The sequence below is a fragment of the Pinus tabuliformis genome, chromosome 8 (assembly GCF_031772625.1).
Source record: "Pinus tabuliformis cultivar Carrire ecotype Pingquan chromosome 8, CPIR1, whole genome shotgun sequence".
In the NCBI taxonomy this organism is placed as follows: Eukaryota; Viridiplantae; Streptophyta; class Pinopsida; order Pinales; family Pinaceae; genus Pinus; species Pinus tabuliformis.
This window is the reverse complement of record NC_142294.1, coordinates 939279363-939423541: the sequence shown is the minus strand read 5'-3', so window position 1 is coordinate 939423541 and position 144179 is coordinate 939279363. Positions and strand designations below refer to the sequence as shown.

The window sequence follows — 144179 nt, the reverse complement described above, 5'->3', positions numbered from 1 at the left end:
ACACTTCATGGACTCCAGGTAGGTGCTCCTTCTATCATCAGCTCGCATCGAATGGAAAAGTTGTTGAAAAAGGGCCATCATGGAGTTATCACTCAGTTTAATGCCATACAGGCCATAGAACCCACTACTATTCTTATTCATCATGAGATGAAACAAGTCTTAAACCGCCACCCGCTGGTATTTGACAAACCTAAACTGTGTCCACCCTCTAGAGGGGAACATGAGCATAGCATCACTTTGGTCCGAGGGGCCCAACCACCTAATGTGCACCCATATCGATATCCTTTCGCCCAAAAGAATGAAATTGAAAAAATCATCAAGGAACTCCTTGAAGCACATGTTATTCGTCCTGGAATCAGCCCTTATTCATCACCAGTGGTCATGGTGCTTAAGAAAGATGGGGAATGGTGCATGTGTCTGGACATTCGAACCCTCCTAGGACGCTTACAAGAGACTTAGCCCATAAGATTCACGACGATGAGCTGATCATAGTGGTACCATTCACTTGTGAGCTTCAATTTTCAAGCGGTCCCAATTTTTTTCAAAGTGACATTAAGTGACCAAGATCTGTGTATGGTAGAAACCAGAGCTCAAGTCATGGCCAACGAGAAGATCATGCACCTGTAACAAAAGTTGGATCCTTTCGAGGAAAAGATGCAGAAATTGATGGCACAATTCAATATGATCACATGAGGGTTGCATTCGGAGGCACATGGTATTATTGAAGACCTTGAAGGAGAATCTAGCCATCATATTCACTTCCACGGAAATCACCAACATTCCCACCCTCGGCCACCCAAGCTGGACATGTATAAATTTGATGGCTCTAATCTGACAGTCTGGGTATCACAAATAGAACAATATTTCATTATGAATGATATCCTAGATGATCAAACTAAACTACGTGTGGGAGCCCTTTACTTGGACCAAGAGAGATGGCAACAGTGGCAGTGGCATCGGAAATGCTATCCGAGAACATAACTTGGTAGGGGTTCTCAAAATCTCTTTGTGACCGCTTTTATAGAGAATCTAATTTTTTGGGTCGTCTTACTAAGCTCCAACATACAGGCACAGTAAAAGACTACATTTCAACCTTTGAGACATTGGGCATCCGCATAGAAGTTCTAGGAGATGAATTCTACTTGGAATGTTTTTTAAGTGGTCTCAAAGAAGCCATCCAAGCACATGTGCGGATGCACCACTCCCCTACATGGATAGACGCTTGCACAAATGCTATCGAAGTGGAACGTGTTTTATCTGCCCAATCTCCTTGTCCAAATTTCATAGCCAAGGGACAGCCCACCCAGGCTCAAGGCCCTACCCAAATACTTAAGGTTCAAAGGGTGTCTCGAGCAGAAATGGTTGAAAGAATAAAACAAGGATTGTGCTACTGCTGTGATGACAAATACTCCTCAGGGCATAAATGCAAGGAACCAAAATTATTTCAAATTGATGTTTTTGATCACAACTCATCTGAGGAAGCCCCAACCCTTGGGAGACCAGAGGACGAAGTTGAGGAAACCCAACAGGACAATGAGCTCACAGCTACGCCAAAGGAACTAGTTATCTCGCTAAATGCTATGGCGGTCATTTCTGTGCCCCAAACTCTCAAAATCAGAGGCTTTATTAAACATCGCCCTATAGTAGTATTGATTGAAAGTGGGTGCACTCATAACTTTATCCATTAGCAAGTCATCGAAGCTGTTCATTGTTTTGTAAGGGAAATCTCGAATTTCCAGGTCCTGATTATTCATGGGGGGACAATGAAATTTGAAGGCCGCTACAAAAATATTAAACTTCAGATGGGAGACTACCACCTAAAGACCCACATGTTTGTGATTAACATGGGTGGTTGTGACATTGTCTTGGGTGCTGAATGGCTTTCCACACTAGGCCCAATCACAATGGATTTCCAGGAGTTATATATGAGCTTTAAGCAGAATGACCACATGCATACCCTTCATGGACTCTAGGCAGGTGCTCCTTCTATCGTCAACTTGCATTGAATGGAAAAGTTGTTGAAAAGGGGCTATCATGGAGTTACTGCTCAGTTTAATGCCATCCAGGCCATAGAACCCACTACTCTTCATATTCATCCTGAGATGCAACAGGTCTTAAACCACCATCAGCCCGTATTTGACGAACCTAAATAGCTTCCACCCTCTAGAGGGGAACATGATCATAACATCACTTTGGCACCGGGGGCCCAACCACCTAATGTGCACGCATATCGATATCCTCTTGCCCAAAATAATGAAATTGAAAAAATCATCAAGGAACTCCTTGAAGAAGGTGTTATTTGTCCTATCATCAGCCCTTATTCATCACCAGTGGTCATGGTGCTCAAGAAAGATGGGGAATGGCACATGTGTCTGGACTTTCGGGCCCTCTCGGGACGCTTACAAGAGACTTATCCCATAAGATTTAGGATGACAAGATAATCGCAATGGTACCATTCACTTGTCAGCTTCAATTTTCGGGCGGTCCCAAATTTTTTCAAAGTGACATCAAGTGACCAAGATTTGTGTATGGTAGAAACCAGAGCTCAAGTCATGGCCAACGAGAAGATTGAGCACCTTGAACAAAAGTTGGATTCTTTCAAAGAAAAGATGCAGAAATTCATGGCACAATTCAATATGAGCACATCAGGGTTGCATCCAGAGGCACATGGTATTAATGAAGACCTTGAAGGAGAATCTAGCCATCATATTCACTTCCATGGAAATCACCAACATTCCCACCCTCGGCCACCCAAGTTGGACATGTATAAATTTGATGGCTCTAATCTAGCAGTATGGGTACGACAAATGGAACAATATTTCATTCTGAATGAAATCCAAGATGATCAAACTAAACTACGTTTGGGAGCCCTTTACTTGGACCAAGAGAGATGGAAATGGTGGCAGTGTCATCGGAAATTCTATCTCAAGAACATAACTTGGTAGGTGTTCTCAAAATCTCTTTTTGACCTCTTTGACAGAGAAGCTAATTTTTTGGGTCATCTTACTAAGCTTCGACAGACAGGCATAGTAAAAGACTACATTGCAGCCTTTGAGACATTGGCCATCCGCACAGAAGGTGTAGGAGATGAATTCTACTTGGAATGTTTTATAAGTGGTCTCAAAGAAGCCATCCAAGCACATGTCCAGATGAACCACTCCCCTACATGGATAGACACTTGCATAAAGGCTATCGAAGTGGAACGTACTTTATTTACCCAGTCTCCTCATCCAAATTCCATAGTCAAGGGACACCTCACCCAGGCTCAGGGCCCTACCCAAACACTTAAGGTTCAAAGGGTGTCTCCAGCAAAAATGGCTAAAAGAAGAAAACAAGGATTGTGCTACAACTGTGATGCCAAATACTCCCTGGGGCATAAATTCAAGGAACCAAAATTTTTTCAAATTGATGTTACTGATCACAGCTCATCTGAGGAAGCCCCACCCCTTGGGTGACCAGAGGACGAAGATGAGGAAACCCAGTAGGACAATGAGCTCAGAGATACGCCAGAGGAACTAATTATCTCACTACATGCTTTGGCAAGCATTTTTGCTTCCCGAACTCTCAAAATTAGAGGCTTTATTAAACATCACCCTGTAGTAGTATTGATTGATAGTGGCAACACTCATAACTTTATCCATCAGTGAGACGCTGAAGCTGTTCATTTTTTTGTAAAGGCGGACTCTAATTTCTAGGTACTAATTGCCGATGGGGGGACAATGAATTGTGAAGGTTGCTGCGAAAATATTAAACTTCAGATGGGAGACTACCACCTAAAGCCCCACATGTTTACGATTAACATGGGTGGTTGTGAAATTGTCTTGGGTGCTGAATGGCTTCGCACACTAGGCCCAATTACAATGGATTTCCAGGAGTTATATATGAGCTTTAAGCAGAGTGACCACATGCATACCCTTCGTGGACTCCAGGCAGGTGCTCCTTCTATCATCAGCTCGCATCGAATGGAAAATTTGTTGAAAAAGGGTCATCATGGAGTTATCACTCAGTTTAAAGCCATCCAAGCCATAGAACCCACCACTCTTCATATTCATCCTAAGATGCAACACATCTTAAACCGCCACCAACCGGTTTTTGACAAATCTAAAGAGCTTCTACCCTCTAGAGGGGAATATGATCATAGCATCACTTTGGTCCTAGGAGCCGAATCACCTAATGTGCGCCCATATCGATATCCTTTCGCCCAAAAGAATGAAATTGAAAAAAATCATCAAGGAACTCCTTGAAGCAGGTGTTATTCATCCTAGCATCAGCCCTTATTCATCACCAGTGGTCATGGTGCTCAAGAAAGATGGGGAATGGCGCATGTGTCCAGACTTTCGAGCCCTCTTGGGACGCTTACAAGAGACTTAGCCCATAAGATTCAAGACGACGAGCTGATCACAGTGGTACCCTTCACTTGTCAACTCCAATTTTTAGGCGGTCCAAAAATTTTCAAAGTGACGTCAAGTAACCAAGATCTATGTATGGTAGAAACCAACACTCAACTCATGGCCAACGAGAAGATCGCGCGCCTTAAACAAAAGTTGGATTCTTTTGAGGAAAAGATGTAGAAATTCATGGCACAATTCAGTATGAGCAGGTCAGGGTTTAATTAGGATGCACATGGTATTAATGAAGACCTTGAAGGAGAATCTAGCCATCATATTCACTTCCGTGGAAATCACCAACATTCCCACCCTCGACCACCCAAGCTGGACATGTATAAATTTGATGGCTCTAATCCAACAGTGTGGGTATCACAAATGGAACAATATTTCATTCTGAATGATATCCTAGATGATCAAACTAAACTACGTGTGGGAGCCCTTTACTTGGACCAAGAGAGATGGCAACAGTGGCAGTGGCATCAGGTATGCTATCCCGAGAACATAACTTGGTAGGGGTTCTCAAAATATCTTTATGACCGCTTTTATAAAGAATTTAATTTTTTGGGTCATCTTACTAAGCTCCAACATGCAGGCACAGTAAAAGACTACATTTCAACCTTTGAGACATTGGTCATCCGCATAGAAGGTCTAGGAGATGAATTCTACTTGGAATGTTTTTTAAGTGGTCTCAAAGAAGCCATTCAAGCACATGTGCGGATGCACCACCCCCTAATGGATAGATGCTTGCACAAAGGCTATCGAAGTGGAACATGCTTTAGCTACCCAGTCTCCTCATTCAAATTTCATAGCCAAGGGACGACCCACCCAGGCTCAGGTTCCTACCCAAATACTTAAGATTCAAAGGGTGTCTCGAGTAGAAATGGCTGAAAGAAGAAAACAAGGATTGTTCTACTAGTGTGATGACAAATACTCCGCGGGGAATAAATGGAAGGAACCAAAATTCTTTCAAATTTATGTTACTGATCACATCTTCTCTAAGGAAACCCCACCGCTTGGGAGAACAGAGGACGAAGTTGAGGAAACCCTGCGGGACAATGAGCTCACAGCTACACCAAAGGAACCAGTTATCTCGCTACATGCTTTGGCGGGCATTTCTGCGCCCCAAACTCTCAAAATTAGAGGCTTTATTAAAAATTTCCCTGTAGTAGTATTGATTGATAGTGGCAGCACTCATAACTTTATCCATAAGCGAGTCGTCGAAGCTGTTCATTTTTTTGTAAGGGCAATCTCTAATTTCCAGGTCCTAATTGTTGATTGGGGGGACAATAAAATGTGAAGGCCGTTGTGAAAATATTAATATTCAGATGGAATACTACCACCTAAAGACCCACATGTTTGCGATTAACATGGGTGGTTGTGACATTATCTTGGGTGTTGAATGGCTTCGCACACTAGGCCCAATCACAATGGATTTCCAGGAGTTACATATGAGATTTAAGGAGAATGACAACATGCATAACCTTCATGGACTCCAGGCAGGTGCTCCTTCTATCATCGGCTCACAAACGGGCCATCATGGAGTTATCGCTTAGTTTAATTCCATCGAGGCTATAGAACCCACTACTCTTCATATTCATCTTGAGATGCAATAGGTCTTAAACCGCCACCAGCTGGTATTTGACAAACCTAAAGAGCTTCCACCCTCTAGAGGGGAACATGATCACAACATCACTTTGGTCCCAGGGGCCCAACCACCTAATGTGTGCCCATATCGATATCCTTTCGCCCAAAATAATGAAATTGAAAAAATCATCAAGGAACTCCTTGAAGAAGGTTTTATTCATCCTATCATCAGCCCTTGTTCATCACCACTGGTCATGGTGCTCAAGAAAGATGGGGAATGGCGCATGTGTTCGAAATTTTGGGCCCTCCCAGGACGCTTACAAGAGACTTAGCCCATAAGATTCAGGACGATGAGCTGATCGCAGTGGTACCATTCACTTGTCAACTTCAATTTTCGAGCGGTCCCAAAATTTTTCAAAGTGATGTCAAGTGACCAAGATCTGTGTATGGTAGAAGCCAAAGTTAAAGTCACGGCTAACGAGAAGATAGCGCGCCATAAATAAAAATTGGATTCTTTCAAGGAAAAGATGTAGATATTCACGGCACAATTCAATATGAGCACGTTAGGGTTGCATCTGGAGGCACATGGTATTAATGAATACCTTGAAGGAGAATCTAGCCATCCTATTCACTTCCATGGAAATCCCCAACATTCCCACTCTTGGCCACCCAAGATGGACATGTATAAATTTGATGGCTCTAATCTGGCAGTATGGGTAGCATAAATGGAACAATATTTCGTTATGAATGATATCTAAGATGATCAAACTAAACTATGTGCGGGAGCACTTTACTTGGACCAAGAGAGATGGAAATCGTGGTAGTGGGATCGGAAATGCTATCTCGGGAACATAACTTGGGAGGTTTTCTCAAAATATCTTTGTGACTGCAGAGATTCTAATTTTTTGGGTCGTCTTACTAAGCTCCGACAAACAGGCACAGTGAAAGACTACATTATTTCCTTTATGAGATTGGCCATCTGCACATAAGGTCTATGAGATGAGTTCTACTTGGAATGTTTTATAAGTGGTCTCAAAGAAGCCATCTAAGCACATGTCTACATGCAACACCCCCTTACATGGTTAGATGCTTGCACAAATGCTATCGAAGTGGAACGTGCTTTATTTTCCCAGTTTCCTCATCCAAACTTCATAGCAGGACGCCCCACCTAGGCTCAGGGCCCTACCCAAACACTTAAGGTCAAAGGGTGTCTCCAGCAGAAATGGCTGAAAGAAGAAAACAAGGATTGTGCTACTATTGTGATGACAAATACTCATTCTTTCATATTGATGTTACTAATCACAGCTCATCTGAGGAAGCCCCCCCCCTCTGGGGACTAGAGGACGAAGTTGAGGAAACCCAGTAGGACAATGAGCTCATAGCTACGCCATAGGAACCAATTATCTTGTTACATGCTTTGGCAGGCATTTATGCGCCACAAAATCTCAAAATCAGAGGCTTTATTAAACATCGCCCTGTAGTAGTATTGATTGATAGTGGCAACACTCATAACTTTATCCATCAGTGAGTTGCTGAAACTATTCATTGTTTTGTAAGGGCAGTCTCTAATTTCTAGGTCCTAATTGTTGATTGGGGGACGATGAAATGTGAAGGCCGTTGCGAAAATATTAAACTTCAGATGGGAGACTACCACCTAAAGACCCACATGTTTGTAATTAACATGGGTGGTTGTGACATTGTCTTGGGTGTTGAATGGCTTCGCAAACTAGGCCCAATGATAATGGATTTCCAGGATTTATATATGAGCTTTAGACAAAATGACCACATGCATACCCTTCGTGGACTCCAGGCAGGTTCTCCTTCTATCATCAGCTCGCATTGAATGGAAAAGTTGTTGAAAAAGGGCCATCATGGAGTTATCGCTCAGTTTAATTCCATCCAGGCCATAAAACCCACTACTCTTCATATTCATACTAAGATGCAACAGGTCTTAAACCTCCACCAGTCATATTTGACAAGCCTAAAGAGCTTCCACCCTCTAGAGGGGAACATGGTCATAGCATCACTTGGGTCCCAAGGGCCCAACCACCTAATGTGCGCCCATATCGATATCCTTTCTCCCAAAAGAATGAAATTGAAAAAATCATCAAGGAACTCCTTGAAGCAGGTGTTATTCATCTTAGCATCAGCCCTTATTCATCACGATTAGTCATGGTGCTCAAGAAAGATGGGGAATGGTGCATGTGTCTAGAATTTTGGGCCCTCTTGCGATGCTTACAAGAGACTTAGCCCATAAAATTCAAGACGACGAGCTTATCGCAATGGTACCATTCACTTTTCAGCCTCAATTTTCGAGTGGTCCCAAATTTTTTCAAAGTGACGTCAAGTGACCAAGATCTATTTATGGTAGAAACCAGAGCTCAATTCATGGCCAACAAGAAGACCGTGCGCCTTGAACAAAAGTTGGATTCTTTCGAGGAAAATATGTAGAAATTCATGGCACAATTCAATATGAGCACGTCAGGGTTGCATCCAGAGGCACATGGTAATAATGAAGACCTTGAAGGAGAATCTAGCAATCATATTCACTTCCATGGAAATCACCAACATTCCCATCCTCGGCCACCCAAGCTGGACATGTATAAATTTGATGGCTCTAATCTGGCAGTATGGGTAGCACAAATGGAACAATATTTTATTCTGAATGATATTTGATATGATCAAACTAAACTACTTGTGGGATCCCTTTACTTGGACCAAGAGAGATGGCAATGGTGGCAGTGGCATCGAAAATGCTATCTCGGGAACATAACTTTACAGGTGTTCTCAAAATCTATTTATGGTCGCTTTGACAGAGAATCTAATTTTTTGGGTTGTCTTACTAAGCTTCGACAGATAGGCATAGTAAAAGACTACATTACATCCTTTGAGACATTGGCCATCCGCACAAAAGGTCTAGGAGATGAATTCTACTTGGAATTTTTTATAAGTGGTCTTAAAGAAGCCATCCAAGCACATGTCTAATGCACCACCCCCCTACATGGATAGATGCATGCACAAATGTTGTCGAAGTGGAATGTGTTTAAGCTGCCCAATCTCCTCATCCAAATTTCATAGCCAGGGGATGCCCCACCAAGCTCAGGGCCCTACCCAAACACTTAAGGTTCAAAGAGTATCTCCAACAAAAATGGCTGAAAGAATAAAACGAGGATTTTGCTACTACTGTGATGACAAATACTCCCTGGGGCATAAATGCAAGGAACCAAAATTCTTTCAAATTGATGTTACTGACCACAACTCATCTGAGGAAGCCCCACCCTTTGGGGGACCAGAGGGCGAAGTTGAGGAAAGCCAGCAGGACAATGAGCTCACAGCTACACGAGAGGAACTAGTTATCTCGCTACATGCTTTGGCAAGCATTTCTGCGCCCCAAACTCTCAAAATCAGAGGCTTTATTAAACATCTCCCTCCTGTAGTATTGATTGTTAGCGGCAGCACTCATAACTTTGTCCATCAGCGAGTCGCCAAAGCTGATCATTGTTTTGTAAGGGCGGTCTCTAATTTCCAAGTCCTGATTGCTCATGGGGGGACAATGAAATGTGAAGGCCACTACGAAAATATTAAACTTCAGATGGGATACTACCACCAAAAGACCCACATGTTTACGATTAACATGGGTGGTTGTGACATTGTCTTGGGTCCTTAATGGCTTCACATGCTTGGCCCAATCATAATGGACGAGGAGTTATATATGAGCTTTAAGTAGAATGACCACATGCATACCCTTCGTGGACTCCAGGTAAGTGCTCCTTCTATCATCAACTCGCGTCGAATGGAAAAGTTGTTGAAAAAGGGCCATCATGGAGTTATCGCTCAGTTTAATGCCATCCAGGCCTTAGAACCCACTACTCTTCATATTCATCCTAAGATGCAATAGGTCTTCAACTACTACCAACTAGTATTTGACAAACCTAAAGAGCTTCCACCCTCTAGAGGGGAACATGATCATAGCATCACTTTGGTCCCAGGGGCCCAACCACCTAAGGTGCACCATATCGATATACTTTCGCCCAAAAGAATGAAATTGAAAAAATCATCAAGGAACTCCTTGAAGCAGGTGTTATTCATCCTAGCATCAGCCCTTATTCATCACCAGTGGTCATGGTGCTCAAGAAAGATGGGGAATGGCACATGTGTTCGGACTTTCAGGCCCTCCTAGGACGCTTACAAGAGACTTAGCCCATAAGATTTAGGACAACGAGTTGATCGCAGTGGTACCATTCACGTTTCAGCTTCAATTCTTGGGCGGTTGTGACATCAAGTGACCAAGATTTGTGTATGGTAGAAACCAGAGCTCAAGTCATGTCCAACGAGAAGATCGCGTGCCTTGAACAAAAGTTGGATTCTTTTGAGGAAGATATGCAGAAATTCTTGGCATAATTCAATATGAGCATGTCAGGGTTGCATCTAGAGACACACGGTATTAATGAAGACCTTGAAGGAGAATCTAGCCATCATATTCACTTCCATGGAAATCACCGACATTCCCACCCTCAGCCACCCAAACTGGACATGTATAAATTTGATGGCTCTAATCCAGAAGTATGGGTAGCGCAAATGAAACAATATTTCATTTTGAATGATATTCGAGATGATCAAACCAAAAAACGTGTGGGATCCTTTTACTTGGACCAGGAGAGATGGAAATGGTGGCAGTGGAATCGAAAATGCTATCCTAGGAACATAACTTGGCAGTTGTTCTCAAAATCTCTTTGTGATCGCTTTGACAGAGAATATAATTTTTTGGGTCATCTTACTAAGCTCCGACAGAGAGGCATAGTAAAATACTACATTGCAGCCTTTGATACATTGGCCATCCACACCGAAGGTGTAGGAGATGAATTCTACTTGGAATGTTTTATAAGTGGTCTCAAAGAAGCCATCCAAGCACATGTCTAGACACACCATCCCCCTACATTGATAGACTCTTGCACAAAGGCTATCAAAGTGGAATATGCTTTAGGTGCCCAGTCTCCTCGTCCAAGTTTCATAGCCAAGGGACGCCCCACCCAGGCTCAGGGCCCTACCCAAACACTTAAGGTTCAAAGGGTGTCTCTAACAGAAAGGCTGAAAGAAGAAAACAAGGATTGTGCTACTACTGTGATGACAAATACCCCGAGGCATAAATGTAAGGAACCAAAATTCTTTCAAATTGATGTTGTTGATCACGACTCATTTGAAGAAGCCCCATCCCTTGGGGAACTAGAGGATGAACTTGAAGAAATACAGCAAGACAATGAGCTCACAGCTACGCCAAAGGAACCAATTATCTCCCTACATGCTTTAGTAGGCATTTATGTGCCCCAAACTCTCAAAATCAGAGGCTTTATTAAACATCGCCCTGTAGTAGTATTGATTGATAGTGGCAGCACTTATAACTTTATCCATCAACGAGCCGCCAAAGCTTTTCATTGTTTTGTAAGGGAAATCTCTAATTTCCAGGTCCTTATTGTTGATGGGAGTGTTAGCCTCCTGTTGCAACAGGTGTTCATCTTTCATGATTGACAGTTTTACATGCCAAATATGTCATACTTTGCATGCTGCAATGCTCCATATTTCTAGAAAGAGGTCAAAAAGAGACCATGAAAGTGTGCTAGTCTAAATGCCACTGCTGTATTCCAAATTTTGATGAGTTAACCATTTTTGAAGAATTTTCTGTTAAGGGAACTCCAAACAGCCTAATCTTGGTTTCCCTAGGTTTCAATTTCTTGTTTTAGAATATAGAGAATGAATATCTGTCCAAACAGTTTAATCTTGGCAGATTTGTAGATAGGTAGAGAATCAAAGGAGCCCAACTACTTAATCTGGGCCCTTGGCAGAAATAAGTGTAGATTTAGATAAGAAGGCAGTCAAAAGAAAAATTGTAAAGCAGGGTCTGCAAGTCTAAGTGCACCCAAACCAAAAAGAAGAAAAAATGCTAGGTAAGTAGGTTGGGTAAGTAGTTTTGAGGTTGCAGAATTTTGATCTGTGATCAATTTTGTGTTTCAAAGTGATATTGTACTTCAGATCACAGGTACAAGGCAGTTTTCATTTGGAGGAGCTCAAGCGAGGCATGGCTAACTCCCCTTTCTTCTCATTCCCCAAATCACTCACTAATTTCCCTGAAGAGGTCAAGATCTCCTTGATACCTCTTAGTTTCATCATTTTCCATATCATTTGCCTTGGTAAAGATCTGCTTTACTCAAGGAGTGTTCATACTTCCTCTATAAATCATTTTCCCCAAAACAGCCTAAGATTCACACACTTAGCGTTTTCTTATCACTTATCATATTAACTACTAATTTTACTATGTAGCTCCCTATCTGTCTCCCCTTCCCCTACTAAAACTATGTTAATAACTTCCCTATGTATATATCCCCTTCCCCTTGGCACTATAGCCATATGTTTCAAGTCCGGGAAATAGTAGTCCATCTAGGGCTACTACTAACCATCCGCGTCCTAACTGGAGTTAGTCTGACATCTGGTCAGACTAATAACCATTCCCCCTTAACCCTAACCCTACAAATACCCATGTTCTGCCCTTGTCCTAAAGTTTTGCCTGTAAATATCTACCCCGCTCGCTCATAACCCCGTAAACCCACTTTCCTAATGTTTAAACCCCCCCTCCATATAATAAATTAATCAAATGTGCCGCGGGCCCCGTCCATTATCCCTCCGCCGCCTCATCTGTTCTACCAGTCGTGCGATCGCTCGCACCACAGATCTGCGGTGGGCGGGTCTTGTCATCTCCAAAGCTGTCAATGGTTAGCGCCCGGGAGATGGGCGGTTTTCCCGTCGTACTCCCGCCACGCGTCACCCTCTCGACTGTGGCAGAGCCCCCTCTGCTGAAACCACTTCTGCTCAAAGGCAGTGCGCCCGAAACCGGGTACCGCTTTCCCCCCTCCTGCGTCAGCGCCATGTCATGCTGATGTCACCATCCCGCGTTGGCCTCCTGCCGCCGTGTCCTTGCCATATCACTGCCACGCCAGCTCCTCCACCGTACTGCCACGTCACCGCCGTACTGGTGACGTCACCCTGCTAACGTCACCTTGCCACGTCACCGCCATACTGGGACCCATCGCTGACGTCATCGTCAAAAAAGCGCGAAAGGCGCAAATCGCAGCCTAGGAAGCCCGGAATCAAAATCTGAGGCATTTTTTCATGCGCGATTAGCGCCTAGCGCTAATCGCGCATGGTTATGGGAAATAGGCCAAAATGGAAAGCCCCTTCGTGACTCGGCCTCCAGCATGCCTGAAAGGCGCAAAATGACCAGAATTTCTTCGCGAAGCATTCAAAAAAGGGAAAACACAGTTTTTAAAGCAACAGAGGGCCGAACAGCTGCCATGAAAGGTCGATGGGACAGTCTAAACCACTCAAAAGACATTGAAGAGGCCAGGTTCAGCGTCAAAGAGTATCAGTTCAGCAACATCAAAGTAGGTGAAAATTAAAAACCTCCATCAAAGTCAGCAAAACAGTTAAGGCCATTTAAAAACTTATCTGTTCGGGATTAGTGCACATTAATGCCACCGAACAATAGCAGAACCAAGTTAGAGGTGGAGATAAAACACAAATCACAGTTATTACAGAAAGACTGCACCGAGTCACCCAGGACAGACATTAACTCAGTTTGATACAGCTGCCCTCACCGCAGCTCAAAGATATTTTCATGCATTTATTTTTGGATAAGATTAGGTTAAAGTAATCATTTTCTTTCAGACCTTTTTAGGTCGGCTGTAATAGATTAATTTTGGATAATTTTCCCTATTTATACCGACCCTCTGTATTGTTTAAAGGGTTGGTCAGCTAATGTACTTCAAGAGAGACTCGCACTGTATATCTGATATGTTTCTCTTAATCAAAGATTGCTGAAAGCTTGGAGAATGGACTGTTTGATGTGTTGTTAATGGTTTCTAAAGGATGAATTTGGAATTCTTGTGCTGCAACATGAATCAATAAGTTTTCCTCACCTCTGTTATCTCAATTTCATATATGCTCAAGTTACAGAACGAAGGATTGGTTTAGAATTTTCTTAGCTGCACTCTATGCTCAGTTTTTGTGGCTTTTTAATGTTTTTCCTCTTGATTTAGGCATAAATATGAATTCTTTTATGGCTCATGTTTGATCTATTTCACATATGAATGACTATTATCTAGGAATTCTTAGTTGCTCCTAGATAGGGCTCATTTATCTTCCCCCTGCTAACCTGAATGAGAGATTCTTAATTGCCTCTCATTGCTTAGACGTTCAATCCATCTCTTTACCTTGAATGATTGTTTCATATGCAGCTGTCTTGCTCCATTTTCCTTCTTGTGACCAAGAAAACGCACCAGCAGTCTTACTCCATGACTCCATGCCCAATGGTTTGAAACTTACCACACTATGTTTTGCCTCTCTACTTGAAAGCATCAATCTTACCACCGAAATCAAAACAAAACCCCTTGAACTCAATAACTAGCCTAAAATCATCTTCAACAAAGCTAAATCAGAAAGAGAGAGCCCTCTCTGATTGCAGGTGGGCTAGAACTTGCAGTCGAAAGATTGGTTTGTGGTTACCTCGGCTGTATCCTTTCACAAGCTTAAGGACAAGCTGAGTGATAACATAATGGCGACTCCACTGGGGACCTCCTCAGATAATTTCATGAATCAAGTTGGAAAGCTCGACTAGGGAAATCGAACTAATTTTTCTGATTGTTGTCTATTTCTTAAAACTACAGATGAAGTCTGAATGTCAGCCAGGAAGCCTTTGAAACTGTTCTTGCTTTGCATTTATAGGATTAAATAAAAGCTGCTTCAGTCAATCTTCATTCTAGCTTTAAGCTCTAAGCAGCTGTCTCAAAAATTTAATCAATTCCTTCCTAAACTAAAAACATTCCCAGGAAAATACCAAAAACAAAATTCGGAAGCTACCTCCAAAGAGAAAAACTCGTTATACTAGGTCAAATCTTGACCCAGACCCTCCAGCTGTTTTTGACAATCCCAACTTAATCGCAAAGATTCTTAGGAAACACCAAGATTTTGCTAATAATAGTCCTGAAGCAGTTCACCCAATCAGTGTTCCAACCCCTGTCAAAGTTTTATTTCGGTCAACCCCTACTTCCCCTTGTTCATCGTCCACCTCTCAAAGCACTCCTTCCACACCTCCATTCACTGCACATACTCCCATTACCACTACTGTTGTCCCAGTTGTTCCACTTATCCCTGTTGTTCCAGTCATCCATGTTATTCCACTTATCCCTGTAAACATGGCCAATAGATATGCACCCCTGCAATTACCTGCAAACCCTGGGGCTATGCCTCGGGATTATCAAACTAAAATCACATATTTTGATGGAACTGGTACTTGCACAGCCCTTCAGCATACAAAGAAAATGCAAGACTATTTTGAGAACTACGAGATAGATGATGATAGTGTGAGAATGAAAATTTTCGTCCAAAGTCTGACAGGTGATGTCAGGACTTGGTTCAGAGCACTTGCTGCAAATTCCATAACCAATCTGGATGAGCTTTATCAATCATTTATCAACAGATGGGAGAAAAAGAAAGACCCATTGCACATACTAGCTGAATATGATACAATAAAAAGAGGCCCTCAAGAGTCCGTCTTGGATTATTGTGCAAGATTCAATAATGTTTATAATGCAATACCACAGAACTTAAGACCTCCACCTGACCTTGCCTTGTATAAATTCCCTGATGGATTCGAACCGGATATGGCCTACCAGTTAAAAGAAAGAGCTCCTCAAACCCTTGCAGACATGCAAAATGTTGTTGTTAGCGTAGAGGCCAACCTAATTGCCAAAAGAAACAGAGCTAGAATGGAAAGAAGAACCACCTTTAAGGAGGAACCCTCAGCCTTAGATCAAAAGCTGGATGCTATTATTAGTGGCATGCACAGGCTGGGAGACAGAGTAGAAAGTGTTGAGAGGAAATCATCATGGGAAGGACAACAGTCCAATACCATAAGGAACCCAAATTTTAGGAAAACGCAAAACACAAATGCTGGTAGGTCTAACCCAAATCATGACGTAAGGCCCCCTTTTCATGAAAATTATGCAGAAGCCTCTACATCTAGTGAACCCACAGAGGACACTCACATGAACTTTGGTGAATTCGAGGGTTGAGCAACAAATTTTCCTAACTCAACAAGACCAAGATGAGCATGACTTTAATCAATTTCAGACCAAGTCTGGTGAGTCTTTTGATTTTAAACAAGGCCATGATACTGCGGTGTATGAGGTCCACAAACAATATAAGCTGAGAACTAGGACCATTGACATTTCTGAACCTAGCAAACCCAAGGATGGCAAACAGCGCAACAAGATTAAAGGCAAGGATTTCATAACACAACCGGCTGATATACCTGTCCCAAACCCGCATCAAGTGACTATAGAGGACATAACAAAAATGCAGCCTTCTATTGATCAGCCTCTACCACTTCCTTCCTTGGAAAAGGACTCGAACAGTGTTCCAAAAATCCCTCCTAAAACTGAAAAACCGCAAGCAGTCACTTCCCATAACACTGATAAACAAGACCAAATTGTTGATACTAAAATGGAAAAAGGGAAGCTTGCCTCTCAAAATACTAAGACCCAATCTGAAAAATCATTTGACTTAGAGGCAGAAATAGGTAAATTGAAGATATCCATCCCCTTATCCGAACTTGCCAAACATGATGTGTATAGGCAACAAATTCAAATATCACTTCAAATGTCGGAGGTTAAGGATGATGTGAATGTTCTTGATGATCAACCTGAGCTGTTGTTCAGTCCAGAAGTTAATGGAAAATCAACATATGGATCTGTTCTACCTTTTTATGTCAGTTTGCACATACATGACAAAGTCTTGCACAATGCTATGTTTGACTCAGGTGCCTCACACAACCTTATGCCCAAAGCTGTAATGGAAAAGCTGAACCTTGATGTTACAAGACCCTACAAAGATCTATTCTCCTTTGACTCAATTCAAGTCAAGTGTTTAGACCTCATCAAAGACTTGTGTGTCTCCTTAGTCCAATATCCCAACAAGACAATCCTCATGGATGTGGTGGTTGCTGACATCCCACCAAAGTACGGCATACTATTGTCAAGATATTGGGGAGCAAAACTCCAAGGGTCCCTCCAATTAGACCTCTCTTATGCCACTATACCTGTCTTTGGGCAACCAAAGAGACTATATAGAGAAACACTGATGAAGTATGTGGTAACTAGTGAGGACAAGCCCCAAAATTTTCCTATTCACTCAATCCATTCTGATATGGATTCTTTTATTTTATTTAATGATGAAACAAATCCTCTTATTGATGACAAGCCGTTGGCTTTAGAACTGAACACACACATCAATGAAGAATCGGTTGCCCATACTGATAAAACTGTCAAAACAATCAAGACAACCAGCTTACAAGAAGAACCTCCTCAAACAGAAAATTCAAATCTGTCCACTGCAAGAACGACTGAAACTCTTGATATTAACCACAAGCAAGAAATCACATGGTATTTAGAGTTTGATGGCTCTGTTAACAAGCTAGGAGCAGCGGCAGGTGTTTGGATTCACAATACACATAACAATCATGCAGAAGGCCATGCCTACAGGCTAAGTTTCAAATGCACCAATAACATGGTAGAGTATGAGGCTCTCCTGTTAGGCCTTCAACTACTCAAAGCTCTAGGAGCTACAAAAGTGTCCATTCTAGGTGACTCTGATTTAATCATACAACAAATGAAAGGTAACTTTGTTACCAATGACAATAGAATGAGGGCCTATAGGACTGCTGCCACTAATATACTCAATGCATTCACTGAATCCAAGCTTGCTAAGATTTCAAGAAATCATAACATTCATGCACACAGCCTAGCCACTTTTGCTAGCACATGCAAGCTTCCCTTTGAGCCAAGTCACTACTTTACTGCTGAGATAAAACATAGGCCCGCTGTCCCTAATAACGTTAAAGACTGGCAAGTATTTGAAGATGATGCCCAGATTAACAATTTCCTCACTCTTGAGCATGAGTTTTCAAATATTAACATTGACATGGATGCCATGACAGATGAGCAACAGCAAACAAATGAAAATCAGCAGGCTGTAACAGCTGTAACAGCCAAACAAATCCTGAACCCAACCGTTTTTGACAAAACCAACATAGAAGAGCTGAGACAAATGCATTTGGAGGAAATAGCCAAAACAGAGGCCGAGATCATTGACTTAAAGGATAACTTTTTGCCTGCTGGGCTAACTCCATTAGAAGATATGTTTGATGCAAATGATGTTCCCAAAAAACCAAAAATGCAGCCCTTAAACACTGATATAGAAGAGCACAACATTGGAACAGCAGAGCAGCCCAAAATGATCAAACTATCTCAATCTTTGCCACCCGATCAAAAACCCAAATATGTTGATTTGTTCAAAGAATTCCAAGATGTATTTGCTTGGAGTTATGAGGATTTGAAGTCCTATGACACCTCAGTGATTCAACACACCATTCCCCTAAAACCAAACCAAAAGCCCTTCAAACAGAAACTGAGGAGAATCAATCCTATGCTTCTCCCTTTGATTGAAAAGGAAGTGAAAAGAATGTTTGAAGCAGGTATCATAGCACCCATCAGATTTTCGGAATGGGTATCCAATCTTGTTCCCACAAGAAAAAAGACAGGTGAGATTAGGCTATGTGTAGACCTAAGAAATTTAAATCAAGTCTCCCTAAAAGACCACTACCCCTTGCCAAAAATGGACCACATCCTAAAAAGAGTAGTGGGGTCATCTAGAATCTCTTTGCTAGACGGCTTTTCAAGTTTTAATCAAATACTGGTTCACCCGGATGACCAAGACAAGACAGCCTTTACCACACCGTGGGGAACATTTAAGTATGTGAAGATGTCTTTCGGACTTAAAAACGTTGGTGCTACCTTTCAAAGGGCAATGGATATTGCATTTTCCAAGTAAATACATGATTTCCTAGTTGTCTACCTTGATGACTCAACCCCTTTCTCTAAATCTGATCAAGAGCACCTATAACATTTGAGGCAAATATTCATGACATGTAGGAAATATGGCATTTCCTTGAACCCCAAGAAATCCCTCTTCGGCCTTGAAGAAGGAAAACTCCTTGGCCATATCATATCAAAGGACGGGATTAGAATTGATCCTGAAAGAATCCAAGCCATCCTCCAAATCCCATATCCAAGAAACATAAAAGAGTTACAAGCATTCCTTGGAAAAATCGACTTCCTAAGAAGATTTATTCCAAATCTAGCCGAGCTAATAAGATTGTTAAGTAACATGTTAAAAAAGGATGCTAAGGTAAAATGGTCTCTTAAGACCAAGCAAGCCTTTGATAGTATCAAAACTGCCTTAACCCAAGCCCCTATCCTCACCAGTCCACACTTTGACAAAGATTTCATCATATTTTCATTTGCATCGGAGCACTCCATAGCCACTGTCCTTTTGCAAAAGGATGATCAGCGAGCTGAAAAGCCAATTGCATTTTTTAGCCGAGCCTTAAGAGATGCCCCTTTGAAGTACCCAATCATGGAGAAGCAGGCCTATGCCCTGGTCAAAGCAATCAAAGATTTCTGAGTCTACATTTTATATTCACATGTGATTGCTTATGTACCAAACGTTGTTGTAAAAGACATATTAACCCAAGAGGGGTTAGAGGGAAAAAGAGGCAAGTGGATTGCTAACATCCTTGAGTATGACATAGAAATAAAACCAACCAAACTGATAAAGGGACAAGGTTTAGCCAAACTGATGTCTGAAACAAACTTTCAAGCCTTAGATATCAACCAATTGGACAATGAACAGGAGCTGGCGACTCCACCGATCAGTGAAACCTTTTTGCAATCCCCATGGTATGCTGATATATGCTTTGTATTGTTAAACCTGTTTGCTCCCCCAGGATTGTCCAGAACTAAGAAAAGATTTTTTAAAATAAAGGCTTCAAAGTTTTGTGTCATAGATGGTTCATTATTTTGGAAAAATCATGAAGGCATATTGCTTAATTGTTTAACCATGAATGAAACTAACAATGTCATGAAAGAATTCCATGCAGGTGACTGTGGAGGACATCTATATTGGAAGTCCACTGCTGACAAAATTTTAAGGGTTGGTTTCTATTGGCCCTCTCTTTTTTCAGATGTAAGGAAGTTTGCCATTTCATGTCACAAATGCCAAATCTTTGAGGGCAAAAGAAAGTTGTTGCCTCTGTCCCTTAAACCCATCTCAACTAAAAAGCCTTTTCAACAATGGGGTCTTGACTTCATTGGAGAAATCTATCCCTCTTCCTCAGGCCAGCACAAGTGGATTCTGACATCCACCGACTATTTCACCAAGTGGGTTGAGGCCATCCCATGCAGACAAGCCAATGACACCATCATTATCCAATTCCTTGAGTGCAATATCCTTTCTAGATTTGGCTGCCCTGAGAAGATCATTACCGACAACGCCGCTGCTTTTAAATCCAAAAAGATGATCAATTTTTGCCATAAATTTCACATCACCTTGGGGCATTCCACAGCCTATTACCCCCAAGGTAATGGCTTGGCTGAGTCATCTAATAAGAGCCTGATTAATATCATAAAGAAAGTGCTAGAAGAAAACAAGAAGAACTTGCATAGAAAGCTCACAAATGCCCTATGGGTAGACAGACTTTCAACAAAGAAATCCATTGGGATGAGCCCTTATGAGCTAGTATATGGCATGGAGGCCAGATTTCCTTCATCCTTGGGCATCCCTACTATCAAACTGTTACAGGAGATTCAGGCTGAACCAAATGACATTCAACGAAGAATCAATCAGACCATTCATCTTCAGCAAACCAGAGAGCAAGTTTATGACAGAGCTCAGATTTTGCAAGAGAAGCTCAAAAAGATGTTTGATAAAAGAGCTAAGGCAGAATATTTCTGTGTTGGCAACAAAGTCCTAAAGTGGGATTCACGAAGAGAAGACAAGGGAAAACATGCAAAATTTGATTTTTTTATGGAAAGGGTCATTCGTTATTTCTGTTGTTCAGGGAAATAACACATATTTTCTCAAATCTGTAGAGGGCAGCATGGCTGAAGAAGGCCCTGTAAATGGCTGAATGTTAAAACATTACCATGATCCCTTTTAAGGGATACAATGCAACTCTGTATATATCTCTTTGTACATCGATATGTGTATATATCAGCACTTTGTTTATTTTTTGTATAAGCAGTCTGAGTATTAGAGAAGCAGCAGTAAAGCTTGCTAAGACACAACTAATGCCAGTATTCCATTTTCAAAGCTCTCTCTCTACATTAATCTCAGCAAAACAGCAAGAGTAGCATTGTCATATCACAAAAATTCATGGTAAAAAGAAACTGTTTGCAGCTTGCAGTCTTCAGTCAAACGGTATCAATAAGAGAGGAGCATTTTTTAGCTTCACATTAGCAACTGTTTCCAGATCATAGGCTAAGGAAATACATCAGTTCTGATCTATGTTTTGGATCTATTTCAAAGGCAATGCTCAAGCAACATTGTATATAATATCAAGCACGCAGAAGAAAACAGGCAGTGCTATGTATTTCACAATATTTCAGTTGAGGAGAGGGTTGCTCACATTTTAAAATTTCACACTTTTAGCAGCCAGCACAAAGAAAAGGTTTCAGTCTACAGCAACAATAGAAGATCAAGGCAGTCTGACCTGCTGTTCTTGGCTTTTCACAAGGAAAAGCCATCCCCAAGTGGAGCCACTGTTAGCCTCCTGTTGCAACAGGTGTTCATCTTTCATGATTGACAGTTTTACATGCCAAATATGTCATACTTTGCATGCTGCAATGCTCCATATTTCCAGAAAGAGGTCAAAAAGAGACCATGAAAGTGTGCCAGTCTAAATGCCACTGTTGTATTCCAAATTTTGATGAGTTAACCATTTTTGAAGAATTTTTTGTTAAGGGAACTCCAAACAGCCTAATCTTGGTTTCCCTAGGTTTCAATTTCTTGTTTTAGAATATAGAGAATGAATATCTGTCCAAAGCGTTTAATCTTGGCAGATTTGTAGATAGGTAGAGAATCAAAGGAGCCCAACTGCTTAATCTAGGCCCTTGGCAGAAATAAGTGTAGATTTAGATAGGAAGGTAGTCAAAAGAAAAATTGTAAAGCAGGGTCTGCAAGTCTAAGTGCACCCAAACCAAAAATAAGAAAAAATACTAGGTAAGTAGGTTGGGTAAGTAGTTTTGAGGTTGCATAATGTTGATCTGTGATCAATTTTGTGTTTCAAAGTGATATTGTACTTCAGATCACAGGTACAAGGCAGTTTTCATTTGGAGGAGCTCAAGCGAGGCATGGCTAACTCCCCTTTCTTCTCATTCCCCAAATCACTCACTAATTCCCCTGAAGAGGTCAAGATCTCCTTAATACCTCTTAGTTTCATCATTTTCCATATCATTTGCCTTGGTAAAGATCTGCTTTACTCAAGGAATGTTCATACTTCCTCTATAAATCATTTTCCCCAAAATAGCCTAAGATTCACACACTTAGCGTTTTCTTATCACTTATCATATTAACTACTAATTTTACTATGTAGCTCCCTATCTGTCTCCCCTTCCCCTACTAAAACTATGTTAATAACTTCCCTATGTATATATCCCCTTCCCCTTGGTACTATAGCCATATGTTTCAAGTCCGGGAAATAGTAGTCCATCTGGGGCTACTAATAACCATCCGCGTCCTAACTGGAGTTAGTCTGACATCTGGTCAGACTAATAACCATTCCCCCTTAACCCTAACCCTACAAATACCCATGTTCCGCCCTTGTCCTAAAGTTTTGCCTGTAAATATCTACCCCGCTCGCTCATAACCCCGTAAACCCACTTTCCTAATGTTTAAACCCCCCCACCATATAATAAATTAATCAAATGTGTCGCGGGCCCCATCCATTATCCCTCCGCCGCCTCATCTGTTCTGCCAGCCGTCCGATCGCTCGCGCCACAGATCTACGGTGGGCGGGTCTTGTCATCTCCGAAGCCGTCGATGGTTAGCGCCCGGGAGATGGGCGGTTTTCCCGTCGTACTCCCGCCACACGTCACCCTCTCGACTGTGGCGGAGCCCCCTCTACCGAAACCACTTCTGCTCAAAGGCGGTGCGCCCGAAACCGGATACCGCTTTCCCCCCTCCTGCGTCAGCGTCATGTCATGCTGACGTCACCATCCCGCGTCGGCCTCCTGTCGCCGTGTCCTTGCCATATCACTGCCACGTCACCTCCTCCACAGTACTGCCACGTCACCGCCGTACTGCTGACGTCACCCTGCCACATCATAGCCGTACCGGGACCCACCACTGACGTCATGTTGATGTCATTGTCAAAAAGCGCGAAAGGCGCAAATCGCAGCCTAGGAAGCCCGGAATCAAAATCTGAGGCAGTTTTTCATATCGCGCATGGTTATGGGAAATAGGCCAAAATGGAAAGCCCCTTCGTGACTCGGCCTCCAGCATGCCCGAAAGGCACAAAATGACCAGAATTTCTTCGCGAAGCATTCAGAAAGGGGCAAACACAGTTTTTAAAGCAACAGAGGGCCGAACAGCTGCCATGAAAGGTCGATGGGACAGTCTAAACCACTCAGAAGACATTAAAGAGGCCAAGTTCAGCGTCAAAGAGCATCAGTTCAGCAACATCAAAGCAGGTGAAAATTAAAACCTCCATCAAAGTCAGCAAAACAGTTAAGGCCATTTAAAAACTTATCTGGTCGGGATTAGTGCACATTAATGCCATTGAACAGTAGCAGAACCAAGTTAGAGGTGGAGATAAAAGACAAATCACAGTTATTACAGAAAGACTGCACCGAGCCACCCAGGACAGACATTAACTCAGTTTGATACAGCTGCCCTCAGCGCAGCTCAAAGATATTTTCATGCATTTATTTCTGGATAAGATTAGGTTAAAGTAATCATTTTCTTTCAGACCTGTTTAGGTCGGCTGTAATAGATTAATTTTGGATAATTTTCCCTATTTATACCGACCCTCTGTATTGTTTAAAGGGTTGGTTGGCTAATGTACTCCAAGAGAGACTCGCACTGTATATCTGATATGTTTCTCTTAATCAAAGATTGTTGAAAGCTTGGAGAATGGATTGTTTGATGTGTTGTTAATGGTTTCTAAAGGATGAATTTGGAATTCTTGTGTTGCAACATGAATCAATAAGTGTTCCTCACCTCTGTTATCTCAATTTCATATATGCTCAAGTTACAGAACGAAGGATTGGTTTAGAATTTGCTTAGCTGCACTCTATGCTCAGTTTCTATGGCTTTTTAATGTTTTTCCTCTTGATTTAGGCATAAATATGAATTCTTTTATGGCTCATGTTTGATCTATTTCACATATGAATGACTGTTATCTAGGAATTCTTAGCTGCTCCTAGATAGGGCTCATTTATCTTCCCCCTGCTAACATGAATGAGAGATTCTTAATTGCCTCTCATTCCTTAGCCTTTCAATCCATCTCTTTACCTTGAATGATTATTTCATATGCAGCTGTCTTGCTCCATTTTCCTCTCTTGTGACCAAGAAAACGCACCAGCAGTCTTACTCCATGACTCCATGCCCAATGGTTTGAAACTTACCACACTATGTTTTGCCTCTCTACTTGAAAGCATCAATCTTCCCACCGAAATCAAAACAAAACCCCTTGAACTCAATAACTAGCCTAAAATCATCTTCAACAAAGCTAAATCAGAAAGAGAGAGCCCTCTCTGATTGCAGGTGGGCTAGAACCTGCAGTCCAAAGATTGGTTTGTAGTTACCTTGGTCGTATCCTTTCACGAGCTTAAGGACAACCTGAGTGATAACAAGGAGGAAAATTAAATGTGAAGGCCGCAGTGAAAGTATTAAACTTCAGATGGGATACTACCACCTAAAGACCCACATGTTTGCGATTAACATGGGTGGTTGTGACATTGTCTTGGGTGTTGAATGGCTTTGCACACTAGGCCCAATCACAATGGATTTCCAAGAGTTATATATGATCTTTAAGCAAAATGACCACATGCATACCCTTCATGGACTCTAGGCAAGTGCTCCTTCTATCATCAGCTCGCATCAAATGGAAAAGTTGTTGAAAAAGGGCCATCATGGAGTTATCGCTCAGTTTAATGCCATCCAGGCCATATAACCCATTACTCTTCATATTTGTCCTGAGATGTAACAGGTCTTAAACCGCCACCAGCCAGTATTTGACAAACCTAAAGAGATTCCTCCCTCTAGAGGGGAACATGATCATAGCATCACTTTGGTCCCAGGGGCCCAATCACCTAATGTGCGCCCATATCGATATCCTTTCGCCCAAAAGAATGAAAATGAAAAAATCATCAAGGAACTCCTTGAAGCAGGTGTTATTCATCCTAGAATCATCCCTTATTCATCACCAGTGGTCATGGTGCTCAAGAAATATGGGGAATGGCACATGTGTCCGGACTTTCAGGCCCTCAACAAGCCCACTGTCAAAGACAAATTCCCTATCCCGATTGTTGATGATCTTCTTGATGAGATACATGGTGATCAATTCTTTACCAAGTTAGATCTTCGCTCTGGCTATCACCAAATCCGCATGAAGGAAGTAGACATTCCGAAGATTGCTTTCCCAACTCATGAAGGATAATCTTGGTCATGCCACTTGGTCTCTGTAATGCTCCATACACTTTCCAAAGACTCATGAATCACTTGCTCAAACCATATCTCCAAAAATTTGTCCTCGTGTTCTTTGATGACATTCTCATCTACAACCTAACTTGGGAAAAACATCTCCATCATGTAGACTTGATCTTGCAACTGCTTCGGACTCACAAATTATTTTTCAAATTGTCCAAGTGCTCTTTTGGCGTGGAAGAAGGCGAGTATTTGGGACACATTGTGGGTCGTGAAGATGTGAGGTTGATCCCAAAAATATACAGGCAATGCAAGATTGGCCCCAACCAAAAACCTTGAAGAGTCTGAGGGATTCTTGGGTCTCACTAGCTACTATTGCAAATTTGTCCACAATTATGGTCGCATTGCTAGACCCCTCACTAAAATTCTCAAGAAAAATGCATTCCTCTGGACTGATGCAGCACAACAGGTGTTTGTGGCTCTCAAACAGGCCATGTGTTCCACTCCAGTATTGGCACTACCCAACTTCACCAATTTTTTTGTGATTGAATGTGATGCTTCAGGTACTAGTATTGGTGTTGTACTAATGTAGGAAGGTCGACCCTTGGCTTTCACCAACCAACAACTAAGTGGGAAACATCTAGGACAATCTACCTATGAGAAAGAGATGATGGCCATATTACATGCAGTAGATACCTGGCAACCATACTTATTGGGACGGAGTTTCCAAATTCGCATAGACATCAAAGCCTCAAATATTTTTTGGAGCAACATCTATCATCGCCACAGCAAAACAAATGGTTGGCCAAAATGTTGGGATATGATTATGAGATAATTTACAAGAAAGGGCGTGACAATGTAGTAGCGGATGCTTTATCATGCCAATTTGAGGATGAAATCACCCTGCTATCAATCTCTCTTCCTATACCAGATTGGATTGAAGAAGCCCGCAAGGAATGGTTTTCTCACCCCTCTCTCCCAACTCATTAATAACTTGAGAGCAGATCCTAATTCCTTAGTTGGCTACTCTTGGAAGGATGAGATTCTTCGCTACAAGGATCGAGTAGTGATATCGCCGACATCCACCCTCAAAACTCACATTTTGGCAGAGTTGCACTCATCTCCCACTGTTGGGCATGCAGGATTTCAGAAGACTTATGCTCGCACTCATCATTCTTTCTTTTGGACAGGCATGAAGAATGACATTCTTACCTTTGTAGTTGAATGTGATGTGTGTCAACGCCACAAAGGAGAAACAATCAAGTCACCAGGAACCTTACAACCATTTCCAATCCCTACCTCCATCTGGACGGATGTTTCTATGGATTTCATTACTGGTCTACCAAAGTTAGGAAACAAATCAGTCATCATGGTTGTTGTGGACAAACTTTCAAAATATACTCATTTTTGCGCTCTACCCCACCCATTTACCCCCACTTTGGTGGCTCAAGCTTTCATGGACCAGATCTTTAAACTGCATGGCATGCCAACTTCCATTGTGTCTAATCGTGACCCGACTTTCACCAACAAATTTTGGCAAGAACTTTTCAAGCTACAAGGCACCCAACTCCAACTAAGTACTGCCTATCATCCCCAAACTGATGGTCAAACTGAAGCAGTCAACAAATGTTTGGAGACATACCTAAGGTGCTTCACTTCAGAAAAGTAGCATCAATGGGTACAATGGCTACCTTTAGCTGAATGGTGGTATAATACTAACTATCATGAAGCCACCAAGATGACTCCATATGAAGCAGTGTATGGCCAACTCCCACCTTCACCTATTTATTATATCCTTGGATGCTCTAAGGTGCAAGCAATTTATCAACTCCTACAAAACTGTGTCGCCATGATAGTTTTTCTCAAAGATAATCTCCATCAATCTCAGAATCGAATGAAGCAATAGGCAGACCAGCATCGTTCAGAGCGCACATTTCAAGAAGGGGATCAAGTATTCCTACGGCTGCAACCATATAAGCAAACATCACTCAAAGAAAAGGGCTGCTAGAAATTAGCTCCCAAATTCTACAGACCTTATCAAATAATTCAGCGCATTGGAGCAGTAGCCTACAAGCTGGCCTTGCCACAAAATTAAAAAATCCATCCAGTCTTCCATGTATCATGCCTCAAGAAAGTAGTGGGGAATAATTATCGAATTCAAACTAGTCTACCCGAATTGGATGAGGAAGGTTCACTCTGGCTCCAACCTGAACAGGTCCTCAATATTCGTGAAAGACATCTGCGCGGTCACACGATCAAGGAAGTCTTCATCAAGTGGAAAGACACCTCTCCAGAAGATGCGACCTGGGAATCCGCCACTATTCTTCAGCAATTTCCGCAGCTTCAACCTTGAGGACAAGGTTGCTTTTGATGGGGTGGGCATGCTAGGGTCCAACCCTAACCCCTTTATTTATGTAATAATCCCAATAGGGTCGATCCATAGTCATAGTTAGTTAAAGAATCAATAAAGCCCGTATTAATAATTGTAAGTGGTTGACCCACATTTAAGAAAGGTACCACAGTTAGTTGCAAACGGGCCATGGGATTAGATATATGGTATTGAGAGAACCATGGTAATGACCCATGGTATTGTATGTATGAATCCTATATAGAGGCTAGAGACTCCCCATTAAGAAATATCGAGTCTTATTTTGTAATTGAGCTCTGCTCTGCTGGAGGTTGCCCCCTCGAAGAGGCAAGTGAACTTTGCTTTCATCTCTGAATAATAAAATACTTGTTGTTTTTCTCATTTTATTATGTGTTCTAGGTTGTATTTCTTCGCATATTTGGTATTTTGGAATTTCTTGCAGGTCAAAAGCATAACAGCAAGGGTGGGGTCCGAACTAATCACCCGTTGTTGATCCAGGCAGGTGAGACATCGGTCGTACATTGTTGCACATCTTTTATTACAAGCGACAAACATGTCGCATCAAACTAAAAATTTTATTAATATTACAAATCACATTTTATACATTGTGATTAAACTATGCACTCAAATATTTACATATTTGTAAGAAAATTAACTTTATTTAAAAACTAATTCAACCACGATTACACAGTGTGGTTAATTAATCAAACCTTAACTAACCTAATTAAAACTAATCCGACCATGATTAAACTGTGTGGTCAAACAATTTCTATTATGGCTAAACTAACTTTATTCAACAAGTCTAATCACGCTTAAACAATGTGATTAAACCATTAAACCTATCTTGTTCTAACTCCAATGTGGCATTTTAACTAGCATCACACTTTAAACTTTCTAAAACATTTCTTATGCATATTTTTATTTTTTCTTTGCAATGTAGTGGCTTTTAGACTTGCTCACTTATTGGGGTATTTTCAATTTGTCATATATATTTTTTTTCACTTTTTTCACACACACACACACACACACACACACATATATATATATATATATATATATCCCCTTTTCTTTTTCTTTTTTTCTTTTTTTATTTTTATTTTTTCTTCGAAATAATTTGTAGGATAAAATACTATTTACAACTTCTCATATATAACTCAATAGATAATCATCAATTTATCCTATAATTTATAGGACCCTAACAGGGCCAAAGCAATGTGGAAGAGTATTATTTATCTAAAAAACAATCAAGAAATGAAAACAATGTGGAACAACATTTCACCGCCCATGGTAACTATTGCATATAGAAAGAACAAAAAATAATTAAACAAGGGTAACTTGTGTAGCGGTAGTCCCTACCCTACATACAATTCAGTACTACGAAGTAATTTAGCAATTTCGGTACTATGAAATAATTTAGCAATTTCAGTAATATGAAGCAATTTTCTTTATGCCTTGTGTTGGGTAGTACGAGATTGGGTGCTTTATTCTTGGTATCGTTGTTCCTTCATAAATCATAAATATGATCCTACATATGGGTGACAATAGTCTTACGAAAGTTTATCTGACTAAAGGGGGGCAAGCATCACTAGTGGGAGCTAGTGGCAGTGAGGCATATGGTGTCCAGTCATGTCATGTGGATACTCCCTCGCCATCATCAGTGCAGTCACATTGGGCTAAATCACACATACCTAGAGTTTCACATATTACCTCAGTGCCTGGGCAAGGGAAATCAAAAGAATTTATGTTGCATCATAGGTAATACAAGGTTAAAGGCACATCTTGGGAAAACAATCTCGGTAGAAAGAAGACTTCACTGAAAGAGAAAACAGATCTGCTAATGTTGTAAGGAAAAAAAATTGTTCATAGAATAACAATTTTATTTAACTTTTAGAGTGCATTGAAAATTGTTTAATAAAAAAAAAAAGTTATAATTCATTAAGAAATAGATATTTCCTAGTTGTAGTCCTTAATTTGAATAGTCATACAATGCTTGCAGGTGTTGGATGGTCAATAGGGGCCCCAATTAACTAATTATGCCATATCACAAGTAGGTTAGACATCATTAACGATTACTACGAGATCACAACTCTCTAAGAAGGTATGTTGTTTTACTAAATTATTTTCACTTTGCTTCTTTAGAATAATAAATGTATGAATTCTATGATTTTATTCTATTTATAATTTGTAATTATTAAACATGCATTGTTGCAATACAAAATCTCTGTGTCCGGATGCTACAATCCAACCAGCGAAATCCTTTACAGTAGCAAGGGGAATCGTTCTGTCATTTCTCAAGATCAATTAGCGGCAACTGGTGGAGTTGCTTTTAATGGATCTCCAAGGACACATGTGGGGGCTAGTCGAGGTCAAGCTATTGATCCACACAGTATAGCTAAGAGGAGCAGAAAATGTTCCCATTTGAAGCATTGTTACAGAATCCTCTTAATGTGTATGTACATGGCTTCTTTTGTAGTGGTTTAGTTAACAACAAATAGTTTTGCAAGCCATGAAAACATTGCTAGTGCAGAGGACTAGCCCTGTCTGTCTTTCTATTTAAAACTTGTTAGTCTTGAAAAGGTGTTAACATTTTCAGTTGATTATTGTCTTTCTTCTAGCAGGAACACACAGAGAGGATTGCAAAAAAATTGAAATCTCTCCATGAACTTGTTCCAAATGATAATAAGGTAGATTGGGAAACTAAACACAAAATATATTGAGCATGGATTTTCCAAGTCATTGCTAGTCTATATCTGGGCTTGTTTGCAGTTACATCTCAAAGCTTTACCTTTATTTGGTCGTTGCATTTTCATAGGTGTTTGTTCCTTAATTTGCAAATGAGTATTCACTGAAATATTATGTTTTGGATCTTCCTCCTCTTTCCTTTGAATGAATTGTCTCAATGTTAAATGGTTTAAATTTTTCTATATTTCATCTAAAATATTCCTCCACAAAGCACGTACTTTCTCTACTAAACTCGAAATTAAGTGGACTTCATGGATGAGATATGTAAAACCCAACATGTGCTTCTTAAGTGTTAAAATTGGCAACTAGGGCCAAACTCCATGTGAACCATCTTATTCAGGGCTGATAATATTTTTATTAGACTCCTTTCGTCGAGAGGTGTAGGAATGATCTAAATAGAATCTGATTCCGATAAGTATTTATGGAGATATGAATTTATTTTGATTATGGAATTATTATCAAGCCGACCTACAACTCATGTAGGCTAAGAAGCCCAACAGTCGCATCTATTCAAACATCAACAGTTGTGTATAAATACAGGAGGTCTTTTCCTCATTTGGACTCACTCATCTCATCACATCTCTCTTCTCCTACTGCACAAAAAGAGACTCTTCTCTCACACATGTGGAAGGAAGGATGCAGAATTAGGGCTACTACTGCAGATCAGAAGTTTGACCAGTGTTGACCATCAGTCTCCCTCTCAGAACTACGTTGTAGGTGAAACTGACTCTCTTTGGAAGGCCGCATTTTTTGGTGAAGGAATCAAGCCAATCTGATGGTCGGTTTGCAAGATATTGTCTGCCCTAGTTTAGGGTTGATCTAGGGTTTGCTGCTACTGATGTAAATCAGATTTATGTACTATTTCTCTCTGCTGAATTATTGAAGATAAAAGAAGATTTTATCAAATGGTTTCCCCATCTCTCTCTCTCTCTCTCTCTCTCTCTCTCTCTGCGCAGAAAAGAGACTAAATTTGAGTCAATGGAGGATGGTATGACACATCCTCATGACCTTCATTGATCTGGGTTCAATGATACTGGTCTGCGACCAGTGGTAGGAGTTGTACCCACTATGACGTTGACTTTGGGTCAGTTGAGACTGGTCTAGGACCAGTGGTACATACTCTGAGACTGACTTCGGGTCAGCGAAGGACTAGTCTGGGACCAGTGGTAGGAGTTGTACCCACTATGACGCTGACTTCGGGTCGGTTGAGATTGGTTTGGGACCAATGGTACATATTCTGAGACTAACTTCAGGTCAGTGAAGGACTAGTTTGGGACCAGTGGTAGGAGTGGTACTTACCTATGACGCTGACTTTGGGTCGGTTGAGACTGGTCTGGGACCAGTGGTACGCACTCTGACATTGACTTCAAGTCAGTAGAGGATGATACTAGTCTGGGACCAGTGGTAGGAGTTGTACTCACTATGACACTGACTTCGGGTTGGTTGAGACTAGTCTGGGACCAGTGGTACATACTCTGAGACTGACTTTGAGTTAGTATGATGCATCCTCGATCATTTCTTCTTCTTCATAATTTGGACAAAAACATAACAAAACAAAACAAAGCAGAGCAGAGCAGAACGGAGCAAAGCAATACAGATCAGTACAGGGCAGAACAAGACAAAGCAGAATAGGCAAAATAGAGCAGAGTAGGGCAACGGTCAAGCTATACAGGGCAGTGCATTTGATGGATGAATAGTAGCGATCGACAGACAGATTGCAGATGGAGTTCTCCCTAGTTGAGAGGGAATGTTAAAGTTGGAAACTAGGGCCAAACTCCATGTGGGTCATCTTATTCAGGGTTGATAATATTTTTATTAGACTCCTCTCGTCGAGAGGTGTAGGATTGATCTAAAGATCATCCGATTCTGATAAGTATTTATGGAGATATGAATTTATTTTGATTATGGAATTATTATCAAGCTGACCTACAACTCATGTAGGCTCAGAAGCCCAACAGTCGCATCTATTCAAACATCAACAATTGTGTATAAATATAGGAGGCATTTTCCTCATTTGGACTCACTCATCTGATCACATCTCTCTCTCTCTCTCTCTCTCTCTCTCTCTCTCTGCGCAGAAAAGAGGCTCTTCTCTACTGCGGAGAAAAGAGACTCTCTCTCACACATCTGGAAGGAAGGACTCAGTTTTGGGGCAGCAACTGCAGAACCAAAGTTTGACCAGCGTTGATCGTCAAACCTCCTCTTCTGAACCGCGTTGTAGGTCCATTTAGACCTCCTCTAAAGGCCGCATTTTTTGGTGGTGGAATCAGGCCGATCCAACGGTCAATTTGCGAGATATCAACTGCCCTAGTTTTGATGATGAAGTCGCTAATGCTGATGCTGCTGATCTAGGGTTTCCTACTACTGATATAAATCAAATTTATTTTATTATTTCTCTCTGTTGAATTATTGAAGATAAAAGAAGATTTGATCAAAGGGTTTTCCCACACATTGTGGGGTTTGTCCCTGGCTAGCTGCCACATCTTGTGTCGCTTGTCTTGGCTTGTTTTCTGTTGATCGTTTAATGTTCTATCTGCACTTTACTTATGCATATGTGATTGTTAATCTGTGAATAATAATAAGAAAGAGAAGTAAATTGCTCTAAGCATAGAACATACCATAAATTAACATTAAGGCCTTACTAGTGGTTACAGTTACTAACTATATGTTTATAGGGCTCTCTAATTTTTCAAGACCTCCTTTTAAGAGGCAATTAAATTCAGAATAATTTACTGATGAACTTAAAGGTCTAGAGTTCAATACATGTAGCTTGACTTGTCCAATCTCATTGTAGGATCAAATACTCTAGTGATAAGAAATTTATCTTATACAGTTGAAATTATAGGGCTTGTTTATCCAATGCAGGAAACTCGACATTTAATCCAAGAAGCAAGAGATACATTTGAAACTTGGGCTTGACCTCTCTAAATTACATCATTTTATTCCAAGTTGTAGTATAATCACCAAATGCTTGAAGATGTCTAAATTACAATGCATGGCTAATTCTGTTTGATTAAGTGCTGCTATGTATCCATATATAGTTGCGTTCTAGGAAATTCAACAATTTCATATAATTGAGATTTGAGTGATCTGAGAGCATGTGCCAATTGAAAACAACTATAAAAGCATAATTACTTTTCTAACTAAATTTTGAAAAGAAAAACAAAATACTTGTTCTTCTCTTGATCAAACCCATGTTCGTCTCTTCAATTGCTAATGATAATTGGTCCTGCTTTCTTCCAATGTCAACTTAAGTGAATGTATAATGCTTTTCATGTATTTGTACACTGCGTGTTTGAGAAAAAAATTACTCTAATATTTTAACAATAAAAAAAGCTAATTTATAACTTATAAATCAAAATATCATTTTTTTCCTCTATTTGTATGATACGCGCTCGAGAAAATAATTATTCTAATAATTAATTAAAAAAAAATGAATCGTAAAGGAGGAGACATCTACATTTGTTATTGTATTGTCTTCTAGGCATTTTTATGTCTAGTTACCTTTCGAGGAACATAATGCAACAAAATATTCATTCCCTTAAAAATTTCACGAGCATTTATTTTCCTGGTAAGTTTCTAGATGCATGTCAAAGATCTAGGACGCAACTATCTTCCAGCATAAATTCCCACGACAAAAATATGTTAATCCCTTTAGGCAAACTAAAATCTTTCGTCATCAACCACCTCCATTGCTACGTAGAGGCAACAACTAGCCCAAAGTGAGTGTAACGCTGAAACATGAATAAAATTGAAACAGGAGCAAGGTTCAAAGTGGAATAATCACATCTAGATAAACAATGAAGTAGACAAGTGTAAATCATGCAGCTTAAGATTTGCACGCATTTTTCTTAAAAATTAGCGATTTTATATATGTTTTTTTTATTATATTATTTACTATATGTAAATTCTTATGTGATTTCTTTTATTTATTCATTAATTTGATTAAATGAACAAATTTATAATCACACCCCTAATATTCATTGAAATTTGAAAAAGAATATTAATAAAAAATAAAATAAGAAATATAATAAATACAAAACATTGTTGGATAAGCATGTGGGGCGAGTGCATGCAACCTAGGTGTCACAACTTTTGGTTAGTTGCTTGCTTGCGTTAGAGGCTACATTTATTTTTTATTCACCTAGTTGGTTTCAACATGACAATGTTTCTTCATGGGAATAAGCCAACTTTCTCTCAGATCTTTGTCTAACAATTGGCAGGACTCACAGTTTGTACGAGCTTTCACATCGTTACAAATTTATTTCAAGAATTGTAGTAAGTGTTTTTTTTAGGTAGGTTAGGGTTTATATGCATGCCAAAGGGAAATAGAAGAAAATAACAAGATTTTCATTTCCTTAGTATTCTTTTATGCAAGGAACAGGGGAGCTAAACAAGAGATTTAAGTAACGTCAGTGGAGTGGATTGATTTTCCTGTGCATCTCCATTTCATTGTTTTTTCTCGCACTACCAAATCTGTTGTGCGTGATGGAGTCAAAGTTTTGTTCAGCTACTATTCATTTCATTAATCTTCTTTTATGCAGTTTGTTTATCACTTTTTGATGTTGTCATCCACCTAGACCCCTTTATCATCTACGAAACCTCCTTTTAACGCAGTAGAGAAGAAGAAAGAAGAGTTCATCATATATAGCTTAGTTTCCACATCAAGCCCAATTTCTCATTCTTTTTTAATCGAAATGTTATTGCACCCGGTCAAGCAATAATTAGGACCTTACAAAGGAGAAACAATCAAGTCACCAGGAACCTTACAACCATTTCCAATCCCTGCCTCCATCTGGACGGATGTTTCTATGGATTTCATTACTGGTCTACCAATGTTAGGCAACAAATCAGTCATCATGGTTGTTGTGGACAGACTTTCTAAATATACTCATTTTTGTGCTCTACCCCACCCATTTACCTCCACTTTGGTGGCTCAAGCTTTCATGGACCAGATCTTCAAACTGCATGGCATGCCAACTTCCATTGTGTCTAATCGTGACCCGACTTTCACCAGCAAATTTTGGCAAGAACTTTTCAAGCTACAAGGCACCCAACTCCAACTAAGTACTACCTATCATCCCCAAACTGATGGTCAAACTGAAGCAATCAACAAATGTTTGGAGACATACCTAAGGTGCTTCACTTCAGAAAAGTAGCATCAATGGGTACAATGGCTACCTTTAGTTGAATGGTGGTATAATACTAACTATCATGAATCCACCAAGATGACTCCATATGCAGCAATGTACGGCCAACTCCCACCTTCACCTATTTATTATATCCTTGGATGCTCTAGGGTGCAAGCAATTTATCAACTCCTACAAAACTGTGTCGCCATGATAGTTTTTCTCAAAGATAATCTCCATCAAGCTCAGAATCGAATGAAGCAATAGGCAGACCAGCATCGTTCAGAGCACACATTTCAAGAAGGGGATCAAGTATTCCTACGGCTACAACCATATAAGCAAACATCGCTCAAAGAAAAGGGTTGCCAGAAATTAGCTCCCAAATTCTACATACCTTATCAAATAATTTAGCGCATTGGAGCAGTAGCCTACAAGCTGGCCTTGCCACAAAATTCAAAAATCCATCTAGTCTTCCATGTATCATGCCTCAAGAAAGTAGTGGGGAATAATTTTCGAATTCAAACCAGTCTACCCGAATTGGATGAGGAAGGTTCACTCTGGCTCCAACCTGAACAGGTCCTCAATATTCGTGAAAGACATCTGCGCGGTCACACGATCAAGGAAGTCTTCATCAAGTGGAAAGACACCTCTCCAGAAGATGCGACCTGGGAACCCGCCACTATTCTTCAGCAATTTCCCAGCTTCAACCTTGAGGACAAGGCTGCTTTTGATGGGGGGGCATGCTAGGGTCCAACCCTAACCCCTTTATTTATGTAATAAACCCAATAGGGTCAAGTCATAGTCATAGTTAGTTAAAGAGTCAATAAAGCCCGTATTAATAATTGTAAGTGGTTGACCCACATTTAAGAAAGGGACCACAGTTAGTTGCAAACAGGCCATGGTATTAGATATATGGTATTGAGAGAACCATGGTAATGACCCATGGTATTGTATGTATGAATCCTATATAGAGGCTAGAGACTCCCCATTGAGAAATATCGAGTCTTATTTTGTAATTGAGCTCTGCTCTGCTGGAGGTTGCCCCCTCGAAGAGGCAAGTGAACATTGCTTTCATCTCTGAATAATAAAATACTTGTTGTTTTTCTCATTTTATTATGTGTTCTAGGTTGTATTTCTTTGCATATTTGTATTCTGGAATTTCTCGCAGGTCAAAAGCATAACAGCAAGGGTGGGGTCCAAACTAATCACCCGTTGTTGATCCGGGCGGGTGAGACATCGGTCGTACATTGTTGCGCATCTTTTATTACAAGCGACAAACATGTCGCATCAAACTAAAAATTTTATTAATATTACAAATCACATTTTATACATTGTGATTAAACTATGCACTCAAATATTTACATATTTGTAAGAAAATTAACTTTATTTAAAAACTAATTCAACCACGATTACACAGTGTGGTTAATTAATCAAACCTTAACTAACCTAATTAAAACTAATCCGACCATGATTAAACTGTGTGGTCAAACAATTTCTATTATGGCTAAACTAACTTTATACAACAAGTCTAATCACGCTTAAACAATGTGATTAAACCATTAAACCTATCTTGTTCTAACTCCAATGTGGCATTTTAACTAGCATCACACTTTAAACTTTCTAAAACATTTCTTATGCATATTTTATTTTTTTTTGCAATGTAGTGGCTTTTAGACTTGCTCACTTATTGGGGTATTTTCATTTTGTCATATATTTTTTTTCACTTTTTTCACATATATATATATATCCCCTTTTTCTTTTTCTTTTTTTTCTTTTTTTATTTTTATTTTTTCTTCGAAATAATTTGTAGGATAAAATATTATTTACAACTTCTCATATATAACTCAATAGATAATCATCAATTTATCCTATAATTTATAGGACCCTAACATGGCCAAAGCAATGTGGAAGAGTACTATTTATCTAAAAAACAATCAAGAAATGAAAACAATGTGGAACAACATTTCAACGCCCATGGTAACTATTGCATATAGAAAGAACAAAAAATAATTAAACAAGGGTAACTTGTGTAGCGGTAGTCCCTACCCTACATACAATTCAGTACTACAAAGTAATTTAGCAATTTCGGTACTATGAATTAATTTAGCAAATTCATTAATATGAAGCAATTTTCTTTATGCCTTGTGTTGGGTAGTACGAGATTGGGTGCTTTATTCTTGGTATCGGTGTTCCTTCATAAATCATGAATATGATCCTTGATATGGGTGACAATAGTCTTACGAAAGTTTATCTGACTAAAGGGGGGCAAGCATCACTAGTGGGAGCTAGTGTCAGTGAGGCATCTGGTGTCCAGTCATGTCATGTGGATACTCCCTCGCCATCATCAGTGCAGTCACATTGGGCTAAATCACACATACCTAGAGTTTCACATATTACCTCAGTGCCTGGGCAAGGGAAATAAAAGCATTTATGTTGCATGCATAGGTAATACAAGGTTAAAGGCACATCTTGGGAAAACAATCTCGGTAGAAAGAAGATTTCACTAAAAGAGAAAACAGATCTGCTAATGTTGTAAGGAAAAACAATTGTTCATAGCATAACAATTTTATTTAACTTTTAGAGTGCATTGAAAATTGTTTAAGAAAAAAAAAGTTATAATTCATTAAGAAATAGATATTTCCTAGTTGTAGTCCTTAATTTGAATAGTCATACAATGCTTGCAGGTGTTGGATGGTCAATAGGGGCCCCTATTAACTAATTATGCCAAATCACAAGTAGGTTAGACATCATTAATGATTACTACGAGATCACAACTCTCTAAGAAGGTATGTTGTTTTACTAAATTGTTTTCACTTTGCTTCTTTAGAACAATATATTTATGAATTCTATGATTTTATTTTATTTATAATTTGTAATTATTAAACATGCATTGTTGCAATACAAAATCTCTGTGTCTGGATGCTACAATCCAACCAGCGAAATCCTTTACAGTAGCAAGGGGAATCGTTCTGTCATTTCTCAAGATCAATTAGCGGCAACTGGTGGAGTTGCTTTTAATGGATCTCCAAGGACACATGTGGGGGCTCGTCGAGGTCAAGCTATTGATCCACACAGTATAGCTGAGAGGAGCAGAAAATGTTCCCATTTGAAGCATTGTTACAGAATCCTCTTAATGTGTATGTACATGGCTTCTTTTGCAATGGTTTAGTTAACAACAAATAGTTTTGGAAGCCATGAAAACATTGCCAGTGCAGAGGACTAGCCATGTCTGTCTTTCTATTTAAAACTTGTTAGTCTTGAAAAGGTGTTAACATTTTTTTGTTGATTATTGTGTTTCTTCTAGCAGGAATACAGAGAGAGGATTGCAAAAAAATTGAAACCTCTCCATGAACTTGTTCCAAATGATAATAAGGTAGATTGGGAAACTAAACACAAAATATATTGAGCATGGATTTTCCAAGTCATTGCTAGTCTATATCTGGGATTGTTTGCAGTTACATCTCAAAGCTTTACCTTTATTTGGTCGTTGCAATTTCATAGGTGTTTGTTCCTTAATTTGCAAATGAGTATTCACTGAAATATTATGTTTTGGATCTTCCTCCTCTTTCCTTTGAATGAATTGTCTCAATGTTAAATGGTTTAAATTTTTCTATATTTCATCTAAAATATTCCTCCACAAAGCACGTACTTGCTCTACTAAACTCGAAATTAAGTGGACTTCATGGATAAGATATGTAAAACTCAACATGTGCTTCTTAAGTGTTAAAATTGGCAACTAGGGCCAAACTCCATGTGAATCATCTTATTCAGGGCTGATAATATTTTTATTAGACTCCTTTCATCGAGAGGTGTAGGAATGATCTAAATAGAATCTGATTCCGATAAGTATTTATGGAGATATGAATTTATTTTGATTATGGAATTATTATCAAGCCGACCTACAACTCATGTAGGCTAAGAAGCCCAACAGTCACATCTATTCAAACATCAACAGTTGTGTATAAATATAGGAGGTCTTTTCCTCATTTGGACTCACTCATCTCATTACATCTCTCTTCTCCTACTGCACAAAAAGAGACTCTTCTCTCACACATTTGGAAGGAAGGATGCAGAATTAGGGCTGCTACTGCAGATCAGAAGTTTGACCAGTGTTGACCATCAGTCTCCCTCTCAGAACTACGTTGTAGGTGAAACTGACTCTCTGTGGAAGGCCGCATTTTTTGGTGAAGGAATCAAGCCGATCCAATGGTCGGTTTGCAAGATATTGTCTGCCCTAGTTTAGGGTTGATCTAGAGTTTGTTGCTGCTGATGTAAATCAGATTTATGTACTATTTCTCTCTGCTGAATTATTGAAGATAAAAGAAGATTTGATCAAAGGGTTTCCCCATCTCTCTCTCTCTCCTGCGCAGAAAAGAGACTGAATTTGATTCAATGGAGGATGGTATGACACAGCCTCATGACCTTCATTGATCTGGGTTCAATGATACTGGTCTGCGACCAGTGGTAGGAGTTGTACCCACTATGACGCTGACTTCGGGTTGGTTGAGACTGGTCTAGGACCAGTGGTACATACTCTGAGACTGACTTCGGGTCAGCAAAGGACTGGTCTGGGACCAGTGGTAGGAGTTGTACCCACTATGATGCTGACTTCGGGTCAGTTGAGACTAGTTTGGCACCAATGGTACATACTCTGAGACTGACTTCGGGTTAGTGAAGGACTAGTCTAGGACTAGTGGTAGGAGTGGTACTTACTATGATGTTGACTTTGGGTCGGTTGAGACTAGTCTGGTACCAGTGGTACACACTCTGACACTGACTTCAAGTCAGTAGAGAATGATACTGGTCTGGGACCAGTGGTAGGAGTTGTACTCACTATGACGCTGACTTCGGGTTGGTTGAGACTAGTCTGGGACCAGTGGTACATACTCTGAGACTGACTTTGAGTCAGTATGATGCATCCTCGATCATTTCTTCTTCTTCATAATTTGGACGAAAACATAGCAGAATAAAACAAAGCAGAGCAGAGCAGAACGGAGCAGAGCAATACAAATCAGTACAGGGTAGAACAAGACAAAGCAGAACAAGCAGAATAGAGCAGAGTAGGGCAAGGGTCAAGCTGTACAAGGCAGTTCATTTGATGGATGAATAGTAGCGATCGACAGACAGATTGCAGATGGAGTTCTCCCTAGTTGAGAGGGAGTGTTAAAGTTGGAAACTAGGGCCAAACTCCATGTGGGTCATCTTATTCAGGGCTGATAATATTTTTATTAGACTCCTCTTGTCGAGAGGTGTAGGATTGATCTAAAGATCATCCGATTCTGATAAGTATTTATGGAGATATGAATTTATTTTGATTATGGAATTATTATCAAGCTGACATACAACTCATGTAGACTCAGAAGCCCAACAGTCGCATCTATTCAAACATCAACAATTTTGTATAAATATAGGAGGCCTTTTCCTCATTTATACTCACTCATCTCATCACATCTCTCTCTCTCTCTCCTACGCAGAAAAGAGGTTGTTCTCTACTGCGAGAAAAGAGACTCTCTCTCACACATCTGGAAGGAAGGACTTAGTTTTGGGGCAGCAACTGCAGAACCAAAGTTTGACCAGCGTTAATCGTCAAACCTCCTCTTTTGAACTGTGTTGTAGGTCCATCTGGACCTCCTCTAAAGGCCGCATTTTTTGGTGGTGGAATCAGGCCGATCCAACGGTCAGTTTGCGAGATATCAACTGCCCTAGTTTTGATGATGAAGCTGCTAATGTTGATGCTGCTGATCTAGGGTTTGCTACTGCTGATATAAATCAAATTTATTGTATTATTTCTCTCTGTTGAATTATTGAAGATAAAAGAAGATTTGATCAAAGGGTTTTCCCACAAATTGTGGGGTTTGTCCCTGGCTAGCTGCCACATCTTGTGTCGCTTGTCTTGGCTTGTTTTCTGTTGATCGTTTAATGTTCTATCTGCACTTTACTTATGCATATGTGATTGCTAATCTGTGAATAATAATAAGAAAGAGAAGTAAATTTCTCTAAGCATAGAACATACCATAAATTAACATTAAGGCCTTAGTAATGGTTACAGTTACTAACTATATGTTTATAGGGCTCTCTAATTTCTCAAGACCTCCTTTTAAGAGGCAATTAAATTCAAAATAATTTACTGATGAACTTAAAGGTCTAGAGTTCAGTACATGTAGCTTGACTTGTCCAATCTCATTGTAGGATCAAATACTCTAGTGATAAGAAATTTATCTTATACAGTTGAAATTATAGGGCTTGTTTATCCAATGCAGGAAACTCGACATTTAATCCAAGAAGCAAGAGATACATTTGAAACTTGGGCTTAACCTCTCTAAATTACATCATTTTATTCCAAGTTGTAATATAATCACCAAATGCTTGAAGATGTCTAAATTACAATGCATGGCTAATTCTGTTTGATTAAGTGCTGCTATGTATCCATATATAGTTGCGTTCTAGGAAATTCAACAATTTCATATAATTGAGATTTGAGTGATCTGAGAGCATGTGCCAACTGAAAACAACTATAAAAGAATAATTACTTTTCTAACTAAATTTAGAAAAGAAAAACAAAATACTTATTCTTCTCTTGATGAAACCCATGTTCTTCTTTTCCATTGCTAATGATAATTGGTCGTGCTTTCTTCCAATGTCAACTTAAGTGAATGTATAATGCTTTTCATGTACCCATGTTCTCTTCCATTGCTAATGATAATTGGTCGTGCTTTCTTCCAATGTCAACTTGAGTGAATGTATAATGCTTTTCATGTATTTGTATACTTCGTGTTTGAGAAAAAAATTACTCTAATATTTTAACAATAAAAAAAGCTAATTTATAACTTATAAATCAAAATATCATTTTTTTTCCTCTATTTGTATGATACGCGCTCGAGAAAATAATTATTCTAATAATTAATTTAAAAAAAAAAATGAATCGTAAAGGAGGAGACATCTACATTTGTTATTGTATTGTCTTCTAGGCATTTTTATGGCTAGTTACCTTTCGAGGAAGATAATGCAACAAAATATTCATTCCCTTAAATGAATATTTTCCTGGTAAGTTTCTAGATGCACGTCAAAGATCTAGGACGCAACTATCTTCCATCATAAATTCCCACGACAAAAATATGTTAATCCCTTTAGGCAAACTAAAATCTTTCGTCATCAACCACCTCCATTGCTACGTAGAGGCAACAACTAGCCCAAAGTGAGTGTAACGCTGAAACATGAATAAAATTGAAACAGGAGCAAGGCTCAAAGTGGACTAATCACATCTAGATAAACAATGAAGTAGACAAGTGTAAATCATGCAGCTTAAGATTTGCACGCATTTTTCTTAAAAATTAGCGATTTTATATATGTTTTTTTTTATTATATTATTTACTATATGTAAATTCTTATGTGATTTCTTTTATTTATTCATTAATTTGATTAAATGAACAAATTTATAATCACAACCATAATATTCATTGAAATTTGAAAAAGAATATTAATAAAAAATAAAATAAGAAATATAATAAATACAAAACCTTGTTGGATAAGCATGTGGGGCGAGTGCATGCAACCTGGGTGTCACAACTTTTGGTTAGTTGCTTGCTTGCGTTAAAGGCTACATTTATTTTTTATTCACCTAGTTGGTTTCAACATGACAATGTTTCTTCGTGGGAATAAGCCAACTTCTCTTAGATCTTTGTCTAACAATTGGCAGGACTCACAATTTGTACGAGCTTTAACATCGTTACAAATTTATTTCAAGAATTGTAGTAAGTGTTGTTTTTAGGTAGGTTAGGGTTTATATGCATGCCAAAGGGAAATAGAAGAAAATAACAAGATTTTCATTTCCTTAATATTCTTTTATGCAGGAAACAGGGGAGCTAAACAAGAGATTTAAGTAACGTCAGTGGAGTGGATTGATTTTCATGTGCATCTCCATTGGCTTTTTTTTTTCATTGTTTTTTCTTGCACTACCAAATCTGTTGTGCGTGATGGAGTCAAAGTTTTGTTCAGCTACTATTCATTTCATTAATCTTCTTTTATGCGGTTTGTTTATCACTTTTTGATGTTGTCATCCACCTAGACCCCTTTATCATCTACGAAACCTCCTTTTAACGCAGTAGAGAAAAAGAAAGAAGAGTTCATCATATATAGCTTAGTTTCCACATCAAGCCCAATTTCTCATTCTTTTTTAATCGAAATGTTATTGCACCCGGTCAAGCAATAATTAGGACCTTGAACTTGGTTTGTATGGGACATTCAAAATACCCCATTTCCAGGTGTTACATATGTAGTCGTAAAAAATACAAAATGTATGTTTCCCAAAATTTTACATTTTTAAGTTTTTTAAGATTTCGGGTAGATTTAGATAGGCCAAAATCCCTAAGGCAGAGCAACCATTTTAAGCCGATTTAGAGAGGGCCAAGAGTGAAGCAGATTCAAACACGCAAAATGATCATCTAAATGAAACAACAAGCTTAATATGGTTAGTGGGTGAGTCTCAATTGATTGAAGACTCTCAGGAGTCGATAACCCACTCTTACTTGCAATGAGATACTTGAAAATAGACCTTCTAAGGCGAATATTAAAGAAGGGAAATGTGTGCTCCCCAACCTTACTGAATTTCGTTGCGTTAAAAGGAATAACTTGAAAAAGAACTACATCAAGTTGCACCTCCAGAGCTAGAAAACATTGACCTTGATACCCCGCCTGATGTGCTCATTACTGTAAGTTGATAGAGTTAATACTTGTTGCATCTATACATATTTTATAGCTTATTTTTCTGATATTTTCCCTGTATTTGGTTGTCTTATAGGATTCATAGATAAGTATTCACAAGAAAGCATCTGGCATCTGTCATGGCTAAACAAAGATATGGATTGGGCATCTAGCTTGTCTGGTAAGAACTTGGGTGATAGCCAATGAAAAACACAATGACCTCATTCATCCAGGTTAGTCTAAAATTTTGGTATAAGACTCTTATCCAGATTGTGTATATTGATATATTTTCTAGCTTATTCACTAAAACAAACAATGTTGTATCTAATAATTTGCATATTTGTACATGTTTTGTTGAGAAACCACTTTATTTTGGAAAGGAATTAGATAGTTAGTCCAATAAATCTTTTGTTTTAGTTTATGCTTGGAATCAATTAACTGGTTAAGATTGTTGCCACCCTCAAAAGTAATTATTATCTTATTAATTTTCACATCCATTTCTCTATTATATCAACAATGTTTATGGAAAGACGGGAAAAATGACTTCTTTAATAAGTATACCAATATGCCCAGGAGGACACTATCACCATGGATAAAATTCGGTTGTAAAGACAATACTCCCGCCATTTCAAATGGAGGGGCTATTTGGTTATGTTGGTAAGTATCTAAAGAACAATTACAACAATTTCTCTTAATTTAACTGAAATCCCATTAGAATTTCAGTGGGCATGGTATGAATTCCCCCACTATATAGATATTTATGTTCCCCTAAAAAATCCCATTAATCCATTAAATTTCAGTGGGCCTAGTTTCAATTTTCTCCCTAGATAGATATCTATGCTTCCCAAAAATATTTAGGGTCTCCTCATCCCATTGTAAGAAACATTCAAGTAAAACTTGAGGGAATAGAAACATTCATATATTTAGGGAGAGAATGTATAGTTGGTATTCAATAATAAAGCACAAGCTTACCCATGTGTCTTTTCCCTTTTTGATGCAGTTGGCAGAATTGGTCGTGTTTTTTTCCCTTTTTGATGCATTTGGCAGAATTGGAATAACAAGATTTAGACATGAACTTTGTTTGGTGCTTGGAATAACATGTGTTATACCCTGAATTTTGGGCAACGATCCAACAATGTCAAACTTAAAGGGGAAGTTTGATGTATTCGTTTCTCCTGCCTCTGTTGCCTAAATCAATGGACAAAGAATTGACTTCTTCAAGTTTGTTTGTTGTAAAGATGGGAAGCAAATTCACTTATTTCAAATGAAGAATAGACATGCAACTTGCCACAAAGCTATAGACTACATTGGATATGTGATGCGGTGGCTTGTGGACTGTATTGGATATGTGATGTGATGGCATTGAATATGAAGGTGGTGGCATTGAATATGAAGTTGTGAATTGCACCACATACATAATGTGGTGGTATTGAATTTGTATTGAAGCGGAGATAAAACAATAAATGTTTCCCAAGTAATGCTAACTACAACCTAGCATTAAACAATGTTGAAGTGAAATTTTAAGAGGATTATCCTATGTTTTAATAAAATCGTACAATTTTGTCAACAATAAGAGGTCAAAACTAAAACTTTGGATAAAAATGTGTTTGATCGAATATTTATGTTTAGGCATTGGTTAAAATGGTGAATACAATGGTTGGTTGAAATAATTTAATGTTCGATCAACGCCAATTAATCGTTATAGTCCCTGCATTGTAGAAAGCAGGGACTAACTAGCCATACTTTTTTGTAAGAAAATCAAAAGAAAAAAAAAAAAAAAAAAAAGGCCTGAAAAACATCAAGTGGATTTAATTTTATTTAGTACGTTGATTCCTTACTTATTTGGTATTCTTTTGGCTCTTTGATGGCTTTGGGTTCACCAAATTATCTCTTATGTGCATAACATATCAGGCGTAATGATATTTTATCGTGAAACCCCTTTCCCTCATTTATCATTCTATTACCATTTCTTGATTATCTTTTGTGGGAGATTAAAGCTCGTTGAATATTATTTAAACATGCCATGAATCTTTATTCCTAACATTATTTTACCTGCTTTTTGTTTTTACGTTTAGTAGGTCTCATGTAACATCTACCATACCCAATTTCATTCTATTTCACCCGCTTTATTACAATAAAAAGGGTTGTCGTATTTCACCCACTTTATTACAATAAAAAGGGTTGTCGTATTTCACCCACTTATACAGATTGAGTGGGCCTAATGGTTAAGAGCATGTGTTTCCTCCTAAGAGGTCAGACGTTCAAAACCAGAGGGGGGTAAAGTATGTATGCCTTCATAGACTTAGCAGTCAAATGGCTACGTGGAGGTGGGTCCCTTGTCCCACAAACAAGGAAGTCTCCTACGCCAATTTGGTGCATGGCTTGGTCGTGACCTTAAAATTGGATAATAATAATAAGGCCTTCATGCATCTTAGAACGCTTATAAGACATTTGATGCCAAATCTTCTACACTTGTAGAAAAATCTGCTTTCTTCTTATTGGCACTTACATTTCCTTTAAAAATAATTATCATATTCTTAATGTCTTGGTCTGTATCTTCACTTGTACATGGTGTTCTTGAGATGATACTTATGTTTACAATTCAAGTTTTTTATTTTTATTTTTTTTGGCTAGCGCATTTTGTATCCAAATTAAGTTTATTATCTGAATTATTTTTTGCATAAAATCAACTAGAAAATATAAGATGTCATAAATTCAATATTAAATAATTCATGACATTACATAAATTCCATAAATTATGTGGAACACTGATTTCTTAGTAACTTCAATGAAGATCTTTACAAGATGAATAAACCATATTTATATGGAAATGTTATCAAAATAATTATATTACAAAATAAATAAACTATTTTTATATAAAAATATCACCCAAATATGAAGAAAAAAATAATGGGTAAAAATAATTATTAAATATATTAAAAAAATACTTCATCTTTTCAATTCACATAAACTAACAATTGTCCCAAAAGGTACAAAGAAAGGCCAATAGGATTATTAAACTGGAATTGTTGCATTTTTCTAGAAGAGATGTTGGTTCAAGCCTAATGGATAAGCAATTTGAGCTGGCTAAAGGCTTTCTAATTGTTTTTTATCATGGTAAAATTATATTGATAATTCATTGGTTTTACTTTCAAAATCTTGAATTTGAAGGGTACCTTACAGTGTGTATGCAATATTGCAATGGGTTCTGCCCCAAAAAATGCTACTAGATCTAAACAAGCAGAGCCATAAACCTGAAAATTTTTCAATAATAGGACCTGCTTGGGACAAGCATAATCCTTACTCCACTCCAAATAAGAGTTGCAGTATACGAATTAGGATACTATGCAGGAAAGCATGCCTCATGAACAGAAAAGGCAAAAGATAATAGTGTTTTAATTGCCATATGCAAGGCCTTCACAGGTTGCTCCATGACAGCATAAAAGGAACTAACAATATAAAACAAGCATCCATAACAGCAAAGGTAAAAGAGCAGCAAACATGCATTCATCCAAAAAATTGCAGCAGGGAAATAGCCAAACAATATATATCTTCTTCCATTAATCATAGGAAGAGAAGTATAAAGCATGCCTTCAGAGCAGAAAAGATAAAAGCTAACAGTGCTAAGTGTTAGCTCCCATAAGTAAGGCATTCACAGTTTGCTCCATAACAGCATAAAAGGAACAAACAAAATAAAACATGTATCCATAACACCAGAAGGTAAAGGACAGCAAATATCCATTCATCCAAAAAAATGCAGCAGTCAAATAGTCAAACGGCATATATCTTCTTCTATTTATCATATGACAAGCAATATACTTCCATCAATTCATAAAACATGTATCCATAGCACCAGAACGTAAAGGACAGCAAATATCCATTCATCCAAAAAAATGCAGCAGTCAAATAGTCAAACGGCATATATCTTCTTCTATTTATCATATGACAAGCAATATACTTCCATCAATTCAAAAACCCTTACAGACCAGTACCGTCTCTTACCCTATTCAAAAGAATATGGTTTCTAGCTTAAATAGTTATCTGTGATGAAGCACATTTGAACCAGCGCTTAAGCCCACTAATTCAAAATACAAAGTAAAATCGCTTAATACAAATAAATTCTTTCAAAATACAATTTAAAATTGCTTCATACATGTAAGGTCTTAATTGCTTAAAGTTCCTCCAACAATAAGGAAAAATACTTGGAACTTTTGGATACTGTCCAGAAAGCAAAGGTCATTGCCTGGCATTAGAATACCAAATTTTGGTGCTTACAATTTACCTGGGTGATTCCAGTCCCATTCAGAATTAAAAACATCCACAAGCAGAATAGACCTCTGTAACATTCTGATGGGCAACAATGTGAACCCCTGTAAGAACAGATTAGGAACAACGGATATATCAGACAAGGACCACTTTATCCCCACAACAGGAAACCACAGACAAATTGCTTTCAACGGCAATGTAACAGAGCCTTGAGTTCCATATTGTGATACATTTATCCAACAAGGGTTGCTGCATCCTCACAACAGGAAAGCATAGGAAGCTTGCTTTCAACAGCAAACTAACAGAGCCTCACGTTCCACATTGTGCTCTCCATCCATAACATTACAGCCCATATAGCCTTGCCGTGTTAGATATATTCACAAGTTATAGAAAACATACGAAATAGAACTGTCCCAAACAACCAGGTAAAACCCACCATCCTAAACAGTCAGGCAGAACCTGCCTCCTGAACAACTAGGCAGAACACACTCAATAAGTAACAATAAGGGAAGCCGCACATTTGCACTACATCAGACTTCTACGTAAATTTTGAAAAGATATGAGTGTATGAAGAAAAGCTTCAAAGAACAAAAAAATAACGAAATACAGTCAGTAATATCGATGACATCGGCGTAAAATCTTTGGATTATGAATTCTTTTCCAAAAGCCAAAAGGTAGCGCCCATAAACAAGAAAAGCAAATACATAATTTCGCAGGCAGAAAAGATATGGTTGATCAAGATCAGCTAATTTTTAATTAGTGATGGAGGGAAAAGCATTAAAGGTCGCACGAATACCTTCTCAGCCCCTCGTGAATCCTGAGGTTTCTCCTGGTCGGACGATCAGCCATTGCCACAATTTTAGTTGTAAAAGGCCGCCAGAGCTTTCAACAACGAGCTATTAAACATCGGAAGAAGAATCTGCAGGCTTCCATGTATGGAATCAGTCTGCGCTTCTTTGAAGTATGAAGCTGAGAAACAAGGAAACCTCCACAATTGACGCAGGAAGCTAAGGCCAGTAGCAGATACAACTGAATTAGGGCCGATCACTTGAGAATGCGGGAATTCCTACGTTGGCTTAGGGGCACAGAGCCCCTTTAAGGATGGATAGTTCGATATTTTCTCAGGAATTCCCTTCCGCCGAAGTATATTTTCGTGCAAACAATGTGACAAATAGAAAGTTGTGTCTTTTTCCAAGTGTGAAATAGGATACCACATTAAATGGTAGGCTGTAAAATCGGCAGTAGAAGCAAATTTCAAATCAACGGTTGAAAGTGTCTTACCTTATCGAACGGCCCAGGGTAAAAGTGTTACTTGATCGAACGGAGTTGTTGGGTCCCTATAATACTAGTGATTACCCCATTAATATTGTAGTTATACCCCCTATTTATATTGTTGTGCCCCTATTACCCCCATATTGTTATTTCTGTGCCCCATAGAATCCCTCTATTGTTATTTTTGTGGCTTATTATTATTATTGTTAGGTCGGCTAGATTATATTGTGACTCCTTAGACTCCTACATATAGAAAGGAGGTTTTGTCATTTGTATCATCCAAGAATTGTTCATTTATGTAATGTAAAGGAGGTTGCCCCCTCGAAGAGGCTGAATTCTAAGGCGTGGATCTCTCTTTTCTATCTTTTTGTGAGCTGGTTTCATAACATTTGGTATCAGAGCTTTGGATTCTAGGGTTTCGCTGCTCCAAACAGGTCATTGTGGCATTTTCGCTATAACTTTTTTTCTGTGACGTTTCAGAAGTCGCAAAAAAAAACCCATTTGAGAAGAATTGGCCTTGAACCTTGGGCCCAAATTTCAGAGCTTTTCGCGCGATATTTTCGGAGATATGATCTGAGGAAGTTGGCCTTTTTGCAGACTCCTGAATTACATTCAAAACAGGTGACCTGGGGAAAATCGTCATAACTCTCTCTCTGAGGATCGGATTGAAATTTCGTAAAAAGGTACAGAAAGAGGACGGACTGTAGTTTCTTGTATATGTGTTTCAGATTCAAAAGTTGAAACAGTGACTCGTGGCACGTCGTACAAATTCGCTCTACTGAACCAGTCTAAAAGCAAGTCACTGTGGGAGATTTCACATAACTCTTCCTTGGAGAATCCAATTTGGCTCAGACTTGTGGCATTGGAAAGAGGACGCAGAAGGCTACTGCAGGTAGCAATTTCAGAATTGGATGATCCGAAATTACAGAGATACATCAGATTCAATATCAGGCTTCTACAAAGTAAAAAAAAGGTGTGTAGTTTTTATTTTTCATTTTTGCATAAGCTTGGTTTGAAGGAATTCAAAGGGCATAGTAAAGCATTATTATCGGTAACTGATACCCCGAGGAAAGAAAATGCAAACACCTAGTAAGGGACTTGAAAGCTCTAGCATGACTCATGAATAAGAGGAAGAAATGCAACATGATATATCAAAATTACAAGACCAAGTGAAACAACTGTCCCTTGCACAAAAGGGAACAGAATCTAAGATGGATGGTCTAAAGAAAGATGTAGAAGCTAAGATGGATGGTTTAAAGAAAGGTGTGGAAGCTAAGATGGATGACTTGAAGATAGATTTGAAGACAGACATGGACGAATTGAAGATAAATATGAATAAGTTGCTACAGGAAATCGTCCCTAAGGGTGAAAGGGTACTAAATGAAACTCATGATGAGAATAAAAGAAATGTTAATCATGATTCCATAGACTCTAATGTTGGATCGAAGACTCACCATGTTCCAAAAATCGATGTGAGGAAGTTTGATGGCAAGGATCCCGCCACATGGATATTACAGATGGAGCAATTCTTCGATCTCAATAATGTGCAAAACACACAAAAGGTACGTATGGCAACTTTATATTTGGAACCAAATCAGTTTGTATGGTATCAATGGCTTTGTTCTCGTAAACAATTTATCACTTGGGCAATTTTTACGGAAGAATTGGTAGCACATTATGAGGATACAAAAAGCAACGCTTTTTTTAGCCAATTGGTAAGTCTCAAACAAAAGGGTTCAATAATGGTGCACATTGATGAGTTCCAAAAGTTGAACATAAGGGTAAAAGATATTCCAGAGGAGCATAGGATTGATTTGTTCATAGCTTCTTTAAAGGATAATATCCAACATGATGTGCGCCTTTGGGAACCTGATTCATTAGAGAAGGCATTTAGGTTAGCAAGAAAAATGGAAAGCAAAATTATGGCAACTAGGAAGCATACCGTTCACAACTATAAAGACGGAAGTTTTGTTGCCCATAGTCTTCCACAACCTACAAGGTTGACACCACAACAATTGGAAGAAAAAAGAGCAAAAGGGCTTTGTTACAATTGTGATAGCAAATACACAAAAGGTCATAAGTGTGCTGAGAAGAAATTATTCTACATAGATTGTGAAGACGAAGAAGAAAAGGAGCAAGAAAGGTCAAAAGAAGAGGATATATTCCAGGAACAAAGCCTAGATGAAGAATAAATAAATCCGACCATATCTTGTAATGCATTGGCAGGAATTACCACTCCTCAAACCATCAAAATAGTAGGACAAATCAAGAAGAAAAAGGTAATAGTGTTGATTGATTCAGGAAGCACCCACAATTTTATTCATTGTAGGGTAGCAAAAGAATTGAATTGCTTCCTATATCCAGCACCAGAGTGTCAAGTGATGATTGCAAATGGAGGAACAATAAATTGTTCTGGAAAGTGCCATAATATCAAGCTATCCATGGGAGAATATGTATTGACTAGCCCAATGCTTTCCATTCCAATGGGAGGTGCTGATGTTGTACTAGGAGTCCAATGGCTATAATCCTTGGGTACAATAGCTTTTAATTTTCAAGAACTTTTCATGAAATTTTCTGTGGAAGGAAAGGAAGTTGAATTAAGGGGTATTGCAGGGAAACCAGGAAAGATAATCAGCTCTAATGGCATGACAAAGCTTCTAAAAAAGGAGCAAAGAGGTGTAATTGCACAATTATGTTCGCTAGATGTTTCCACATTGGAATCATCTATTTCTCCAGATCTCCAAAAAGTCCTGAACAATCATTCCAAGGTATTTGAAACTCCCAAAGGTCTCCCACCTATGCGTGATCATGATCATGCTATTCATCTGATTCCAGGAAGTGCTCCGCCAAACATCAAGCCGTACAGATATCCATATGTCCAAAAAAGTGAAATTGAACGTATGGTTGCAGAAATGCTAGAGGCTGGTATAATTCAACCGAGTCAAAGTTCTTTCTCAGCTCCAGTAGTATTGGTGCACAAGAAGGATGGATCATGGCGCATGTGTCCAGATTATAGGGAGCTCAACAAGCTCACTATTAAAGATAAGTTCCCCATTCCTGTTATTGATGAATTACTGGATGAATTGCATGGATCAATATACTTCACCAAGTTGGATCTTCGTTCGGGATATCATCAAATTAGAATGAAGATTGAAGACATTCCGAAAACAACATTTAGAACTCATGAGGGTCATTATGAATTTTTGGTCATGCCTTTTGGCCTTACCAATGCACCTTCAACATTTCAAGGTTTGATGAATTCAATTTTCAAACCATTCCTTAGAAAATTTGTGTTAGTATTTTTTGATGATATACTAATCTACAGCAAGTCTTGGAAGGATCATGTTGAACATGTTGACAGGGTGTTACAACTATTGGAGGAGAAACAATTATATGCAAAAAGATCCAAATGTTTCTTTGGAGTCCAGGAGGTGGAATATTTGGGTCATATTGTATCTCATGAAGGAGTTAAGGTAGACCCTAGCAAAATTAAAGCCATTAAGGAATGGAAAATCCCCACATCCATAAAGCATCTGCGAGGATTTCTTGGGTTGACAGGGTATTATCGCAAGTTTGTTAAGAATTATGGGAGAATAGCAGCACCTCTAACAACATTATTGAAGAAAGATTCATTTTCATGGACTTCGGAAGCAACAAAGGCCTTTGAACATCTTAAAGAGGCAATGTGCCAAGCACCGGTCTTAGCTACGCCGGACTTCACAAAAACCTTTATTGTGGAATGTGATGCTTCAGGAAATGGAATTGGTGCTGTTCTAATGCAAGATGAAAGACCCATTGCTTTTGAAAGTCGTCCAATCAAGGGAAAGTTTTTAAACAAAGCTATTTATGAGAAGGAAATGTTGGCAATACTCCATGCACTTAAGAAATGGCGACCCTACCTAATGGGAAGACACTTCAAGGTAAAAACGGATCATGATAGCCTTAAATACTTTTTAGAACAAAGATTATCCTTTGAAGAGCAACAAAAGTGGGTCACAAAGATGTTGGGTTATGACTTTGAAATCATCTACAAAAAAGGGAAGCAAAATGTGGTGGCAGATGCACTCTCAAGAAAGGATGAGGATGTGGAAGCATTGTTGTGTGCCATTTCTATTATCCAGCCAGATTGGATAAACGAAGCAAGGGAGGAATGGAAGAACGACGAAGAAGTGTGGGCACTTATTCAAAAGCTACAACAAGATTCCAGTACTTCTGATACATTTAGCTGGAAAAATGATTTGTTATGGTACAAAGATCGCTTATACCTCTGTAAGAATTCCCAGCTAAAACAAAAGATTCTTATGGAATTGCACACTTCTCCCTTAGGAGGGCACTCAGGATTTTTAAAAACTTACCACAGGGTTAAGAAGGAATTTTTTTGGGATGGCCTTAAATCAGATATTCAAAAGTTTGTGGCGGAATGTTTGGTTTGCCAGCAAAATAAAGTTGAAACAATTAAGACACCAGGTCTATTACAACCTTTATCCATTCCAAGCCAACGTTGGGAGGAGGTTTCAATGGATTTTATCACAGGTTTACCCAAGTCTGAGGGAAAGAGTGTCATCATGGTGGTAGTTGACAGACTTACCAAGTATGCACACTTTTGTGCATTATCACATCCATTTAAAGCCAGTACAGTTTCTACTGCATTTATGGAAACAGTTCAAAAGCTACATGGAAACCCAAAGATTATTGTAAGTGACAGAGATCCCATTTTCACTGGAAATTTTTGGACAGAATTATTTTCTTGTCTTGGTACTCAGTTAGCTCATAGCTCATCTTATCATCCTCAATCTGATGGGCAAACTGAGATAGTAAACAAATGTTTGGAAGGATATCTTCGTTGCTTTGTATCTGATAAACAGACACAATGGGTCAAATGGTTGCCTCTAGCTGAATGGTGGTATAACACTTCCTTCCATACAGCAACAAAAATGACCCCATTTATGGCACTTTATGGGTATCAACCACCATCCATCACATCATATTTAAGAGAAAATTCTAAGGTTCAGGCAGTGGAACATCACATCGAACATCAACAACAAGTCCTCCAACTCTTAAAGGATAACCTCGTGTTGGCACAAAATAGAATGAAGCAACAGGCAGATCAACATCGCAGTGAAAGAAGTTTTGATGTAGGTGATTGGGTATTCCTACGGCTACAACCATATAAGCAAATGTCCCTAAAGCAAGCTAAGAAGGATAACAAATTATCACCAAAGTATTATGGTCCGTACAAGGTGTTGGAAAAGATTGGTACTATGGCATACAAATTGGAGCTTCCTGCAGCTTCTCGATTGCACCCAGTTTTCCATGTTTCATGTTTAAAGAAGGTTATAGGTGACAAGCTCCCAATTCAAACAATATTGCCAGAACTTGACGAGGAAGGAAAAATTATATTGGAACCAGAAGCAATCACAGAAACAAAAACTCGACAGCTACGAAATCGATCAATTTCAGAGTATCTTATCAAGTGGAAGAACTTATCCGCTGAAGATTCCACATGGGAGGATGAGAATTTTATGCAAAAGTATCCAGAACTGCTCAAGCGTTGAGGACAACCCTTTTTTGAAGGAGAGGGGCATGTTGGGTCCCTATAATACTAGTGATTACCCCATTACTATTGTAGTTATACCCCCTATTTATATTGTTGTGCCCCTATTACCCCCATATTGTTATTTCTGTGCCCCATAGAATCCCTCTATTGTTATTTTTGTGGCTTATTATTATTATTGTTAGGTCGGCTGGATTATATTGTGACTCCTTAGACTCCTATATATAGAAAGGAGGTTTTGTCATTTGTATCATCCAAGAATTGTTCATTTATGTAATGTAAAGGAGGTTGCCCCCTCGAAGAGGCCGAATTCTAAGGCGTGGATCTCTCTTTTCTATCTTTTTGTGAGCTGGTTTCATAACAGGAGCAGGGTAAAAGTGTTGACGATTGTTGATATATAGTGTTTGATCAGGGTAAAAGTGTTGACGATTGTTGATATATAGGAAGGCCTATCAACCTAATTATTACTATTGATTATAGAAATCTTAATTATTATGCAAAAATATGTTATTATAGAATATTGTTTCATCATTAATGTAAATGTTGATTTGAATATTACCGTAATCATTTTTTTTTGTAAATTTTTCTTGTATTACTATCGAAAGCCAATAAGATTACATAGAATTTTGTTGCTAAGAGCAATCAAGATTCTCAAAGTAACATTAATGCAATAGATCTAATTATAAAAACCAAATTAGGACCAATATAAATTGATATGACCCAAAAAATTGGGGAATATTATGATTGTTCATCCTCCCATCTTCCCCTATATTATAATCATGCTCTAAGATTATTGACTATATTGCATTGTTTATAAAGTAGTTATTGTAAATTAATTTCAATATATATACTCAAAGTATATGTACATTACAAAGAAATTTTATTTTCATTTTATTGTTAGGTTAACTTATAAGTCTCTGTTTTATCAGGGAATATAACATTTATCCATGTATCTCGCAGGTGAAATTACAATAATAGTTTATTATTTTGCTGTTTTTTAAGTCATTTTAACTAAAATTTCGAAAAAATGCAATTTTTTATTTTTATTTTTAACCGAAATCAAAAATAATTTTATAATTTACCCAAAATTTAATTTATAATTTAAATATTGGAAACACTTATACCATAAGTAAATAAATCTATGATAAAATCATCTAAATCGAAGTAAGTTTTGATAGTTAGCATTGCTCATCGATTTTACATTCTAATAATAATACGTATGTTTCATTTTCATAGATGTTCAATAGATTCATGTTTCATTTTCATAGATGTTCAATAGATTCTTAAAGGTTTACTGATTTCAAGATGATGTTTTGTTACTTTTGGATAATTTATTAATATACGTTCATGGAAGACATATTTGCTATAGGTTTTTCATTGAGTCATGTGGGTGACTTTATTAATGAGCTTTGGACAAAAATTTATGCATGTGATATTTTTATATGTTTTAGAAAAGGTGTTTTATAATTTTCCTAAACATATTGGAAACGATAAAATATAATGCAATAGTATTTAAACCTTTAAAGAAATATTAAAATTATAAGATGAAGCCATTTGTATTATATAATTTTAGATTTGTTTTGGAGTTGTATATAATTTGATTTTTTTAAATAAGTAGTTGTATATGTTTATTTTTTTAACAGTGACGATTAAGTTTTTATTTAGTGATAAAAGGTTGGGTTGGAGCTTAATCAACTTCTATTACATTTTTTTGTAGATTGTTTCCAATCCACACAGCATTAACAAAATCTATGTTGTTATAGTTACATAGGATACCTTGCATAGAAGCGTCAAAAGGAGAAACAAACATGTGATTCAATTCTGTTTCACGATGATAGGAAGAAACGAAACCTGAGGCGCCCAGAATCAATCAACGCGTCAGCTCTGTTCTTCGACCTTCATGGAAATTTTTAACTGAACCAATGTTTTATGAACTTTCTTGTTTATTGAATGCATAGATAATGCCTTAAGCGAGAAGGAGTATTGGCCGAGTTGAGTGGGACGAGCAGGGAATGAGGTCCTATTTGTTATGTTGTAATAGAGCCATGACATAGACCAGGAAGTCATCAGAGTTCAGATGTGATGAGTTCATTTGTATGTAACCTGTGTTGGAAAAAGATGGAGACAGATACTTTGCCGATTAGAGGGTGCTATAGGGAGAACATTGTCGCCATTGTCCTGTTCTTACACAGCTCGGGGACTTCTCTCTTATGGAATAGGGTGCCAAACAGGTGCGTCGTTCTTTGAAATTTCTCCTTGGGCTAAGAGGCAGCCCATGTTTTCCCTTATGTCTACTTCCTTGTTTAGATTTCAGAGGATGTGATAGAAGGAGTTGGTGGTGAAGTTCTGCAGCACTTTCCTGAGTCTCTGCAGGGTCTTGTTGAGCGCTGGATTGTTGAGATAGTCACCTGTATTTAGGATTTTTATCAGGATTTCCGAATCCCCGAAGACTTGAATGTTTTTTCCTTCGTTCCCCTGAGCAAGCTGGCAAGCTTTGAGCAGTCCTAAGATTTTTGCCTGGTTGTTAGTGCTCTGTCCTAGGCCCCAACTGAAATTGTCTTTGTTGTGTCCGTCCGGGGAGTAGATTACCCCCCTTCTCCTGATATCCCCGGATTTCCTTTGGAGGCTCCGTCGAAGAATATCATGACTTTGCCCTATTTCTTCCACCACTTTTGAAAATCCAGTTCAGAGGTCTGGAGCTACCACTCTGGATTGGAGCAAGGCCGAGAGGGGTTCTTTTTATTGTTGGCATGCCTCAGAGATCCACCTAGCCAGCTGATCTCTTCTAGGAGGAGCTCATTGTCTAGCTTATGAGGCTGATTCTCGATAGTTTCCAACAGCAATGCTTTGGCTTTGGCAGCCACTACAATGGGGGAGCGCAAACTGTTTTTGAAAATGGCTTCATTCCTTGCTAACCACACTACTCAGCAAATGAATTTTGGTATTGCATACCAGATTTTGGCCCGCGTGGATTTGCTCTTCAACGCGTGAGGGGAACACCCTTTCCAGGAGAAGAATAAATTAACTACTTTGAGTTGCGCTGGGGTTTGAGCATTGAGCCCGTGCATAGCTTGCGTCCATACTTCTTGAGTGAAGGGGCAGTCAATATACAAATGATCAAGCGTTTCCTGAGCCGATCAGCAAAGAGGGCATCTATGGGGCCCAATAATTCCACGTTTCGCTAGGTTGTCTCCTGTTAGGACCTTTCTGTGCATGAGAACCCAGCAGAATAAGTTTATCTTTGGGAGACCAAAGCGGTCCTAAACGTGTTTCCATAGCAAAGGAGAGTGGATCTGCGAGTGTTGTTCTTGGAGAGTTGCAAAGCCCTTCATTGCTTTGTAAGCACCGGTCTTCCCCCAGCCCCAAATGTCACGCCCCCAAGCCAGCGGTAGTATTTCAACCGCTCTTAGCGAGGTGCGGCACCACCGAACACTTTCTTTTCACCAATACTTATGTTCGTGGACTACGCCTAACCACTTACTCCTACTTAGTTTGTGTTTCGCAACCAAGTATTATTATGTTTATCCTTTATACCAATGAACACCCATACACATTCATTATCAACAGCAATTATAAACGAGAACACAATTGCACAGTATAAAGGGAGGGGCAACTCCCTGAACAATGAGTCTGCCCGAAATATATATTATACAATCTTCAATGTTACAAGCTTTTACAAGTATACTTGGAAGTACCAAGTTTCATACTTAGCCAATTTTACAATCCAAGGCAAAACTCGGTTGCCTAGCTCGTCGGCACCTCGGCACGGTCGCCGCACGACTTGCCAATCCTCCGTTCACCTTGTCGCACAATCTTGTTGTTTGCCCAACTTGGGTGTGCCTCCAAGTTGCCACACACGGGCACCTCCAACTGAGACACACTTTCGTTCACAACCCAACACACCAACGAGTCCTCGTGCACACTTGCACGATGGGCGGGCGCTCACCCGAGTCGCCAAGACACCCACGCCAAGACTTAGCACAAATCGGGCGCCACACGTTCACTATGCACGCCTCACCCAACCACCGGGAACTCCTACCCGCACCTTCACTGAACCCCGAGCTCAATGCTTTCCCCTTGTGCGACTAGCCCAAGAATGGGCGCATGTGTATCTGCGCCTTTCCTCCTTGCCTTTGCGCACTTAGAACTGCGCACTACTCCTTTGTATCGAAGATGTCTTAGTGATCGAATGATGATCGATGTCCAAAACGCTCCAACGCCTTTGCAATATATATCCATGTGTGGGGGCTAAGTTTGGCACCCAGCCGACTTGCCCAAAGCCCCTAGTTCATCGCAACATACCCCAACACCATGGCAAACGCACCATTTACACCGTCGGCTTTGCTAACATTGTAGGTCGGCCTCCCACCATATTGTTCCATGCTCCAAGCGTATATACATGTGCCAAGCTTCTTATTATCGTCACACTATCATCGCATAACCAAGAGAATTTTGCACACTTCGTCGCATAACCGCAGCTCGCACCTCCAACCAGTCGCTCGTCCATGGTCGCACATCAATCGAACGCGGTCGCACTTCGGGCAGAACCGCAGGACGTTACATCCTCCTCCACCTGAAGTCGTTGTCGTCCTCAACAACATATCATCCTGGTAGCCACCCGCCAAGATCATCGTATCCATATCTGAACAGTCTTATCCATGCTATCAACTCCTCCACATACTGCAAACATCCCTGCAACATATGTAGAACTACATCTCCATCATGTGTCGTCCCTCTATGTAGTCTGCCTGTCAAGTGTAGAACCAATACTGACACATCTCTGCACATTGATACCCCTCATGACTCAAACTAGTGGGGTGATCAGTCCAACCATATGCCCAAATCATAAGAATGCACATCCTTATGTCCTCATCAGTCTTTCCCTGACTTCTGCTACATCTCGGACTCATCAAGAATCTGTCCAACTCCCATGTTCAGGTCCATGGAAACTCCATCCCATCTGCAACATGTCCAAGCCATGGTCTTGTTGCACAAGAGTGTACAACCTCTCCACTAGCTCATACATCTCCATGTCATAACAGCATCTGCACAACATCCTTTGCTTCAGCACTCCCCATAGAATGTCCATGAATGACACCTCTACACATGCTCCTGCATAATGTCCCTGCATAACTGTCATGCTCCATGTCTCCAACCTGATGTCCATGACTCTAGTTGTCCATGATGTCCAACCCATGTAGACTCCATCCCAACATCTGGCCATCTACATCCAAGTCTGCAATTTGTCATAAAGAAGCCTCCTTCAAGACCCCTTGTTAAGTTGGTGTAGCCCCTCCCAAACAAGGTCCCTACACCAACCTCTCTCCAAGGTTGTCTATAGAGAAAGGAGGGCCAGGAAGTTTCCTCCCTGACTCTCATCCACCCATGTATTAGATTAATGTTGTGTCTTCAAGTATCTGTGCACAGCCTTAATCTCCTCACATGTACACCCAAGCTCACCTAGCTTGTCCTTCGTCAACTGAAAGTCATATATGCCCATAGCATACCTACAAAAATCCACTATGCCAGCAGGATCTCTACCTCCATAATCCTCATCAACCACTACCTCTGAAGTAGTACTCGGACTCCCTTCTTTTGCAACTCCATTGTGAAGATCATCAGTAGAAGATGTCTCTGTCAAGTGCTTCAAGGTTCGTGAGATTACCTTCTCACTTACTTCATTCTTCCTCGCTCTTGCAACGAAGTCAATCAACTTCCCTTCCTTCGTTGTTTGAGTCATACTCCCAAGTCCTCTTTGCTCCACATCCTCATGCTTCACATTCGGATCTTTGGGATACAAAGTCATAGAAGTCATCCTCGGTCTATACCCCAAGCAACTCCTTCTATTCATCGGTACCATCATGGTTCTTCCTTCAGCTATGATCAAGAGAATGTCCCGGTCCACCATTGGTATGGCTTGTGCAAGTTTCATGAAATCTTGCCCCCGCACCATAGAATGATCATCCATGTCCACGATCCTCAAGTCCAACTTCCCAAACCATGATCCCACTTTCACCTGAGTGTATTCCATCACACCAACAACAGCTTTCATGGTAGAGTTGACTGCTTTGAAAGCACTCCATTCCCTCTCCATTTTTTCTTTCTTCCCAAAAGACTTTGTTTCTTTCCTGCTTAAAAAGCTATGAGTAGCTCCCGTATCCACCAAAGCTGCAAATATCTTGCCCTTCACGGTCACCTGCACAAAACTCAGCTTCAAGGAATCACCTCCTTCTGTCTGCTTTATCTTGTGTCTCACATCAGCAACCTTCTTCAAGAATTCGGCCTCAGAAGTGTCAATTGGCTTGGGCTACAACTTGACATCCCTCCTAAGGTACTTCACCTCCTTGCTTGGCTCTTCTAAGCAACTCGATCCTGGTCTAGCTTGACTTCCTTCAAGCTTGTCCTCCATCACATTCTGCTCAAGTGCACCAACCAAGTATCCATTTACTACTTCCATAGAACTAAGCTTCCGAACATCCTCTAGATTGTCTCGGTAGTGAGTTCCCAGCCTATCAATATAGTCGAGCTCTTCCTGCTCAATTACAATGATCTTCTTACCAAGAAGCTGCTTCTTTATTTCCTCCTCAACTTGCTTGATTTCGACTTCCACCATGGCACTTTTCTTCCTCAACCGGGCTCTTTCATCCAAGAGCTCTTGAAGACCAAGACCACTTCGTTGGATCTCCTCATCAAGTTCCTTGAGTTCAACATCTATCGTACTTCCGCATTGGCTCTTGAGTTCTTCAAGTTCCTTCCTTAGTTCCGAACAGCTTTTCTGAATCCTCATGTTTTTAGCTTTCATCAAAACCTAGTTAGAACTCCATCGACCCATTTGTTCCAAAACTTTGTACCGGAAGACTTCAACTGCATCATGGCTAGATTCACTTGCCATAGGTTCATCCACCATCTTCGCCTTTCAGCCTTCTCCAAGTTCCCTGCAAACATGAACTAGCTCTTGTTCCACTTGTATGTGAAATCAGCTTCCTTCACCTGCAAGTACCTGTCACGAGCAACCCTGCTCAATCACCAACTGTCAAGCTTCTTCAACCCTGAATCAGCTTCAATCACCAGCTCCAACCGAGCTCTGATACCAACTGTCACGCCCCCAAGCCGGCGGTAGTCTTTCAACTGCTCTTAGCGAGGTGTGGCACCACCGAACACTTTCTTTTCACCAATACTTATGTTTGTGGACTACGCCTAACCACTTACTCCTACTTAGTTTGTGTTTCGCAACCAAGTATTATTATGTTTATCCTTTATACCAATGAACACCCATACACATTCATTATCAACAGCAATTATAAACGAGAACACAATTGCACAGTATAAAGGGAGGGGCAACTCCCTGAACAATGAGTCTGCCCCAAATATATATTATATAATCTTCAATGTTACAAGCTTTTACAAGTATACTTGGAAGTACCAAGTTTCATACTTAGCCAATTTACAATCCAAGGCAAAACTCGATTGCCTAGCTCGTCGGCACCTCAGCACGGTCGCCGCACAACTTGCCAATCCTCCGTTCACCTTGTCGCACGATCGTGTTGTTTGCCCAACTTGGGCATGCCTCCAAGTTGCCACACACGGGCGCCTCCAACCGAGACACACTTTCGTTCACAACCCAACACACCAACGAGTCCTCGTGCACACTTGCACGATGGGCGGGCGCTCACCCGAGTCGCCAAGACACCCACGCCAAGACTTAGCACAAACCGGGCGCCACACGTTCACCGTGCATGCCTCACCCAACCACCGGGAGCTCCTACCCACACCTTCACCCAACACCGAGCTCAACGCTTTCCCCTTGTGCGACTAGCCCAAGAATGGGCGCATGTGTATCTGCGCCTTTCCTCCTTGCCTTTGCGCACTTAGAACTGCGCACTACTCCTTTGTAGCGAAGATGTATGATGATCGAATGTTGAACGATGTCAAAAACGCTCCAACGCCTTTGCAATATATATCCATGTGTGGGGGCTAAGTCTGGCACCCAGCCGACTTGCCCAAAGCCCCTACTTCATCGCAACATACCCCAACGCCATGGCAAACGCACCATTTACATCGTCGGCTTTGCTAACATTGTAGGTCGGCCTCCCACCATATTGTTCCACGCTCCAAGCGTATATACATGTGCCAAGCTTCTTATTATCATTGCATAACCAAGAGAACTTTGCACACTTCGTCGCATAACCGCAGCTTGCACCTCCAACCAGTCACTCGTCCACGGTCGCACATCAACCGAACACGGTCGCACTTCGGGCATAACCGCGGGACGTTACACCAAATGTCCCTTGAATGGAGGTGCACAGGAGCCACTCTCGAGATCGCAGCAAGGAAGATACGATGTTGAGGAAGCAGCCTATCTGGGAGGCAGTGGAAAGCCCTGCCGATAAAACTCCCACTAAATTCCCATCAAGAAATATTTGTCAGCTTGTGGATGCCATGTTGAGTGAGCTAGTCACACAGTTCGAATTCAGGGGCAAATTTGAGGGGTTGGAGACCCATGATCTTATCTTCCCACAGCCTGATTCTTTTCCCATTTCCAGGGATTCTATACAAGTGATCTTTAAAAAACTCCCAGGCACAGTTGCATAGCTTCCATAGAGTAGTTCCTTTACAAGAGGCCCCTTCATCCATATTGTTCACTGAGAGCCCGCGAAAATACTTTTTAATGAGTACTTGGCTTACCAGATGTCGATGATTTGAGAAGATTTTCCAGAGAATCTTTCCTCCTAAAGCCAGATTGGACAACCCGGGGTCTTTGACCTGAAGACCACCTTCTGATAATGGCCTTTTCACAATGTCCCAGCTAACCAGGTGAATTTTTTTTTGATTCCCCTTTCCTCCTTGCCACAGGAAATTTCGAATCATCTTAGAAAGCTGCTCGGTGATCATTTTTGGAGCCAAAAGAAATGAACCCTGATAGATTGGAAGGGAGGAGAGAACAAATTTTACAAGGATAATCTTCCCGGCTCTAGTAAGACACTGGCCGCCCCAAGTAGTCATTTTTTCCTTAATTTTTCTGATAATTTCCAGCCAATGAGGGGCCTTGCTGGTTCCCAGAGTTAATTGAATTTATACCAAGAGGCGAAGCCCATGAAGCCCAGGGATTAAGAAATCTTAAGGATGGTACGCTGATCTATCACCCAGATATACACAACACTTTTCCTCATATTGACCAAAACTCTGGAAACTCTGCAGAAGCTTTGAATAACATCGTTAAAAGCCCTTTCAATTTTAATGGAGGCACCTCCCATGAGAAGAGAGTCATCGGCGAATAAGGCATGGTTAATTGGGTATGTTTCTCTCATCACCCTGATGCCTAGAAGTGTCCCATTTAAATTTTCCATTGTCAGCTTTCGGCTTAGGGAATCTGCCATCAGAATGTACAGGAAGGGGGACAGTGAGCAGCCTTGCCTTATGCCCCTCGAAGCTTTGAAGTAGTTGGTCAGCCTGCCATTTACTAAAGGGGCTATCCATGGCTCTCCAATACATGCTTTAATTAATTTTATAAAATCAGAGCTGAAGCCAAAAGCAGAAAGAACTTGGAGGAGGAAAGAGTGCCTTACTCAATCAAAGGCATTCGCCATGTCTAGCTTAATGAGCATCCCTTTCTCTTTGCGTTGGTGGCTGGAATGAATGATTTCTTGCACCAGGATCACATTATCCAGGATATGCCTGCCTTTAAAAAACCCACCTTGGTTGGGAGAGATGATTTTTTCCAGCAGAGGCTTAATTCTATTCGCAACAAGTTGGGAGAAAATTTTGTAGGATGTATTGCAAAGAAAAATTAGCCTAAATCAATCAAAAGCCACTAAGTTCGCTTCTTTTGGGATTAGCGCTAGGAAAGTGGAGTTTGTGCTTCGTCCCACTTTGGATTTTTGGAGGAAGCCTTTGATCATTCGAAACAAATCAGCCTTGATGATGTCCCATCAAATTCTATAGAAATGAATGGAGAACCCATCGAGTCCTGGAGATTTGTCTGGTTCCATCATCCAGATGACATTGTTGATTTCATCTTCGGTGAAGGGCTTCAGGAGTCTTGAGTTATCCTCCTCGTTTACCATTCTTGGAACGTGAGAGAGGAAGTCTGATGATTCCTCATCACCGTCCAAACCTTCTTCTTTGTACAACTACTAGAAGTGAGAGGTTGCAGCATATTTTAACAGAGTTGTGCCTTTGAGGATAGTCCCATCATGGGAGGTAATTTCAGCAATGTGATTTCTAGAAAGACGAGCTTGAATTTGCTTATGGAAGAAGGTAGAATTTTTGTCTCCAGACACGAGCCAGAGATTACGAGATTTGAGCCTCAAGTATTCTTCCTCCACTATGAAAGATCGAAGAGTGTTAAGTTGGGCTTCTTGTTCATTATGAATTTCTGAATAGGTAATGTCTTGTTGCTCCATGTCCAATTGTACATCGAGTAGCTGATTGGTGGTCTGCTTTCTAAGCCTAGTGGGGGAGTCTGAAGGATTTTTTATCCATTCTTTCAAGGTTGTTTTGGTGACCTTTAGTTTTTGTTCCCACACATAGTTGGGTGATCCAAGAACATGGATGGGCCAAGCCTTCAAGACTGTGCCTATAAACCCATCCTTGTCTGACCAGAGGGGGCTGAACCGAAAGGGGATGGGCCCCAGTTTTTCCTCTTCTTCAAACAACAAAAGAATGGGTTTGTGATCTGATGTCAACTTTGGTAGAATTTTAGTGGAGATAATCTTCTTTTCAGAGAGGAAGGTTCTTTGAAGTAAAAATCTGTCCAACCGGGCTGATATATGCTCCACCCCAGCTTTGTTGTTTGACCAAGTGTAGAGCCCTTTTTTTGGCTTAAAATCCAGTAGGTCCCATTGTTGAATCAGGTCTTCCACGAAGGGAAGGAAATGGTCTCTACTGTTGTTTCCTCCTCTTTTTTCCTTTGGCTCAAGGATTAGATTGTAATCTCCTGCTAGAATTATATTCTTGGGGGAGTAAGCATCTAGAAAATCGGACAGGGTTTACCAGCAATATTTCTTTTCTGCATAGAGGACTGGGACATAAAGATTAAAGAGGGCGAAGGTGATCTTACTTTCAAGGTGTCAGACTTCAGTATAGATCCAATGCTGCATTTAGAAGGAGCTCTCGAATTGGAATTTTTCTTCCTCCCAGATAGTGGCGAGCCCAACACATGTACCCCTTGCACTTACTGCTTTTCCAGCTTTTGTTTTCCATTTTACTTTGTTGAGATAGAGAAGGGAACCCCATTCTATTTTAGTCTCTAGGAGCATGAGGATCTCGGGGGATTCTGATTTCAAAAGGTTCTTCACTGCTTCAGCTTTTAATGGATTCCCCATGCCTCTGCAATTCCAAGAGACTAATCGCATTATTTACTAGCAGAGGGGGGAGAAAACCCTACCTTGGGAGGCCTAGTTATAGTATTTCTGTCGATGGACATCTCAATCGTGGGCTAGCTACCTTGCATTTTTTCTCTCAGCCTCTTCTTCCCTTACCTCCCTGTGAGATTGCCTCCCAACTCTTTTCAAGGGCCTCTCAATTGTCTCATCTTTCGAGGATCCAAAGGTCTCTGGAGACTTCTTCCTTGTCATCTCTGCATAGGATGGGGGGCTAGAGGCACCTTTTGGAGGTCCATCTTGTAGAGGACATGTTTCCTCTAGTATTTTATCTTCTACCATAGTAATGGGTTGTTGTTCGGCCTCTTCGACTGCTGGAGCTAGGGGTTCTTCTGGTGTACTGTGTATTTCAAATGGATTTCTAGATGTCTCTACTCTTGGAGGGCCTATGCTCCCCTCCCCTTGTACCATGGGAGATGCTCCGCTCCCCGTGGGCACTCCTTTCCTTTTGATTATGTTGTTCTATTTAGCTGGTGTTGATTTATGAACCTGAATCCATTATTCTCCCTTCGATTTCTCGACCTCACCCTCTGTTTTCTTTTTGCAATGCCTGGAAAAGTGCCCGTAGCCATGGCAATGCCTGCATTTAAACGGGAGTTGCTCGTAGTCTAACACTTGAATGTGAGACCAATCAGCCACCATGAGCTTTATAGCTTCAGGGAGGCCTTCCTCCAAGTCGACTTCTACATATATTCTCGCGCAGGAGTACTGATCCCTCCTTTTTGCACGGTCTATGTATTTTTCAAGCTTATTGCCTATGGTTTCTAAAGATTTCAAGTTCCAACAGTGCAAAGGTAAGTGAGTCAGGCGTACCCAAATGGAGATAGCCGAGGGAACATGTCGGATCGAAATTTGGGGTCCATTGGTTCAGGTATAGACCCTGAGGGCCCATGAAATACAAGCCATTTCTGAATATGAGATTCCTATCCTCTATCGAGTCAAAGACGAACACGAAGAAGCCCTTACCAACTAAGTGACTTTTGATTCCTTCTTTTACCAAGGATCTCTAGTTCCTTTGCACCCAGGCATCAACAGCTTTGGACGAGGGCCAAAGCCCAGTGAAATGCCCTATGAGCCCTTGTTCTGCTAGGTTCAGAGCTAATATATAGGGTTCTTCAGTCAGCAGGACAACCGTGGGGATGGTTTCCAACCTTTTGACGAACTTCTGCTGATGTTCGTTGGCTGGTCATTTGTTTCATGTAGCTACAAGCTTCCTAAATGTCGTCAGCTCAAGAGGAAGAGGAGAATCAGCCTAAGGGCTCCCTCCTGGGGCCATGTCAGTGGAGCAACACATAGATGCACTGTGTATAAGCTCACCATTGCAGCTCGCGTGCGCAAAAAAAAAAAGTAAATGTTTTAGTAGGTATATATGTATATGATATTTTTGAAGTAATGTATGTTTTTAGAATGCTTGGTGCTAAAATTAATAAGGAGAGTTGCTTGGCAGCAAGTCCCTACTTTGAGTGTATGGCATATATTCATATAAGGAAAGCATATATAGTTAATAGCTTGTAACGACAAACAAATAATATTGCCAGGTCAAGCACATGGCTCAGAAATTAGCTAGAGTCATGTCAAAAGAAGTCAACGAAATCCCTTGAAATTTGTCTTTAAGCCCAAAAGAATGTCAAAGTGCTTTAAAACACACACAATTAAGTCTAGACGAAAAATTATGGTTTTGATACATAACCATATTGCATATTCGAAACGACAAGCACAAATAAATGGTGGGCATGGCAAGGTAACAACGGAGCCAAATCTGACTTTACGAAGAACAATCTCACTAAAGACTTGGCCAAAACTGAGTTCCATTAAATTAATCACGCTAAGAAAGTCCACACCCTTGAGGAGTCATGCCAAACGTTGAAGACTTTTTTAATTTGCTACATGCCCTAGAAAATATGCAACAGGAATGATTGCTGACATAATCTATTGCATGCATTGTAATGTAAGTATAGGAGTAAATCATAATACATATTGAATCTTTTAAAGCTATCATTCTGAGACAAGGTCTAGGATTCCAATAGTTGAAAACTACAAAAGAAAGTAACTTTGGTAGCTGTAGGTCAAAATATCCCCCAATGTTTTCTTGACATTTGGTTGTAATAGGGTCAGGGAAGAATATATTGCACAGTCGAGTTTCTTCTATGAAAGTCTCTTTTTGGCATGCCAAATTGTGACACTTAAAGTAAATTTGAAAAATGAAGAGTTGTTAAAAGATGGCTTGTAGTTTTTACATTGCTAGGGAAATTAACATTAAATAACATCCAAAGACATGTAGAGTTGAAACAAATGGTAAATGTGATGACGACAAGAGAGAGAAAGGAAAATGAACCCCCCAACTAGAAGAATGACATTTCCTCCTTACTGGAGCGTCGGATCAAGTTGATCTTACACACTCAAGTTTATCTCCCATGACTAATAAAGTTGTGTTGTAGAGTAATTGAGGTATGGTTTTGTCTCAAGTTGCAACATTTCCAAACATGAAAAAGGAGATTTCAAGCATTCTAACATGAGGACAGAATGTTTTCCATAGAATATTTAGTTAACGATTCATTTTCAATTCATTTATGTTGCTTTCGACAAGATCTTGTCTAGTAGATGCTACTGTTATCAAGCTAGATTTTGCTTTAAAGTTGTAACTGATGAGGACTAAGTATGGAAATTTGCAAAAGGGCTATGTTTGATATGAGAACATAACTACATTAATGTGTATCAGAAAGTGAACTAGCTCAAATTTATAATAATATTTTGGCATGAAAAGAACATTTCTTGAGATGTTTTATTTTTCAAAGTTATTCTAACAGGATATTTCTGAGGAAACCTGCGCTGGAGAATTCAACACAATAACCAAAGAACTCCCTTATAAAGAAAGATGCATAATTCTTGATCTAATGTTCATTGTTTCATAAACAGATATAAGATTCATTTTCAAGAAAGAAAGAGAGACGAAGCCTACAACCAGAGATTGCTCAAGGAGTGAACAAAATGTCAAAATCACTAGCTAAGAATTTTCCTAGAATTTGTAGTAATGGGAATACCTTGATAGAATCAGTTATCCAGCAGAGATAAGACATGGTTGTCATTAATTCCAAACAAAGACCTTCGTTATCCCTAGATTTCCTTCTCCTCGTTAAATTCTACTTTTGAGAATGAAAATTCACTGCCTTGACCTTGAATGGTCTATTCCAAAAGGAAATGCAGTGGACAGATCAAAGTTGCATGTGGCATTGCGATGTATAGGGTTTTCCTTTCTGTATACACAATCCATCTAAGATGCTACGAAAGTACCGACTTAATACAAGGATCAATGACATTGTTTCCTTTGAAATCTGCAATGGCACAATGAAACTGACAAATTAATACCTTCTTTTTTGGCTGAATATTAGTCTAGAAGCTAAGTTATGGCGATACTTCCATTGAGCAGGCTGAACAGGAATGATAAGAAAACTTGTCTTGTCACAAGTTTCAGAACTTAAGTGGCCATGAACAACAAAGACTAATTCAATGTTAGTCTTCATTCCAATGGGTTCCGCTAAGAGACTGGGCTAAGCACTAAGACACTTACCTTACTCCGTTGGGCTCTTCTAATTGTTTCCACTTGGACTCGCATAGATACATGTTCAAACATAGAATGGTCTATTCCAAAAGGAAATGCAGTGGACAGATCAAAGTTGCTTGTGGCATTGCGATGTATAGGGTTTTCCTTTCTGTATACACAATCCATCTAAGATGCTACGAAAGTACTGACTTAATACAAGGGTCAATGACATTGCTGCCTTTGAAATCTACAATGGCGCAATGAAATTAACAAATCAATACCTTCTTTTTTGGTTGAATATTAGTCTAGAAGCTAAGTTATAGCGATACTTCCATTGAGCAGGTTGAACAAGAATGATAAGAAAACTTGTCTTGTCACAAGTTTCAGAACTTAAGTGGCCATGACGACAGAGCTACCTGCTACTTGAGAGTCAGTCTTCTGTATTTTTGAGATATTTGAAGACAGAGTGTCATTCATAGACAAGATACAAGAAACTGGATTGGGTGAGATTCCCAATTCACTAACACTATCGCTGGTACTGCTTTGAAATGTTTCCAAATATTTAGAAGAAGGTGGTTTGTTAATAAGCAAAATCCTCTCCAGTATCTGGACAACTTTCCCCTTAGTCGGTTGTCATGAGGGTTTCTCCTGAATACTTCAAAATCTAACTTGAAGTACCCTCGTTACCTGATCAATATTAATATCTCTACCAAGCTTCTCGTCTGTAATGTTTAAAATGTTTCCTCTTTCAAATTCCTCAAATGCCCACACTGAGAATTTCTTCCTCGACGTCGAGGTATCAAAATTCCTTTTACCGCTTATGATCTCCAGCAAAACCATTCCATAACTAAAAACATCAGACTTGGTAGTGATGGGTAAATTGGCAAGCCATTCTGGAGCCAAGTATCCTCTTGTTCCACCAAACACTAGTCAATGAACGCTTGCGATGACCTTTGTGATCGATGAGCTTGGAGAGTCCAAAGTCAGAAACCTTTGCACTGAAATTATCATCTAGGAGGATGTTCTCAGGTTTAATATCACAATGAACAATGCAATCTCTGCACTCTTCGTGCAAGTAGGTGATGCCCCTTGCAGTTCCAAGGGCTATACCGAAGCGCTGATCCCAATCTAGCATCCTGGATTGCTCTGAAGAAGAAAAAAGGAATGTGTCCAGGGAAGAATTTTTCATGAATTCATAAACCAGCAACCTATGGCGGCCTTCTGAGCAAAATCCAATTAGCCTAACAGATTCAAGTGATGAGTACTGCTGATGGTTGCCACTTCCATGCGAAATTGCCTCTCCCCTTGTTCAATCCCTTCCAACTGCTTGACAACAACTATTGTCTTGTTCGACAGTTCTCCCTTGTACACCGTTCCAAACCCACCTGAACCCAACTTTTCCACAAAATTCCTTGTTGAGTGCTGAAGTTCCTTGTATGAAAACTGAACTGGAGCCCCCGAGGCATAGTCTAGGAGTGTGTATTGGGATGGTAGTTGTCCAATTCTAAACCTAGAATTATTTCTACAGAAAATAAACCAAAGGCATATCTGTATAGTAATCAAGGCAATGATAGGTCCTACAACTGCTGCTGCAATTAGAATAGGAGATACTTTGGTTGATCTCACAAACCTAATTGCAGGGGGTGGCGGTGCTAGAGTATGACCTGGACCACATACCTTTACATAAGAAGTACTTGGAATGGCTGCTGATTGGTAGGCACTTGTGAAATTCTCAGTCTTCAAACGGCAAGTGCCTGAGCCATCCGCCATGATTGTAGATGCAACACAGAGATGATTCTTCAGGCAATTCAGCGAACAATCTGGAATGCCCAAATTGTATATCTCCGACTGTGACTCTGATTCTGTAGGATAAGAAAACAATTCGGTATTTTTCAATAAAACCATACTCTAGTTATTGCACCCTGTAATGTCCTTCTCTCCCGTGCACCCTTGTGTGGGATCCTTTGGATCTATGGGAATGAAATATGAAGATGGACAAATGCAATAGGGGGTTGTGGCATTGTAAACACATATTCCAAAGTTCCCACACCATCCAAACACTTGGCATTGGTCTTCTACTGCACTCCAACCCAATTGCCATGTTCTAGAGCTTTTAACCCATCCTTAGGACCTCAAATTCCCATATGATTCAAGCCCGATCCTTTGCAATGTGATCGATGAGTCGATGTAATCGTTGTTGTATGCACTCGAGAGCTGAACACCAGAAGAATTGGAGAATTGAGAGTGTAAAAAAACCTTGATTGCTCAAATGTGTTGTGGAGCCATTAGGGACACCTTAATTCCAGTATGTGATTTTATTCCTCCATTTCAATTTGAAATTTTGACTGTTGTCCATAGTGAATCAATAAGGATAAACATGGAGGCTTTGTCCTACATTGAAACTCTGATTGACCAAGAGAGTATCAGTAGGATTGGAAAAAGTCTATTTAGAGAGAGCCATTACTTCAAGTTTAAAGCCTGCTTGGGTAATGGAACAAATAATTACGCAAATCTTATCCCTCTTAAATCAATATTGTCCATCAAAAATACACTTTAAGAATAATTTCAGAGAAACATGCCATAAATTGAAGAGAGTAGAGAAAATTCATCTCTATACACACCTTCACTGAATTTGGAACCAAACCCCTAAACAATGCACTAAAACCTTCATTCCTTACAGTTTGTTTGAAAGCATCAACCATACCAAAGGATTGAAGTGGAGTTTTGCTTCTCCCATCTCCAGTTACAATAGACTCAAGCATCTTTCCACCCAACCATTTGCATTCTTCTTGGTAATTGCATCAAGAGGATAAGCTATAGTTTGTCCAAGAGGATAAGCTACAGTTTGTCCAAGAGTTCCTATTGCAACTCCACACACCAATTTAGTGACCACATGCAAATCTTCCCCCTCAACAAGACCAAAGGGTCTGAATTCGACTAACTAGTCCTTCAGAGACTCTTAAACTGTGAAATTCAGCTCGACATATGGAATCTAAAAATTGGGAAAAAAATGTCACATAATCAATTCATAACCAATTTATGCAGCTTCCAAGTCAAAGACATCTTGTCGTAAAAGACTTATTTATGCAGCTTCCATGTCAAAGACATCTTGCAGTAAAAAACTTTAGAAATCAGTGACCACAATGAAAAATAAATTAAAAAAAAAAACTTTGTTCATCTTAAAGCAAAGTGAAATTAAATTTGAAGTGCGATAAGAAAACAGTAACTAAGTTTAAAAATTCACAAATTTATGTTATCAAGAAACATTTTTATAAAAAAGATAAGCAAATCAAGTTACTCATTATAATGCAAACCGTCCAGAAACTAATAAACAAGAAACTAAAAATATTTTCTACATTATTTACGGAGTAAATTACCTGGCTTGGGTTCCAATGCAGATTAGCAAAGCAAAAGAAAATATTACCTTCCAGAATGATTACAAAATAAGCTGAAATTTTAAAACCACTACAATAGAACCCCAATTGAGAAAATGTTGCATGTTTTTGAACATGTCAACAATATATGCATAAGTTGCAGAGACATGGACTCCATGGCAGAATGAACGAGGTTGAGGTTAAAGAGGGCAGATTTTTGATAAATGGAATGATGAGACACATGGCCCTCATGGTATGTCCCACATAACGTTTTTTTGTAGGATGATTACTATGTTATGTCCACAAGGGTTACATAGAAATAAAATGATGGTCAGTTGTAATATATAAAATTTGCATGGGCTACACATGCCTCCTGCCTCACCATGAGAGGTGTAACGAGAGAATGAGTGCTTTGAAGAAACTCAGCTCCCAAGCACATAGTTTTTCATAGAGGATGGACTGGGAGTAGTCGTGACCATGCCTCCTACCTCACCACAAGAGGTGCAATGAGAGAATGATTGCCTTGAAGAAACTCAGCTGCCAAACACATAGTTTTTCACAGAGGATGGATTGGGAGCAGTCGTGACTGTGCCTCCTGCCTCACCACGAGAGGTGTAACGAGAGAACGAGTGCCTTCAGAGAAACTCAGCAGGAACACACAGTATTTCACAGAGGATGGACTGGGAGTATCCGTGACCTTCAGTTGCACATTGAAGCTGATACTTTTTTGAGATGCTAAGAACACCAATTTCTTAGGAGATACTTTTACATCCACCCATGGAGGGGGCATCATTGTCGTTGTGTATGTTGAATCAATGGGACTGATTTTCATTAGTGTTCGAACAACAAACCTGGTGCCATCATTGTCGTTGTGTATGTTGAATCAACGGGACCGACATTTGACATTCGTCAATGCTAGAAAAATAGACATGGTGTCATTCAGTGTCGCTGAAACTATAAGCACCCGGCCAATATGTTGACTCTTGGAGCACTAATGTCTGGCTACAATGCAATTGGAGTTGATATAGTTAACGGGCGAGGGCAACATGGAAACCTAGAAACCTGATAAACTCTCAAAAAGGGGAGATTTTTGTAAGAAATTTCGGAATCCACTGATTTTTGCAAGAAATTTAGGAATCCATTGATTTACCAAGAATTTTGGAATCCACTGATTTACCTTGAAAACCTTAAGAATGTTTTCAGTTATTTTATTGGGACCATGAGATGAAAATTTGGAAATGATTGGCGATGGGTTGAACTCTACAACATTTTATACTGGAAGAATGGTTGCAATTGCCTCGCTACATGTCACATATATCAAATAAACACGTTAGTGAATGCAATAATATGTAAATTAGTTAAAAATGTATCTAAATAATAATGTGCAGTAACTAAAAATTTAGGGATTAAGTGATAGATCTTATTCAACAACTTGAGTGAACATTCATCTTCCAACAACAAGGATAATGAACCCTTCGAGTTTTAAGAGGTATATTGCTACCATTTTCACCCTATTTATGTTTTTGCAAATTTTGTTTTGTCATTATCTGTTTGCAAATTGTGTTTTGTCATCTTTATGTATCTGTTAAAAGTAAGGTTGTCTAAGGCTATTTGGTTCAGTGTGCTTTACCATAGAGAAAGAAATACTAAAGAGAGTGAGTTGTTTCAAGGAACTTTCTTTTAATTTCTTGATTTATAACTTTGCACATTGCACAATTTTATTTTCCCCCGACTATATTTATTTTTAACTACTGAATTTGATTTTAAAAGCAATGATGATAAATGCAAGGATGCAAGGAAAAGCAAGTGCAATTCATATTTATTTGTCGATGCCTATGTGAGTAGTGCCTTTGAGATCGTAAAAAATGCATTCGGTAGCTTGCCACTAGCTCTCGTGAGGAAATGGCATATATCTTGAGCACACGTTGATAACAACGATGATGTTTGGACGATTATAAGTTGGAGCACACGTTGATAGTAACGATGACGTTTGAACGATTATAAGTAAGGTAAAGTAGACCGCCTACTACAGATTCATAGATAGTAGCATCAAATAATTGATAAGGACAATCTACCTTAAATTTCATCCCATAAAGAGGGGTGCGAACAAGTTTACAATCCTCTGTACTGAAGCATTGTAGAAGATCTAGAGTATATGGGGTTAAGAAAGCGATAGTCCAAAGTAATATTGAGTAATATAGAGACCAAGAAAGTAGTGGAGTACATGCACAAAGCCATGTGGTATGGTCTATGGTCTTTGTGTGTTCTAGTGAAATGGTGGCATGTAGCATAACTTACGTGACACATATGTAACGGGGGATATATATAAAATGAAAACCAAATATTTCATGCCAGGGAACTAATGTTGGCATTATTTTACAGTTGTTTACAGTGGTAAAATATATGAACTAAAAAATACACATAATATATGCTTTGCCTCGAGAAGAGGCCAAATAAGACGATAAACGAAAAAATTACAATTGAAACAGAAAAACTATGATCTAAGCCATGGCAAGGAAGGGAATAACCAGGTTAAAATAATATTAACACCACCATTTTGATTAATATAGTCCCAACTGTGCTGCGGGAAGGGCAGGGACTAACCAGGTTAAAATAATATCAACACCACCATTTTAATTACTATAGTCCCAGATGTGCTGCGGGAGGGACTAATAATATGAATAACAAAGTGTAAAGAAGAAACTATCATTTTGGATGTAAATTTTATTACTCATTATGGTGGGTGTGAAATTAATAAATATGGATTTCGTCATATATCATTATAGTTGAGAATTAGATTCACTCAGGAAGATAGTAGTTGGTAATTTTAAAAGACGTAATTTTAGAATAGTTGTTTGGCGTATAATTTATGTTGTGTGATTGGTACAGATGGTATTGAGTTTATTTGAAGTTTTTTTATTTGCTAGGTAATTTAAGTTTTGAGATGACTAATACGCTTAATCTATGGTTAGAATAGATGTGACCCATAGACATCTAAGTCGTCAAAATCAGTCGAGGATTGCACTCAACCTAGGCCACACCAACCCTTAGCATGGCTAGATTTTTTTCTCATGGAATTATAAACCAATGACCTTTTCACCACAAAGTTCCTTAGCATAACACCCTATCATTATCTGCATGTGGTTTGAGTAGTTGTGACCCATGGACATCTAAGTCATCAAAATCACCCGAGGATTGCACTCAGCCTAGGCCACACCAACCCTTAGCATGGCTAAATTTTTGCCCACGGAGTTTTAAACCAATGACCCTTTCACCACAGAGTTTCTTAACATAACATCCTATCACCATCTGCTCTAGCCCCATGGACAAATATATTTAAATATTTATGGCTTACTTCCAATCCACTTTTTTTTTTATGCCACATTATATATTTTCCTAACTATGGAAAGACAAAGGTAAGTCATTTTCAAAGGTGACATTAATGAGGACAAAAAAAAAGTGAAATTTTCAATACCCAACATTGCCAATGGTGTTACTCCAAACAAGGGAGAATCAAGGTGTTAAGTTTTTTTACATATTTATTAAGATGTTAAATTATTTTTGCATCAAGTTAAAAATTAATTGACAGGTTGTTGAAGCAACTCGTCTATTGGATTCAAGGGAGAGTGCTTTGGAAGATGATTTTGAGAAGGAATAAGAAAAAGAATAGGAAGATCAAACACTAGATGGTTTGCATTCATTCACACTTGATAAGGACCATCGTCACGTCAGAAGTTCACTAAGGCTAAGAAGTTAAATCCAATCTAATAATATGTTTTGTAAATTAACAAAATTGCACAAGTTTAAGGCTAATAGAATGGAATTGAGACTAGTTGAGAAGTCGAAAAATAGATGAATATTTGGTGTGAGGAAATGAAATGTGTCTTTTTTAAGCAAAAATATTGTTTAATGATATTAATGAGTGGATTGAGTAACATGAATGATTAGTAAGGACCATAGTGATGAATCATATAATTTGAAATTAGGTATTTATGAACACTCATAATGAGTGAGGAATGATAATGGATAGACTAGAAACATGTTTAAAGGCGTAAATATTCAATGATAGCAATTGTAAACTTTTTTGGCAACGAAATAGACCAAGAGAATGAGAAGAAAACACTTAGCTTGAGAAGAAAACACTTAGTATGACATTACGAGTTATGTATTTGGATTAGATGAGCCAATGGTTCCAAGAAAGAACAATGATAACTTAAACAATGATTACCTGATGTTTACATGCTACTGTGTTGTTGTAGCGGCTACAACCACCCTCCAAAATTTTCTCTTAGCTTCATTTTGGTGCCTCCTTACCAACCTCTCATAGCATCATGTCTGGCTTCATCAAATACACGAGATTCAGTGATCTTCTTGCAGAAAGGCAGCCTGCCTATCAAAGCGTGATGCATTCCCCTCACAGGTTGTTTCTCTGGACTTGGTCTAGCTACAAGCTGAGCAGATCCCTAAAGAAATTGTGCAATTCTGGAGGGAAACCAGCCTTCCCTCGAGAAATTGCGCAATTTAGACTGGCAGCCTGTTGGGCTCTAGAATTGTGTAATTCTACTAGTCATGCTTCATTTAGAAAATTGCACAATTCCTCCCAGTAGGGCTACTCAGCCTAGGAATTGTGCAATCCTGGGCAGAAGTCAGCTGCTCTGCCCAGAAGTTGCACAAATCTCTCGGGTAGTGAGCCGAGCTCCCTTCCAGAAATGCACATTTTATCCCAGCAATTGAGCAGCCTCTTGCATGTGCAGTTGAGTTGACCAGTTCCCTCTAGGACCGAGCAAAACCGATTTGCATGAATGGGCTACTTCTCCGAAGGCAGCATACAAAGGCATCCCTTGATTTAAGGATCTACTTTTAGCAACTAGACGTTGCATGCAAAGATCATTTTGGAAACCTCCCACCAAGTGTCGATCTTCCTATATTTGTGGCATGCGCGTCACATCTTCGATTTTATCAAAACTCATGAACTGGACGCTGCAAAGCTCATTCCTCACATCAACCTTGCAGCTATAACATCCCACATCGCATCTAGGAGTCATCGGCACATTCAGCTCAGTTGTTTTGGGGTAAGCCCACCTTTCATGTCTTGTCTTGCATTTCTGGCGCTTTTTTTGTTTCGCTTCGTATGAATGTTTTCTGCTTGATTTCAGTGAGTGCTTGTTGTCGTTTTGATACATACTAGCTTGTATTGGCACCATTTCAGTTTTCGTTAACATCTCATTGTTGTCGCATGCATGAATCTATTTTTCATGAACAATCGTTGATTCGGCGACTTGCCTCACCCACATGCATGTTGTTTCGTTGTCTAAATCTTTCATCCACTATTTTCATGCACGGTCATTCACTTATGTTTACACTCAGTATCACCATGCATTCACATTCACTTTCTCTTTCAGTCGCCCGTCGACTGGTCTGGGCAACCTTGGCCCAAACTCTTCCTCACCAAGATAGCAATGTGAAATCCTGAGAGGGAAGGCTCTGCCTTCCTCTCAAGAAATGTGCATTTCTTCCTAGTGACTGTCCTCCAGCCTTACATTGCGTAATTCTGAGGGATAGTGACTGTTGGCCGAGAAAATTGCGCAATGCAATCACTGAGCCTGCAACCATTTCCAGCTGAGATTGTGCATTGCTCAATTCTAGCAGTCATAAGCCATCCTGGATTGTGCATTGTGCAGTTCCAGCAGCCAGTCAGCATCTTAACAACCCAGAATGTGCCTTGCACAGTCTTGGCAGTCAGTCTCCCGACCTCCCGGCAGAAATTGCGCAACCTTCATGATTAGTCACACAGGTATGTTACAAGTTAGTTCTGAAGTTCATTTTCGTTTTCGACTGACAGATTGCTTTCCATGAGTGTTTCCATGTATCCAGGTATCATAGGTGTTCATTTTCCTCTCAACTGTACAAGTACAATGGTTTCAAAGAGAGTAGAGTTGAGGACACCATTCAGAGCACACTTGGGGATGCAGTCAATCAAGTTTCTATGGACTTGCCTACCCACGAAGACTTCAAGTTGTTCGTAGACAAGGACATCAAGATATGGTGGCAGCAGCATCACAGCAAGAAGCACCATGAACAGTAGCTGAAGGTAGCACACTAGATGCAACGAACACAAGAGAAAGGTTGTTGACAACACAGAGGCGGAACAAAGTTGCAAGCTCAAGTAGATCCACTTGTGATGAAAGAAACTTTGGAGACTCAGTCTATGAGGTGATGGCGGGACATCATAATCGTGTGAAGGTAGAGAACATAACAGAGAAGGAGTTGCATGTGCTAAAGTAGCAACTCAAGAAGAATAGCTGCATAGACGAGAGAATGAGTTGCAGTAGGAACATGTACAACAAGGGGTGCAACATGCACTCATAGATGAAACTCTGCCCGTACAAGTTATAGATCCATCCCAGCAGCTGGCACAGAGAAGACATGGTGAGTATCATTATTGATCGCATGCAAGGGAATTCAGTAGCATGCATGTCATTGTGCACACACATGTGATCCCACCCACTTAGCACACTCACTGAGGCAAAGACAAGAAGCAAGTCCAACTGGAGCTGAACATTTAGTTGACAGTTGATGCGCATGACCACTAGTACACACTGGAAGATCAACACGGACACTATGCATCAGTGTGTTTACGGTGTAGTCGCACCCAAGAAGACCATGCACATGCTAGCAGATGAGTTGGATGGAGGATCCATACCAATGCACTCGGATGCAACAGAGGCAAGAGTTCGCTTCAGCAAGATGTCACCATTGAGTGCATGCACACCATCACGGACGACCAAGCCTGGAATCAACTCACCACCTTCACCATCAAAATCATGTCAAAGAGTTGGTCTCACCACAACGGACCGAGTGTCAGTGATGTCTTGCATGACTTGCTCAAGCCATATTGTCTCACATGGGCACATGTGCATTGTAATGTAATGTCTTGTCAAGTGGAAGTTCAAGTGTCAATATTTGGATGTAATAGTCATAGAGTATATGAAGAGTCATGAGGGTAGATGAACTATCACAAATGGGAATGTCAATGGTCACACCACCCTTTGCTATAAATAGAACCTCATAACTCATTGTAAAGGCTTTTGGTCATCGAAGCTTCCGATAGGACTATCTTAGAGAGAGCTTGGACAGTGTTGTAACGAGCCTTGGCTTCTCCACTGCACAGAGCTAGTATATGTCTTTGGAGGAGCAGGCGGTTGTGGTTGTAATGTTCCGCTGCCAAAACTAGTGGTTGTACATGGATGTATCGTATGACTGGAACGTACACTTCTTAATATAACAAGAGCCAGAGCGTTTCATGCATATGTTGTATTATATTCTATGCTATCTAGTTTACTCTAAATGATATATGTATATTTTTACTTACGTATGCATGTATAGCTATCTGAGTATGTATGTATGAATCTTTCTTAAATGAGTTGTTGGTTTAACCATCACTTTGGATTTCTAGCTAAATTTCCTTCCATGTTGTGATGCATTTTTTCTCGTGTGTTCCCTTCTTAACTGCGTCTTATCATAGGTTTCCAAGGGGTGCACTCATCTCAACCCCCGTGTGTTAGAACCTCTCATGCACCTTCCTTGGCTCACTACAGCTGCCACACCCTTCCTACCAACAGAGTTATCTTACTTGCCTCTGTGCGAAATCGTTGTTAAGGCATTATCGTACGACCCACTATTGGGACTCCTACACCAAACAATCTGAGGTCTAATTGGGACTTCTTACCAGGGAGATCCCCTTACATGTTGGTGGGTCTAGCATCGTCAAAATTTTGGCGCTAGAAGGAGGGAAAGATGACAAGCTGAGCCCTCATCATCTATTTTGAATCTTCACACATCTATCATGGAGTTTGTTATAGTTCACCCTCTGAAATGTCTGTCCAATGGCACGTCGAGAGGGAGTTATGGTATCACTTGTCACAACTCACGTATGATGGTGAAGGCGAACTGGTCTGGCCTAAGCACTTAGATGACTTCCATGCACTCATGTAGGGCATGGAAGATTTTAATGAAATAGAGGTATGTTCGCTGCTCGCACACACACTTCACGACCACCCATCACAATGGTGTGGCACACTACCTCATAACTCTGTGCACTCATTCAAGCAGTTCATCAATCTAATTGAATCTGTTTTCCACCATTTTGATCGTGAAGTGTTTGATAAAAAGTTGTTAAAACAACGGAAGGACCCGCACAAATCTCCTATGGAGTTTTCGGAGCGCTTCCATCTATTCATGTTTGAAGCCCCAAAAATTCAGATGAAATTTTTGTATCTCATGGACGGATTCAAATACTACCTTATCCAATTTTTCAATCCCAAGAAGAAGTTCAAGCTTAAACCCCACTCAAAATACTTTGATGATGGATCTGCATAATCATAGATGGACACGGTCACTGTCACAAGTGATTGTCCATCGTCCCCTCATCAAACAACTCCACCATCACAGAGTGATGTGGGAGAGCATGCACACACATCTGTTCAACCATCACATCCTCCCGACATCGCTCCTTCCGATTTTTGTGCAGACTTGGTTGTGAGTCCCATACCTCGTCACATGTATTTTGTACCTCAACCTCCATCTTCGAACTGGGATAATCCTCCGGATGACACTGTCTTGTGTTCTTCCATTCCAGACTCTACACCTATTTTGAACAAGGATCAATCTATCGACAGAGTTGGTGTTGCACAACCAACATGCGCTGACATTCATGAAGAGAATGACTAGGAGCTTGAACATCCACTGGCAGTAGAGGACCATCCCTATCTATCCGTACCTCCTCTATTTTTTCCTGACCTCCTTGGTGATCCTGCCATCCCTGATTTTTCATGTGTATCTCCGTCCATGGAAGCACCCATTGTTGATCATTCGTAGGACACACTAGATGTCAGTCCATCATCTGACAATGGAGAGGACCGATCATTCTTTGAACATCCACTTGATTTTTCATCTATATTTTTTGGAAATGCAAAGGATGAACATTCTTGCTTCTCATCTACCCCTCTGTGCGATTCATCAAATCATGAGGATGTTGACAAATATCCTAAATTTTCTGATCTTATTTGTCGTGATCTCTTCACCCCATCATCCAATCATGATGTTGATTCACTCTTTGTTAATTTGTCTAAGATACTGGTCTACGATGATCCATCTATCAATGAAGACGAAACCACCCAGATTGTTGAGGCACTTCAGCCCAAGCTGATGGTTATGTCAGGCCCTCGTTGTCTTGAGGTTGGTTTCACTTCTGATTAGGAAATTGTTCAAACATGCAAGGCTCCTCATCACTCATCTGTATGCATTGAAGATCAATCTAACACTCAGATTTCACTTCCTCCACTCAAACTACACGATCCCATTGCTCATGCATTGGAGGAATCTTACTCAGCAAGCACACTTGCGCAACATAGGTGGTCTACCTTCCTCACATATGCTTGCATATCATAGTCAAGAGTGTGCGTATGCTTAACATCTGCACATAGTGTCACACAGCATCATGGTATGTCCACAGACTGCATGTCATGCACTTTCACTCATTTTTGTTCTGTGGACACTTGTAAGCTCAGAGTGTGTTTGTCTTCATTGTTGTATCTTTCACAGTTGTTGGTCCACACAACTGTGTTGCTCACGGACCATGCCTTCACCAACATGGGTCAACCAGTGCATCAATGGCTACATTGGAAGTATCACTTCACGTGATTAGGCCCATGCACCGTTAGCTTAGGAGTAGGAGTAGTGTTTGCTTTCAGTTTGCTTGCTTGCATGCTTGTTTGCTTTCTTGCTTTGCATGTTTGTTTGTCTGCTTGCTTGTTTGCTTACTCACTTTGCTTTTGCATTTACTTCTACTTCTGCTTTTCTTTGTTGTTTGTTTGCTTGTTTTCGTTTGTAGGTTAGTTTCACATGAAACCATGCATGACTCTTGAAACAATCTGAGTAAAGTACAAGAGGCCTTGTGCAGCTATCACTACTTGGTTACCTGCCATCCTACCTCTGTGTGAAGAACTTGTTACTTTTAGTCCATGATACGTCGATGGAAAATACGTACCTTATGGGGAAGGAGACCATTATCCATATCGACCATCAACCTTTGCAAGTACTTACAATCACAATCCAAGTTGCAACAATCACGACACTTCAAATGGATGGGTTTTCTACAACAGTTTCATTTGGTTATCAAGTACAAAAATGGAATCTACAATAAGGTCGTTGATAAGCTTTCAAGGCCTATTGTAAATTCATCTATTTTACTCAAGAATAGTTCTGTTTTACATGAAAGTTAGATTGATAAATATTCATATGATAATGACTTTCGAGATGTGTATCCAAGCTTGAATCAAGGAAACCAACTTGAAGGATTATATTACCATGTACATAAGAGTTTTTTGTATCACTTGGGCAAGTTATGTATTCCACAAGGAGAAAGAAATAGTATCATAAGGGAGGCACACACTTCATTGATTGTTGGACACTTTGGTGTAGGCAAGATAGTAGCGAATCTCCAAAGGTATTGTTATTGGACATGCACATTTGATAATGTATCTCATTTTATAAGAGGATGTTCTTTGTGTGCAACAAGTAAGCCTAGCAATAGGAAACTAGGATTATACACTTCACTTCTGGTGCCTTCACGTCCATGGGAGAGTATCTCAATGGATTTGGTAGGATGTATTCCATTGTCAAGGAAAGGTCATGATTACTTGTATGTAGTTGTAGATAGGTTCAGAAAAATGTGTATACTAACACCATGTAAAAATAAAATTACAGTTGAACAAACAACTCATCTTTTCTTCCAAAACATTTCGATTCATTTTGGTCTGCCTACTTCCATTGTAAGTGATTGAGATTCTCGATTTGTTGGGAATTTTTGGTCAAATTTGTGGGACATGATGGACACAAAGTTGAAGAAGAGTACATCCTTTCATTCACAAGCAGATGGAAAAATCGAGGTGGTCAAGAGGACAGTCATTCATCTTCTTAGAGGATATTGCATCAAACATCCCAAATTGTGGGATGAACAGTTCCATTACATACAACATGCATACAACGGGTCAAAGCATTCTTCCACAAATACATCACCATTTGAGGTATGTTTTGGGTACTTGCCAATATCGCCATTGGACTTCATCTTTCAGAAAGATGTAGCCATCGATGGTCATAGCGACATCGATAAGTCAGGGAAGTTCATAGAGAAAATTCAGTTGATACATCACACAGTGTTGGAAGAGCTTGAAAAGAGTCAGAGTTGCTACAAGGCAAGGCATGAAAAAAACCATATTGATCATAAATTTCAAGTTAGCGATGAAGTTTGGTTATATTAGCAAAGAGAGACTTCAAGTGGAAAGTAAAAAGCTTAAGCCAATCTGTTATGGTCCTTTTAAAATTCTGGAAAAGATTGGTAATAATGAATTTAAGCTAGATTTGCCTCCTTATATGCAAATATACTCTGTTGTTAATGTTGAGAATTTGAGATTGTTTGAGCCTCCTTTGATTGATTATCAAGGAGAGCATGTTTAGCTACCATCAATAAATGATTTCTCACCAAAATATCTTGATGAACTTCAGCAAGATCTCATACTTGACAGAAGAACCAGAACTTCGAAGAGAGGGAATGTCAAATACCATAGAGTGGGACTCAAGGGACAAAAGCCTTCTAATGCCAAATGGTTTTAGAATAAGTAGGTGAGGGAGTTGTACCCTCACCTACTGAACAATTGATAGTAAATTTTGTGGTCCAAAAAGCTTCTAGTGGAGAGGAATGATCAAGTGCTCAATATTTAGCTCAAAAATCAAAGGTCTCAGAATGGTTGGAAACCTGAATGACCGCGTTCGTCTTAGCGAAACAATCCCAATGCAACTCGTTTCACTGAAAACCAAGTTCGTATGAGGAAGATATCACGTTCTGTCTGCTTTTCCAAATAGTGGAATTTTTGAAAAAAAAAGGTGTACAGCCACTGCACAGTCAGCAGTCCGTACTGCTAACGTGGCAGGTGATTAGGAAAATTCAACGGAGGTCAACATCCAATCAGAGTTCACCAAGTGTCAGATGGTGGTTGGTTTGCAAGTGTGGTGATGTGGCTCATTTTTATTGGTTAATGAAGGACCAATGAGGAGGGGGCAAGTGGCAAGCCCGAAGGCCGCCACGTGTCCCTCCCCAAAGGTCAGGTTATGGAGCAGTGATAAAATTTTATGGTAGGCCGGGGAGTCGAACTTGGGACCTACTCCATGTAAACCAACAGTCTTACCACCATACCATCGCATTGTGGTATAACCATTATGTTCATCGTGCCTATTTCAATTTTAAAGTGGTTAAGGTAGGGGTTTAGGAAGGCCAGCCATCCCATGTGAACGCCATAACATGTAACGATTATAGTTAACCGACCAGCAACCAGCATAACTGCTAGCTTAACCGTCAACTAAACTGTGACATATGTCCACTGTTGTATAACCCGCATGCTAACGGTTTGTCATAAAACCGCGGATTAATGGGCATAACCGCCCATTTAACCTCTTCCACTGAGACTGCCAGGGTTAACGGTTATTGAAACCGCGATTTGTGCTAATCATGTTTAGGGGTTAATTAATCACGTTTAACATTAATTAACTCTAGTTTAACATGGCAAAAATTTTGGTGGACCTCCAAAATTGGCGCTAACTCCAGTTTTAGTGGAGGTTTACTAGGGGAAAGCAATTTTGGTCATAACTAGAACAAAATTCGAACAAATGGAGCTCAGGAAAAGGTGTTCCTAGATAATTTGAGCATTATGAACACATTGAAGTAGGTTTCAGGAGTAATAGAGATTTGTAAACAACATTTTTTCCATATTGAGCTAATACAGAGGCTCGAGCCATGGAAGCTAGACCAAGGAGATGTAGCCCATGAGGGGTGAACTCCATCAAAATATTGTGTTAAGTGTTCATGTTGATGGTTTGCTCTATCTTTCATTGTTGTTGTTCAACACTTGTTTTTCATGCTATTTTTCTCATGTATTTCACATAAAACTTGATAAAATTTACCTGTTTCCAATCAAAAACACCATAAGAGAACCATGCACATGAAGCAATTGACAAGCATTTGTTTATAAATCTGAAGTTGAAATTAGCACAACAAAACTAACATTCAACAACAGATCAAGTTGGTATCAGAGCAAAGGTTTATTTGCTTGATTGCTTGAGTTTTGTGCAAGTAGGGTTTTAATGGTTGCAAAATTGTGATGCTTACAAGGTTAAAGTTGCAGAGAGGAGAAGGGAAATTGTTGGTTGCAACTCCTGAGGTAATGCCCAGAAGAAGGAGAGCCACAAGGCCACAATCTCCACCCAAAGTTCCAATTCCAGCTGCACTTGAAACACCTCAAGTTTTACCTTCAATTGAGATTGAGGAGGTACAAGCAGTACCAGAAGCTAAGCTTGAATCCAAAGCCATCATGTCTGGAGCAAGAGAGGCTGAAGATATTATAGAAGAGGAAGCATTCAAGAAATATTTTTATGACTTGACTGACATGGTTAGAGTCCTCTATGAAGAGAGGAATACTAGAATGGCTAGAGAGAGTTCTAAACCTCCACATGGAGAGGGAAGCTCAAGAGATAAGAAAGATGAAAAGAATGATTCAAAGGGTAATGGAGGAAATCCACCTCAAAATCTACCATCTTCATCTTCATCATCCTCATAATCTCAAACAACATCATCTTCCAATTCCACCACAAAAACTGTTCATACTCATTCAAAAACTCCAAAGGAAAAGTCTCCCTTACTCAAATTGGACATTAAGTTTGAACTTCCCATGTATAATGGTGAGGCCAATGGAGAAAGGTTAGACAATTGGATTTGACAATTAGAGGTTTATTGCAGAATTCAGAACCTTCAAGAAGATGACATAAAGATCCAGTTGGCTTCATTGAGGCTAGAAGGAGCAGCATTAGTCTGGTGGGAAGCAAAGACTCAAGAGGAAATGTGAATTCATGGTAAGATATCCATTTCTTGGGTTGAATTTGTTTCTGCAATTAAAATACAGTTTTATCCTTTAGCCTATATGCAAAAAGCCATTATGAGTTGGCAAAATTTTAGGCAACTTAAAGGCCAAACAGTCCAAGACTATACCCATGAGTTTAGAAAGAGGGCTTTGTTGTTAGGAGTAAACTTGAATTCCCAAGATACATTGTTGAAATATATTTGGGATTTACATTCCTATTTAAAACATACTATCCTTATGTTCAATCCAAGCAATTTAGATGAGGTATGTGTGCAAGCCATGCACTTTGAAGCAAAGGGAAAGAACATTCAGGAAGAGGGTAGCAAGAAGAAGTCATTCAAGGGTAAGGAGAAAGAGAAGGGCGGAAAATGGAAGGGAAAGAAGAATGAAAGATTGAAGAAATAAGGGGAGAAAACTATATGCCAACATTGTTCCAAAGCTGGGCATGATGAAACCCATTGTTGGAAATTACATCCCGAACTAAGGCCTAAGAAACCAAACAATAAGGGAAAACAAAAGACGACCGCTACCACACAACACAATCTTGGATCAAATTCTGGTGATGAGACCAAGGTTTCAACCATGGTCAAAAAAGGAAAGGAAGTTGTTGCAAGCACTAGTTCCTCATATAGTCAGAACAACAATCCAAATGAAGAATCAAGAATAAAATTGTTCCATGTAAGGGTAATTTCAAATCATACAAAGATTGATGCATTATTTGATAGTGGGTCACAATCAAACTTAATTTCAAAAGACTTGGTTAAAAATCATAACCTTCAAATTGTACCTCATCATAAGCCATATCCATTGGGTAGGATATTCAATAATGCAAATTTATAGGTTACAAGGAAATGTTTATTCAAGTTCGCCATTACTGAAGAGTTCATTGATGAAGTTGAGTTAGATGTAGTTCCACTTGACATCTCAAGAATCATTTTGGGTATTCTGTATTTGTATGATAGGAAAGCAGTATTTTATCGCCATGAGAACAAATATTTGTTGCTCAATAATGGAGTGGAGTACAGTGTGAGAGCCCATCGCAAAAAGCTAAAAATTTCTTTGGTTAATAGGGCAAATGAAGAGACTCGTAAATGCAAGCAAAAATTTTGTGCTTCTCGTGATCAAGAAAAAGAATGATATCGATTATGAATCTTTTGAAGGTTGTGATGACAAATTAAAATTTGATGTGTTTGATGTGGTAAGAAAGCATGGCGATATGTTTCAAGAACCAAAGGGGTTACCTCCCAAGAGGGGAATTCGGCATGAGATACAGTTGCAGCAGGATTTTCCACTTCCAAACATTGGCATGTATCACATGTCAATTATGGAGAGCATGGAAATCAAGAAACAAAATCAAGAATTGTTGAACAAAGGTATCATACGCCCATCTACTTCGCCATGTGGTTCGCCCATTGTCTTGGTGCCAAAGAAGGATGGGATTTGGTGCATGTGTGTGGATTTCTGTGCACTGAACAAAATCACGGTAAAGAATCGTTATCCACTCCCAAGAATTGATGATTTGCTTGATCAGTTGAGGTATGCAAAGTATTTCACTAATTTAGACTTACAAAGTGGTTATCATCAAGTTAGAATAGTTGAATAGGACATTTGGAAAACCACATTTAAAACTAAACAAGGATTGTTTGAGTGGCTTGTTATGCCTTTCGGTCTTACAAATTCTCCAACTACTTTCATGAGAGTTATGAATGATGTATTGAGACCATTTCTAGATGACTTTGTCATTGTTTACTTAGATGATATTCTCATATTCATCAAATCCAGATATGAACATGTCATGCATGTAAACAAAGTACTTGATATCTTGAGAAAAGAACAATTGTTTTTAAAGATGTCAAAGTGTGAATTTGGCAAGACTTCTTTAATGTATTTGGGACGCATTGTTGGAGGAGGCGAATTGAAGATAGACTCCTCTAAGGATGAGGTCATTCTGAATTTGCCCAAGCCCAATACAGTTAAGAAGCTTTCTTGGGGCAGCACAATATTGGAGGAAATTTATTGCTAATGTTTCTTCCATTGCAACACCACTTCATGCATTGACTAGTGTCAAGAAAGTTTTCCATTGGTGAGATGTACAGTAGAAAGCATTTGATACTTTAAAGAAAAAGATCAGTTCAACACCAGTCTTGGCTCTTTCGGATCTTAGACAACCATTTGAGATTCAGATGGATGCTAGTGATTATGCCATGGGAGCAGTTCTTATACAGCATGGTAAGCCCATTTCATTTCATTCTAAAATTTTTAATGGAGTTGTGACTAACTATCCCACTTATGACAAAGAACTTTACGCAATTGTACAAAGTGTCAAAAAATTGAAACACTACTTGATGGGGAAGGATACCATTATCCATACCGACCATCAACCATTGCAGTACTTACAGTTACAGTCCAAGTTGTAGCAATCACGACACTTCAAATGGATGGGTTTTATACAATAGTTTCATTTGGTTTTCAAGTACAAAAAGGGAATCTACAACAAGTTAGTTGATATGCTTTCAAGGCCTATTGTAAATTCATCTGTTTTACTCAAGCATAATTTTGTTTTACATGAAAGTTACATTGAGCAATATGCATATGATAGTGACTTTCAAGATGTGTATGCAAGCTTGAATCAAGGAAACCAAATTGAAGATTTATATTACCATGTACATAAGAGTTTGTTGTATCACTTGGGCAAGTTATGTATTCCACAAGGAGAAATAAACAGTATCATAAGGGAGACACACACTTCATTGATTGCTAAACACTTTGGTGTAGGCAAGGCAGTAGTGAATCTCCAAAGATATTTTTATTGGCCATGCATGTTTGATAATGTATCTAGTTTTATAAGAGGATGTTATTTGTGTGCAACAAGTAAGACTAGCAATAGGAAACTAGGATTGTAAACTCCACTTTCGGTACCTTCACGTCCATGGGAGAGTATCTCAATGGATTTTGTAGGAGGTCTTCTTCCATTGTCAAGGAAAGGTCATGATTACTTGTATGCAGTTGTAGACATGTTCAGAAAAATGTGCATACTAATGCCATGTAAAATGAAACTTATAGCTGAACAAACAGCTCATCTTTTCTTCCAAAACATTTGGGTTCATTTTGATCTTCCTACTTCCATTGTAAGTGATCGAGATTCTTGATTTGTTGGGAATTTTTGGTCAAATTTGTGGGACATGACGGACACAAAGTTGAAGAAGAGTACAAAATTTCATCCACAAATAGATGGACAAACCGAGGTGGTCAACAGGACAGTCATTCATCTTCTTAGAGGATATTGCAGCAAACATCCCAAGTTGTGGGATGAACAGTTCCATTACATACGGTATGCATACAACAGGGCAAAGGAAATACATCGCCATTTGAGGCATGTTTTGGGTACTTTCCAAGATCGCCATTGGACTTCATCTTTGATAAATGTGTCACCATTGATGGTCATAGCGACATTGGTAAGGCAAAGATGTTCATAGAGCAAATTCAGATGATACATCACACAGTGCAAGAACAACTTGAAAAGAGTCAAAGCAACTACAAGGCAAGGCATGACAAACATCGTATTGATCATAAATTTCAAGTTGGCGACGAAGTTTGGTTATATATTAGCAAAGAGAGACTTCAAGGGGAAGGTAAAAAGCTGAAGCCAATCCATTATGGTCCTTTTAAGATTCTGGAAAAGATTGGTAACAATGCATTTAAGTTAGATTTGTCTCCTTATATGCAAATATACTCTGTTGTTAATGTTGATAGTTTGAGATTGTTTGAGCCTCCTTTGATTGATGATCAAGGAGAACATGTTCAGCTGCCATCAATAAATGATTTCTCACCAGAATATCTTGAACTTTAGCAGGATCTCATACTTGAAAAAAGAACCAGAACTTCGAAGAGAGGGAATGTCAAATACCTTAGAGTGGGACTCAAGGGACAAAAGCCTTCTAAGGCCAAATGGTTTTAGATTGAGAAGGTGAGGGAGATGTACCCTCACCTACTGGACAATTGATAGTATCTTTTAGGGTCCAAAAGGTTTTCAGTGGGGAGGAATGATCAGGTGCTTAGTATTTAGCTCAAAAATCAAATTTCTCAGAATAGCTCGAAACTTGAATGACTGCATCTGTATCGATGAAATGATCTCAACGCAACTTGTTTCACTAAAAACCGAGTTCGTATGAAGAATATATCGTGTTCCATCCGCTTTGCCAAATAGTGGAATTTTCGAAAAAAAAATGTGTACAGTCATCACATAGTCAACAATTTGTACTATTGATGTGGCAGGTTACTAGGCAAAGTCAACGGAGGTCAACATCCAATTGGAGTTCGCCAAGTTTCAGATGGTGGTTGGTTTGCAAGTGTGGTGACGTGGCTCATTTTTATTATATAATGAAGGACCAATGAGGAGGGGACAAGTGGCAAGCCCGGAGGCCGCCACGTGTCCCTCCCCAAAGGTTAGGTTATTGCGCAGTGATAAAATTTTATGGTAGGCCAGGGGGTCAAACCTGGGACCTGCTCCGTGTAAACCGACAGTCTTACCACCATACCATCGCATTATGACTTACCCATTACGTTCACCGCGCCTATTTGAATTTTAACGTGGTTAAGGTTGGGGGTTAGGAGGGCTAGCCCATAGGCCAGCCCTCCCATGTGAATGCCATAACATGTAACTGTTATAGCTAACCGACCGACGGCTAGCATAATTTCCAGCTTAACCGCCAGTTAAACTATGACATATTTCCACCGTTGTATAACCCGCATGCTAACAATTTGTCATAAAATCTCGATTAATGCACATAACCGCCCATGTAACCTCTTCCGTCGAGATCGCCAGGGTTAACGGTTAGTCAAACTATGGTTTGTGATATTCACATTTAGTGGTCAATTAATCGCGTTTTAACATTAATTAACTCCATTTTAATTAAATTTTGGCAGACCTCCAAAAATTGGTGCTAACTCCAGAAGTTAACTAGAGTTCCTCCAGTTTTAGAGGAGGTTTACTAGGAGAAAGCACTCTTGGTCATAACTAGAGCAAAATTCGACCAAATGGAGCTCAGGAAAACGTGTTCCTAGCTAATCTGAGCATTCTGAACACATTGAAGCAGGTTCAGGAGCAGTAGAGCTTTGTAAACAACATTTTTTCCATATTGAGCTAATACAGAGGCCCAAGACATGGAAGCTAGACCAAGGAGATGTAGCCTAGGAGGGGTGAAATCCTTCATCAAAACATTGTGTTAAGTGTTCATGTTGATGGTTTTCTATATATTTCATTGTTGTTGTTTAGCACTTGTTTTTCATGCTATTTTGCTCATGTATTTCACATAAAACTTGATAAAATTTACCTATTTCAAATCACAAACACCATAGGAGACCATGCACAAGCAATTGACAAGCATTTGTTTATAAATCTAAAGTTGAAATTAGCACAGCAAAACTAACATTCAACAACAGATCAAGAATCCACAAAGGAGGCATTCACACAATACATTGTAGAGCCTATCAAGTTGCACACAAAGCTCTCAATGTTTTTGAACCAAGTACAAGTTGAAACACAGACCTTGCTATGTGATGCATTAGAATGCTTCACAAGGAATGAATATGAACTACAACATAAGATCCAATTGATTGTTGCCAAATAAAAAGCATGACAAGCATATTGGTCAGAGATCTAGAGGTGGAATCTCTCGACCTAACCATAATACATTTGGGTCGATGAGGATATTTTGTTTCTCAAATTTCATTATAATTTTTACTTTATTAAAAGTAAAATAGAATTTAGATTAGAGAATCGTGTAGAAGTCAAAAAGTCGCGAGGGTAGGTGAAAGGTCACCTCACTTTGTATAAATATACCCCACATATACCCTCATGGCTAGATGTAAGGGAATTTAGTTTTGGACTTCATCCTGAGAACTTTGCAGTGAAAACTTATAGATCGTTTTGAGAATTCAAGTGGTAGCTTAGCATCTCCACTAATGGATTTCATAGGTACTTCATGTGATGGAACTATTGACATTTTAGCTCAATTTTGAGAAGCTCTTTGAGCCCAAGCAAGCAGTTCCACGCTTTATATTATATATCTTAAAATCCTATCATAACTGATACATTGATACATAAACAAATATTTATATCTCGTTGGGACAGTTACAGTAGTCTAACTGTTCGACCAAACTCTAACTTAATCCAACTTTAGTTATCATCTTAACAAGCATAACAATTGTCTTTATATTTTATGACTCGACTGATCTATTCGACTAAGTCAACTAGCCCCTTCAACATCTCCCCCTCCCTCAAAGACTTCTTCATACTGAAGAAGGGGGGATTTGGAGGTATACAAAAATATAAAATTTGGTACAACAAAATGGTTATGACTTATACAATTCATTCACTAGCTCTTTGAGAACTGAAAAATTGATAGGGTTTTGATATAAAATATATTATAGTGAAAAATAAAAGATAGTTTAAGGCAGAACTTCTGGTGATTCTTCGACAAGTGCTTCTAGAGGCTCGGTCAGAGCTTCATGAACTAGTTTTGTCGAATGATGTATTGCTTAACCCACTTCATGTGATTGTTGTTATGAGGTTGCAATGCATGTCGAAACATTGGGTGCATGAAACAGATGGGTGGGTTGTGGCAGTTGTGGCAATGAAGAATGAACTACTGGTGGTGGTGGCATGTTTGGAAAATAAGTTTGATAAATGACTGGTGCAAAAAATTTGAAGGTGCTCGTCAAAGATTGACCGCTCATGAACTACTAGCCTCGCCCGAGCACTTGATTCGTTAAGAGCCACCAGAAACTAAACTCTTTCTCCCAATGGGGTCTCTTCTGATACCCTTTGGTCAAAAGGCGTGGCTTGTTCGAGTTGTTGGACCTGATTATCTATACTATCAAGATATTCTTTAAGGCCATGATCTGCGAAACAATTTTTTCCCTTCAGGTCGGCTTGAAGCTTGCTTTCTCAGTTTTTCTATTTAGTTGGATCTTTCATTATAGTAATCTTTGAATATTTCTTTAGGTTCTTACCATCTTTCGTCCTTGGAATGATGTCGATCCATATTATTTTTAGTTCTGTTATTTAAGATATTACGCAGATCTACTTCTTGTTCCATATTTCTATCGTATCTATTTGCTTTATTTACGCTTTCTTTATCTTTATTGGATCCTCCAACTATTGAGTCAATTACTTTATTTCTAATCTATAACTACTTTTTGCAATGAACTTGTTAAATTATACTTAAGAAAGAAAATTGCTAATTTTACAAATTATTTGGTCAGTTAGCACACTATAAGGTGGTTTTCAAGCTAACACATGTCCCTGACACCTCAAAAAGGTTTTCACTAGGAACATGCCAATGTTTTTAAGATACATACTTTTTGAGTCAAGCACTGTTGACAAGTGAATTGAATAATGTGCTTGTAATGTCTTCATTTGCACAACCCCAAAAGGACATAGGTCTTCAATAACAAAGGGTACTAACCATGCAATTTCTAGTTTTATTGGTTTACCCTTTAATCGACTGTCGTATAATAAAACTAAATCACCAACTTTGAAATTCTTTGTTTGCAAATTTCTATCATGTCATGCCTTTTGTTGATCTTTACTAGCTTGTTGGTGATAGAGTGCATGGTGTTGGTCTTCCTTAAATTGTTGTAATTGTTGGAGTCATTCCTTATGCAACTTTATATTATACCTCAATATAGTCTATACTCTTATTACATTCACTGAGCACTAAAATGGGACGATTGCTTCTTGTGTCTAGACAATTTTAAAGGTGTCGATCTTGTCGACTACTTGTACATTGTGTGGTATGCCCACAGGATGGATGGTACCTTATCATCCTAGTTATCTTTGTCTAAATTGCAAAGCTTTGTCAATCCATTATGCAATGTTTTGTTAAATTACTCGACGATGCCATTTGCATGTGGGTGATATGCAATAGTATTCCTATGTTCAATCATAAAGTTATTCATTAATGTTTGTATTGTAGAGTTCACAAAATGAGTCCCTCTATCACTAATGATGACCATCGGACAAATTAATCGGGTTACGATTTTGTCTATGAACTTTGTTGCTACTTATTTAGTACTCGATTTGATCGATTTTCTTCCACCCACTTTCTTAGATATTTCACTGTTGTTATGATATATTTTGCTTACGTACATCTAGCTCTTTTGGGAAATGGCTCGATGAATTCAACTACCCAGATGTCAAAGGGTAGCATAGGAACAACTGAATGTAATGACATGTGGTGTTTAGGTAGTGGTTGCCCGAATCATTGGCTTATATCACATTTTTTTACATGCAATCAGTAGTCTTTAAATATTGTTGGCCACCACAACCCTGCTTGCAGTACTTTGTTTGCGGTCATGTCACCCTGATAATGACCTCCAACTCCCCCTTTATGTACCTCATTGATACCACCATTCCTTTCATGTTCCAAGACACATCTCCACAGTACTTCGTCCATACCAAGTTTATATGATTGTCCATTTATCAATGTCAATGGCGCTCCTTTAATCGCAAGAATATTTTTCTTCTTTTTAGATAGTCCCTCAAGTGCCTTTCCTGTGTGTAAAAATTATGTTATTTCAGCCATTTTGTAGGGATTGCTTCAATTCTAAATAGGTTTGCATCTGGGAGTTCATCTTCAATATTGGTCAACTCTTCTCAATATTATTTTCAAGATAAATTATCAGGACCAACATTCTTCTTTCCTGATCAAACAATAACTTCAAATTCAAATTCTTTAAATAATCATAACCATCGACAAATGCACCCTTGATGGCCCGATTTATTACAAGTTACTTTAGTTCTTTATGACCTGTATATAATATAAATGGGTTTGCGAGGAGGTAAAGTTGGAATTTATGCAAAGCGAAGATCATGGCTAGAGCTTCTCTTTCATTCATTGAATAATTTCTCTCAGCTTTATTAAGCTTCTGACTGGCATATGAATTAGGATGATCTATTGATTCCTCATCAGGTTGCGCTAGAACTTCTACAACTACCATGTTTGATGCATCGACAAGCACGTGAAACTACTTTGACAAGTCGGGAAAGTTGAGAAGGGGTGCTTCGACTAATTTCTTTTTTAGCTGCTGGAACGACTCATCACACACCTTTGACCAAATACATGGAAAATATTTATTTAAAAGTTCATATATGGGAAATGTAATATCAGAGTACTGCTTAGTGAGTTGTTTGTAGAAACCAATGTGGCCCAAAAATATTTTAATTTGCTTTTGATTCACGAGAGGTTTCAAGTCTAAAATCACTTTAGTCTTCGTCATATCAACTTTAATTCCATTCTTTGAAACCACATGGCCTAGCAGTATTCTAATAAGTGTTGCAAAGACACATTTTTTTTATGTTCAATGATAAGTGAATCTATCTGCATCTTTCCAACATTAATCTAAGCCATTGTATGTGATCTTTAAGCAATGTATAAACCATCGAGTCGCCAAAGTAGATTGCCGTTATTTTATAAATATATTCCTAGAAAGCTTTGATGACTGTCAGTGAAAATATTTCTAGCGCATTTTTTAGTCCAAAAGGCATTACCCAATATGAAAAAGAACCAAACTCAGTGACAAACATTATTTTCTCCCTGTCTTCTTTTGCAATAGGTACTTAATTGTACCTTGAGAAACCATTTGTAAAGGAATAACATTCGTGACCTGTGACTTCATTATGATTTCTTCAATGAATGAAGTAGGAAATGGATAAGTTATTGTTAATTTGTTCAACCCGCGGTAATAAACACATATGCGCAGTCTAGTCAGGTCATGTTTTTTGGGTTGCATGACCACGGTACTTGTCCATTCTAATATCTCTATTGGGTAGATGATGCTAATGAAAAGCATCCCCCCTATTTCCTTCTGTACAATGGTTTATGTTTATGAGCAAGCTTGTATGGTCTCTTTTTTATGGGCATATCTCCTGGAATGAGGTTGAATTTCATCTCCTCAATTTCTTTTATGAGTCCCTTTAGATGTTTATAGTCATGGGAAAATACATCTTGATATTCTTTGAGAAAGTCGACGAACATTGTTATTTTCTTTTCTGACCAATAGTCACTAAGTCAGATAATCTTTAGTCAATCATAATTTGATATATAGACTTCTTTTATCTTCACTTCCATGTTCATCCAGTCGGGTGCCTTTAATTTGTCGAGGCGCTAGTCCCCGACTTTTATTTCTTGGTATGCAGGTGAAAAGTTTGGTTTTTTTGGTTTCTCAATTTATTGCTTGTTAAGATTGTACATTGATTGTATTCTTTTGTGATTTTCATGTTGATCTCTCTTCCAACAAAATATTTCGCGAGGGGAACATGCTTCTACCATTTCTAGTCAACTGGCCATTTTCTGTTCTGATGTACATGACATGTAATTACAGGTCAATGAGATATTTACTAGTTATTTTTTATTTTTGATTGGTTTTTATTTTATAAATTACTTTTTTTTATGGACTGTGTCATTCATTTCTCATTCTTTTGGTTTAAATTCAAAATCCTTGATGAAATTTTCTCTCAACTCTTTCCATTGCAAAGATTGTCCTTGAGCTTCTTATATTTTTTACCACTTGTTGTGCAAGTTGTATAAAGTATTCAAAAACATATGAGGCCATAATATTTTATCTTTGTATCTGATCCTGCGCCATTACAACTCACAGTTCTATATGTCAAGAACAGGGTCTTTGTTATGAAACCAGCTCAAGAAAAGATAGAAAAGATAGATCAACGCCTTAGAATTCAGCCTCTTCGAGGGGGAAACCTCCTTTACATTACATAAATGAACAATTCTTGGATGATTCAAATGACAAAACCTCCTTTCTATATATAGCAGTCTAAGGAGTCACAATATAATCCAGCTGACCTAACAATAATAATATAAAGCCACAAAAATCACGATAGAGGGATTCTATGGGGCACAGTAATAACAATATGGGGGCAATAGGGGCAAACCAATATTAATAAGGGATATAACTACAATAGTAGTGGGGTAATCACTAGTATTATAGGGACCCAACATGCCCCTCTCCTTCAAAAAGTGTTGTCCTCAACGCTTGAGTAGTTCTGGATACTTCTGCATAAAATTCTCATCCTCTCATGTGGAATCTTCAGCGGATAAGTTCTTCCACTTGATAAGATACTCTGAAATTGATCGATTTCGTAGCTGTCGAGTTCTTGTTTCTGTGATTGCTTCCGTTTCCAATATAATTTTTCCTTCCTCGTCAAGTTCTGGCAATATTGTTTGAACTAGGAGCTTGTCACCTATAACCTTCTTTAAACATGAAACATGGAAAACTGGGTGCAATCGAGAAGCTGCAGGAAGCTCCAATTTGTATGCCATAGTACCAATCTTTTGCAACACCTTGTACGGACCATAATACTTTGGTGATAATTTATTATCCTTCTTAGCTTGCTTGAGGGACATTTTCTTATATGGTTGTAGCCGTAGGAATACCCAGTCACCTACATCAAAACTTCTTTCACTGCGATGTTGATCTGCCTGTTGTTTCATTCTATTATGTGCCAACACGAGGTTATCCTTTAAGAGTTGGAGGACTTGTTGTTGATGTTCGATGTGATGTTCTGCTGCCTAAACCTTAGAATTTTCTCTTAAATATGATGTGATGGATGGTGGTTGATACCCATAAAGAGCCATAAATGGGGTCATTTTTGTTGTTGTATGGAAGGAAGTGTTATACCACCATTCAGCCAGAGGCAACCATTTGACCCATTGTGTATGTTTATCAGATACAAAGCAACGAAGATATCCTTGCAAACATTTGTTTACTATCTCAGTTTTCCCATCAGATTGAGGATGATAAGATGAGCTATGAGCTAACTGAGTACCAAGACAAGAAAATAATTATGTCCAAAAAATTCCCGTGCAAATGGGGTCTCTGTCACTTACAATAATCTTTGGGTTTCCATGTAGCTTTTGAATTGTTTCCATAAATGCAGTAGAAAATGTACTGGCTTTAAATGGATGTGATAAAGCACAAAAGTGTGCATACTTGGTAAGTCTGTCAACTACCACCATGATGACACTCTTTCCCTCAGACTTGGGTAAACCTGTGATAAAATCCATTGAAACCTCCTCCCAACGTTGGCTTGGAATGGATAAAGGTTGTAATAGACCGGTGTCTTAATTGTTTCAACTTTATTTTTTTGGCAAACCAAACATTTCGCCACAAATTTTTGAATATCTGATTTAAGGCCATCCCAAAAAAAAACCTTCTTAACCCTGTGGTAAGTTTTTAAAAATCCTGAGTGCCCTCCTAAGGGAGAAGTGTGCAATTCCATAAGAATCTTTTGTTTTAGCTGGGAATTCTTACAGAGGTATAAGCGATCTTTGTACCATAACGAATCATTTTGCCAACTAAATGTATCAGACGTACTGGAATCTTGTTGTAACTTTCGAATAAGTGTCCACACTTCTTCGTCATTCTTCCATTCCTCCCTTGCTTCGTTTATCCAATCTAGCTGGATAATAGAAATGGCGCACAAAAATGCTTCCACATCCTCATCCTTTCTTGAGAGTGCATATGACACCACAATTTGCTTCCCTTTTTTGTAGATGATTTCAAAGTCATAACCCAACATCTTTGTGACCCACTTTTGTTGCTCTTCAGAGGATAATCTTTGTTCTAAAAAGTATTTAAGGCTATCATGATCCGTTTTTACCTTGAAGTGTCTTCCCATTAGGTAGGGTCGCCATTTCTTAAGTGCATGGAGTATTGCCAACATTTCCTTCTCATAAATAGCTTTGCTTAAAAACTTTCCCTTGATTAGATGACTTTCAAAAGCAATGGGTCTTTCATCTTGCATTAGAACAGCACCAATTCCATTTCTTGAAGCATCACATTCCATAATAAAGGTTTTTGTGAAGTCCGGTGTAGCTAAGACCGGTGCTTGGCACATTGCCTCTTTAAGATGTTCAAAGGCCTTTGTTGCTTCCGGAGTCCATGAAAATGCATCTTTCTTCAATAATGTTGTTAGAGGTGCTGCTATTCTCCCATAATTCTTAACAAACTTGCGATAATACCCTGTCAACCCGAGAAATCCTCGCAGATGCTTTATGGATGTGGGGATTTTCCATTCTGTTAGCGCTTGAAATTTCACCTCAGGCTGAGAAAGGTAAACCTCAAGGCAACATCAAACCACTTAGACTCGTAGCTAGCCCTACGGGGCTGGAGAGGGCTCCCTCCAGTCTATCTCGGTGAAATATTCAATGGATGAGGGTAACACTGATTTTAGGCTAGTAAACTGATCAAAAAGGTTGATTTGGGGTTTTTAAGGTTTTTGGTGGCAAATTGAGGGGATGGCAATTTTGGGTGCGGGGATTGGACACAGTTTCTGCAGGGGGTTCTTTGGGGCGAGGTAGGAGACAATATTGATGCCTTTGATTGAGGTGGATGGTCAGGAATGACAGGTGAGGATCTAAGGAGAGCAAACAATAACTTTGAATTCTCCTTAAACAGTAGAAAACATTGAAATTAAACAAACTTAAAAGCAGAGCATGACAGTCATGAATTCTTACTTTAACACTTCGTTTGCTTAATGTGCAGAAGGAAAAGAAAGGAAATGATTCACATAACACACTTACAAGTACATAGAGAAACACACCATCAATACATGTAACCACAAGAATTCCAAAAAGGACTGCAAAACCCTGGTCTTCCTTAGCCAAAAATTGCAGAGATACAGTGAATAATACAATGATAGCTTCTCCCTCAAGAGTCCAACCATGAAAATGAGCAAGAAAGTACATAATATAGATCATCTAACCTCTTTCCCTGCCTCCATGGGTCGAGCTCACTATCCTAGGAGTTTTTTCAACCACTTCTAAACTAAGCACTACAAACTAGGCAGTCAAAACAACTTGCCTCTATAAGCTAGGAAACTAATTCATTCATTTAATTTTCACCTTTTTCATGAATGAATCTTCTAGAAGAGGTACATAAGAGTAAAAGTGTCATAAAATTACATTAATTACATCAAAGAGGATAATAATCCACCCCAAAATGTCAAACAGGGTCAAACTACGTTTTTTTGAGCTGTACACTGAAATTTGGAGAAGTTTGCCTGATGGGTCGCGCGCCTCTGCATGACGGGTCGCGCGCTTTTGGGACCACATTTTGGGCACTTCCATGTGGCCAAATTGAGCAAGAGTAGGCTTGTTGGAAAGGTCTATGAGTCTACTTTCCAACCCAACTGGAATTTCTGAATTTGGTGGTCATTTGCCCCTCCAAAATTGCAATCTCCCAAGATTGCTTTCTGTGTCTCAAAAATGTGGCAGAAAGTCATTTTTTGCTTGTTTTTTGACTTTCTGGAGGCCCAAAACTTCATAAAATCTCAAGTCCATTGATGAGAATATGTAACTTCTCATAAAAAATCTAGAAATGCTAAGTTTTTGCAAAATGGAGTTGCCAGGATGAAGGGTCGCGCAGGGGGTGAGACCCGTTAATGGAGAAAACCTGTAATTGCCTGAAAAAACCAAAATTTACCCAAAATACTCAAAATTTCTTGGGATTTGTGCTATGGCTAGGCTATTTAATCCCTTGGTCCTTCAGTGAAGTCTCGGCCAAGATATGAAGGGGATCGGGCCTCTTTCTCCCTTTTTGTGCCTTGGCCAACCGCCTTTGGAACATTTTCATCTTTGCCTTGCACACATGCATTCTTGCCCAATAATGGTTCTTCATGTTCCTCAGCAATTTCTTCTCTTGGTTGGCCTTAGCCAACAGCCTCTCCAAGTGTGCATTTACCTGGATGAGCATGGACTCTCGCTCAGCGGGCAATAGATCACCGGGTCTTCTCCGGTTCAAACTGTGGTCACTACGAATCCTCCACAACTCATCAAGAGCTTGTTCATCCTCCAACTGTTTGTTGCGCTGCTCCAGGTATGAGATTGTCCATTGTGCCCCCTCTAATCTCCTCTGCAAGGCATCATTTTCAGCTCTAAGGTGTTGAATGATCTCCTTTGACTCTCGACTAGGAGAACTAACATCAAGATCAATAAGCTCTATATCCGGAACACCTGATGGTCCCTCATCAATCTTGGGTTGTTTGCCCCTCCCTGGTACCTGTTCTGCTGAAGAAAGCGAGGCCCCTTCCACCTGATGTGGAGATAACACTCGCTGAGCCGATGAAGAAGGCGAGACCCCTTCCACATGCTGTGGAGAAAGTACTCGCCGAGCTGCTGCAAATAAGGCCCTCTGGCCTCTCTGATAAGTAACCAAAGGTGAGGAGCTGACATGTCTAGTGACGGGGATGTCATGCTGCTGTGATGGTCCTCCCTCCTCATGAATAACCTCAGGATGTGGTGGTGGTGGTACTGTGAAAAGCTCACGAGAAATGAACTCCTCCCATGAGATGCCCTGCTGAGCCAACTGATGTAATACTACAAGCTGAATCAAACCATAATGGTAAAGGCTCCTATACTGCTGTGCCGGGCTCTTCCTCTGCATCATGGACACCATCCTCTCAATGTTCTAATAGAAGAAAACAGGGATGTTCATCATCCGTACCCGTGTGAAGTGCATCAATAGGCGAATATGGTACGAATATACCTGTGAAAATCTGCCCTCACAGGTAAAATAGAGCATGATGAGCCTCATCATGGGAGCATACTCACTCCTGAGAAATCTGAAGGGAAACACTCCTGTGAGGTGCCTCATGAGTGCTGGTCTAACAAAAGGCTCAAAATGAACATTGTCCAGCACCTTGCGCTTATTCCATACCTCTCCGACATTAGGTATCCCTGTGGCCTGTGAAATCACCTCGGGTGTCAATGTAAAGTCCACCCTGGCAAGGTTGACATGTCCATCATGCAAGTGTAAAACAAATAGGCGAGCCAACTCTCTGTGGTGCTGAATCCGAGAGATCCTCTCACAAAACTCATAGCAAGACATGTACTGGAAACATGAAACTGCCATGGGACAAGCCTGTAAATCTGCCAAAGAAGTGGGCTCCTCTCGCCTATGGTGACCACCCTTTCCACCCTTATGAGGCCTCCTCTGTATCTCAATCTCTGAAGCTGATGCCTGGTCATCACTCTGCTCATAGGTTTCGGTTTCTGACATTGTTTAAGGAGCAGAGTGGCCAAAATGTATTGTTGTTTCTGCCTTGTAAAATGCTGATTTATATGTTGTTTCAAGGGGACAAGGAGCACGGGGGAAATGTTAGGGGAGGGACACTTTTACAAGGAAAATGGGAATAAATATATAAAACAGGGATTCAAGGGAAAAACATTGCAAAAATCATTGCATATGCATAATTATATACATTGTTTACATGGGTAATGAGAGGTAGGGTTTAGGGCTTAATTTTTCATTTTTAGGGAAGAGGGGTAGGGTTTGGATTTTTCTTTACAAATAAAAGGGAAATTTATATAGAAAGACAAGGAAAATGATATGGGAAATGGGGAAAATGAGTACAAGGGGAATACCTTTCAAACAGCATAAAACCCCTAGGCATATTTTACAAATTTAAAATGCAGCAACATGGAGCTTTTCTCTTGCACATGTAGATCCTTTAAAAATGCAATTAAGATTCCCATTGACCATAACAAGCAACCATTCTTAAGTTGAAGAGCCTACCTTAGACAATTTGGCGATTTCGGAGGGTCCTTGGATAAATTTGCAGTCGGTTTGGTAAGCAGGGCGCTGACGGGTCGCGCACCTCACCCAACGGGTCGCTCGCCACTGACGGGTCACGCCCGTTGAAAAATTACACTGTCGGAACGCGCTTGACGGGTCGCGCGCCTCTGACGGGTCGCGCACCTGGTCTGACGGGTCGCGCGACTGTCCAGCTCTCAAATTCGCTCAAACACTCGCCCAATCTCTCTTTGCAAGTGAGTTAGATGCACAATGAGGGTGAATGGAGGGAGATTGAGCTTTTATAGCTTTGATTTGAAATAATTTCATGCCCAAACCCACTTTATAATGTTTTTCTTTGACACTTTATAAAATTGACCATTTTGGTTTCCTTTGTCCTGAAATTGACTCATTCAATGCTTTTGCTCGATACTTTTTGCAGGGATATCATCTGAGGGATCTTGGCAAGCGAGCCAGGGTTACATGCTGTCCTTGGAAGCTTTTTGAAATTTCATCACTTTTTACAAAAATTTGAAAAATGACCTTGGCTTTAAAAACAGAGTTTTTAAATCCAAGGTGAAAATTTACTGTACAAGATAGAAATTTGCAAAGAAACACCTTTGAAATCATCCCTCTGGCTTGCTGGGCACTTATTGACCTTCAGAGACATGACTTTGTAAATAAACTTGAACAAAACCCTAGACCTAGGAATTTGACCTCAAGACAAGACAAGACAAGCCTGAAAGTGACTAAGGACTGAAAAAACTTGATCCAGCAATGCCAAGAGGGGGACAAAGACACTAGCTCCTCCATCAGGGTTATGGCATGCCTAATGGGATGCAAAAATTGACACTGATGAGACACCTACTTATGCGAATGCAAAGAGCTTTGATCGCTGATGGAGGGCTACAAGACCGACTCTAACATTGGCTCCAATGGGGATGGTAGCTCCTTGGAGGTACCAAGAACCTTAGACCTCTGGGAGAGCAGACCAATGCTTTATCATCATTGGGCAATGGAGTCAATATTTGCACATGTGACCCAAAGTTGGACAACTTTATTGACTTTAACAATTGACTGAAATTTAAATTAACTTTGACACAAACCGACTCACTTTATGCAGAAAAAAGACTGACTGAAACAACTTGAAAAACTCACACCAACTAATCACCATCTTCAGAAATATAGCCTTCACCGCGGGCCCCAGACTAAAGATGGAAGATCAGTTGCACACTTGCTGCAGAATGAAAGTAAAATGGTAATTACAATGAGAGTGATTAGAGCAGGAAATGCTCAAGCATGATACCTTTTGAGCAGCCGGCCATTTACCGACCCACCGAGACAATCATCACCGTTCATTTCTTTGAGAAGGAAGGCATTTGGACCACGGTATGCTACAATTTTGTAGGGACCTTTCCACAAGTTGTCGAATTTTCCATGTTTCCCTTTGTCTTCATTTCGGGCATCCCATCTCAGAACAACATCATCTATCTGAAAATCATCTGGTTTGGCCTTTTGTCATAGATTTTCTTTATGCGCTCCTGCAACTTAAGGGAATTTTGAAGAACCTCCTCTCGTGTCTGTTGTTAATGAATCATTTGACTAATCCGTCGTTGCATAAGATCCTCCTCGCCATCAGCTTCTTGAAGCAACTTTGCTACTGGAACACTAAGTGAAGTAGAAAACACTGCATCTACCCCATAAACTAGTTCAAAGGGTGACATACCAATTGACTTCTTTTGACTTACTTGATCAGCCCATAATGCATTTACTAACTTTTTGTGCCAGTTCTTCTTATTTATTTCCAGCAATTTCTTTATGATGTTCACTAGAGATTTGTTCGAAGATTTGGCCAGCCCATTACCTTGCGGATGATAGGCAGTCGAATGCCCCAAACTGATGTTATATTTGTAGCAAAAATCAACCATTTTCTTCGACTTAAAGGTTGTTGCATTATCTGTAATCAACTTATGTGGACAGCCGAAACGTGACAATATGTTATTCTCAAGAAAAGAAATAATTACCGAATCCGTGGCCTGCCGGGTGGGAATGGCTTCAATCCACTTCGTGAAGTAATCGGTGGCGGTCAAGATCCATCGATGCTGCCCGGAAGATGCTGGGTGGATTTCACCAATAAAATCCAAGCCCCATTGCTGAAATGGTGCGCTGATTTCAATGGGCTTGAGTGGTAACGGTTGTAATTTCTGCTTTCCTTGAAAAATTTGACATTCATGACAACTCTTCACTGCTTTATATACATCAGAAAATAAAGAAGGCCAATAGAAACCAACTCTCAAGATCTTATTAGCCGTGGTCTTCCAAAACAAGTGACCCCCACAGTCACCTTTATGAAAATCCTCTACAGCTATCTTAGCTTCTTCTTCGACTAAACAATTTAGCAATATGCCACCGAGGTCTTTCCAATAAAGTGCAGATTTGATAATGCAAAATTTGGCAGCCTTTAACTTCAATGTTCTAGCTTTGTTTCTAGGCATCCCAGGGGGTGAAGACAAATTTTGAAGCACATATACTATATCAGCATACCAAGGAGAGGAAACAAAAATATCTGATACCTGTAGAGCTGAATTCTCTTCATCTTCATCGGACAAGGCAGCAATCAAATTTATGTCAAGGACATGAAGATTGGTTTCAGCCATCAACCTAGCAAGGCCTTAACCCTTGATCAACTTGGTAGGCATGATTTCCACATCATACTCTAATAGTGCAGCAATCCACTTACCCCTTCTTCCTTCTGGTTCCGCTTGTACCAAGACATCCTTAACAGCTGCGTTGGGAACATAGGCCAAAATATGAGAATTCAGTATGTATACTCGGAAATCTTTCAAAGCTTTTATCAACGCCAAAGCTTGCTTTTCGATGATATTATAATTCAGCGCTCTGTCCCTTATGATGCGGCTGAAAAAAGCTATGGGCTTCTCAACTCCATCTCTCTTTTGCATTAACACGGCTGCCAACGTATGCTCAGAAGCAAATGAAAATAAAATAAAATCTTGTGTATAATCTGGGCTTATCAAAGTTGGGGCTGAAGATAAGATTAACTTTACCAAGTTGAAAGACTTTACCGCCTCTTCGGTCCATTTGAGCTCGCTGTCCTTTTTGAGCATGTTGGTTATCTCTCTAAGATGTTCGGCAAGATTGGGAATGAAGCGACGCAGAAAATTCAGTTTGCCATTGAAGGACTGAATCTCCTTCTTGCTTCGGGGCTGCTCTAACTGCTGAATTGCTTCCACCCATGCAGGATCGATACGAATGCCATCTTTAGAAATAATATGGCCCAGCAGCTTGCCTTCGCTCATAGCAAAAAGGCTCTTTTTCGGATTCAGCGAGATACCATACTTTCTGCACTTTTGAAACACCTTAGTCAAATGAAACAAATGCTCTTCATCAGATTTAGAAAACACGGTCAGGTCATCAAGATAGACAACCAAAAAGACATCTTTCTCATTAGCAAAGGCCATGTCCATTGCCCGCTGAAATGTAGCGCCAGCGTTCTTCAATCCAAACGGCATCTTGGCATAATGAAATGTACCCCATGGAGTGGTAAATGTTGTCTTGTCACGGTCATCTTCATGTACCAAAATTTGATTATACCCGGAATAACCATCAAGCAATGACATCCTTGATGCCCCCACTACCCGCTGCAATATATGGTCCATTTTGGGCAGCGGATAATTGTCCTTCAGCGACACCTTATTGAGATTTCTGAAGTCTATACACAAGCGAATCTCACCGGTCTTCTTTCTCACGGGTACCAAGTTGGAAATCCAATCAGAAAATCGGATTGGCACTATGATTCCAGACTTATATAACCTGTTGACTTCCTTCTCGATCAATGGCAGCAACTTAGGATTAATTCTTCTCAACTTTTGTCGGAAAGGTTTTTGATTTGGCTTTATAGGAATGGTATGCTGAATGATACTTGTGTCATAAGTTTTCAAATCTGAATAGTCCCATGCAAAAACATTAGAAAACAAAGACAACAATCTAATATATTCTTTCTTTACCTTGGGCGACAATGCTTTCGATAGCTTCACCATCTTTGGATTTTCGGCTGTCCAGAGATTCACATCTCCGACACCTTCTTCCGTTGGCCTCAAAGTTGGTTTGCGGGCCACATCATCTTGATCGAACAATTCTTCTAAAGGAATTAATCCTTTAGGAATGTAATTGTCCTTGAGCTGCAACACATCCATCTGATTTACTCCTTCAGCTTCCGTGTCTATTGAGATGTCTTCGAATTTACCCTCAATTTGCAGAAAATCTTTGATTTCTTCGTCATCTTGGAAAACTTGCCAACACCTTTGATTATCTGGAACTGTAGGACGATGCTTCACATATATCTCAAACTTATTGCTGGAATTCATGGGTATTTTCAGATTACTTGCTGCCTTAGCCAATGCATCCGCAACACCATTTTGAATCCGGGGTACACATGTCAAAGTATGTTCTGAAAACAGTTTTAAGATATCTAGGACAGCATTCCGATATGCTCGCATACGAGGATGTTTGGCCTGAAATTCACCTTTCACTTGCTTGATAACCAACTCGGAGTCGCCATATACCGCTATCTTCTTTGCCTTCAACTTCCGAAGGATTTTCAGACCAGCAATAAGAGCCTCGTATTCCGCCTCATTATTTGAACAATCATATGCCAATTTGTATGAACATACCCTTACCTTACTTGGAACTTGGTTTTTGACTGAAAATGGGCTTCGAATCCACACACCTATACCAGCACCATCGCTGCCCACTGCACCATCAAAATCCATGGTCCAAAGACCATCTTCATCGTCTTCTAAGTGTTGAAAATGTGATGTCAATGCATTCTCTATTTGCTGCCCATTTATTTCAGCTATTGGCTTTATGATAGCAGACCTTTCTTCACTTTCCTTTCTCAAAACTTCTTTGAAATTTTCTGAAATGTTTGGTATATCTTCTGCTTGAACTAACTGACTATCTATCTCATTAAAATTATCCGCAAACAAAACAAAAGATTCTAAATCTGTTTGTACATAATTTACAGGATGATTGACGGGCTTTTCCTTACTAGTGATCATGTATTTCATCTTTTGCTCCCGATATAACTTCCTCATCTGACCAAAAATTGGAATTGTAGCATAGGAAAAATCGAGCTGAAGTGTACCTTTGAGCTTGGCTCCCCATGACCTCGAAAGCAACATGCCAAATCGCGGAGGAATATCCGCCACCACCACGTCCATCAAAACATTCTTTGCTGGGATTTGATCTAGACTCACCACCAAGTCCTTGATCAAACCAATACATTTCACCTGGCTGGAATCAAACGAATACAAATCATGATACTTCCTTGTGATGTCAAGTCCCAGCTTCTTCATAATCGCTTTAGGCATAAAATTATGTGAAGCTCCCGAATCAAACATGGCATTGTGTAGCACGTACTCATGTAGTCGCAAACTGATATAGAACGGAGGAACATCACTCTCGGGAGACTCCCCATCTAAAGCGGGCCCAAAAATCAGCTCAGGCCGATCATCTTCTACATTCACCATGTCTAGCATTGGATCGAAATTCAGCAACTTGGAAATTTGGCCTCGGTAAGTGTTGTTCTTCATGATTTCCGTCAAGGGAATAGATACCTTCAACTTTGCAATCTCATTCTCCAAACTAAAAGTTGAAACCTTCTCACCTTCTTTAGCCGGATTGTCTCTTTTTTCACCTCTATCTCTTGGTGCGTTTGATGGCTGGTCTATCTTGGCAGCTGATGGTGATTGAATTGTTGGAGGATCGCTTATTTCTTTCCATTTTTTCTGCGGGACAGCAGAACCATTCTTTGCCAAAGCTTATGTTCTCTTCTGGATGGGATTTATGGGAACAGCTCGGTTTCTCAATTGCCTTTGCTGACCTTGCTGCACTGATAAAGCATGCAAATACCCTCTTTGATACTCTTCGGATTCTTCTTGAAGTGCTGCATCATTTGACAGAATATAATGCTCATCTTGGGGAATGATGGAATTACTCACCAACTCTTCCTCTTCTGTAATATACGTGGGCAGATCATCAGGAGTGAAGAAATGATTTTCCTCTCCAACATTATCACCTTCATCCTCTGATTCTTGGCTAACAAAATTCTGCTGGAAAGGAGGTTTCATTTGCTGTTGAACTGCCGCTTCTTGTGCCTTTGTTTCACGCTGCTTGATTCTATATTGTGGCTGCTGTGCACCTCGGAAATTAGGATTACGGATCTGTGGTTCCGGCTTGTCAAGACGAACATTTTCAAGTGCCATCTTTATCTATTCAACATCACGAAGAAGCTAATTTGAAGTGGATGCTTCCTCTTTGATTGTGACTCGCTTTTCGGCCTTCATCCTTGCTCTTTTATCATTCAAATTCGCTTCAACACTAACAACAATTTTCTGCATATCCTCCAAGGTAGGTGGATCTCTGTCTCTTAATGAGTAGGCCATCTCCGAATCAAAACCATCCGGGAACTTAAGAAGTGCTGATTTTCTAGATGGCCTCAAATCATCGGGAATAGCATTATAAACTGTATTGAATCTGATTATGTAATCTTGAATAGACTCACCCGGATTACGCTTGAGGTTGTTGTATTCGGCATTAATCTGAAGCGGATCCTTTTTGATTTCCCATCGATCTAAAAAGTGATTCTGAAGTGCTTCCAAGGTGGCAATGTTGTTAGCTGTCAACCCTCTAAACCACTTTCTAACTTCTCCTGCAAATGTTTGCACGAACAACCGCATGGTAACATCTTCTTCATCTATCTCATATAGATCAAAGAAAGTGGTCATTTTGTCAATATGTTGCTGAGCAGAAATACTTTGTGGAGTGCCATCAAACATAGGGATTTTACTTTGATAATCGGCTAGCATATCATAAAGATTTTGGGGAAGAGCAAGTGGGGCAAACCGGGCAGCCATTGCTTTAGGAGGGGGAGTAGGATGAGTATGAGGAGGAGGAGCTGTGATAGCAGGAACTATAATAAGAGGAGTTGTAGTTTGTGGAGTTGGGCGAGTCGGAGGGGTAGGAGAAGTAGGAGGGGTATGGGGTGTAGAAGGAGAACCGACTGTGGATTCGGGATAGGTGATTATAGGCGAAACTGAAACATAAGGAGGATAAGATTCTTCGTGAGCCGTGATAGTGGATCCAATATGATCAGAAATAGTCTCAACAGAATCAGCAAGGGTAGTAGCTTGAATATGTGTCTGGAGATGTCTCAAAATGAAATTTTCGACCAACTTGTTGTGTCTCTCAAATTCAATGACAGCTGCAAAATCAGGGTCAAGGACTAGAGAATCGAGCGCACTTTCAGACTTGGCTTTAAACAGGGACAACTCAAAGCTTTCGTCAAAGTCTAGATCTTCAAAATACTTGATAATAGCTGGAGATGAATGAGATTTGAAAATGGGTCTAGGATCTGTAGCCAGCTTGTTTTTCTCAAAAAGACTAGGAAAGAAAAACTATTCAGCCTGTGAAAACTCTAAACCTATCATCCACGGCTTAGAGTTAACAATTATACTGGGATAAAGTGCCAATGAAGCGTTATGTTCACAAGCTCACGGAGATTGACTGAAGCAGCGTTTATCTACTAACGCTGATGTAAAACAAGAGCGTTTTCGAAGGCTACCTGGCGTATCTTCAGGCTCCATCTAAGACTTATGAAATAACACGTCAATGAGCAAACAGTTAGTTTGTTCTCCCTAGTATGGTCGCCAATATGTTAGCGCTTGAAATTTCACCTCAGGCTGAGAAAGGTAAACCTCAAGGCAACATCAAACCACTTAGCCTCGTAGCTAGCCCTACGGGGCTGGAGAGGGCTCCCTCCGGTCTATCTCAGTGAAATCTTCAATGGATGAGATGACCAATAGGGTAACACTGATTTTAGGCTAGTAAACTGATCAAAAAGGTTGATTTGGGGTTTTTATGGTTTTTGGTGGCAAATTGAGGGGATGGCAATTTTGGGTGCGGGGATTGGACACAGTTTCTGCAGGGGGTTCTTTGAGGCGAGGTAGGAGAAAATATTGATGCCTTTGATTGAGGTGGATGGTCAGGAATGACAGGTGAGGAGCTAAGGAGAGCAAACAATAACTTTGAATTCTCCTTAAACAGTAGAAAACATTGAAATTAAACAAACTTAAAAGCAGAGCATGACAGTCATGAATTCTTACTTTAACACTTCGTTTGCTTAATGTGCAGAAGGAAAAGAAAGGAAATGATTCACATAACACACTTACAAGTACATAGAGAAACACACCATCAATACATGTAACCACAAGAATCCCAAAAAGGACTGCAAAACCCTGGTCTTCCTTAGCCAAAAATTGCAGAGATACAGTGAATAATACAATGATAGCTTCTCCCTCAAGAGTCCAACCATGAAAATGAGCAAGAAAGTACATAATATAGATCATCTAACCTCTTTCCCTGCCTCCATGGGTCAATCTCACTATCCTAGGAGCCGTTTCAACCACTTCTAAACTAAGCACTACAAACTAGGCAGTCAAAACAACTTGCCTCTATAAGCTAGGAAACCAATTCATTCATTTAATTTTCACATTTTTCATGAATGAATCTTCTAGAAGAGGTACATAAGAGTAAAAGTGTCATAAAAGTACATTAATTACATCAAAGAGGATAATAATCCACCCCAAAAAGTCAAGCAGGGTCAAACTGCGTTTTTCTGAGCTGTACACTGAAATTTGGAGAAGTTTGCCTGACGGGTCGCGCGCCTCTGCATGACGGGTCGCACGCCTTTGGGACCACATTTGGGGCACTTCCAGGTGGCCACATTGAGCAATAGTAGGCTTGTTGGAAAGGTCTATGAGTCTACTTTCCAACCCAACTGGAATTTCTGAATTTGGTGGTCATTTGCCCCTCCAAAATTGCAATCTCCCAAGACTGCTTTCTGTGTCTCAAAAATGTGGCAGAAAGTCATTTTTTGCTTGTTTTTTGACTTTCTGGAGGCCCAAAACTTCATAAAATCTCAAGTCCATTGATGAGCATATGTAACTTCTCATGACAAATCTGGAAATGCTGAGTTTTTGCAAAATGGAGTTGCCAGGATGAAGGGTCGCGCAGGGGGTGAGACCCGTTAATGGAGAAAACCTGTAATTGCCTGAAAAAACCAAAATTTACCCAAAATACTCAAAATTTCTTGGGATTTGTGCTGTGGCGAGGCTATTTAATGCCTTGGTCCTTAAGTCAAGCCTCGGCCAAGATATGGAGGGGATCGGGCCTCTTTCTCCCTTTTTGTGCCTTGGCCAACCGCCTTTGGAACATTTTCATCTTTGCCTTGCACACATGCATTCTTGCCCAATAAAGGTTCTTCATGTTCCTCAGCAATTTCTTCTCTTGGTTGGCCTTAGCCAACAGCCTCTCCAAGTGTGCATTTACCTGGATGAGCATGGACTCTCACTCAGCGGGCAATAGATCACCGGGTCTTCTCCAGTTCAAACTACAGTCACTACGAATCCTCCACAACTCATCAAGAGCTTGTTCATCCTCCAACTGTTTGTTGCGCTGCTCCAGGTATGAGATTGTCCATTGTGCCCCCTCTAATCTCCTCTGCAAGGCATCATTTTCAGCTCTAAGGTGCTGAATGATCTCCTTTGACTCTCGACTAGGAGAACTAACATCAAGATCAATAAGCTCTATATCCGGAACACCTGATGGTCCCTCATCAATCTTGGGCTGTTTGCCCCTCCCTGGTACCTGTGTTGCTGAAGAAAGCGAGGCCCCTTCCACCTGATGTGGAGATAACACTCGCTGAGCCGATGAAGAAGGCGAGACCCCTTCCACATGCTGTGGAGAAAGTACTCGCCGAGCTGCTGCAAATAAGGCCCTCTGGCCTCTCTGATAAGTAACCAAAGGTGAGGAGCTGACATGTCTAGTGACGGGGATGTCATGTTGCTGTGATGGTCCTCCCTCCTCGTGAATAACCTCAGGATGTGGTGGTGGTGGTACTGTGAAAAGCTCACGAGAAATGAACTCCTCCCATGAGATGCCCTGCTGAGCCAACTGATGTAATACTACAAGCTGAATCAAACCATAATGGTAAAGGCTCCTATACTGTTGTGTCGGGCTCTTCCTCTGCATCATGGACACCATCCTCTCAATGTTCTGATAGAAGAAAACAGGGATGTTCATCATTCGTACCCGTGTGAAGTGCATCAATAGGCAAATATGGTACGAATATACCTGTGAAAATCTGCCCTCACAGGTAAAATAGAGCATGATGAGCCTCATCATGGGAGCATACTCACTCCTGAGAAATCTGAAGGGAAACACTCCTGTCAAGTGCCTCATGAGTGCTGGTCTAACGAAAGGCTCAAAATGAACACTGTCCAGCACCTTGCGCTTATTCCATACCTCTCCGACATTAGGTATCCCTGTGGCTTGTGAAATCACCTCGGGTGTCAATGTAAAGTCCACCCCGGCAGGTTGACATGTCCACCATGCAATTGTAAAACAAATAGGCGAGCCAACTCTCTATGGTGCTGAATCCGAGAGATCCTCTCACAAAACTCATAGCAAGACATGTACTGGAAACATGAAACTACCATGGGACAAGCCTGTAAATCTGCCAAAGAAGTGGGCTCCTCTCGCTTATGGTGACCACCCTTTCCACCCTTATGAGGCCTCCTTTGTATCTCAATCTCTGAAGTTGATGCCTGGTCATCACTCTGCTCATAGGTTTCGGTTTCTGACATTGTTTAAGGAGCAGAGTGGCCAAAATGTACTGCTGTTTCTGCCTTGTAAAATGTTGATTTATATGTTGTTTCAAGGGGACAAGGAGCACGAGGGAAATGTTAGGGGAGGGACACTTTTACAGGGAAAATGGGAATAAATATATAAAACAGGGATTCAAGGGAAAATCATTGCAAAAATCATTGCATATGCATAATTATATACATTGTTTACATGGGTAATGAGAGGTAGGGTTTAGGGCTTAATTTTTCATTTTTAGGGAAGAGGGGTAGGGTTTGGATTCTTCTTTACAAATAAAAGGGAAATTTATATAGAAAGACAAGGAAAATGACATGGGAAATGGGGAAAATGAGTACAAGGGGAATACCTTTCAAACAGCATAAAACCCTAGGCATATTTTACAAATTTAAAATGCAGCAACATGGAGCTTTTCTCTTGCACATGGAGATCCTTTAAAAATGCAATTAAGATTCCCATTGACCATAACAAGCAACCATTCTTAAGTTGAAGAGCCTACCTTAGACAATTTGGCGATTTCGGAGGGTCCTTGGATAAATTTGCAGCCGGTTTGGTAAGCAGGGCGCTGACGGGTCGCGCACCTCACCCAACGGGTCGCGCGCCACTGACGGGTCGCCCCCGTTGAAAAATTACACTGCTGGAATGCGCTTGACGGGTCGCGCGCCTCTGACGGGTTGCGCACCTGGTCTGACGGGTCGCGCGACTGTCCAGCTCTCAAATTCGCTCAAACACTCGCCCAATCTCTCTTTGCAAGTGAGTTAGATGCACAATGAGGGTGAATGGAGGGAGATTGAGCTTTTATAGCTTTGATTTGAAATAATTTCATGCCCAAACCCACTTTATAATGTTTTTCTTTGACACTTTATAAAATTGACCATTTTGGTTTCCTTTGTCCTGAAATTGACTCATTCAATGCTTTTGCTCGATACTTTTTGCAGGGATATCATCTGAGGGATCTTGGCAAGGGAGCTAGGGTTACATGCTGTCCTTGGAAGCTTTTTGAAATTTCATCACTTTTTACAAAAATTTGAAAAATGACCTTGGCTTTAAAAACAGAGTTTTTAAATCCAAGGTGAAAATTTATTGTACAAGATAGAAAATTGCGAAGAAACACCTTTGAAATCATCCCTCTGGCTTGCTGGGCACTTATTGACCTTCAGAGACATGACTTTGTAAATAAACTTGACCAAAACCCTAGACCTAGGAATTTGACCTCAAGACAAGACAAGACAAGCCTGAAAGTGACTAAGGACTGAAAAAACTTGATCCAACAATGCCAAGAGGGGGACAAAGACACCAACTCCTCCATCAGGGTTATGGCATGCCTAATGGGATGCAAAAATTGACACTGATGAGACACCTACTTATGCGAATGCAAAGAGCTTTGATCGCTGATGGAGGGCTACAAGACCGACTCTAACACATTCCTTGATGGCTTTAATTTTGCTAGGGTCTACCTTAACTCCTTCATGGGATACAATATGACCCAGATATTCCACCTCCTGGACTCCAAATAAACATTTGGATCTTTTTGCATATAATTGTTTCTCCTCCAATAGTTGTAGCACCCTGTCAACATGTTCAACATGATCCTTCCAAGATTTGCTGTAGATTAGTATATCATCAAAAAATACTAACACAAATTTTCTAAGGAATGGTTTGAAAATTGAATTCATCAAACCTTGAAATGTTGAAGGTGCATTGGTAAGGCCAAAAGGCATGACCAAAAGTTCATAATGACCCTCATGAGTTCTAGATGCTTTTTTCGGAATGTCTTCAGTCTTCATTCTGATTTTATGATATCCTGAACGAAGATCCAACTTGGTGAAGTAAATTGATCCATGAAATGCATCCAGTAATTCATCAAAGACAGGAATGGGGAACTTATCTTTAATAGTGAGCTTGTTGAGCTCCCTATAATCCGGACACATGCGCCATGATCCATCCTTCTTGTGCACCAATACTACTGGTGCAGAGAAAGAACTTTGACTCGGTTTAATTATACCATCCTCTAGCATTTTTGCAACCATACGTTCAATTTCACTCTTTTTGACATAGGGATATCTGTACGGCCTGATGTTTGGAGGAACACTTCCTAGAATCAGATGAATAGCATGATCATGATCACGCATAGGTGGGAGACCTTTGGGAGTCTCAAATACCTTGGAATGATTGTCCAGGACTTTTTGGAGATCTGGAGAAATAGATGATTCCGATGTGGAAACATCTAGCGAACATAATTATGCAATTACACCTCTTTGCTCCTTTTTTAGAAGCTTTGTCATACCATTAGAGCTGATTATCTTTCCTGGTTTCCCTGCAATACCCCTTAATTCAACTTCCTTTCCTTCCGTAGAAAATTTGATGAAAAGTTCTTGAAAATTAAAAGCTATTGTACCCAAGGATTGTAGCCATTGGACTCCTAGTACAACATCAGCACCTCCCATTGGAATGGAAAGCATTATGCTAGTCAATACATATTCTCCCATGGATAGCTTGATATTATGGCACTTTCCAGAGCAATTTATTGTTCCTCCATTTGCAATCATCACTTGACACTCTGGTGCTGGATATAGGAAGCAATTCAATTCTTTTGCTACCTTACAATGAATAAAATTGTGGGTGCTTCCTGAATCAATCAACACTATTACCTTTTTCTTCTTGATTTGTCCTTCTATCTTGAAGGTTTGAGGAGTGGTAATTCCCGCCAATGCATTACAAGATATGGTCGAATTTATTTGTTCTTCATCTAGGCTTTGTTCCTGGAGTATATCCTCTTCTTTTGACCTTTCTTGCTCCTTTCCTTCTTCCTCTTCACAATCTATGTAGAATAATTTCTTCTCAGCACACTTATGACCTTTAGTGTATTTGCTATCACAATTGTAACAAAGCCCTTTTGCTCTTTTTTCTTCCAATTGTTGTGGTGTCAACCTTATAGGTTGTCGAAGAATAGGAGCAACAACACTTCCGTCTTTATAGTTGTGAGTGGTATGCTTCCTGGTTGCCATAATTTTGCTTTCCATTTTTCTTGCTAACCTGAATGCCTTCTCTAATGAATCAGGTTCCCAAAGGCGAACATCATGTTGGATATTATCCTTTAAAGACCCTATGAACACATCAATCCTATGCTCCTCATAATGTGTTATCAATTCTTTCGTAAAAATTGCCCAAGTGATAAATTGTTTATGAGAGCAAAGCCATTGATACCATACAAACTGATTTGGTTCCAAATATAAAGTTTCCATATGTACCTTTTGTGTGTTTTGCACATTATTGAGATCAAAGAATTGCTCCATTTGTAATATCCATGTGGCGGGATCCTTGCCATCAAACTTCCTCATATCGATTTTTTGAATATGGTGGGTCTTCGATCCAACATTAGAGTCTATGGAATCATGATTAACATTTCTTTTGTTCACATCATGAGTTTCCTTTACAACCTTTTCACCATTAGTAAGTATTTCTTGTAGAAAATTTGTCAAAACTGTCTTCAAATCTGCCATGTCTCTCTTCAAATCTGTCTTTGAATCATCCATCTTAGCTTCCATGCCCTTTATCTTAGATTCCACGCCATTTATCTTAGCTTCTGTTAGCTTTTGTGAGCGTGACATTTGTTGCACTTGTTCTTGTAATTTTGATATATCATGTATCATTTCTTCCTCTTCTTCATGAGTCATGCTAGAGCTTTCAAGTTCCTTACTAGGTGTTTGCATTTTCTTTCCTCGGGGAATCAGTTACCGATAATAATGCTTTACTATGCCCTTTGAATTCCTTCAAACCAAGCTTACGCAAAAATTATAAAAAAACTACACACCTTTTTTCACTTTGTAGAAGCCTAATATTGAATCTGATGTATCTCTGTAAATTCAGATCCTCCAGTTCTGAAATTGCGACCTATAGTATCCTTCTATGTCCTATTTCCAATGCCACAAGTCTGACCCAAATTGGATTCTCCAAGGAAGAGTTATGCGAAATCTCCCACAGTGACTTGATTATAGACTAGTTCAGTAGAGCGAAATTTTACGACGTGACACGAGTCATTGTTTCCACCTTTGGATCTGAAAAATGTATACAAGAAACTACACTCCATTCTCTTTCTATATCTTCTTACGAAATTTCAATCCGATCCCCAGAGAGAAAGTTATGATGATTTTCCCCAGGTCATCTGTTTGGAATGTAATTCAGGATTCTGCAAAAAGACAAACTTCCTCAGATCATATCTCTGCAAATATAGCACAAAAAGCTCTGAAATTTGGACCCGAGGTTTAGTGCGATTTCTTTTCAAATGGGTTTTTTTTACAACTTCTGAAACGTCGCAGAAAAAAGTTATAACGAAAATTCCACGATGACCTGTTTGGAGCAGTGAAACCCTGGAATCCAAAGCTCTGATACCAAATGTTATGAAAACAGCTCAAGAAAAGATAGAAAAGATAGAACAACGCCTTAGAATTCAACCTCTTCAAGGGGGAAACCTCCTTTACATTACATAAATGAACAATTCTTGGATGATTCAAATGACAAAACCTCCTTTCTATATATAGGAGTCTAAGGAGTCACAATATAATCCAGCCGACCCAACAATAATAATATAAAGCCACAAAAATAACAATAGAGGGATTCTATGGGGCACAGTAATAACAATATGGGGGCAATAGGGACACAAAAATATTAATAAGGGGTATAACTACAATAGTAATGGGGTAATCACTAGTATTATAGGGACCCAACAGTCTTGTATGGGGCTAAAGATGGGTATATTTGCTTGTGGAAAAAGTTTTCGACCTCCAAAGCATTCATTGTTGTCCACCTTTGAAGTAAAGATGAGTAGGTTTCCCACAATCTTGTTGCTTGACCCGTAAAGGTTTTCACCATACTTTGCATCCTTCTGTGTTCACCAATAGATTTTGTTATTGTTCGATGTGTTTACAGGCATGTTCCTTAAAGTGAATCATATTGTTAGACTCTTGTGTTAAATTAGTCGGAAGAAATGATGATGTTCCTCTATAATTTTTCTATTTGTGAATAGGCACTGCTTTAATAGAATAACAAGGTTCGATTTTTGTCATTGGAATTGCTTCAATTGTCCAACATTATTTGGCTTTTGATTTGTAGTTTTCGACTTGCCACTTGTAGAGCTATGTGTCATAATTATAACCAATTAAGAGGTGAACCTATTGAAAGTTAACCAAAGGCATTTAGTTCCACATTATCTCGATCTTCATATACTACTTCATACAATATTCTTGTTTCTAAGTCTTCTTCGCAAGTTTCAATCCATGGGTTTCCTTCTTACGAGTCCAAAGGAAGAATAATTTTCTTATTGTTACCTTTAAGCTTAATTTTGTCTTTCTCTAATGATATAGTTGCTTTCATCCTCTGTACCAATGGTTTATCGACTAGGGCAGGATATGCAGGTATTCCATAAATTAATTCAATGACTTCAAAATCGACTATTGTTGAGATGCCCATAATTGAAGTGTTTACTTTCCTTAACATCCTAATAGATTTGATAAATAATTGGTCGACAAGTTTAAGATAATTAGTCATCTTACGCAGATTTGGTCTTACCATGCTATTCCATGTCTCTCGCTGGAGTATATTAACTTGAGACCCAAAGCCGACAATGAATTGCTTTACCATATATCCGTTTATTTCTAGGTCGACTTAAGGATCATGGTCTTCAAATTGTTTTCCTTGTGATAGTTGTTGTACATTTTTGCGTTTCTACCTACTTTCATTGCAGTATTTTAGAATGTTCATGAGATCTATTAGACGTCCAGCTAAATGTTCTTCCTTTAGGAGTTCCAAAAATTCTTCTAATATGACATCCTTTGCGAGTATTTGTAAATCAACTTCTTTGGAAAAGAATTTTATTGCTTCTGTCACTGTCTCATTTTGTACTATCATATCTGGATGTCTTGTCATATTTTTTATTGGTCAAATAATTTCTTGATTATGACTACTATTATCTCTTACATCACCCGATCTTGTAATAACATGAAGGTTATTTGAATTCAATATATCTTGTTCTGGAACAGTTTGGAGTAAGTTCACAATTCTTTTATTCAAAACTTTTTCAATGATCTTGGGGAAATATTCCAAGGGATGATCCCCCAAGTCACACATATTACAGAAGTGTAGGTCAGTATTATCTTTTAATGGGAATTTTGGGGCTATATGTCCCTCCTACCAACAAGTAAAACAATGAAATCTTCCTTGACCTCAACCCTTGTTGTCATATCCCCCTCATTCGCCACCATAACCTCCTCGACCTTTTCCTCTTTCACCATATGATGGTAGATCGTTGAACTGATCTATGGCTTGTGTGTGATAGGAAACATGATAATTTAGCTTATTATTTTCATTGAGAAAACATTCTTGTGTTGAGTGTGTGTTATCCTCAAAAATGGTGCACCATTTAGGCTTAGAATTACGAAGATTGTACTCACAATCTTTAGTTGTATGATTTGAAGAGATATGGTATATACCGTAGTATATGTCAGAGTATATTCGTCAAACATATCAAAATATTCAACATATTTACAAGTATCCCTAGTATTTCCTTCAGTCTAACAATTAGTGCACCATCAGTTATTTTTGAAGTATCAATGCCAACAATAAATTTTGCAGTTGCTCAATTTTTTCTTCCAATTTTTTATCAGTCGATGAGACAATCGACTAAACTTCATCGTTTGTTTCAATACACCCAGCCAACTTAAGAGCTTCCTCACAAGTTTTAAATTCATGCATTCTTAGCGGGTTTTGGATATTTAGAGTAGGCCAACCACATACCATTGAATTAATATGTTTTCATCAATGATATATGGGATCTAGCTCAACAGATCTTTGAATCTTTTGTCGTAATCACTCACTATTTAATTGGGTCATTGTTTAATTTCCTTTAGATTATGCGCTACTAGATGTTTTACATCCTGGGCCTTGAAGAAAGTGAGAAGTCTAGTTTAATTTCATCCTTTGATTTTGGTTGCTTCTCAATAATATTCATGAACCATGTCAATAAATGTTTCCTCAAGGCTACTCTAAACTGAGCCATCTATTTATTTTCATTATTAATATCATTTGTAGACCATAAATTTTCATAAATGAACCAATGTTTTTATATTTTTTTTTATTCTCATCGCCCTCATAGAGGGGTATGTGGTTTAGTCCCATTTGATTTAGCGAACATTTCAACATTGCAGATGTTCCACTATTACTTAACTAGTCGTTAATGGTAGGATCGATGATGGGTCAATTGCTCTGAGACGTGTTGCTTTCTTGCTTATCAACGATGCCTTTCGAGAATGATTCATTGGTCTAGCATGCTCTATCTATGTATTTGGTAACCAACTCACTTCGAGTTGTGACTCAAAGCCAATTGGATTTGTACTTTCAAATTCTTTGACATATTCTAATTGTGGCAGGGGGTACGATCATGAGATTATTGAGTTGGACAAGTACTTGTTCAATTTAATTATCCTCACTGTTTGGTTGATTCTCATTAGAATTTACAACTTTCGGCTGAGTTCTTTGTTCATATTAATTATTCCAAACAACAAGTATGTCTGAATAAGTACATGATATTTATTGAATGAATTCTCTAATAGTGGGACTTGCTATTGATACAGTTGGAATCCATCGGATAGTAAGACAAAAGTCATCAATTTCCATTGTGTCTACTTGTCTTCTAGGACTTATTTGTAGATCGTTACTTTCTATCGGAGCAGGCAATGCAACACCTCTCAACTCATATGAGTAGTCTCATGCATCTTCACTCACACACATGATTTTGCATTTTCATTCTCTAGTATTCTTCTCTTATTTTTTCACATCGTTGTTGTCTTTTGTCACTTTCTATTTTTTAAATATCAATCGAATGCTTATATTGTTGATTATTATTCTGTTGGGTACTTTCTTGTTGTTTCTTTTCGGAAGATGACCTTCTTACTTCCATATTTATGACTTTTAACTACTTCTCCCACTTTACTTCTTTCTTTTTCTTTTTCTTTTTCTTTATTTCTCATGACTCATTACCCCCCCATGCCGACCCGACTTAGTGTCAGTTAGAGAGGGAGTACATAACAACCATGTTTATTTTCTTAAAAAGTAATCTTAGGCTTATTTTTATCTTTACACTGGGTGTCGAGGAAGTTTTTCTACTCGGTTTTCCTTTTCTGTCGGTTGGTATTTATTGGAGTCTGCAACAGAGGTCGATACTTGACGATATTATAACAGTCTCCTCCCACATTTACCCACTTTCACTAGTTTTTTTGGGGTAAGCATGAGCTGAGGGTCACTATGATAAGACTTAACCTCCTATGTTACATTAAGGAAATGATATCAACAACTTAAGACCTTACTGACTTCCCTCATTTGCTACAGGACCTCTAGGAGCAACCCAACCCCTCCAGGTGTCCAACCCCTTAGAGAACTCTCATTTTCACTGATCTAGAGCCCTAGACGCTCCCTTGCCAAGGCATGCAAGAAACTATAGCCCTCCATTCACACTGATAAACCCACCTCCATGCGATTATGGACTTTTCCAATGAATTCTATACCAGCGACCCTGAATTCTGAGCCACGTTTTTAGGGCCCAGACTCAAGCCTCTACCCAGAATTCAATGAAACTTCTAGAGATGACAAATGACATAGAAACAAAGCTTATAAACAAAAACTTGAACTATGACTTGAATTGACCCCTCCCAACCAGGACGAACATTTCGCCAAACACATGGTAAACATGCAACCTATAGGTCATGAATGCAAATTCGAACATAATGATCTTAAAACTTATATGAGGATAAACAAGAAGGAACATCGCCTTCTCATAATAGATGTCATAACACCAACTAGGTCCTGCATTCATTAGCCATAAATTTATTAATAGAAATGTGTTAAGAGCCATACTTAGATCTGTCAATTAACCATGCATAGAACCAACATATAACTAGATAAATGACAATGAGAGAACAACCATTAAAGCCACATAATAACAAGTACATTTACTCATCAAAAGTAATAGGAACTTATCTCTTATTAACCATATGTAAAATCCAACCAAGTAAGGGACTTCCACGTACCACTTGACCGTAGATTGGGTTGAACCAAATATTTCTTCCAGCCAATCACCCTCATGCCATATTCCAAGCATGAATGTGGGATCTCATGGAATGAAACCATTCATAAAAAACCAAGGGAATCCAGAGGTTAAACCACCTCCACCCTCACCATATCGTGATCTCACTTTAGCCAGTCCCGATATCACAAAACCAAACCGAGCTTGGATGCCTCAGAATTCCTTCACCATCCCTTGAGGAATTTCCCTGTCTCCGCCCACCGATTGAGGCATTCCTAAAGAAAACCATATCCAACCCCAACCCTTGGGATTTTCCTGAGGCCACCTCACCTAGATCCAAAACCTTCCAGCAATCCATAGCTTAACCGAGAAAGAATCCCATCACACCATGGCTATCTATAAATGGAAAGGTAATGTTGAAACCACTATCGAAACCCGGAAAAATCCATGCCACCGATAACAAAGAAACCAAAATACACACATGGATATGCCACTCATGCCAAAACCAGCTAGGAAACCATACATGCAATCTGTTACCTACAAGTATTCTTGTTGAATCTGCTTGATCCAACCTTTCCTTGCTTGATCCTTACTTTCCTTGTCCTTCCTTCGATTGCTTGCTTTCCTCACAAAAAGCTAAAAGCTACAAACTGATGCTCTGATGTATTTTTATTATTGATGCCTCTAATTTCTTCATTTTCCATTATTTTCCTTCAATTTCCTCCTCACATGCAACCTATGACCTTTCGCCTCCCTTTTCTCCTAATTTCCATTATTTTCATAAATAAAATGTCAATTAATGCCTCTCTGCCTTTTCAAATCCTTTTCCATTGCCTTTGCCAATTTCCCCTTAACCATAATAAACCAAATGAACACCCACTATGATGTTTTTCCCAACATTCATCTTGGAATGTGTGTCCCATGACCTTGATCTTATTTTTCTTTTATTAACTTTATCACATGAACTTCTAACTTGGGGTTGTTACAGACCTGACCCCCTTAGGGGAACACCGTTCTTCATGTTCTATGACACCTACAACAAGCAAAACGAATGAAAACCAAAACATATTTCCCATGGAGCTTTATAACCCAGCTTGTTGCAATAGTCACAATGAAAAACCTACTCAAAAGCCAAACCATCATGACAAACATGACAAAATGAAAACCATATCGCTTATTAGAGATTTATAACATAGCTCGAATATGTACATATACCAAAACTGCTTTGCCTTAACCAGCAAACAATGAAGGATACATAGCCCGCAAATTGGGGCACAACTTACTTCATTCAGCAGATTGTGGTATTTACAATTACAATCATACATGAATATGTACATATACCAAAACTGCTTTGCCTTAACCAACAAACAATGAAGGATACATAGCCCCCATATGATCACCCATCTCCTATGTAGCTTCATCAGGCCCAAAGTGCTTCCACTTCACTTTAACTTACTCAATTTCTTTGTTCCAGATCATGAGTTGTTTCTGTTGCAATATACACTAAGGTTTCGACTGGAATTCTCCTTCTAGCTCCACCTGCAATACAAACCAATCAATAACATGAACAACATCCTTTACATATATTTTAAGCAATGAAACATGGAAAACATCATGGAATTTCACTGTAGGAGGCAATCCAAGTATGTAGGCCATTGGTCCAATCCTCTCAAGGATCTCAAAAGGCCCGCAATATCATGATGCCAAATTAGCACATGATCCAATCCTCAAGGAGCTCCTCTTGGGTTTGATGTGCAAATACACATGCTCCCTAACCTGAAACTCCTTAAATGCCCTGTGTTTGTCTGAATAACTCTTCTTCCTATCTTGTGTTGCCTTTAACTTCTTCTTTATAACCTGCATTTCTTCTTCCATGTCTGCCAACATGTCTGGTCCAATAAGTTCCCTATTCACTGGATCACTCCAACTGGTGGGAGTATTAAAACTCTGCCCATTTGGTGCCTCAAACAAACTTATCCTCCGTGACTCATGGTAACCGTTGTTGTAAGAAAACTCAACCAATGTAAGGTACTCCTCCCATCTCCTCTATTGGTGCATCACGTACATCCTCAATATATCCTCCAAAATCTTATTGACCCTCTATGTGTCCATCTCTTTGCGGATGATAAGTTGTACTGAAGACCAACTATGTCCCCAAAACTTGTAAGTAAACTTAGCATCCCTGTCCAACACAATCTTCTTTGGAACACCATGTAATATCACGATGTCACTGATGAAGACCTATGCCACCTCACTAGATGAATATGTAATCTTCACTGGAGTGAAGTGAGCTACCTTGGTCAACCTATCAACCACAACCATGAGAGAATCATGTTGCCTCGATGTCCTCGGAAGACCTGTAATGAAGTCCATGGAAATGACCTCCCATTTTCGTTCTGGAATCAGAATCGGCTGAAGCAATCCACCTGGATGCTTACACTCTGCTTTTACCTGCAGACAGTCCAAATATCTGGCCACGAACTCTGCCACTTCCTTCTTCAGATTCAACCAAATGTAGAACTTATTCACTACAGTCAATGTCTTTTGGCATCCTGGGTGACCTGAATATGGTTTGACATGAAACTCCCTTAAGGTAATCTTCTTGAACCCAGTGTCATCTGGCACATAGATCCTATCCCTAAATCTCACCAAGCCATCTGTTGTGAGATGATAGTCCACATCCTGATCACCTGTACCCTATTGTTGCAACCTATGCCAAAGCTCCCTCTACCTATCATCTTTTTATTATGCTTGTAAGAATTGATCCTATAAATATGTCCCATACGAGCTCACTGTTGTAACATGGTTCATCTGCACTCTCCTACTGAGAGCATCCACAACCCTATTCTCTTTACTCTTGATGTATCTGATCTCAAATTCAAACTCACTGATCATGGCCAACCATCTAGCTTGTCGGGCATTCAGATTCGGTTGGTCAAATAGATATATCAACCTACTGTGGTCGCTCATCAATACAAACCTCATACCAAGAAGATAATGTCTCCACATCTTTAATGCATGGATAATAGTTTTCAACTCAAGATCATGAGTCACAATTTCTTCTCACACTCATTAGTTTCCTGGATTCATACCATACCAACTCTCCCTCCTGCATCAAGCATCCACCAAGTCCTCTCTTGCAAGCATTTGTACACACCACGAACCCTTTGTCTGGATCTGTAATCTTAAGAACTGGAGAATTTGTCAACAACTACTTCAGCTACTCAAAACTTGTTGCACATTACTTTGTCCATTCAAATATATTTCCTTTTCTCTACAAAGATGTAATGGGATATGCAATGTCTGAGAAGTTCTTGATGAACCTCCTATAGTAACCCTCTAACCTCATGAATGATATAACTTCATCCACATTCCTAGGAGTTGTTGACTCCATGATAGCCCTTATCTTTTTTGGATCTATAGCGATGCCTTCCTTGGAATCAACATGTCCCAAGTAATGCACCTCCATCTTAAAGAAACTAAACTTGCTAAGCTTAGAATACAACTGATTTTCTCTTAGCAATCTCAACATTGTTGCTAAATGCTTGGCATTCTCTTCCTCATTCTTAGAATATATCAAGATGTCATCAATGAATACAATAAAAAAAACTTGTCTAGATAAGGATGCAACACACTATTCATCAAGCACATAAAAGTAGCTAGAGCATTAGCCAAACCGAATGGAACTACAACAAATTCATAATGCCCATACCTGCTCCTGAAAGCAGTCTTGTAGATGTCCTCTTCTTTTTTGCGTACCTGATGATATCCTGATCTCAAATCAATCTTCTATAACACTACTTCTCCCTCCAACTAATCAAACAAGTCATCAATCCTCGAAAGTGCATACTCGTCCTTGATCGTCACCTTGCTTAGATACCTGTAGTCAATGCACAACATGAGAGTATCATCCTTCTTCTTCACGAACAATACTGGTGCACCCTAAGGTGCTACACTTGGCCTAATGTATCCCTTAGCAGGAATTTCCTTCAGCTTCAACTTCAACTCTACTAACTCTAGTGTACTCATCTTGCAAGGTGCCTTTGATGATAGTGTTGCCCCTGGTACCAACTCAATAGAAAAGTCCACTTCCTTGTGTGGAGGAAACTCTAGAATCTCTGCTAGAAACACATCCCAAAACTGTTGAAATACAAGGTACCTCTTGAATATTTTTTCAACCTCAACATCCTTACCCTTGTCACTAGAGATATGGACTCCAAACATCACACATCCTTTTCTACAACTGCGTTTAGCTTGCATAGTTATGACCATCATAACTAATGTAGGCTTATTCTTTCCCTGCAAGATTCTTTGTTCCCCATTATCAGCCAGACACTCAATAGCCTTGTCATAACAATCTATTTTGGTCCTATGAAGGTACAATCTATACATATCCATAATCATAATATATGATCCCAATGGCAGTACATTCAAATGTGTTGTTGTAGGCATACCATTAAGCTCAAATGCACAAGCTTTTCTCGAGTGATGAACTCTCTTCTTAGTACCTATAGGCAACTGCACCAACCAAGACTCTACATGCACTTCTTTTTTCAAGTCACACTTATCCACCGGGTTAGGATTAACATAACTATAATTAGATCCAGGATCAATCAAAATAGAAACAACTCGACCACAAAGCTTACCTTCCATCTCAATAATGGATGCTTGATGATCTGCTTGCTTGTTGTCCATAACTGCATAAATTCGACGAATTTTATGACCAACATAACCAATTGTTTGCGCCTCCTGAGCACTATAGATTTGAAGCCTACCACCCTGGTATAATTGGAAATCCTTCTTGTGATGATCTTTGCCACATGTCCAACACTACAATGGTCCCCTATCATCACCTCTGTTACGCTGCTCTGATGAGCCTCAGTATTGCAGCAAGAATGTCGCAACTCCGAAGGCTACCAACTTTAATTATAAACCTGGGGTTCATACAAACTTAAGAGGTATCAGAACTATGTGTGTAGCATACAATGTGTATTTTCTTTGCTGTCATGATGTAATGGAGTGCATGTAATGAAATCAAATCCTAAACTAATTACAGAAAATGAAATGCTCGAAATGGAAACCTTAACCTAATGCAAGAAAGAAAACACAAGGAAAGAAACCTATTCTAATTGCATAAGGTAAATATCATGAAATAAATGTCAACCATTACATTTCAAAGAGATTAGATCCATTAACAGAGTTCATTGGATGTGGCAATCAAGAAAATCATCATTGTATTATCCAATTCATAAATTTGTCTATTAACCCAAATCATTGAGATGTTTTGCATGGGTAAAAAGGCAAGTCCTAAGTGGTGTGTATCCCTCCTCAATCGTTTATTTATATCCTAGAGGTCATGATTCAAACCTAAGGGACCAAGACCAATTTTTTAAGCAAATCTGGGCAAGTATATACACGCTGGAAGAGTACTATAGGAAACTACATGATGTTACAGATTTACTACAAGAATTTATAATTCATCGAATGACCAAGAAAATCAAATCCAAATTGGATGGGACAAATTTTGTTATTGAATAGGATTTATTAGGTCTCCATTGCAAGTGGAATTGCTCAAAAAGACCTTTTTTAGCCCATGTTAAAAAATAGCACATAATTACTAGTCTAAAATCTATAAATTCGAGAACTAGTGAGCTAGTAAATCTATCAAATGCCTAACCTAATCAAGTGCAAATGCAATGGGGTAAATTTTGTTATTAACTAGAATTTTTTTTGATCTAATGCAAGTGGAATCAACTCGATTGAAGCTCGTTATCATGCTCTAAAAAATAGCAGAAATTTATTGTTATTTGCCACAAGGGACTTCCAGAAATCTAGATTTGGGAATAAGCAAACTAATCCAAGTAGTTCAACAATTAATATGACCTTCCAAAAATTTTCCAATGATGAAATGATGCTTATGATCCTGCAAAATAACTTACTTCAACCATTTAACCCAATCATACAACAAGAAATCATTAATACTAAATGCAGAAATAGAAAAAAGACAAGAAAAAGAAATGCATGTGAATAAGAAGTGAAAAGAAGAAAAGTAAATGATACAAAAGGGATATGAGTCTCCTGGGATGGCCAAGCCCAAGGAAACTCAGAGTCCTATGAATGAGACCAATATTTAGAAGCTGAACATGGCACCAATCTTCATTATTTCCATCAATGCAATTACATCCCTGCAAAAAATGAAAGTGGAGTAGCAAAAATATGACCTCTCTCCACAAGAAGAATAATAAAAATCAAACCCTAGAGGAAAATTTGATTTGGTACTTATACAAAATGATTAGGAAGAATTCCCCATGAAAGGAGGAAGCTTTCCCCCACCAAAATCCCTCAATTAGTGGATCTCGTTCCCAACACTAAGACTCTGCATTAAATGATAAGGAACACATCCCTAGATTTTCTCAATCATTGGAGCTCCAGAATTTGTGTAGTAATTTCATAATATCTTGTTTATTTATTATTTAATATTGATCCTCTTGTAGTAGGGAGAAAGTCCCTAAATTATCTCCTCCTCCAAATCTTCATAATCTGCCCAATATTCTCACAATATTACACAAAAATAAATAATATTAGGCACAAATATGCAATTATCCATAAACCTTCGTAATAAACATATTAAAGTTAAAAATAGATTATCTAATGCAAAAAAATAGGTTTAATGTGTTGAAGTTTGGTCAGATGGGGCTTAATTTATGTCTGATTTGGAGGCCCATCATGCTCTCCGAGTTGCGACCCATGCCCCTTCTCAACTACATTGAACTTCTTGCAAGGAACCACTTTTTATTTCTCACATGCATCTTGAGGTCTTCCTCGCTTCAGTGGCCACTTCCCTTTAATTTTCTCATTCCCTTTCAAGTCACGCTTAGACTCAACTTTATGCTTTGACTACTCAAAACAATGCTTTAGCTTCCGGATGGCTTCCTCCAATGATCTAGGCTTGTCAAATTGAATCTAGTCTCTATATGTTGTTGGTAGCTCACTGATAAATCTCTAGATCTTAGACTTCTCATCCTTGAGATAAGGCACATACCTCAACATCTCAAGGAACTTGCTAGTATACTCATCATTTGACATAGAACCCATATACAGCACATAAAACTCCTTAGCTTTGTTGTCATAGTACCTCTTCGACAAGTACTTCTTCTTGAAGAGTCTCTCAAACTCATCCCAATCAACTCTTCTTCCCAAATTCCCTTGATACTCTTCACATCTTCCCACCAAATATCTACTTTTCCTTTGAGACTGAAGGTGGCTATCTTGGCTTTCATGTTCTTTGAATAGTTTTGCAATTTGAAGAATTTATTCATCCCAAGCAACCATGCCTCTACATCGTCTTATTCTTCATCTCTCCATCAAATGTAGGTGGCTTTACTTTCTTGAACTCCTCAGGCATGTACTCACCCCTCCTATAAGGATGATGACTGTGATGTCTGTGATGATGTCTCCTAGATGAGGAACTAGAATGATGCCCATACATAACAACCATCTTATCATGTGTATCCAATGATCTGCCACCTTTAATTGTACCCCCTCTATCCAACCTATATCCCAACCGAGACCTACTATCATAGGCTCCATTTCTTTTCTCTTCCTACTCTTGACTGATCCTCAACTATCCCTATCTCTACAATTCTGACAAGTTGTGAAGAACTATTGCATTGACCTCTACCTGCTTCTCCTGAGCCCTTGCAAGTCTTTCTTGAGCCTCAACCAACCTGTCATTGTTCACTTTGCAACTTCTAATCTCTGCCCTCAAACTCCTTAATGTATCTGCTATACCAGGAGAATGCTCTCCTCCTTGCTGCCCAACTGATCTATAGGGAGAATCACAAAAACTGTAGTCTACCATTTTTCTCGTCATCTTTGCTTTTCTTCTTCTTGCAGGTGTACCATGTCACATAAACAAAATAGATACCAAAATAAAAACCATACCTCATTGATGTTTAGGGGAGGCTTATCACATATGAAATATGTAACAGCCCTAGTTAAAAATCCATGTAAATATAAAATATAAGGCCATGGTCATCAGACACATATTCCAAGCTGAATGGTGAGAAAAACCATCCTAGTGGGGTGTCACTTCAGTTTATTATGGCTAAGGAAATTGGCAAAGGTAATGGCAAAGTCTTTAGAAAGGCATGAGGCATTTATTAGCATTTTATTTATGAAAATAAATGAAATTAGGAGAAAAGGAAATTGAAAGGCCACAGGTTGCATGTGAGGAGAAAATTGAAGGAAAATCATGGAAATTGAAGAAAATAGAGTCCTCTTTGATAAAAAGGCTTTTGAGGATCCATTGGCAAACTTGGTCTGGACAGGTTTTGGTGAAGCTCTCTTATATTCTCTCTCTCTCGTACTCTTGGACACTTAGAGTTTTCTTGGAGCACTCTTGCAGGAGTGTGGCATACTTGGAATTTGGAGAAAGAAGGAAAAGGAAGAGCAGGAAAGCACAAGAGGACATCAGGATCAACAACTGCAACGGGTTTTGTTTGCAGGTATTGAGTTGCATGTCTATTTTCCTCATTAGTTTTGGCATGCATGGCATATGCATGTGGTTTATTGGTCATGATATGTCACTGGCATGGAGGATTACCTCGATTGACAGTGGATTTGCCTAGTGTTGTAGCGGCTGCAACACCCTCCAAAATTTTGGTTTGCATCAAAATTTTGAAGCCTTCGTTGGTTTTTCCCATGATGGTTGCAAACACTTGGGCTCATTCCATGAGCTCTTGTCGAGTCCTTACACCATTTTTTCTTGATCAACCACTGATTATCTTTTGGCATGTTGATTGCTATGTCATGCTTGCGATCTTGTTCTCACAATTTTGAAGGTTTTTTTTTGTGTGTGTTAGCCTCGCTGGCAAAAGGCCCAAAAACCAGATCCATATATGCTCTTAAAGTCTCCAAGATTTGCTCAAGATCATCCAATGATCAAAATCAACGCAAGAGGAGAGCCCTTAGAACGGCGGAAATACACTATTGGGAGGCAAAAAACGCTTGAAAACCATGAAAAAACCAAAATCGCAAGCTTAAACATTGAAAGAATAGTAGCTGTTAGATCTGGCCGATAAACGGCCCAGATCTAAGTGGCTAATCGCAATCGGTGCTGCAAAGAGGATGACTTAAGGATGGGCGCAAGACACCGTCGATCAACGATCTCCGATGATCGAATCGGCGGGTCGCATTGGCAAGGTATCAACTATTTAAGAAAGGGCCCTCGGCATGAGCGATAAGTGATTGCGATCGGATCGCATCGCTATATCGCAGCGGAGCAGCACCAATGGGCAAAGCCTTTATACCTTCGTATGGGCGATGTGATAACCGGACCCGATGGTTGTATATATAACATTTGATAATATTTTAGGTTCGCGGGTGGGCCAGTTTTAATGCATTTTCAGTGTATTTCGTTATATAACGAAATACAAAGGAACACAGGGCAGCGCCAATAGCGATGAGTCCCGGACCCGAAAGGGTTCGAAAATGAATATATCTATATATATATATATATATATATATATATATATATATCAGGTCCGCCTAAGGCCAATTTTCAGTGTTTTTAGTGTTTTTACGAATTTTAGGATACGGGGAAAATATAAAGCGACCAAGCAACCTACGATAGGCGACAGCAACCCAAAGGGCGGACCGATAGAAGGATAAACCATTTTTGAGGACTTTTGAAGTCCGAAAAGGATAGACAAGGGCGGGATTTCTCAGTTTTGCTGTGTTTTCTGTTTAAAACAGAAACAGTCATTGTTTTTGACAGAGGTCCACAATATGGCAGCGTTGTTCTGTTTTAATAGAAATCATGCATTGTTAAACCTTTGAAAGGGCCACAACACACGCAGCTCATCCCCAAACCAACAAAGAGGCTGAGAAGCAGCACAACGCAACACAGCACGCGCAACTGTCCAAAACAAATAGAAATATCAAAGGCCACAGCGCAGCTCATCAAAACAAACATCATGGGGCATCTCTAGCTTTAGAGAGCTCCCGGACAATGCATCAAACTACCTGAAGGTGGTTATTCCTCTGTCAGAAGGAGAAAACCTCCGAGCCATGCTTGCCTATTGAGGGAATCAATCAGTTAACAAGACTGGTCAGAGAGATTAAGACTCTGAGCCTTTGAGAGCTCAGGAGCATTGTAAAAGGCCCATAAAGGGCTGAAAACTAAATGTAGCAAGGGTTCAACCTCTGGAGATTACTGATACTCTATTCCTTCAAGCTTCTCATCTTCATTCTAGTCAATACAAGCTTCTTTTGATGTTATATGTTCAATGTCCATTTTCTTCTTCTATTCTAAGCTTGCACTTGAACAGTTTGTTCATGTTTTCTTTTGTGTCTAAGCCCATATAACTATCATCTTATCTCTACTTTGATAAATTGGATTTGCAAGCTTCTTTTACTTTCTGTAGCTGGCCATTCATATGTGTTTATATATGCATCTACTAGTACAGGTGGTATTCTCCATCTATTCATTGAATTTACAAACTATTGAGCATTAGTGGTCTAAAGCCTTGTAGAGTTGAGGGTGTTCTTGCATGTCTTGAGTGAGAATAGTGTTGAAATGGTTATTTGGATTGATCCAAACCATCATTCATTCCAATAGTTCAGAAAACAATATTGAAGATTATATGTTACCAGGCATCTCCGTGCTGCAACCTAGGAGAGTTTCCTGGAGTGATAACAGTGTGCATGAGTTATTTTCACTCTGTGAACATCGCTCATACTCACACACAAAGTTGAAGCATTGTCGCACAAGTGTCATCGCGTTCGTTCGAAGATCTATCTCAAGTGTCGTGCTTGTCGCTCTTAAACTTTAAGATAGTCTCAGTGAGCACATGTTTGTCTTGTTTTTTTTAGGTGTATTGTCGACAATTCATGCTAAGTGTGTGACCACAATTTCATGTATGCACAAGTTCACTTTCTCTTATACTTAGCCATTTTTTCTTGAAAATATTTCGATCGGACAACCCTCCTTCAACCGAACCCTAACTGAGTTGCACTGTCAATCTCAGCTCCCAGTGACCCTTCTCTGCTGCCCAGAACTGCGCATATCTTGGGATTGTCCTCCGGGGTAGCCTGCACTGCACAATCCTAGAAGTGAGCAAGCCAACAGTCTCCTAGAACTGTGTAGAATTCGTCCACAAGTCCGATCGAATCTACGCTTCCCGCAAGATCACTCATCAAGCCTCCCTCTGGTTTACAGGAAACCTGAACTACATTGTGACCCCGGGCTGCAATTCTCTCCAAAATTGCACAGACATGCCTAGTTGTCCGTCCTACACTGCCTACAAAAATTATGCAGTTATGTGAGTCAGGCCTTTGCTCCCTAGGACTGTACTATTCTAAGAAATTGCGCAGATCTGACAGGTAGGCCCCCTTCCTGACTTGCTCTGCTCTGTCCTTGAAAATTTCACAGTTTTAACTGGAACTCTCCCTGCTGCCCCACTTTGCACTCATCTTGGAAATTGCACAATTGTTTCGAGAAAGCCCCTACTGCCTACCTAACACTATCCCTCAAAATTGCGCAGTTGTGACCAGCATCTCCCCAAAGCCAAATCTAGCCTTGCTCTAGAAAACTACACAGAAATGTCTGCCAGTGCCTCCTGTTGCCCGCTCTATCTTCCTCAGAGAAATTGCGTAGATTCCCAACTGGACCCCCAGATGACCTGCCCATTCCTCATCCTAGAAACTACGAAAATTCCCCAGTAGTTCCTCCCGACACCCTACCTTGTCTTCCTCCCAGGAACTGTGCAACTTTTCACAGCTGGGTTCTGGTGGGCTCCAGTATTGTAGCAATAATGCTACAACTCCTGGAGCTTCCTATCTCTAATTTTATCAACCCGGTAGTTCGTACAAACTTGGAAGCGACGGTGTTGTATGCACAAGTACTAGCTCTTGTCGCAGCTGTCACTTGGTCAGCTGGCACAAGTCCGCTAGGGCTCAAGCCAACTTCTATAGGCTCACAGAAGAAGCTTTATGAATGATGGACGAAAGCTAACTCAAAGGAGACTAATCTACTTGCGAAAAGAAACTGAAAGCCAAAAGGAAACACAAACCCTAGCAAACCCTAATTCTACTAGCTAGTCCTACTGATGCAAAGGAAAGAATGCAAACAACGAAAATAGATGCCATTACTTCTAGGAAGGTAAAATTCATGTGTCTAAGTTATCACTATCTGAAGAAAACATCTTTTTGTATTTTTGATTAAGTTGTTGAAATTATCATGCATGTGCTTCTAACTAGTTTTCCACTGTGCAGGGATGGATCAAGGGATGAAATGCTTTGGGAAAGGTTGGGATGGTACAGAGAGAGTCTAAGGGATCCCTAGTATCCTTTCTGAGAGTTTCACAAAGTCTGGATGACATGCAACCGTGTTCATGAACTTCTACAGGAAGTCTGCAGGGGCTTCTACAGGAAGTTTCTACAGGATGTTCTGTAATTCTTCTACAAGATGTTTACGAATTGGATTTTTGAGGATGGATGGTTGAGGGAAGATGCATGGATGGTTATGGAGGTAGGATTGGGGTCTGAAGTGACCCAGGAACTGATGGATGGAGTGGTGAGATGATGTGGAAAGCTGACTTGGCTTGAAGGTAGTTGAGACAACAATGGGGAAGAAGGTAAGGTTACTTGGCAAAAGAGAAGATGGGAGATGAGGGAACAGACTTGGTGATGGAGGAGCTGACCTGAACGAGGCTCAGATGAACGAGGAGGTGATGAAGGTGATAGAGATGCCCTGCACAATGCTTATTCAAACAAATCAATGAATTCTTGCAAACAAACCAAGTCCTAGCTAACTCAATCCAACTGTTAATGAATGAGTAAACAGCAGCCTTGTTTGAAAAGAGAACCATATACATCACATGAGCAAGAACATGCCAAAAGATCTAAATGCATAACAAACTCCTACCAATCTATTATAAACATGAAAAGCTACTTGAACCATCAAAAGAAACCTAAGTAACAAAGCACGAATTAAATCTAAAGAGCAAATTTTATTTCAAGAACGCAGCAAACACATAAAGATAAACAAGGGAGGTACTGGGCGCTTGAGATGGGCCCAACCCCAAGAACTACAGCCTCCCAAGAGAGATTTAGAGCTGGTGCAAAGCTGGATCCATCTTTATTAATCAAGAAATGAAAAGTTACATCAAAACTGTCCACCTGGAGAACTTGAACATGAGCTGAAAGCAAAGCTAATCTATTGCATAAAAATCGAACTACAAACTAGCTAACTAATGGCTAAAACAAAATGACTAACTAGCTACAAAATGACTAACCACCAGCTAACCAAAATGAGGCCCCAAGCCTTCTTATTTATACAATTTGAGGACCCAACAATCCTCCTAAAAGTTAGGGACTTGGCTGCCCAAGACTTGTAGTTAACAGTAGTCCAACTTGACTTGCTTGGCTGCCCTTGGGCTGATTCATTCGGTGGCCCTTGAACTCCGAGCTGATGGTGGAGAATTCGAGGTAAGGGCCCATAAATGAGGGGGACACCTTCCTACAAATCCTCTAGCTTGCTCTCCCACGAATTTGGCTGCCAAGTGCTCATTAAGACCTTCAAATTTGTCTCCAAGTTGACCAAAAAGGCTACACAAAGCACCCATTAGACTTGTTGGCATAATGACTAACCAAATTCACTCTATTAACATGCAATAAACAAATGAGAATGGTGGATCAAGTCAAATTAGGAGGTTGGATGAGCCCAAATAATTGTACATTTTTGGGGCTCATCATCACCCCCCTACTGAATGTGTTGCTCATCCTCTGAGCAACCAAATCTCTCCCCTTGTCTTTGATGGCCTTGGTGACTTCCTTGGCTAGCATCTCGGCCGATTTCTCCTTTGGCTTCCCGCTTTTTAGACTTTCCTGTAGAAACTGTTCGCTGGCTTCCTGTAGAAACAGTCTCTGTCTTCCTGTAGAAGCAGTCTGCTAACTTCCTGTAGAACCAATTTCACTGATTTTACTTGCTTGGCCGAGGGTTCCTTCTCCTTGAACTGTGCTGCCTGAAAGCTGACGAATCCAACATGAATGGCAAGTCTAATGTATTATAAAAGCACACAAGTACAATGAGCTACCCGAGAATAGATAGTGCATGCCAAATCTGGATGGGAAAGAGTGTTTCCAGGCCTTTAACTAAATCGAATGGCATTCTTATTGAACTCTACTAAGAATTGATAACAGAAGCAGAACAGAACATATACTGGTACACAACAAATGGCATGGAATGCTCGAACAGTGCTTCCATGTATTGAAGGTGGTGTCCAATTTATTAAAGATAATAGCTGGTATATGATCTCATCAGATCCCCATAATGCAGCTGCTGTGTCATTTGTTCTTTGGGGCAATGCTGTAGACATAGCAAGGTTTGCATAGGTATTAGCAGCTTCTTCTCTCAAAGTAAATATAGTTGACAGTGGTGTGCATAGAAGGTCCAAGATGGGTCAGACCACCCCATCTTTGATCATTTGTAACGCATTCTCAGGTAAACTTGAAAGATTTTGAAGTGCCCCAATGGCTGCTAACTTTGACTTCAAATTAACATTTGAAATCATTTCAAGAAGTGGAAATACAACTCCCTCTTTGAGCAATGCAGCGTTGTTTTCATCTGTTAAACCTATCTCTCACAACTTACTTGCTATAACAATCTTCATTGTGTCAGACCCTTCTCTCAGGTTCTGTATCAAGGGCTTGAAATAGTTCGCCTGTGTCATTTGCACTACATTATGCTCACTGTATGGGAGATTCTCCAGAACTCCGTTTGCATCCTTAGCAGCTTTAAGATTGTCGCTATTTGACATTGTTACAAGGAGGGGGATACAACCTTGTACCTTGCCAATCTGTTCACACACAGCCATATCCTTTGAAAGCTCTAAAAGCAGTTCCACGGCTTTCATACCCTCTGCAATATCACGTGCAAGTGAACGAACAATAAAATAGCATGATCCACCTCAGCTATTTTCACCTTTCTTCAAGCTCCAAACTTGATGAAGAGAAACTCAGGCTTCGCTGCTCTGCTGCACTTTCCTGTAGACGACATCCTGTAGAAACGCCTGTAGGATGTCTCTGCGCCTTTGAATGATCTTTGCATGCGGGAGAATTGTTAACAAGCCCAAAACTTGATGAAGGACGTGAGTTTAACATTTGCAAGTGTAAATGAACAACAGTTAGCAAGTGTACCTAAACAACAATTACGTGAGTCTTCAGCCGAGCGTTCCTTTATTCACTGCGTGATTTGTGGTGAGGTGGCAGAGACCTGCACTTAGCCCATGCAAACTGTTCGTCCCTTGCAGTTCCATCTGCCTGTAATCTCTTACCATTTGTTTCACTGGAGTTTAAACTATCCATAACTGGCTGTGTTTTTTTTTAGTTTCACGTGAATGACCATGCTGCGTGACTGCCAGCTAAGTTCTTAGGGACGACAATCAGCTGAACCTTACTAATTCGTGGCTTAATCCCACCATTCCATTAATTCATGTAGTTTTCGAATTAAATTTATGCGATAGAGGAATGAGTTTGTCACATACCTCGAAGTGGAATGGCTGCCGTGAGCTTTTTGCTGCTGCCTGCTCTGATTTTGCTCCTGCATGCTTAGTTTTCCTGATTGCATATGGCTTGGCTGCTGATCCTTGATTGCTTTTTTCATGTGCAGGTGTCCTCTGGCCAGATCTGAGTGCATGCAATCATTTCCACGTTCAACTCTGCCCGTTCAAGCTGCTGCTGCTGCATGGTCACAAAACCAGACTTCTTTTTGCCATTTCTCCCAAACAGTAGATCGGTTTGATCTGAAACTTGGTGAGCATGTTACTACCATCATTATGCATCTCCCATATCAAATTCGTGATCAATGGATGCATGGATTTCAAGAAAAATGGCAAATGGCTGAAGATTTCAGAGGTCGATTTCTCGGAAACCGTGCCTCGGAATCGGCTAAAACTGCTTGGGTAGGCTACTATCACCCATGTGCATCTCCCCATGAAACAGGTTTTGAAACGGATGCACGGTTATGGAGAAAATGCAAAAATGGTTGATGGTGATGGAGGCTGATTTCTTGGAAACCGTGCATCGGAATTGCATGAAACTGCTCAGGCATGTTTTCATCAACCTTGTACAATCCCCCATAAAACGGTTTGTCAAATGGATGCATGGTTTTCAAGTTATGGCAAAAACAAATTCTGCTCTATGTGTTTTTGCTTCAAGGCACTTTGCATTTTGGTTGCATGGTATGACAAAATGAATTTTGGTTGTGATGCAGGTATGGAGATGATGGAGGATGAGTTGGAAGACTGCATGAGGACTTCTGAACCCTTGAGGAAGCTAGCATGTTTGCCAAACCACTTTTTGAAATGCATGCCTAGTTTCCCACAATTTCTACAGGAAGTTCCTGTAGAAGCACAATGAGAAGCACAAGGAGGTGAAAAAAATGATGGATGAAGGCAAGGGATGGACACACAAGTGCTTGCAGGCCTAACCAATAGACTCCCACCATCAGATTCACTTTTGAAATTGGATTTGGCTCGTCCAAAGGTTCTAAAGGATGTTTCCTGTAGAAATACAGGGCTTCCTATAGAAGACACAGTTTTGAGGAAAGAAGCATAATGACATGAAAAAAATGATGGAAAAGTGGTGAGGAATGGAAACATGGATGTGGGTAGGCCTCATGGACATATTCCAAGCCTTCAGGTCCTCCTCGGAGATCAATTTGGCTTTTTTGTAAGCTTCTTGTAGAAGATACGAAACTTCATGTAGAAGGCACAAAAACTCCTTTGTCTTTGATTTGAGTGCTCCTCCTGTCATGAAACGTCCTTCTTTAACCTGCAATGTCATTGCTGCAACATGAACTTATTCAATGGAGATTAGCTTTATTTTTCTTTTTCTTTTTTCTCTTTTTTTTTTGAAAAACAACTAGGGCGCCTCATGGAGGTTTTCACCCTAATTGCCTGCCTTGGGTGCCTCCAAGGGAGGTTTTCACCCAAAGATCTTTTTCTCTTTTCTCTTTTTTTTTCCAACCCATTGACCGCCTCATGGAGGTTTTCAATCAATGAGCCAATCTAAGGCGCCTCTGAGGAGGTTTTCACCTTAGATTTCTATTTTCCTCTTTTTTCATTTTTTTTTTTCTTTTTTCTCTTTTTTCTTTTTTTTCTTTTTTTTTTTCCTACCCTACCCTACTTGAAAAACAAAATCATTTTCAAGTATAAGAATACTTCCAATGGAGCCATGTGCACATCGAGATTAGAGACAAGATGATGTAAAGGCTCGGAATGCATGCTTTGACAACTATCCAACTTTCAGAGACAACATGATCTGACTTTGAAAGTACAAAACATAGCTGAGGAGGAGAGTACTGCTGCAACTTAGTGACCTTCTGAAACCATATCTCAATATAGCTTTGATATCCTTGGTCATCTTGCTGATTTGGATCATTCTTCATGTCACCTTCTATCATGACCTTCTGATCTTCCTCTTGTTGTCGATTTTTCTCTGGAATACATGGAGGATTTGATGGTAACCATGAGGGAACTCTCTCGATCTCTGATTCTGATCTCTTCTCTTTATCAAGTGCAGCCCATGGTTCTTTGATCTCCTCTTTTGAATCTTCTTTTGTTGGATGTGATCCTTCAATGCTTTCAAGATGATCTCTTTTTTGCAATGCTTTTCCTAAGCTTTGGTGAACATCATTGAGCTCACGAGGAATCATTTGCACATGTTGTGCCTCAGATTTGCAATTGGGTTGAGCTGCTTCATTGCATGGTTTTGGAAATGGAGGTACGGGTAGCTGAGTGGAGGTGTGAAATTGAGATGGAGATGGATGGCATTGTGGTTTGGTAGGCATTTGGGGTTGCCTTGGTGGAGGAGGAGGCGATGGTTGTGGATGAGTAGGTGGTGGAGAAAAATGAGCGGGATGAGAGTTGTACTGGGGGCTCCACTCCTGATAAGTTGCATTCCACTGAGGCTGTGGCTGAGCATAAGAGTGAAATGAATGAGCAACTGGTTGGGCATAATATGGATTTGTGAAGGAACAAGGAGAATATGACCAAGGAGGAGGTGTAGACCAGGAAGGATGAGCAGGGGGATCCCAAGAAGGCATGAAAGTGGCTTGATAAGGGTCATAATAGGTCTCGGGTATCCCTTGCAGTTCCTGCTGGTAAGATCTAGGTCCATGTGGCCTCCTTTGGTTCATATAATAGAGTGATTCAGTGGCTCCCTTGGCTCTTTGATATGCAGCTTTGATTCTGGGCAAGGAAGGGCATTGATCTATAGGATGGTATTCTTCACATACAAAACACACTTCTAGGGAGTGTATTGGACATTCGTTCCTAGGATGCTTTTTAAGGCATCTAGGACAAAAAATGACCAAAGCCCTCTTGGCTTCTTCTTGCTTCTTTTGGATCCGCAAGGTATCCAGTTGCATGGCAAGAAACTGCCTCATATCACTCTTGAAATCTTCGATCTGATTTGAAAATTCATCTTTGGACAAGGGACTGCTCTCAACATTTCTGCTTGTAGCCATTTGCTTCAGAGGAATGTTTCTTCTTCTTCTCCCCCAGAGGTTCTTCAGATATGTCTTGATGTCCACCCAGGGGTTCTTTCATCACAGCCATCGAAGAAGAACGTTGGCTGTGTGAAGCAGTGGGGGTGTTGTGCAATCATTTTTCTAACTTATCTCTACTCCTACAAAGCATGAAATGAAATCTTTTTGGTTGATTTTTTTGTTTTTTTTCTACTTCTACCTGCAAAACTAAAATAGATTGAACTGCAACTAATTGTCTTGCTAAAATGAAAATGCGGAATTGAAATGAAAGCAGGAAAGGACTAATCTATTTTGCTCAAATTGAAATTGCGGAATTGAAAGGCTAATCTAGGAAAGCAGGAAATGCTAATCTATGAAAGCAGGAAATGTCTATGCTACTTTTGCAGAATGAAAATGAAATAAACTACTGAGCAGAAGGTTGTAGTAGAAAATAGAAGAATAGCAACAATCACCAATACTCTGCCGCTTCCCCGTCAACGGCGCCAAAAAGATGGTGGGCTCCAGTATTGTAGCAATAATGCTACAACTCCTGGAGCTTCCTATCTCTAATTTTATCAACCCGGTAGTTTGTACAAACTTGGAAGCGACGGTGCTGTATGCACAAGTACTAGCTCTTGTCGCAGCTGTCACTTGGTCAGCTGGCACAAGTCCGCTAGGGCTCAAGCCAACTTCTATAGGCTCACAGAAGAAGCTTTATGAATGATGGACAAAAGCTAACTCAAAGGAGACTAATCTACTTGCGAAAAGAAACTGAAAGCCAAAAGGAAACACAAACCCTAGCAAACCCTAGCAAACCCTAATTCTACCAGCTAGTCCTACTGATGCAAAGGAAAGAATGCAAACAACGAAAAGAGATGCCATTACTTCTAGGAAGGTAAAATGCATGTGTCTAAGTTATCACTATCTGAAGAAAACATCTTTTTGTATTTTTGATTAAGTTGTTGAAATTATCATGCATGTGCTTCTAACTAGTTTTCCACTGTGCAGGGATGGATCAAGGGATGAAATGCTTTGGGAAAGGTTGGGATGGTACAGAGAGAGTCTAAGGGATCCCCAGTATCCTTTCTGAGAGTTTCACAAAGCCTGGATGACATGCAACCGTGTTCATGAACTTCTACAGGAAGTCTGCAGGGGCTTCTACAGGAAGTTTCTACAGGATGTTCTGTAATTCTTCTACAGGATGTTTACGAATTGGATTTTTGAGGATGGATGGTTATGGAGGTAGGATGGGGGTCTGAAGTGACCCAGGAACTGATGGATGGAGTGGTGAGATGATGTGGAAAGCTGACTTGGCTTGAAGGTAGTTGAGACAACAATGGGGAAGAAGGTAAGGTTACTTGGCAAAAGAGAAGATGGGA

At 39.6% G+C, this 144179-nt stretch overlaps 1 pseudogene; it reads right to left on the bottom strand.

Annotated features, from left to right (window-relative positions):
* Nucleotides 1-70905: 70905 nt before the first annotated feature.
* LOC149238590 (G-type lectin S-receptor-like serine/threonine-protein kinase At1g34300 pseudogene) lies at nucleotides 70906-139637 on the bottom strand (annotated as a pseudogene).
* Nucleotides 139638-144179: the final 4542 nt, after the last annotated feature.